A 144,179-nucleotide genomic window follows, 5' to 3' on the forward strand; every position below is an offset into this window, starting at 1 on the left:
CGTTGTATGTTTACGGCTACTCCAACCCCAATTCTTGTTTTTCTTTCTTTGCGGAACAAAGACATCTTAGGTATTGCTAGCTTCTCGTCCGTAAATTGAGAAGATATCCAACTTTCAGATATTGCTACTAGTTGAGCATTATTAGCATTGCTAAAATCACATAGTATATGCATTTTATTTGGTAATCTCGTGGCGTCCATGTATAAGCAGTTTATTCTTTCAAGTTGAAACGCGTGAGCTTCTTCCTGTTTGTCTGTATGAGCATTACGTGAATGGACAGGTGGCCTACCTATATAATGTTTGCCGAGTTGAAAAACCCTGTCCTTTACACGTCTTTTTACGATCAAGACAGTCCAAAGGTGGAATGGTTAGCTCCAGCTTGCCTTTGTGCTTGATCCTGGCGTCATGTGGCCTATCCGGCTGCATATGGACTCCAGTTGGCAACCGACGTCTGTTGGCACGAAATGCTCCAGAGTTGCAGCCGCCATATTGGAGGATGGGACGGTTATCCTCATTAACCGGGATCTAGAATCACCGTCCTTCTTGGCTAGTCTCATCACATGTTGAGTCAGTATGTTTTTGAGCCTCAAGGACTGCTTGATGAATTGCCTAATAACAGAGTTTGCTTGACTAGGGCCCGTGTTTTCCGGTACGCCTCGCACACCGATATTTCTCCCGCGGAAAAACTTCTCGCGAGATTCTTTAGGGATGTTTCGGATGAGACTACGCACAGAATACGGTATGTCAGGCAGTATTCTTACGTTCCCATCGAATTTCAGTAAATGACTAGCTAGCAGGACATCCTCTACGTCGGTAGCATTCTTAAGTGTTACATGAAGTACTCTCGGGTGATTTTTATGTTTAGATTCATTTTTCAGAGTAGGCCATGTGACCGTCATAGGCTCTACTCTAGGAAGTTCAAGCTTCTTGTTCAATTCGCCCCAGAGCATCCTGTCATTTTTGTTCTTCAAACTGAGAGGAAGGTCAGGGTTGTCTAGGAGGTTCATGATTATGAGAGAGTCATCTCGAACCGTTATTGTTTTCCCATGTTTTCCGGTGCGTTCAGGTTCAGCACCTTGCTGTTTGGAGGTCGAAGCACGTTTCTGAATCCTAGGCTCTTTGATGACCGGACAGACATCCTTGGAGGTAGACTGTGAGATCAAATTCCCAGTTCATTTCCGTACAACACTCGGGATGTTCAGCTTGAACGGTAACGCCTGGTCCTTTTTAGCTCTGTTAACGTGAGTCCTATCACCCACAGAGTTTTTGGGAACAACTGTTGCATTCGAGGACCCCGAACTGGAGGGTCCAAGTTTGCTAAGGGGGTCTATTACCGACGACGTTATGATTGGTGCTGAGATTCACCATGCCATCACTAGTGCTAATGCGTGCTCCATCGATAGTAGACCTGTTGACATTCCTATTCTTGTTTTCATTGCGCGTCCTTGTTTGTCTACCCGTTTTATGACTGTCGTTTTCCAAGTTTGCTAACAATTTACTTCGCAAACCTGTCAATAGGACAATGATGTTACTCAACAAAACTACAGGATCCGTGCTGCACGTAATACATACCCTGTTATGATCTGACTTGCTGAGTTTGTTGTAAGTAGTAGCTGTGAGATCTATGCACGCTTCGTGGAACCGGCCCTTGCAGCTGTCGCACTGCATGCCAGATGTAACAACAAAACGGCACCCAGGTCGTGTGCATGAGTTTTTCATGACTATATTGACGTAAACTGTATAATAGATGCTAGTAAAAGCCTAAAACTGTTAAAAATACACTAAAAAGCACACTGAAAACGGGCAAAAATTGATAAAAACGGGTGAGATAAATTGAACTAGCCTTTACGTGAAAAACCAAAAAAACCGATTAGTAAGCTGAGGCAAAACCACAGTTAACTGTTAAATTTGGTAAAACTCGAAAAAATAATCTACCGAACGTATAGCTCAGAACAGATTCTTTAGTTGCGTAAGGACACGCCAAAAGTTTTGGGAAGCGTAAATCACGTTGGGATTAAACTTCCCGTTCGAAGAGCGCTGTCTCAGAATCATGGTTAACGTCAAAGTTCCTTGACAATGAAATTCCGTTGACGGGTTATTTTATCCAGTAGGGCCATGGATTAAAACGTAGAGGAAGCACGGTGTTACTGTACACAAAAAGTACCTTAACAATACGAGAAATTTAGATGTTGTCACATGATACATGGCCATGTGAACTGTTGCTCTGCAAGCTGACATGTAGATGGCAAGATATTGAATTAGTTGTAGTATATCGTAGTCTAAAATATGTAGTAGATGACTTTCTCCTAAGCAAACTTAATTCCTGGTGTAATTAGGGTCGAAAGATTATAGTAGGCGACTTTAATGCGCCGTATGTAAACTGAGTAATTTTAGAAGTAGGGTCATTGATATCATCATTCGATTGCAAACTGTTAGAAGCTTCGATTGCATTAGCTTTATTACAACACACTGGAGATCCAATCGGAAATGACTTGCGGTGCTTCTCGTCTCTCTTGGATTTAATTTTCACACACTTTGATGATGTCGGCCAAATGAACCTCCCTCACCGCTAGGGAGAATCGATCATGCAGTCATATCATTCAAATTCATGGCTGAGGTTTCCTGTCGAACAGTTGCTTCGGCTCGTCCTAATATGGAGGCCATCAACTAAACAGCATCGACTGAAAGCCGAAAAATTGACTCAAGACATCAATATAAGAGGCATGGACTCATTTCAGAGTTATACAAACGGGTAACTTAACCACTTATACCTTGGACAGTTCCGAAGAAGTAGAGGAAGTACGACCGTCTCTGGATAGTCCGAGATATTCGACACTTACTAAGACAAAAAGAGAAATCTTGGAACTTTGCCATTAGCCTTGAAACAGCAAGTACTATGGAACGCTACAGGATGGTAAGAAATAAGTGTATAATTGAAATCCGGGAAGCTCAGAAAAAATATGAGATGCAGTTAGCCCAATCCGCAATTAAGCTGCCTAAGAGATTATTCTAGTATAAGAATTGCAGAACAAGGATGCATCGAAAGACCGTTTGATGGAATGATAACGTTAAATATTAGAGAAACTTACTGATTTGAACCATCTGTACCCAGTAACAAAGAAAATATAATAATCACCTAATGAACACAAAATATATTCAGAGTGCACTAATTGGAGTGTTGTTCTGATAAGTTAAATCTCTTATCACGGAAAAGACTTCAACGAGTATACTACACTAAATTACGATATTGAAAATCGCAACTTATCTCCAAGACAACACTCTACATGGTACGTATTTAAAACATAACGTTTCTAAGTGTTTCTATCCGTTGCTTTTTAACAAATAATATTGAGACGTTTTAGAATAAATAAAGTAAGCTTCATATGTACGTTTGGAATAAGATTCACACTTCTCGAAGTTTGATCGTTAATTGAGTGCATCATTCGCAGTACGAACCACTCCATGCATTACTTTCTTGTCTCAAAGCAATGTTAATTCTATATGTTCTTTTGAGTTGGGACAAAATATTGAAAGGTGAGAAGCAATATTAGCTTTAAAGTACGCTACATGCTCGTAAAAAGTAAAACTCATGTAACTTCATCCTATATTTTAAGAAGCCAGATTAAATAATAAGTATTGACTAAAAGAACTGAAACAAAAAGATATGACCAAAAAAGCGTGTATCTCATTTGATTATGTTCATTATTATTATTGTTAAGAAATATGAACCGTTTATTATCAAGCAGGATTAAAATAAGCAAAGAAATTATTGATCAAAATAAAGATGGATAAAGTTCACCATTGAAAGAGATGCATAAATTTTAAGAACATTAGAATGAGACTTTTGGGGACTATTCCAGATGGCTATTTCACGGTTGATTATATTGCTCGTTTAAGTATCAATGAAAAAAGTTTTGACTACGAAAGCTTCTCTGAGTTTGTAATCGCCCTTTATATCTGTTCAAGACGATTGTAAATTACTTTCAGCCACATAGTTTGATTGATATTCATAGTGAAAGTGCGTTCATATCCGTAATTAAATTTAGCCATGGTATTCTATGACCATTAAAACGAAACGAAAAAATAGACTAAAGCTGTTTAGTCTACCGATAAATATCAGTAATATATATCCAATTCGAGTCAACAAAGACTATCACGTCTTATTTTTTGTATTCCAAACGTTCAGCCTGTTCAAACCATGTTTTTCCCCATATTTACCAAATGACACGTAGTTCGGGATTTTCTACTGTTAGCCTGACCTTTTATTTTCAAGTGATGGATTTAACCATTAGATTTATTCAATGATTAGTGCATGGAGGACAGCTGACAGATGCATTTCAAGTAAGGACCGGAGTCAGACAAGGCTGTTTACTCTCTCCCTTCCTCTTTCTTCTGGTGGTCGACTGGATTATGAAGACCTCGACATCTGAAGGAAAACACGGAATACAATGGACAGCTCAGAATCAATTAGACGATCTGGACTTCGCAGATGACCTAGCCCTCCTATCACGTACACGTGAACAGATTCAGATAAAGACAGCCAATGTAGCAGCAGTCTCTGCATCAGTAGGCCTCAGCATACACAAAGGGAAAACCAAGGTCCTCAAATTCAAAGCGGAGAACAGCAATCCAATCACCCTTGATGGCGAAACTCTGGAAGATGTAGAATCCTTCACATATCTGGGAAGCATCGTCGATAGACATGGAGGTTCAGATGCAGACGTAAAGGCGAGGATTGGCAAAGCAAGGGCCGCATTCCTACAATTGAAGAACATATGGAACTCAAAACAACTTTCAACCAATATCAAAGTGAGAATCTTCAATACGAACGTCAAGGCAATTCTACTGTATGGAGCTGAAACTTGGAGAACTACAACAACCACAATCAAGAAAGTACAAGTATTTATAAATAGCTGTCTACGCAAGATACTCAACATCCATTGGCCGGATACCATCAGCAATAGCCTTCTGTGGGAGAGAACAAACCAACTTCCAGCTGAAGAGGAAATTAGGAAAAGACGATGGAAATGGATAGGACATACATTACGCAAATCGTCAAACTGCATCACGAGGCAAGCTCTAACTTGGAATCCTGAAGGGAAGCGGAAAAGAGGAAGGCCAAAGAACACATTACGTCGGATAATAGAAGCAGATATGAAAAGGATGAATTACAACTGGAAGGAGCTGGAAAGGATTGCCCAGGACAGGGTTGGATGGAGAATGCTGGTGAGCGACCTATGCTCCTTCACGAGGAGTAACAGGTGTAAGTAAGTAAAGTAAGTTTATTCAATGATAAATTGCATGAACTGTTCTTTAAAGATATGGTGTATGGAATATGTTGGTCATTTTTGATAGTCTGATGGGGCGGCTTTTAGCTTATTTTATTTACCGTATACTGAAAATTTGGTCAGTGAATATATAGAGATTACATATTATTCACACACAACAAAAGCGTCAGTATACTCTATTTCTATCCCACATTTTGTATATATTACACCCAAATAATTTATAAGGACTTCGTCAATCTACTTAATCTTAAAAACTGTCCAACACTATGTTTAAAATTCATTTAGAGAACCGGTTGTCAATAGACATTGATCCCTATAATCTCTTTGCTTAAACAATATGTTTTTAAAGAACTTCATGATGGAATACATCTCCAGATGGAATAAGGCAGCAAATAAAACACTTTTTTATGTTGAGATCTGGATGCTATGAATGGTGTAGATACTGTGTGTTCAACATAAGCTGGAAGAATATATTTCACTCAATACATCATTTTTTGGTTTTTTGGCGTTTTATTACATCCGAACCTATGCAGCAGATTTTCTTACACCTGCTATTTATGAATATGTAGTAAAAAAGAAATAACTGAGAGTTTGGAAGAGTTAAAAACCAATGATTTTGCTCTTAAGTAAATTAAATGAGTTATAATCTATTGAGTAACGCTGATATTTAGTGGTAAGAAATTTAGGCTTGTACTGACTACCGTGCTTCGTTGTTTATATTCTAATACTTTTTCAGCCACTTTTTAAAGCCAGTTTTACGCGATTAATCTCTGATTCTACATTGTGACTAACATCGAATGTTTAATAGAGTTATTGCTTCTCGGTTGAAGACGTATAACACTCTTGTTAATTCTTTGCACACAATTTAAACTTAACACGAAGTACATATGTCTAAAATAAATAGTAATATAACTCAATATTACCTGTCTTTTGTTGTAATATGCGATATCCGAGACTTGAGACTGATGTAAAAATGTTCTAGAAACAAACTTGACCACTTGAGATTACGTAGGACGAAAGGGAAGAAATTTATTTCATTAACCGGATCAAGAGACTGTGCACCCCTTAGAATATTAGGCCTCCCGGTGGTTCACGTTTTCAATCTTATGCCGTAAGTTCATTTCTTTACCAGTCAGGTAAATATGTTATTTTTAAGATGTCCGATTATCAGAATGTATCATTTTTACAAAGGTTTAAAGTAAAAGCTAAGTCTGATTTAAGTGCTTCGCAAAATCTATTCAGTTTGTTACATTTGCCATTATAATTGTATTGATTGTACGTTAACCCGTCTTTAAAATTCAAAAGGGTTGCTTTTATAACTTCGCCACCAGGTTACCATAGCCTACTTTGTGTGTGCATGGGGTGTTCTTAACCATAGGTTTTCTTATTGTAGGGTTATTTATCGTACGTAGTATTTCGGAGTTTCTATGTCAGCATTCATTAGTGGGAGGCTGAGTCTTTTCATTCTATTAGTTAGCTTTTACATTCAGATAACAACTTATTCCTTACCTTTATTCTAGTTTTAAAGAGCCGTTTTGACAGATATATGGTAAATTTCGCATCTAAACGTTTAGCTTAATGTTTTGAGTATGTATACACATATACAGGCAGTTAAGATCTATTCAGTCTTAAGGAGAAGTTTGTTAACCCTATTTGGCTAGTTTAATATCTGTGATTCAGTGATTGAATGATAATGGAACATTTTGTGATTAGTTTACATCATAGATCCAACTCATTTGCACTTAAACATCATAGATGTTTTCAAAAATTCAAGATAATGATATTTCTGGTAGGTTATTGAAGAAAAACTGAGAGCAATAAGTATGAGAAATATATCACTCATAATATCTGAAACTTCAATTTGTACCTTTAACTGTTTTGCAGTCTTATACTTTACAGTAGACATTTTACTCTGCGAAGAGAAGACAATATCTAATACCGCCATCTCAAAATGATATTTTTATTCACTGTATATCAGCAAACCATGGTCAGTGGTTTTTTTGTGTACCGGTCAAATAGAATTGGAACAAGCGACCTGATGATTGAATTAAAGAGTTAGGGGCAAATTTATTGTTAATAAGTAATCGTTTATAGATTGTGCATTTTCCAGTTATCCTGACGTGATTCCTCGATACACTAAATTAAAGTATATAGAGACCCACGTTTCCAGTTTATTTTACTATTAACAGCATTTTGATTGATTCTAATGACACGAGTTTTAACAGGCTTGTTTGGTAGAAGGTAAGTTCCTTTAGTCTCAATCTGGATCGAGACAAAAAAGTTCCTATTCTAGCAGACGTCTTCCTCTAATATATATTACATCAAGAGACAACATCATCACGGCAGTATGCACAAGGTCCACATGTCATTTGATTACTAAAATCACAAATAACAGAACTTCTTAATAGTTCCATTTGTTGTAGCCGCTCAATTATCACTGTTCCTCAAAAATTCGCTGTGAACCGATCGTATGTGAACATCAGTTGCTGAAATTGGTGCTGTGACCTTGAAATCCTTGCAACGCTTCTGATTGACTCGCCCATAAATCATAGTCTTGCCGGCACCAATCGTAGCTCAAGACTTCTTTATAACCTATTTGTCGTGCATAGGTTTTTTGATAAACTAAAATGTTTTTATCTTTACTTTATAGATATACTTTTGGCAAAACTGCAAAACATCCATTGATTAGATTGTTATAATTCTTTACGGCCAGTGTAATAAATATACTCCTATCTTCTGACTGATAATTAAATATGAGTGTGAAAGTGGACATTCAATCTTCTAATTTCTGTCGTATTAATGATGAAAGTGATCACCATGAACAACTTATACCAGAAGATACAATTTCAACTGTGTACAGTATGTTTAAAAATTTTTATTGTTTTATTATAGTATTCTCAGACATACGTCTTCCAATAAAAGAATGATCAATCGCAGTCCTAAACATCAGTGGGAAGATTCAAACAAACAATGCTAAGTGAATTTAAACTTCACCCCATTGCACAAACAAGTGGCTATCAGGACTCAGTAGCTAAGTGAATAAGACGATGGCGTTTGAAACGAAATGTACTGAGTTCGAGTCTCAGAATTCTAGTGAGAAACAATGACCAGTAGAATTCAACCGAGTTTGTTGTGAGATAGTAACTCACTCATGACAATGGTACATGGTGGCACAATTTTGTGGATTGGTTGAAATCAAACATTTACACCGTTGAATACCGGCCAGCTCACTGGTCTATATATAAATTTTATTATATAAATATTTATTTAAACACATAAATATTAGTACAAGGGGCACCAAACAGATATGCGCCACATAAATCATTCGATTTATATTAGGGCTGGGATACCACCCGGATGCCCAAACCGAAGCAGATGGCTTTTTCAGGAAGCCACACCCGGAGCCATTGACCTAAAGATCTAATCCACAAGGCAGTGAAGCAACGTCAGGAGATGCAGTCACATGGTAGCCCGTGACCAACAATTGGTTCATATGTCATTTGTTCCTTTAGGATCCTTGAGACCATGTACACCATTGGTTTGGAATGAGGGTTTTCCAACTCCCCTAGGTGGACTCTCCATGTCCACCAACCCGGTTGAAGCTCCAGACATTCAATTTTTATCATCCCAATTTCGTAAACAACACCCTCGCTATGTGAAGGCAGTAGGTAGGACTTCCCTGTCAGTGGTTGTATGCATGTGGCTATGTGAAAGCATTTCGAGAGGAAGATTTGACTCTTATTCTGAAATTAATGTGTTCTATTCTTTTATAGACGAACAACCAAATGTCAAGTTAGATGATAATGAAAAACTAGCAAATGATTCAAATGATAGTTTACATGAAGTTTTAGATGATTTAAACAAATTCAATGATGAACTAAAGAAACCATTCAATGATTCATTCCCAGTTGATTTATCTAATTTACCATATCCTCCTGGTTATTCTATTATAAAACAAAATGATTCAATGATAAATTGTGAAAATCAATATAAGGAGTTAAATGAAATTGAACAGGAAAATTCAAAGGAACCAAGGTATCTGTATATTGTTTAATGTGATGTAATCAATCAAGTTATCGATTTGTTCTATATGCAATTAGTTCCCTTTGTGGGTTTAAATAAAATCAGAACGAGCATGGGTACAGAATAATATGAATTCATTATATTTCATTAGGTTCTCATTAGCTGCTTACATAACTGGTTCGATTTGAGCACCCGGGTGATATCCAAGCTTTCATATAAATCGAATGATTTATGTGAAGCATATCTGTTTGGTGCCTCCTTGTACCAATCTTTATGTGTTTAAGTCATGATTCAATTGAAGCTAGACCACTATGGAAAACCTGGAAACACTGAACGGCTGCTTCGTCCTAGCCATTAGACCACTGGGCCGGCATTCAGCGGTGTTAATGTCTAACTTCAACCAATCCACGAAATTGCGCCGCCGTACACCATTGTCTGCTGTGAGTTACTATCCCACAACAGACGTGGTTGAACTCTACTGGTCACGGCTTCTCACTAGAACTCCAGGAAACGGCTCTTGAAGTCAGTCACTAGTGAGCATTTATTGATTTATATCAGAAGGGGTTTTGAGGAGATTCAATGGCCCCATTATTTCAACTATTGAAATTACTAAAATCTCCATAAAACCCCCTTCTGAAACTAAATAATTGCTTACAACCAAATACGTATTAGAATTTTACATTGAGGTAAGATATAGTGTGGAACAATTGACATAAGCGAATGTAAAGATTTTGAATGACGAAAGTTATAATATATATGCATGAACATGTCAGAGGTTATTTGGTATTAGGATCAAGGAAACATTAGTGATGGGTGATGTAGTCGTTGAGTGAAGTTAAGAGACAGATAAAATAAATTATGTGATAATTTTAAAGGCAATTACCAAGTTACATGTACGTACCAAAGCACATACATTGGAAGAACCGAGAGAAGAGTATATGTTCGCATTTCTGAGCATATTCCAAAAAAATTGAAACTACAAGGGACAAAGGCTTTCAACGGTGCAATGGCTCGACATTTACTTGATATCAAGTATACCATTGACATTTCTCATGCTTTTAAAATTATTATCGGATAAAGAAATACTGCTTCACTCCGTTTTGCTGAAGTGATCACGACAAAAAAGAACTCAAACCGGATCTATGTATTCAATAAGAGACAGTAATAAACCTATTACCACCCTGGTTATTCCATTTTTTTTTACCATTAGTTATATATTGTTAATGTTTTGGCTTGCTAATATTCCTCTCCCATTACCGAATTCTCAAACCACCCTTTGTAATGAATTGTACTATTTACTCAGAAGACATAGCCATCTCTCATGTTCAATTCTTTTCTAAAATGTTAAATCTGAGACAAGAAAACAGTGTAAATTAATGAAGGGTTAACTGAAGAGCGTGGTTTCAGATGTCTTTGAGGGATTGTTTGGACAATGAGAGTGGATATTGAATAAGCGTACCACATATAATGAGGGATAAGACAGACTATATAATTGAGGTAGATTGTATGTAAGGGGAATTTTGGATTGTTTAGATCGTTAGAGAAAACTGCAAGGGAGATGTTACACTCTTATGTTCTGAGCCTAATATGACAAAATCTCAATCTATCGAGCTCCATGATTCCTATAGATTCAACCAGGGAGTCGCCATAGATCGGTATCCGGCTTTAATATCAACGTGCCATGTAATAAACTAATATCCTTTCTGCTATCTATACTAAATTTCTGTATCACTAAATAATGCAGAGTAATAAATCCACAGCCACAAAACATATGGCCACCCCTAGCTTTCTTCCAACCTACTCCTACATCATAAAACATTGCTCGTCGGAGAAGTCGGTGGTTGGGCATAGGTAACACGTGTCCCATCCATCTCAACTGATGAACTATTATTACTTCATCAATTAATTTGCCATCCTTACCTAGTACCCGTTTCCTAACAACTACTTACTCGGTAGTCGCAGGATATACGAGCAATGCTTCGAAGACAACTATGATCGAATAATAGTAACCTAGGAATATCCTCTACTCTTACCGACCATGTTTCACCGCCATAAAGTAGGACGGAACAAACTGTTGCACAGTAAACACGTCCTTTGACTGATAGACGGATATCTCGCCTACGCCATAAATGACGCAAGTTGGCAAAAGCTAGTCAAGCCTTTTGTATCCGTGTTGAGATTTCGTGGTAGTCGGTGACGAACAGTTGGTTCATACGTCATTTGTTCCTTCAGGATCCTGAAGACCATGTACACCATTGGTTTGGAATGAGGGTTTTCGAGCTCCCCTAGGTGGATCCTCCGTACTCACCAACTCCGTTAGATCGCCGGACACTCGCTTATCGTCCTGTCAATCTTGTAAACAACAGTAATGCCACAAAAAGTCAGTGGCCAGGACTTCCTTGACAGTTTTAATAACCTTAGATATTGATGTACCTTTATAGGAATTTATATACGTAAGTCAGTCTATTCGACGTACTATTTCATAGATCTTTCATCTTAAGAAGAATCAACCTATAAAAGTGATTTTTTCTGTTACATTTTAGAATGACAAAAAAATTTTTGAAACAACATTGTGCAAAGAATAAACTATATCAAACACCACAATTAAACGATATACTTTATCTGCATTATAATGGTAAATTATGTTTATGTTAATAATCTATCTATGAGTAAACCATACTGATATTCTATTATTATTATTATTACTGTTAGTAGTGGTAGTGGTAGTAGTAGCGGCAGTATTATAATCATTACTATCAGTAGTAGTGTAGTGAACAGGACCACCAGTGGGGACAATCGAATGTATTTGGCACAAAGTTACAGGACTTGGTAATAAAATCTAACAATCAAATAGTAAATGCTTAATTTACAAAATGTCCATCGATTGTCTCATAATGACTCAAGCTTCATTGTTCTTGCATTTTAATACAAATTACATTTTGTTTTCCATTCTTTACTGTTCGATCCTCTTGTCTCTCTGCTGCCAGACATTCTGTTCACGACTAACATCATCCACTACTTATATCAATATAAGTAGCATACACCACAGTAGTAGTAGTGCTAGTACTAGTATTAGTATTAGTATTATTTTGTACAGAACTACTCGATTTTAAGATGACTTGGGTTATAGATGAACCATACAAATTTGTGAAAAACTGACCTGTTATTATATTCTGTTTTTGAGCTCATTATAAGATTGAAGCCAGAAAATCTTGTTTTTGTAGTTCAACATGAGTGTTTTAATTTAATCATACATTGAACTGATAACCAATTTTTTGTAGTACTAATGATTTGATCATATACTCTTTTGATGAAAGCGGTCTAACGAATAGTTAGATTTATATGATATCATTGATTGAGCTGGATTTAATTGTCATATCTGACAGGTTCTTAAATCAAACTAGCAGATAAAACCGTGAGACTATCATTTATGGACGACCTATGGGCGATGCTCGTTTGACCTCGAGAGTGTTCACTTAATATCCAGGATCAAATGAAGGTTATAAATTTGTATGAGGAATTATAATTATAATTTACAGTTGATGATGAAGGTTAGGAATTAGATTTCGAGTTTTTATCATGAACTGACATCACCGAAAATACCAAAACTGTATTTATCCAAATGGATGAATGAATTTCGCGCCAAAATCCGAGATGTTTTATCTTATATCTGATTAGTTCATCCATTAATTGTAGTCTTGCCTTTACTTCTAATAACCATTCAACTTTAATAGTGACAAACTATCATATCTATATGATAATCATCAGGAGTACTTAATAGCCTAACAAAATATGGTTAAATTCAAGACGTTCCATCTTCATAGCAAATCATGAAATCTAATAGTTCAAGGTTTTTAAACTTGACTCAATTCACAATTTAACAAAGTGGTTTGGTTGAAGTTAGATATTAACATCTCTGGACGTAAAGCGTTCGCACGCGAGACTGAAGTTCTTTAGTTCGAATCCAACGTGTCGGATCGTCGATGTGTGCTGCTGAGGAGTAGTCCCATACTAGAACAAGAATGGCCATAGCGATTTAGCTCTAATCAACTCATGAATTCAACTATTAAAAGTCAAGAGATTTTTATCCGTTAGAAACAAAATTGTGATATAATATAATAATTATTAAATTCATCAGTCAGTTAATATTCAACCATCAGAGAAAATCTGGAAGCAATCATTCAATGACTGTTTCGTCCTAACATAGAACTCTTCGGTAGCGCTCACCCATGATTTCGCCTGACGAGTAATATAATTACTGTTAATTCATGATTCACTCTAATGAAAGAAAACAACAACTTTTGGATTAGTTGAAGTTAGAAATGAACACCATTAGATAACGGCCAGCTCAGTAGTCTAGTGATTAAGAATTCTCTCGCCAGACTGAACACTCCTGGGTTCGAATCTCGCGAGGCTGCTGGATCGTAGATGTGCACTGTCAAAGAGGAGTCCCACAATAGGACGAAACGATCATTCAGTTCTTCCTCTAATCTTTCTATACTGATCTAGTTTCAATCAACTCATAATCTCATTTTTTTTTTCTTTTTTTTACAGGATTTTCCAAAATTGAAAATCTTGAAGAATATACAAATTTAAAATGTTTATTCTTAGAAGTCAATGGTATATTGAAAATAGATGGATTACATAATCAAACTGAATTACGTTCATTATATTTAGCCAAAAATTTAATACGTTCTATTGAAAATTTAGATCATATGAAATATTTAGATACATTAGATGTTAGCTATAATATGATTAGTAAAATTGAAAATCTTGGTAAGTAGTTGTTGTTATGTCATCTCAGAAAGGGGAATATTTTTGTGTTATTGTGAATAGTTGAGATCATCATGGAAAACTTGGAAGTACTGGACGACTGTAAGAATTTCATCAGGTTTCGTGTTACTCGGTACTCGTTAGCAAGGTGTACCAGTAATCTTGAGGTGTCAAGTCATCTAGACTGGTGGCCACATTGCAACATGGTCGATAGCATTCGATCTGCACTAAATAAGGACTTGACACACATGACATTGATCACCACCCAGTGATCAATCAATTGAAATCAACATTATTGGATGCCGACCGGTTCAGTGATGTAGAGGCTAAGAGTTTGTATGCGAGACTGATAGATTTTGTTCTCTGAGTTGGATGGTTTGATTGTGGAACTTTCATTATTCTTCTGAACGACATCATCAGCAAAAACTTCAGATAGAAGTGAACTTGTAGTGTTGGTTATTATGTTAAACCCATATACCTTATTCTAGCATTCGGACAGACCATTTCATTCATTCTACTTCAGTCACATTCTGATCTTGTTATTTATTCGCTCATCAATTCTTGTCTGTTTTTAGGTAGGTGTGTGTACATTTCTCATCCCATTACTAATCACTGACAAGTGGACTGAGTCATGTTGGTAGGTGTAGACTACCTGGTTGGGGACCACGAGATGATAGCAACCGATGGTTAGAGACCCTGAATGACATGGCTCAAAATCGTTTGCAATGGGGCAGGTGCATCCACTCTTTGTGTTCTCCCACATTCTAATCTTCTGAATTCTTCATGTCCCTTTCTTTTTCCTCTTTCCAAATTTATTTCACTGGATTATACTCTTTAAATAACATCTCCAAACACTAATCTTCCCGATTACTGCTTATACTCTTACCACCTCTATCACTACGGGATTTGAATCGATAACTGCATCTCTGTACTAATGTGGTATGGCAACTTGAACTGATGTACGTACGTACGAAGTTCTACGTTGTTACTGACTGACTGACTTTCGTGTAACTATAAATATTGATTAACGCCTAGTTAAATGAGAGTTGGCTTACCAGTCATCTCCACTCTGCGTCGTTTCTCTTCTCTCTATTCCATTCGCTTTATATACAAAATATACGTATTCACAAGTCCATTCTCGTTATTCGACTTATTTAATTCCGTTATTGACTAACGCGATTTAAGTCGATGATGGTATACGAGGATAGGCGATAACAAACATTCATACGATCTAAGTGGAGTCAGATCCACGGGCCACTAAAGTGGAGAGCCCATCAACAAACATCATCCGATCTAAACGACGACAAAATAACGGGCCCCACAAACCGTTCGAATTTCTCCACATGTGGTTCACAACTTATCCTGTAGACCCCGATGATGATTGGTTCTTGTCGACCTTAAACTTGTTATTGTTTACTTCTTTGTTTTGGTTTTATCTCCCATTGGTTTGATTTTTATTCCTATGCGCCACATAAATCATTCAGTTTATGTGAAGGCTGGTATACTGCCCTGTTATAACTTGAGACTGCCGATTAGAGAGCAGTGACTTATCGATCGGACCAATGACGCGTAAAACACGTGCGAGCAGTGTAGAGTCTTGATTGGTCCTGCTTTCCGCCTAGCCCAGCCAGTTAAGTCCAGAACACCAATCTCAGCCTCTGTAATATGAATCATTATATTTCAAACATACTGAGTTTATATACCAATCAAAAAGACCACAACGTACCAATAAAATATGAAACAACATTTGTACGAAAATTAGCGAGATGTGGCTGTGAATGACGGAGGTAGTAATTAATATATTGGGTATAACTCAAGAATGGTAAAACATATAATAATGGTTCATAGGTCAAAATAAAGCTTATAATAAGAGGAATATGAATATGCATAGTTTAGTTACTTAATAATTCTAAAATAGAAATATACATATAGTATTGGTCCATCAATAGATCCAAAAAGTTATCATTCATTGTTCTTGTCGGGACATAACATGCCCGGGTTCCCACACCCAAGCAAGTGGTTTTGCTAAAGGGCCACACTCCGAGCCTTTGACCTAGAGGTCTTATCCACAAGGCATTGGATCAACGTCAGGAGATTCAGTTCCATGATAAACGGTGACCAACGATCGATTCGTATGCCATTTGTTCCCTCAGGATACTGGAGACCATGTACACCATTGGTTTAGAATCAAGGTTTTCTAACTGCCTTAAATGGATCATCCATATCCACCAACCCGGTTCAAGCATCAGACATTCTTATTTCATCCTGTCAATTTTGTAAACAACAGTAATGTCACAAAAAGACAGTGAATAGGACTTCCCTATCAATGACTAAATACCCGTGGCTGTGTGTGACCGTTTCAAGTGAGAAAGTTGACTCTTCCCACTTTCGGCCGAGTGCTATATATATATATATATACAATATTATTCCATTTGATAGTTCACAGAAGTTTCTCTCTTCTTAATCTTCACTTGAATATAACATCAACTTGTCAAGAATATCATCATTATTTACCAAAAAACAAACAAACAAACAAACAAATAAATAAACAAACCAAAAAAATTTTTTTTTTGTTTTTTATTAATCATTAATTTTTTTTAATTTTTTAATTTTTTTTTTATTTTTCTATCCCCAACCAAATAAGATTTACTGCCAAATTTTACAAAATTAATTATATCCCATAATAAATTAACCGAAATTAATGATTTAGTTCATTTAATTAAATGTGAACAATTATCTGTACTTGATATACAATATAATTTTATAAAAGATCCTAATATTGTTGAAGAGGTATTTGCTAAATTACCAAATTTAGTAAGTTTATATTATGAATACATCATATGGATAATATGATCTTTGGTTTCTTTTCTTTTTTTGTTGCTAAGAGAACTTTAATATTATATTGATTATTATTTTATTAAAACATATCAATTGATTTGATAAGATGATGATTGAAAGTAGTGTACACTGCGCGGCAGTCCGTTCTGTTTTAATTTACGGCTGCGAAACATCATAGGCTACTAGTATTTGACCACAGATGCCTTAGAAATATTGCTGGCGTCTGTTGGGATCACTGGGTAAGTAACAGTGAGGTTAGACGCAGGGTATTAGGGAATGATGGTAAATCACTTGGTGAGGTTGTGAATCTTCATAGACTGAGATGGTTGGGTCACGTGTCAAGTACTCCTGAACACCGATTACCACGGCGTGCAATGACAACCGGTGTTCGGGATGGTTGGAAAAAAGTTAGGGGCGGCCAAACCAAAACATGGCATCAGTGGTTGAAGTCACTAACTTCTAGTCTGAGCTATGTTAGTAGATGCAGACTACTTGATTGGGGTCCCCGTGACTGTCGTAACCAATGGTTGGAGATTCTGAGTGAAATGGCCCAGAATCTATCGCAATGGCGTCGTTGTATACATTCACTGTCTTCCCTTAAACTGTGAGATTAAAATCGCTTCATATCTTTCTTTCTTTCTGTACTATATCCTTATATGCAATCTTTCTTTTATATATTACCACCTCTGAATTAACTACTTTTATGAGTCCGGTGTTTATCTTCTTGTGTTAACGAGGTATGGCAACTTGGACCGATGCATAAATGTGCCTGGTCCTACGTTGTAGCTGACTGACTGACTGACTGACCAGTCGCACTCTACAGTGAACAAGAAACTCTGAATGTAGGTTGCGTGTTATTTGGCATTTGTCAGCAAGATGATATGTAGCAGTAATGTTGAGGGAACTGATGCGCTTTGACAGATTCGATCCCATATCAACTGGGTTCATAATCAGTGGGATTATCACTGAACTATTTGGATAGTGATTGATCTCCTGTAAGACTGAGATGTATTTATGATTGATTGATCATTAGTTGGTGATCATTGTCATGTATATTAGATTATTTTTAGTGGAGATTCAGTCAGTCAGTTACAACGTAGGATCAGGCACATATATGCATCTGTCCAAGTTGCCATACCTCATTACCACAACAAGATGAACACCAAATTTATAGAAGTAGTTACTTCATTGGTGGTAATATAGAAAAGAAAGATTGCATATAAGGACATAGTACAGGGAAAAATAATCATTTCGTAGAAAGAAAGATATGAAGCGATTTTAATCTCTTAGTTTAAGGGAAGATAGAGAGTGTATACACCTACGCCATTGTGATCGATTCTGAGCCATATTAAATAGAGTCTCCAGCTATTGTTTACGGTAGTCACGTCGATCCCAACTTAGTAGTTTGTATCTACCGACATAGCTAAGACTAGAAATTAGTGACTTTGCGAACTGATACCATGTTTTGGTTTGCTGCCCCCTAACTTTCTTTTAACTGTCTTCAACACTAGTCAGCATTGTACATCTTGATAATCGGTTCAGAGTTCAGAGTTTCCTGTTGACTGCCTCCAAACACCAACTTATTCCAACATAGTACATACAATGTCAAGTCACCTAGACTGGTGGCTAGATTGCAACTTGGTCGATAAGATTCAATTTTCACTAAGAAGGACCTGATATTGATCAACACCCAGTGATCAGTCAATTATAAACAAACTGACTTGTTTTAGTATTAAAGTTACATACATAGTATATCCAATGAATACATGAACTGAGTTAGTTAGGTTATGAGTTATGTAAGATTTTCAAATTCTTATGTCAATGAAATATAACCGGTATGTTATACTTTGAAATTTGATTATACTTAAATATCACTTGCTAAACTAAGATTTCAAGCGAAATCGATTGTTGATAAATCCCTTCGGTCTATTATTTAAACACTTAAATATTTACTATAAAGTAGAACCATATTATACTATATGATGTTTTAGTAAGCCCATTCAACTATTGTATTAGTTGTATGTTCACTGTAATCCACTATGTAAAATTTCTGGGTGAGACTGAAAGTTCTGGATTCAAATCCCACGTGCGGGATCATGGACGTATAGTGTTCAGGAATTCCATGCTTGGATGAAACGGCGATTCAGTACATTCAGGTTCTCAATGGTAGTCTAAGGTCAATTGATTCATGATCTTAATCAGAAACTTAATAATAATAATAGTAAAAATACATTAGATTGATTACAGTTTGACCTCATTTGGAATACTACTGAAAACCAAGAATATTAGATAATTGACTCATCCTAGTATGAAACTCTTAAACAATGCACATCGACGATGTCGGATGTAACAATGATTTGTAACAATGAGAATAAATTTATATCATGATTACACACTATTAACAAGTCTCAACCTCGATAGGAAAGAAGGTAAAACAGTTTATCTCTCTGACTACCTGAAACCAAGTACTATCACATCATACCGAACGTGATGTTAAGTCCCATAGACCATTGGATACATTTCAACATCCTCATTTCAATTCGTTCAGAACTCAAATGAATTGACATGGATGAAATTGCTTGCCAATTACAGATCAATATCAGATGGGTTTTGTGGATATTATAGTAATTTCAATGGTTAAGATCGTGAGTCAATTGAAGCTAGACCACTATGGAAAACCTGGAAGCACTGCGCATCCACGACCTCGCCCCCCCGCGAGATTCGAACCCAGGACCACGAGACCACTGAGTTAGCATCCAACGGTGTTAATGTCTAACTTCAACTAATCCACGAAATTGAGCGACCCATCCACCATTGTCTTCCGTGAGTTACTATCTCACAACAGACCTGGTTGAACTCCACTGGTCACTGCTCCTCAATAGAACTCCAGGATATACCTCGTGAAGCCAGTCACAATAGGTCGAAACAGCCGTCCAGTGCTTCCAGGTTTTCCATAGTGATCTAGCTTCAACTGACTCATGATCTTAACGATTGAAATTACAGATCAATCCATGTACTTATTTACATGATCAGATTTTGCATTATAAAGAATGAAACTACTTGAAATTAATGAGTAGTATCTAATGAATAAGAATTTACTTTATTCATAATCCACGTATTTTGTTCTTTATATATAAAAACAACATTTCCAGAGAGTTTTATACAATCAAGGAAATCTATTTATTCGAGAAGTGAAGAATTATCGTAAGAATATTATTAATCAATGTGTAAGTTTATAAACGAGGGTAGTTTTATATTAGTAATATGATTATGTAATCTGTTGGTTAAATTTACTAATGGAGATAATAAAAAAATCTTTTTTCTTTTTCAAAACTATAAGATTTATCCATATTGTTCATTTCAAAATTATTGCCCATATCGTTTGTATTATTATTGTGTTCTAGCGGTTAGATGGTTTAACTGGGAAACTTTATTATCATTAGCGACACAGGATCATCAACGCATATTTCAAGGATTGGTTGAGATTAGACATTAATACCCTTTTTTTATCTAGGCTCAGTGGTATAAAGGTTAAACGTCCATGAGTGAAACCGAAGGTACTGTGTTCGAATCCTTTTTGCGGGGTTGCGGGTGTGTACTACTGAGGAGTCTCGTACTAGGACGAATCGGCCGTCCAGTGCTTCCAAACTAATAATGGTGGTCTAACGTCAATTGATTCATGAATTCAACTATTAAATAATACTTATTACTAATAAAAAGTGAATTCAGCATTGGTAATCTATTTGATAACAAGTGTACTTACAATCCTGTCCAAATCTTTCATGCATACATTCTCAAACCCACTCTGTTCTGGGCCTGCTTTTCTAGTTCCTTCCGATTGTTGTTCATTCTTCTCATGACTTTCTCCATTTCTCCACGTAATGTGTTCTTTGGTCTTCCTCTCCTCCTTTATTTAGACTTGAGGATTCCATGTGAGAACTTGCTTTGTGACATAGTTGGGTGGTTTCCTCAATGTGTGTCCTATCCACTTCCAGCGCTTCTTCCTGATTAATTCCTCCTCACAAATCGTGTTTGTTCTCTCGCATAGTAGGTTGTTATCGATAGTGTCTGGTCAACGGATCCGAAGTATTTTGTGTAGATAACTGTTAACAAACACCTGTACATTCTGGATGATGGCTTTCTTAGTTCTCCAAGTTTCCGCTCTATACAGTAGAACTGTGTTGACATTTGTATTGAAAATTCTGACATTGGTCTTGATTGAAAGACAGTTGTTTTGAGTTCCAGATATTCTCCAGTTGTAAATATGCTGCTCTTGTTTTGCTGATCCGCGCTTTCACATCTGCACCAGATCCACCGTGTTCATCAATGATGCTGCCTGGATATGTGAAGGTTTTCACCTCCTCCAAATCTTCTCCATCAAGTGTGAATTGATTGTTGCATGTTGTGTTGAGTTGGAGAATCTTGCTTTCCCATTTGTGAATGTTGAGACCTACTGCTGCTTAAGCTGGTGCTTCACTGGTCGTCTTCTCGTGCATTTGTTGTTGCATGTGCGATAGAAGAGCTAGATCATCTGCGAAGTCTATATCGCCCAGCTGCATCCTAGCTGTTCCCTGTATCTCATGCTTCCCCTCAGATTTTGACATCTTCATAATCTAGTCGATTACCAGGAGGAAGAGGAAGGGTGAGAATAAGCAATCTTCACCAATATATACATATATTATATTTTTTTTCTTATTTCAGAAAAACCTCACTTATCTAGATGATCGTCCAGTTTTTCCAATGGATAGAGCATGCGCTGAAGCATTGTAAGTGTATTCTTATAATTAAGTGTTTCATTCAATTGTATATAACATAGTTACTCGGGGGGAATTGAAAAAGAACGTGAAATTAGACAACAATGGATTGATGCAGAACAAAAAAAGATTTTGGATAGTGTTAAATGTAAGTTTATTATTCACTTGTTGCTGTTTTTACTTGTATCTTACCATTGTCATTTAGGACTGCAATTGATCAGTCTCATGTTGTCATACGTGCATCCTGTGAGGATTGCCTCGATATTGCCTTAAGTCACAAAGATTTAAGCAAAGATTCATGTGCATCCAGCTGACGAGTCCCAAATAGGATGAAACGCGTATCCTGGATTCTACTGCTAGCCACTATCCATCTTTGCTTAATAAGTTTATTATTGTTATATTATACTTTCTTATCATCAAAATAATAGTTTGTGTAATGAATATTCATTTTAAACGTGCTAACCATTTGCTTATTCATTTTATTTTAAGGGTTATCCAATAAGCGTCAAGTCATAGAAGCAACACGTCATAAGACTGAATTAAATAAACAAGCTGAAGAAGCTGGTTTATCAACTGACGACATACATGTTACACCAGGTGATGTTGACTGGTTATATGGAAATGTAGATAGTGCAAAAAATGAAAGTGATTCAGATCAAGAACTTAAAGAAACAAATAATGATGTAGAAACCTATACTGTATCTTCATCAAATGCAAGAGATGAAGAACTTGATCCTATGACAGATTGTGAACCATTGAACACCCAAATATCTGAAGAATTCTATTCATCAGAGATGGTTAACTTAAAAGCTGATAACACAGAGTTGAATAGTTCACTGAAAAAGAATGACGAAGAGTTAATTTTTGATGATAATACTGTTATAAGTGAACAGAAGAACAATTCTAATGAAGATGAAGTAAGTATAAGACAGTACTTTGATGATTAGATCCAAATGTGTAATAATTGATTGACTTGGTACTGTTTGTTTGAATCTTATCATTGACGTTTAAGACTGCAATTGATCAGTCTCTCCAGTGTTTCCAGGTTTCCAACGGTGGTCTAACACCAATCGGTTGATGATCTCAATCAAAAAGTCTCTCTCTTATTGACATATGTGCATACTGTGCGTATTGCCTCGATATAGCCTTAATTCACAAGCATTATATGCAAAGATGGATAATGGCTAGCAGTGGAATCCAGAATGCGCATTTCGTCCTATCTGGGACTCGTCAATTGAATGTACCTGCAACTCAGAGTTGGTGTTCACTCTGGGTCTCGAACTCAGTAGCGTTCGCTTCAAACGCCATCGTGTTATCTACCTAGCTACTGAGTCATGATAGCCACTTGCTTGTGCAATGAGGTGAAGTTTAAATTCACTTGGTATTGCATAATATAAGAATTTTTAAGCTGTTGAAATTGAAATGATCTTGCATATCGACGGATGCTGATAACGTCATGCAGTTCGATATAGCTGCCATATACAAAAACTCCGCCTGGAGTCCCTCCGGGGACTACTGCCGGTCCCAAGCCCGGATAAAGGAGGAGGGTTGGGCATGGGGTTAGTGTCCCCATCCCGTAGAAAACTAACTCGCTAAAAAAACGCTAACCAGAAAAAATTATTCAAATCTTTTAAACTCTGCCCTGGGAGTCAGAAGGTCTTCATTTAGAAGAATTATGACGCCTCATGATGAAAGCCGTATTCCTTCGGAAGTTACGAGGCCGATGCCCCTTCTGACAACCAGAGCGACCATTTATTTAGGTACATGGAATGTTCGTACAATGTGGGACACCGGGAGAGCCTTCCAAATTGCTGCAGAAATGAGAAGATACAACCTAGAGGTACTTGGGATCAGTGAAACACATTGGACACAAGTTGGACAACAACGACTAACTACAGGAGAGCTCCTGTTATACTCCGGCCATGAAGAAGAAAATGCACCACATACACAAGGAGTTGCATTGATGCTGTCCAAACAAGCGCAAAATGCACTTATAGGATGGGAATCTCATGGACCAAGGATCATCAAAGCCTCGTTCAAAACAAAGAAAGAGGGTATTTCAATGAACATCATCCAATGCTATGCGCCTACCAACGACTACAATGAAGACGCTAAAGATCAATTCTACAATAGACTGCAGTCAATCGTCGAAAAGTGCCCAACAAAGGACCTGACTATTCTGATGGGAGATTTCAACGCCAAGGTTGGAACGGACAACCCTGGATATGAAGACATCATGGGACGACACGGACTGGGAGAAAGAAACGAAAATGGTGAGAGATTTGCAAATCTATGTGCCTTCAATAAGGTCAATAAGGCCTTTATTCAGGATACTAAAAAACTCAACAAATTCAAGATAGTCCTCAGCAACAAGTTCCAGGCCTTTCATGATCTACTCAATGGAGAAGGAACTACTGTGGAGAGCAACTGGAAGGGGATCAAAGAGGCAATCACTTCAACATGTCATGAGGTCCTGGGTCACAAGAAGCACCACCACAAGGAATGGATCACTGTTGATACACTGGATAAGATTCAAGAAAGAAGGAACAAGAAGGCAGCGATCAATACCAGCCGAACAAGAGCAGAAAAAGGCAAGGCACAAGCTGAATACACGGAAATAAACAAACAAGTGAAGAGGAGCATCAGAGTCGACAAACGTAAATATGTGGAAGGTTTAGCAACGACGGCGGAAAAGGCTGCAAGAGAAGGAAACTTGAGACAACTGTATGACATGACAAAGAAGCTCTCTGGAAATCGCCGCAAACCAGAACGACCAGTGAAAAGCAAGGAAGGCAAGGTAATCACCAACATTGAAGAACAACAAAACAGGTGGGTAGAACACTTCAAAGAACTCTTGAATCGACCAGCTCCACTGAACCCACCCAACATCAAAGCAGCACCCACGGACCTCCCAATCAATGTTGGCCCACCAACGATTTAAGAAATCAGCATGGCCATCAGGCAAATCAAGAGTGGCAAAGCAGCAGGACAAGACAACATTCCAGTAGAGGCACTGAAGGTAGACATAGCGGCAACTTCAAGGATACTCCACATTCTCTTCAGCAAGATTTGGGATGAGGAACAAGTACCAACAGACTGGAAAGAAGGACTTCTGATCAAAATACCGAAGAAAGGCGATCTCAGCAAGTGTGATAACTACAGGGGCATCACTCTTCTCTCAATACCAGGAAAAGTCTTCAACAGGGTATTGTTAAACAAGATGAAGGACTGCGTAGACGCCCAACTTCGTGACCAACAGGCAGGATTCCGTAAGGATAGATCGTGTACAGACCAAATCGCAACTCTACGGATCATTGTGGAACAATCAATTGAATGGAATCCATCACTCTACATCAACTTCATTGACTACGAAAAGGCATTTGATAGCGTGGACAGAACAACACTATGGAAACTTCTTCGACACTACGGCGTGCCTCAGAAGATAGTCAATATCATACAGAACTCATATGATGGATTACAGTGCAAAATCGTGCATGGAGGACAGTTGACAAAGTCGTTCTAAGTGAAGACCGATATTAGGCAAGGTTGGTCAGCGGCCTATGCTCCATTGGGAGTAACAGGTGTAAGTAAGTAAGTAAGTAAGTAAGCTATATACAAAACCGATATTATTTTGAATGGTCCTTAGATGTATTTGACTGAATATCCACTATGTTTTTTAGTAGTTTACGGGTAAGATCATATCTTAGAAATAGGGTACCAGATAGGGATGGCAAATAGATTGGTGTGGTAGTGAATCTGTATCAAATGAAGTGGTTAGGACATATTTAACGTATGCCTTGCCACCGCTCTAAAAGTGACCGAACGTTATAAAATCTAAATTTGAAACAACTAAAAATAAACTGTAATCGAAGAATAATTACAATAATTCCTTATAACTGAACAACCCTGAAAGCATTGGACGGCCGTTTCGTCATATTCTGGAACTCCCTTACAGTGCGAATACACGACCTCGCATTCCTGATCCAAACCAAGGATCTTCTGCCTCTCACGCTTAACCTATAAACTGCTAAGCTGCCTAACTTCAATCGATCCATGATCTTGCGCAACCCTTCATTCACTGTCTCATACTAGGACGAATCTGTCGTCCATTGTTTCCAGGTTCTAGCTGGGATCGACTAATGAATTCGTCTATTAAAATTCATTATATGTTTATTAAGTTCTCGTCAGATATTTAGAATCCAATTACTCAAAGGTGTAAAACTCTTGAACTTTGAAATGTAATTGATATGGATTTGACTATCACTACTTTTGTAAAGTGATAGGAACTATCACTGATTCATTTAATCATAAAATAGATCTTTGGTTATTAACAGTTACCTAATTTTTAGTTTCAGTCCGTCAGTCAGCTACAACTTAGGACCAGGCACATATGTACATCGGTCCAACTTACCATACCTCATTAACAAAACATGATGAACATCGAATTCATAGAATTAGTTACTTTAATGATAGAACTATATAAAAGAAAGATTGCTTATAAGGATATAATACAGGAAGAAAGAATTAGTTTATAGAAGGAAAGGTATAAAGTAAATTTAATCTCATGGTTTAAGGGAAGACAGAGTGTGCACCTACGCCACTGTGATCGATTCTGAGACATATCACCTCGAGTCTCCAACTATTGGTTACGATAGTTTACGAGAATCTATCAGTACAATAAACTTAGTAGTAATCCACTGATTTTTCTAACCTTTTGGCTTAAATCACTAATAGACGTCGCTTCTGTTTCCACAGCTGTTTGTATATCTTTCCAAACAACATCTGGGTCAGCCTCGTTTTCAGAACCACCTAAGTGCGATTCCAGTTGTTCCTGGAATCTAATTCTGGCTTTCTCGTCACTGAAGTCAACTCTAATGGGTATTCTTAATGTGGCTTTCCTGTGTTCAGATAGGCGCAAGCACCAGTCTGGAAAGGATAGGAGGCTTGATAGTCTGTGTTAATCTTGACAATGATGGCTTCTTAGTTGATCGAACTTTCTCGTGAAAAAGTCGACAGATGGAGCTCCAATCACGTGTTGAGTTAATGAATTCCACTTGTTGATGATGCGATGGTAAATTCGATAATCAGCTGACAAGTAATTTGTTCTAGGCTCGTGAACTTTTTTGGAGTTTCCTCGTAAATTCTCTGTTTTTGAAGACAAAAGTAAATGTGAGTCATTCGATTTTCAACCACTAATTCGTATTTTCAAGTCCTCAACAATCTAGTTCTGTTTGAACATCATGGTATTGTCACCAGACCTTACACAACGTCACTTCATATTGATTACTCCGATCTATATTTGTGTCATCGTGAAAGAGGATTTTCACTTGTTGTTTTACGTGTTGTTTTACATATATCTTCTCATTGTTATTTACGACTTCAGTTAATCAGTCCCATGTTGGCATATGTGCATCTTGTGCGGATTCCCTCGATATTGCCTTAATTCACAAGCATTATAAGCAGAAGCAAGCGGCAATCAGAACTTAGTAACTAAGTGAATACCGTGATGGCGTTTGAAGCGGGCAGTACTGAGTTCGAGTCCCAGGGTGAAAGTCAACTCTGAGATGCAGATACATCCAGCTGACGAGTCCTAAATAGCACGAAATATGCGTCAAACTGGATACCATTGCTAGCCATTATCCATATTTGTTTAATAATGATTTTCACTCATTTACTATTTTGATTTCTCTATTGTAGATTGAATCCATTTCAGTGAATGAAGAAATATCTTTAGTCAAAGTTAACGAAAATATTAATAATTCAATATTCAGTCATTTAAATAATGATAATAATGTCAGTGATCATAATGGTATGAATAGAAGCAATTTATTATCATTCTTAAATATTACAGGTAAAGAAAATGTTCATAATCTATTCATTCATTTCATGTTATGTATATGTATGCAAGAAATAACCTTGAGTACATTGACCTTAAGTCCGCCTGTAGCTCTTCTAGAGTTACTGCCGGTCCCATGCCCGGGTAAAGGAAGAGGGTTGGGCATGGGGTTAGCGACCCCACCCCGTCGATAACTAACTCGCTAAAAAAAACGCTAACCAGAGAAAATAATTCAAACAATTTAAACTCTATCCTGGGAGTTAGAATGTCTTCATTTAGAAGAACTATGGCGGCTCATTGTGAAAGCCAAGTTTCTTCGGAAGCCATGAGGTCGATGCCTCTTCTAACAATCAGAGCAACAATTTTTATAGGTACATGTAACGTCCGAACAATGTGGGAGACCGGGAAGGTCAGTCAAATAGCAACAGAACATTGACCTTGATACTGTTTTCCTTAATGGTTGTTTAACTTAAATAAAATTCACTTATATTCAATCTGAGCATTAGAAATACCAGCCATAATTTATATTATCCAGACTCAAAATCACATGTGATAATATTATGGTGTATGCTATATAAGTAGTATATAATGCTAATCAGGAATAGAATGTCTAGCAGAAAAAGGTCAAGATTATCGAGGAAGAACGAACGGGAGCAGAAAGCAATTGATATGGAAATGCAGGAACAATGGAGTGTGAGATGATTGACGGATATTTGCAAAAGGAACAGTCAAGTTTGTTACAACTGATTGACTTATTTGTGAATGAAGTATTGTACTGTATGGTTCTCAGATTTTACTAGGATGTTCTGTAATGTTGTATTCAAATACATTGGATTGTCCCCACTTGTGTACTCGTTCACTACAATATATAAATAAGATATAAGATCACGATGTACTATGAGTAGTAAGTCGTGACATATGGATAAGCAGAGAATTTTCGAGTAATGGTGAGAGTAATGGACTGTCTGTACCAATATGTTACTTGTATTTTCCTCCTTATTTATTCTCTGATATAACTACAAGTGAATATATTGAAAATTAATGGTTGCTAACTTGTAATGGCAGATAGACATTTTTGTGTTTTTTTTTCTGAATACATATCACTAAGATATATATGTCATGATGGGATTTATAGAAATAGTGTCTATTTTATGGATCCATTGCTGGCTCAGTGGTCAAGAGGTTAGGAGTTGGCGCATGAGATCGACAGATCCTGGATTCGAATCTTGTGAAGCGGGATCATGGATGGGCACTGTTGAAGAGTCCCATATTAGGATGAAACGGCCGTCTAGTGCTTCCAGGTTCTCCGTGATGGTCTAGCTTCAATTGACTCATGACCTCAACTATTGAAATTACTTACTAATTATTAAACATTCAAGTTTGTTTATATTATGGAAGACTACTTGAGTTTAAAGGCAGTTGGACTGTGACAGATAGTGAAATTTAAGATTTTCGTTTCTTTCAGTTTGGTCTTAGTTGTCTGGACGTAACTGAACTCCAGTATTAATCCCCACTACGGGATCCTAGTCCATTAAAGTTTTCTACAAACAACCAACCCGTTATCCACCAAGCTAATAAGTCTGAGTAGCAACTGGTTTGTACAGATGGATGAATTTTTTGGTCTGCATTGGCTATTTGTACAGCGAAATCGATTTGTTATGTGGATAACGCGTAGATATTTGACCTGAAAGTTACTGAGTTCTAGTCATTGTATGAACATCAAAATTAAGGTACAGGTACATCCAGTTGACGAGCTTTAAACATGACGAAACTTATGTTCCGGATTCTATTATTGGTCAGTATCAAAACCTTGCTTAAATACCTAAATTTTTAAGTTAATGGTTGCTCTGGTTGTCAGAAGAGGCATCAGCCTCGTGACTTCCGAAGAAACTCGGCTTTCACAATGAACCGTCATAATTCTTCTAAATGAAGACATTCTAACTCCCAGGGCAGAGTTTAAATGGTCTGAATTATTTTTTCTGGTTAGCGTTTTTTGAGCGAGTTAGTTATCTAAGGGATGGGGTTGCCAACCCCATGCCTAACTCTCCTCCTTTATTCGACCTCTGAGTCGGCAGTAGCCCCGAGGGTGGCTCCATGCGGAGTTCTGCTTAAATACACTTCTGATTTATTATCACCATCAAGGTAATCCGCATAGAATTGTTTCAAATGTTATCTTTCTCACTGAATATTATAAAGCTCTTATCTTATTAACAACGGTTTAAGAATTGCTTTCTATGATTACTGTTTGTTGTTAAAGATTTTATAATGATTAGTTTTAACTAAAGTTGATTTTTCTCATGGATTTCTTTCTTTGTTAAACAAGTAGAACTACTGAAAATCAGTGATTAAGTGGGTAATACTAACTGATAAGTCTTCTAATCAAATGTTAGATTCTGTTTCTAAGGTCTTCTAGTAACCTCTAGGCCAAATCTACACAGACTTGAAAATGAGAGAGGTGTGAAATATGGAAGAAACGCATTACTCCAAGGTTCGTTTTTATATAAACAATCAAAGGTATTTATAATATTTTGGATGGCCTTGGGCTTCCGGAAACTTCTGGAACGCTACTAAACATAGTAGCACTATAGGTAATCATTCAATCAGCAACGCGACATGTGACGTTTCACTTTCTAGATGTTTCTGACAAAACTTCTCTTGAATGCTGATTGGATAAGATGTTTCTGAATGTTTTTACAGCCTTTTGAGGCTTTTTCTTTCGAGGAGTTTTCTGGATCTCTCTAACACTGACGACATCAATAAATTTAATATTGAGTCTTTTCTATAAACGAATATGATTATGGTTTTCCATAGATTCAATCTATTTAGCTCTATACAAATGAATTGATACTAATACTAATATTTATTGTTCTATTGTTCATTTTCGTTTTAGGTAATTGTAATGATGATGAAGTGTCTGATCAAGAGATTGAACATGATTGCACAGAAAGTAATGAACTAGGTGAGGAACAACTGAACAAATGTTTTTGATATGTGGACATGAATAATAATGATTGGTTGTTTACTTAGTCAGACTTGTGGATAGTCTGATATGTACTAAATAAGATATGTCTTTCCCTAGCCTTACTATTATTCTGTTTGTTGTCGGCTTTTGGTGTGGAAATATACATACGTTCTAGTCCGGCTAATCACATGTTCTTGATCTGAATTGTGTTGAAGTCCTGTAGACTAGACGCTGGAAGGGTATCTACTGTAAATATTCGTTTCAGGCATATTAGCGTTCCATTCGTGTAGATGTGGAAATCTTGAGCGTCATAACAGTTTCTGTATTATTTTTGTATCATCAGAATGTAAACTCTACGAAGTTGAACTCTATGACTATATTCATAATATTATTCAATTACGTAACGTTTTAATTTCTATTTAGATGATTTAACTGTTAAAACAAGAAATATGAAAACTTTTAAGAATTTTATAACAACAATTGATAATAGTGGTAAGTCTTAATTTCAGAAGGGGTTTTGTGGATATTATAGTCATTTTAATAGTTGAGATCATGAGTCGATTGGAACTAGATCATTATAGTAAACCTGGAAGCACTGAAAGGCCGCTTCGTCGAACTCCTCAAATGTGCGCATCCACGATCCCGCTCTCCCCCGCGCGATTCTAACCCAGGACCTGTCGGTCTCGCTCGCGAGCGCTTAACCATTAGACTACTGAGCTGGCATCCACTGGTGTTATTGTATAACTTCAATTAATCCACGAAATTCAGCGACACATCTATCATTGTCTTCAGTGAGTTACTATTTCACAACAGAACCGGTTGAAATCCACTGGTCACTGCTTCTCACTAGAACTTCAGGAAATACCTCTTGGAGACCATCACTTGTGAGTATATGTTGATTAATATCAGAAAGAGCCTGAATCTCGCGATGCGGGATCGTGGATGAGCATTGCTGAGGAGTCCCATACTAGGACGAAGCGGCCGTCCTGTGCTTCCAGGTTTACCATAATGGTCTAGCTTCAATTGACTCATGATCTCAACTATTAAAAGCCATAATTTGTTGATAACATTACTCTTTCCAATAAATGCTAGATCTAAGTGAGTGAAATTTTAGAGAAAATTGTGAAAACTCCTTATATACTAATGAACTGTTGATAGTTATTTATCAAGATCATACATACTGAATAAATAAATCATAATGAATAGGATAAACATATCACTGTTGGGTGTAAAGACTATAATGATGGAATCATCGAATGATAGTTGACTTCAGATCTTGTTAAAGGCATTGAGAACAGGAATTGGATGGAACTAGAAAAGAAGGCCCAGGACAGAGTGGGTTGAAGAATGCTGGTCGGTGACCTATGCTTCATTAGGAGTAACAGGCGTAAGTAAGTAAGTAAGTAAGTAAGTAAGTAAGTAAGTAAGTAAGTAAGTAAGTAAGTAAGTAAGTAAGTAAGTAAGTAAGTAAGTAAGTAAGTAAGTAAGTAAGTAAGTAAGTAAGTAAGTAATATGTTGTGCTTTCAAATCTACGACTCATTGTTTGTTTACAAATGAAACATGATGAGATAGTTGAAAGTAATTGTTTTTGATAACTTACATAAATTTAAATAATGAAAACGTGGAATTGATAAACGTCGTATTGTTACTAAATGAGTTGTATTTTGAAAAACGGGAGATTTATTCACCCTCAAACTTGAAATAAAGAATCTTTTATGAAGGGATTTATTAGAATTATTGAATTAAAAGAACTCAAATTTATGAGTATAAGGTTTTGGAGATTATTGAAGTTTATTGAGATCCCGATTGAATGTAAGTTAAACTTAACTTTGACCAACCCAAAAATTCCTGGGTTCGATTTCCTATGTCGAGATCGTAGATGGACTATGCTAAGGAGTCCCATTGTAGGATGAAACGTTTGTCCTGTACTTTTAAGTGTTTTTAACCATTGTATGATCTAGATCTACTCATGAGCTTACATTGAGAGACAACATCATCACGGTAGTCTTCACAAGGTTCATAAATCATCTGATTACCACAATCACAAATAAAGAAACTTCTTGATAGTCCCATTTGTTGTAGTCGCTCAGTTATCACGTTTGTTTTCTAAAATTCGCTGTGAACTGATCGTAACTGAGCATCAGGTACTAAAATCTGTGCTGTGACATTGAAATCCTTCAAACGCTTCTGATTGGCTCGTCCATAAATTAGAATCTCGCCGAAATGAATGAAAACGTGCGATGAATTGTAAAAAGATTAGTAGAGTCTGATTTTTGGCATAATAAATTAGTTTAGTCTAAAATCTTGATGATCAATATGATTTCCATTTTCTAAATAGATCAACTTGATGAAACTATCGTATTAAGTGACGAAACAGTAAGTGAGTGGTTTTATTTTAAAAAAAGTTTATCCAAATATTTGCTGTGATATTGATTGTCTATAAATTGTGAGTTACTCTGAGTTACGAGCTGGTTGGTATGTACCTGTAATGAGTCTGTGAAATATTTAGGGAAGTGACGTTACCTAGATAATTAGAACTCACCCAGTGTCATCAGTTGAGATTGAACTCATGAACTGATTGATGTTAGACCAATATTAAAATCCTGGAAGCACAGGACGGCCGTTTCATCCTATTGCAGTGCGTATCCACGATCCCGCATCCCGCGAGATTCAAACCCAGGACCTATCAGTCTCGCGCCAGACGCTTAATCAACTATACCACTGAGCCGGCACTCAATGGTGTTCATTTTTTTAACCTCAACCAATCCACGAAATTGCGCGACGATCTTCGATTGTACTAAGGTAGACACCTGTTTCTACCCGACACGGATTAGCTCCACTGGTCACGGATTCTCACCAGAACTCCGAGGATTTTCTCACGAAGCTAGTCACTAGTGAGCACACATGTTAATTATCAGTTTAGGGGTTGTGGAGATTGTTAACTTTTTGATTGAAATCATGAGTCACGAGTTATAATAAATAGTTCTATCATAAAACAATATAGAAATGAAACATTGTTCTATTCCAATAAATGTATTAAACAAACATCAAAACTTTTTCACTAAGTAACTCTCTCTCTCTCTCTCTCTGTATTTCCTTTCATTTTTTGAAACTGACATTAGGCTAAAGAAAATCCATCTCATATTCCAAAAGTGAGTTTCAAGTTTTAATAGATCCATCTTTATCATAGTTTTTAAAATGGTAATTAAAAGTCATCATCATTGTTCTATTTAGATGTTTATCTTCATGAACTAAATACGCTTGACATAAATATATATATATCCTCATACACAATCTTTCTTCTATACATTACTACCATTGAAGTGACTATTTCTATGAATTCGGTGTTCATCTTGTGTCATTGAGGTATACCAACTTGGACCGTTGCAATATATCTGGCTGGTCCTACGTTGTAGCTGACTGACTGACTGACTACGCATTTTTGCACGAGAGTGAGGGTCCAGGTTTAGATCGTGAATGCATTTTTTTGGGGAGGGGGTGGGGGGTTTTGTAGAAGGATGGAACGGTCGTCCAAGGCTTGCATGTTTTCAATGGTGATCTAACAATGATCAATTCAAAACTTCAATGAAATTCAACAATCCTTACAACTCTATATTTAATATAGTAAATTTCGGAATGATGAATATACACTGTGAACTGGAATAGGTGTATACGTTCAACAGAATTGTGACATAAGTAATCGGAATAAATATAGGTAATATAAGATAACTATCTCATTAAAAATCAGATAAATTGTGTGTGTTAACTAAATTGTGTATGGGAGACTAATAGATCATTCGGTTCTATTATTATTGCAACTTCTCAGTAAATTAGATATCAACCTCAAACCGCGAGGTATCTCTAATGGCTAACAGGACAATCAATTACACTATGATTTCAAAGGCTAACATAAATTAAACTAGTTACTGACTAATCAGAAGTAGTATATGGTAATCGACAGAACATAAGTTGAATAAGAAGAGAATGAAGATAGAGTATTTACAGTTTACATTGCAGATGATTTTCAATTGGTGAGCAAATGAAAATAGGACGACAGACACTAGATAACTGTTCTGTCTGAATATATAAAACTTCTCAACAATGTAATTTCAATATAGTCTTTTTCAAGAATTTACCAAGTAATTAAAAATTTCAAAAGGAATAAAAAAGTAGTATAAGCTTTACAACTTGACAACTAGATCTTTACACTTCTTTGCCAAGACACAACTGAGTTTATTGAACTAATGAGCTGATCAATGTTAAAACCCTGCAAACACTGAACGACCATTTCATCTTACTATGCGATCTTTCATTAGTCCATATCCACAAACATGTACTCGGGAATCGAATCTAGGACCTTTAGTCTCGCATGAGAACATTTAATCTTCATATCACTGAATTGCCATTTAACGGTGTGGAGGCTTTCTTTTAAGGTTAATCACAAGCAAGTTTAAGAAGTAGTTCATTTCAAGACGACTTCAGCAGGATCTTTTACATGGTTTTTCATTCACTATTTTAAAAATAACCGTGAAATGATGATGGTTGTTCATGTAGATGACTTATCGGAGAAAATAACATTTCTTGAATAGACCAAGAGGACATTTAATAAAAAGACGATTCTAAGTCATCAAGTTACTTAACTTTTAGGTCTGAATGAAAACTTCAAGCTTGTACTACCTCTGTTACTGTACAATTGCGGATGTAGTGGATTTGAAGATATTGTTTGTATGAATGATTTTAACTGACACTTTACAGAAAAAGAATAAATGTAAAACGACGAAATAACTAAAGATTTTTAACTTCTAAAGACTTTCATAAATGTTATGAATAAGGAAATAGAGTTAGAACAAGTGCTTTATCAAAACTAGGAAGTATTTTACAAGTGGATAAGAATAACACTTTCTAAATTTAGCAAACTTGAGTTTTTGTGACTTCAGTTGACATATGCTTTGTCAATAAAAACTTTAAGTTTCATACAAGAGGACTCTGGAGCGTGTCCAAGACCTTTCTGTGCATTTTAAGAATACCTTACATACTTACACCTGTTACTCCAAATGGAACATAGGCCGCCGACCAGCATTCTCAAACTCACTCTGTCCTGGGCCTGTTTTTCTAGTTCCTTCCGATTGTTGTTCATTTTTCTCATGTCTTTCTCCATTTCTCCACGTAATGTGTTCTTTGGTCTTCCTCCTTTCCTTTGGCCTTCAGGATTCCATGTGAGGGCTTGTCTTGTGACGCAGTTGGGTGCTTTCCTCAATGTGTGTCCTATCTACTTCCAGAGCTTCTTCCTCCACTGGGATCTGGTTTGTTCTCTCCCACAATACGTTGTTGCTGATAGTGTCCGGCCAATGGATCCGAAGTATTTTGTGTAGACAACTGTTAACAAACACCCGTATCTTCTGGATGATGGCTTTCGTAGTTCCTCAGGTTTCTGCCCCGTACAGTAGAACTTTGTTACCATTTGTAATGAAAATTCTGACATTGGTGTTGATTGAAAGACTGTTGTTTTTAGTTCCCGATATTCTCCAGTTGTAAATATGCTGCTCTTGTTTTGCTGATCCGCGCTTTCACATCTGCATCAGATCCACCGTGTTCATCAATGATGCTGCCCAGATATGTGAAGGTTTTCACCTCCTCCAAATCTTCTCCGTCAAGTGTGAATTGATTGATGCATGTTGTGTTGAGTTGGAGAATCTTGCTTTTCCCTTTGTGAATGTTGAGATCTACTGCTGCTTAAGCTGTTGCTTCGCTGGTCGTCTTCTCGTGCATTTGTTGTTGCGTGTGCGATAGAAGGGTCAGATCATCTGTGAAGTCTATATCGTCCAACTGCATCCTATATGTCCTCTATACCTCATGCTTCCCCTCAGATTTTGACGTCTTCATAATCTAGTCGATCACCAGGAGGAAGAGAAAGAATGTGAGTAAGACGTTAGTGTCTTTTTCTGTTGAAGGATCTTGATTAAGCACACCGGTTCCACAAAATTTTAAAAACATACCGTTCAATCAAATTTCTCATTGATGTTATTCTTCCTCAATATTATAATATTTGTATGTATTTTTCTTTTTCTTTTAGTCTGCATTCATTGAAGAATTATGTAATGAAGCTTATAATCCAAATAACACATTTTGTATGAATACAGCATTAGATAAACAAGAAAACTTTATGAATTTCGATAAAACAAATGATCAAAATGTTATTGAAATATATGAAGAACAGGATAATACAAACGAATTATAAACAGGGATGTGAATAATAATGTTTGTTCAACATTCTGTTATACCATAATGATGATGATGATGATGCTGATGAGCAAATCAACCGGTGTTGATAATACAGTTATGATATTCTGATTAAATTATCAAGAACAATGTTAAATCAATCATTTATGTAATAAAATTAATTCACTGATTATCATTGTTTTATCATCACCAAGGGGTAGTATACGGGATGATTAGTCTTGATAATTTAGCTCCTCGGTAAAACAGAATTTATCTAAAACACAAAGTAACAGTCTGAGAAAGATTGATTTTATTTCACTTGTAAGGGTTTAATTCTTCCCGTTGTTTATGTTATGGACTGTAATTGATCAGTCCCTTTTGGTATATGTACTTTTTGAGCAGATTGTCTCGATTGAGACAACAGTTACAGGCATTTTGAAGCAGAGAAAGATTGTGGCTAGTAGAGGAATTTAAAACGCGACTTTTGTCTTATTTGGAAATTGTCAGCTGGGTGTCTCTGGATCACACTGGGGCTGGAACTAATAATGGCATCAACATTATATCCTTTGAGTAAGTTAGTAGCCACCTGGACTCAGTAAATTATTTAATGATGCTTTATGTATTTTCAGCGAAAGTTAATTGGTTCGAGTACAGGTGTTGTGGTGTATGCTACTTATACTGACAGATATAAGTAGTGTATAGCGGCAATTGGAAGTGGAATGCCGATCAGCAGAAGATTGAAATGAAGAAAGCAGGAAGAAAATCGGAGAGCAATCGAAATAACAACAGAGTTAGGAGAACAGTGTATTATGTAAAGGACAACGCAAAGAAGCTGTAAAAGTGATGCATTTAATGTAAGATTTTCATATTTTACTAAGCCACTGTGTGAATTGACTTCACACTCATGATTTACCGCTCACTACAGTGTGAACGTAAAGATAGATCGTGTACAGACCAAATCGCAACTCTACGGATCATTGTGGAACAATCAATTGAATGGAATTCATCACTCTACATCAACTTCATTGACTACGAAAAGGCATTTGATAGCGTGGACAGAACAACACTATGGAAACTTCTTCGACACTACGGCGTGCCTCAGAAGATAGTCAATATCATACAGAACTCATATGATGGATTACAGTGCAAAATCGTGCATGGAGGACAGTTGACAAGGTCGTTCAAAGTGAAGACCGGTGTTAGGCAAGGTTGCTTACTTTCACCCTTTCTCTTTCTCCTGGTGATCGACTGGATCATAAAGACGTCGACGTCTGAAGGGAAGCACGGGATACAATGGACACCTAAGATGCAGTTGGATGATCTAGACTTCGCAGACGATCTGGCCCTTCTATCCCAAACGCAACAACAGATGCAGGAGAAGACGAACAGTGTGGCAGCAGCCTCAGCAGCAATAGGTCTCAACATACACAAAGGGAAAAGCAGGATTCTCCGATACAACACAGAATGCACCAATCCAATCACAATTGACGGAGAAGATTTGGAAGATGTAAAAACCTTTACGTATTTGGGCAGCATCATTGATGAACAGGGTGGATCTGATGCAGATGTGAAGGCGCGGATCGGCAAAGCAAGAGCAGTATATTTACAACTGAGGAACATCTGGAGCTCAAAGCAACTGTCAACCAACACCAAGGTCAGGATTTTCAATACAAATGTCAAGACAGTTCTACTGTATGGGGCAGAAACCTGGAGAACTACAAAAGCCATCATCCAGAAAATACAGGTGTTTATCAACAATTGTCTACGCAAAATACTTCAGATCCATTGGCCGGACACTATTAGCAACAACGTACTGTGGGAGAGAACAAACCAGATCCCAGCGGAGGAAGAAATCAGGAAGAAGCGCTGGAAGTGGATAGGACACACATTGAGGAAAGCACCCAACTGCGTCACAAGACAAGCCCTCACATGTAATCCTGAAGGTCAAAGAAAAAGAGGAAGACCAAAGAACACATTACGCCGAGAAATGGAGATAGACATGAGAAAAATGAACAAGAATTGGATGGAACTAGAAAAGAAGGCCCAGGACAGAGTGGGTTGGAGAATGCTGGTCAGCGGCCTATGCTCCATTGGGAGTAACAGGCGTAAGTAAGTAAGTAAGTACAGTGTGAACGTCAGTACTGGTATACAAGCACATGCAACTGACGAGTCCCATATATTATGAAACGTGCGTCTTGAGTCTTGCTAGCCGCTACTAAAACTTTGCTTGACAAATCCGATCTGGACAACGCAATATATATATATATATAACTATTTCTAATCTTTTGGATAATGGCTGTGACTACTCGTACGGATAGCACATTTCAAAAGTACTTGTCGCTTTCACTTGGATTTTCAGTGTCAGTCAATAGATTATTTATTAAGCTACCAAATTAGGTCTAATCGAAAGGTTTATACACACTTTTATGATTAATTCGTTCCATTCCCATAATTTCAGTCAACTACATCGTGTATTGTTTGTAAATATTAACTTACTATGAAAATATTAGAAAGATCGATCACTTTGTGGGTGTAACACAGATGACATAATCATATCTTCTACTTAAAAAAAAGAAGAACCTAAATAATTCCGATATGATATGTTGTTATTTCAAGGTTCTAAAGTAATTCACAATGACTGTTCATTTCTACATCAAACTTCATTGTCACCTAGTGTTTAAGAAAACTATCTAGCGATAAGTTTGCAGCACTGATAAAAATAACACTGATCTCTTTTCTAAATTCTGTTTTACTATTTATGCACCATGCATAGATTATCCATGAAATTGGTATATAGTTATTATTATAATTTTAGAAGCGGAGATATATGTGGCGCCATCTGAATGTACCTGCATCCTGGAGTCGATGTTCACTCTGGGATCCGAACACAATGTTGTTTGTTTCAAACGTCATCACGTTATTCACTTGGTCACTGAGTTCAGACGAAGCTTAATTCATTTGTACTAGTCGTTTGAATTTTCTCATTGCTATTCAATTTTGCAATTGATCAGTCTCTTTTTTTGCATATATCCATCATCTGCAGATTGCTTCGATATTGCCATTAATCCATAAACATTATAAGCTGGTACATCCAGTTGACAAGTCCAAAATTATACAAAACGCACGTCACTGATAGCCATCATACATCTCTGCCTATAATGATTATGACTTAATGACAAGATCGATGCAATCTTCGTATAATGCATATATCGCCAAAAAGAGACTGATAAATTGTAGTCATGAATGTTAATAAGGAAATTAAAACAACTAATACAAATGGTTTGTAATATTAGATTTACGAATTTTACACTTCTGTGTTCAACACATTTGTTTTTTGGATTAGGCTGAAATGAATGAAACTAATTAAACTACAAATTATTACGTTAAACATGATCAATTGGAATTACAGTGTTTTTGATGTGATAATTTGTGCTGTCTTCTTCTTCTTATGATTGTTTGTCCCGTTTCCAAGATCTACTTTAACTTCATTAATGTTATGTACGTTAAATCATTGTTTCTAATTATACATATTATCATAATTTGTAACTGGACTATTTACAACTGATGAGATGTGGTTAAATACAAATATGAATTCATTTTCACTTTTGAAAATTTGTTGTGAATATTTTGTTGGAAAAATGAAAAAAATTTTCCATCTAACGCAAGTCTATAGGTTGATAGAATTGTATAGAATTGTGTTTCAAACGAACCAACTGTTTTTGATGGAGTTTTGTTCTTGTGGTCATGGAGTTCTCGTCGTTCTTCTGAAAGACATCATCAGCACAAACTTTAGGTAAACTTCTAACTCCACTACCAAACCATCCAGCTCAGAGAACAAAACTCCATCAAAATCAATCCACTTGAGCTACAAATCTTCGCCACCGTATCAGAACCAACTGTTGTATGTCCATTAGGTAACGATTACTACTAATGTAGACTCAATAATAGATTTTAGGATTACTTGACATTCTTTTTAGTGACACAGCATCTCACTTTGGAAATACAATAAATAAATAAAAATAAAATTCAGAAAGAAAATATCATTATAGAGTTGATGAGTAAATTGTATACTGTTTGAGAGTAAAAATATGGACCTTTGTATTTCAACTCGATAATCCCTAAATGTGACGCACCCATTGAATAACTTGAGAGTCCTCGATTTGATCAGTGTCACGATTGTAGTTAAACACTGATGACAAGTTCCGTAATAAAACGAATCGTTTGTCAAATCCTGTCTAGATTTTATTAGTCGTTCAGTTGACATTAAACAGTGATCAAGATCCCCCGAATTTAGATTTTGTTACATTACTACAGATCATAAAGAAAAACCTAGCGAAAATTCAGTACAATACATAACAATGTATTTACACTAGATTTGCATAACTCTTTCAGTCGTGTTAAATATTGGCTTTCAAGTATACAAACATCATTCTTATGTGTTCAATTTAATCACTTTACCACCGATTATTCTCAATATTATTTTGATCCAATTTTTGAATTATGTATGATCTGTAAATGAAAGAAATTCAAATTATTATTTTATGTATTCATTTAATTTAAAACAACATAGATATAAGCGAACAATATTGTTTCCGATTAGATCCTCATCATGCTTTACTCTAATAGACAGTAATATATACATGAATGAAATGACTCAGAATCGATCACAATGGCGTCGGAGTATACACTCTTTGTCTTCCTTTAAACTATAAAATTAGAATCGCTTTATATCTTTCTTTCTATGAAATAACTAAGCCCTTATTATTCTTATCACAATTAGTACCTGAAGTTTATGCTGATGATGATGTCGTTCAGAAAAACGATGAAAGCTCGACGACCAAACTATCCACCTCAGAGAACAAAACTCCATCAGAAACAACTAATACACCTGTCATCACATTTGTACTTACTCACTTATTATGTTTAGTTATGCAATCCATTCCACTGTTATTATTGACTATCAATTAAGGGACGAGTGTTCTGTGTGGCAGTTCGTTCCGTTCTACTTTATAGCTGCGAAACGTGGCCATTAAGAGTAGAAGATACGCGGAAGTTACTAGTATTTGACCAAGGATGTCTTAGGAATATTGCTCGCATCTGTTGGGATCATTAGTTAAGTAATAATGAGGTTAGAAACAAGGTATTACGGAATGATCGTAAATCAGTTAATGAGATTGTGAATCTTCATCGACTAAGATGGTTGGGTCACGTGTCACGTATGCCTGAACACCGACTACCAAGATGTGCAATGCTGAATAGTGTTGGGGATGGTTAAAAGAAAGTTAGAGGGCGGTCAAACCGAAACGTGGCATCAGTTCACAAATTCACTAACTTCTAGTTTTAGCCATGTTGGTAGATGCAGACTACTTGGTTGGGATCCGCGTGATTATAGTAACCAATGGTTTGAGACTCTGAGTGATATGGCTCAGAATCGATAAAAGTAGTGTCGGTGTATACACTCTTTGTCTTCCTTTAAACTATAAGATTAAAATCGCTTTATATCTTTCTTTCTACGAAATAATTCTATCTTCCTATACTATGTCCTTATATGCAATCTATATATGATAACTGAATCGAAATACAATATTGTTCGTTTATATCTGTGTTGTTCTAAATTATAGTGTGAGAAAGTTTTGCAAAAATTAATTTAATTCCATCAAACTTACATACACATTTTCACTGTTTTTTCCTGAATTTTTATACGAAAATTATGAAATAACTCTTTCCAATTTAATTGTTCAAATTTTTCTATTCTAATATGTAAATAGATAAAAATAAAAAAAGAGATTACATAATACTAACGATTGATTTCACTGGTTGAAATCATGAGACAATTGAAGCTGGACCACCATGGAAAACCTGGAAGCACTGGACGGCCGTTTCGTCTAGTATGGGACTGTTCAGCAGTGCCCATCCACGATCCCGCACCCCGCAAGATTCGAACCCAATGGTGTACGGTGGAGCAACTTCGTGGATTGGTTGAAGTTAGACATTAACACTGTTGGATGCCAGCCGGCTTGGTAGTCTAGTTGGTTAAGTGCCTGGCGCGAGACTGATAGGTCCTGAGTTCGAATCTCGCAGGGTGCGGGATCGTGGATGCGCAATGCTGAGCAGTCTCATAATGAACAAAACCGCCGTCCGGTGCTTCCAGGTTTTCCATGGTGGTCTAGCTTCAATTGACTCATGATTTCAACTAGTGAAATTTCTAAGAATCTTCACAAAACCCATTCTGATACTAATAATGATTGAAATGAAGACAAAAAAAGTTAAATAAACGAAAAACATGACAATGTTATAACTTTTATTTTCCAAAAAAAAGAATTAAATCTACGAGTTTATCTATTTATCTACACATCTATCTGATTCTAATTTGATGAAGTTTTGTTCTCTCAGCTGGATGGTTTAGTCGTGAAGCTTTCATCATTCTTCTGAACGGCATCTTCAGCATAAACTTCAGGTAAAAGTGAAGTGTTCGAGTTTTTCATTCATTAAATACTTGGACAGCAGAAGACGGCTATTATACGCAGTATGCTTGAAATAGTGACATTAAAAAACTGATGTGTGTATCTCAATATTTTGGTGATACATTTGCTTCTTCAACTTTTTTAAATTTGCTAATTCTTATCTTCTATAACGTATACCAGTCAAATTCTAAATCATTTAATATTTGGATCATACATACTCCATAATGATAATTTGCCAACAAGGATACTAAATATCTATTTTTATACGTCTTTAACGACAAACTTAAAACAATATTGAAAACACATGTGTTGAAAATAAAAATAATATATTTGTAACAATCAACCCAATGCTCAATTTATTCGAAATTATCAAATCAAACCTTGGTAATGACACCTACATGTGTTGAAGTTGTAAATTTAAAGCAAACGAAACGTTAAAACTCATGAGGTTGAGTAGATTGGATAAACTATTATCCTTGGATAACATTATTTGATATTCACTTCACTGTGTATCTTATGGTTCTTGATCAAAAAAACAGTATTATCATGGATCAGTCACTTTTTTCATTTTATTCTGTATAAGAGCATACGTATATTGGATGTTTAAACTCATTACACTGGGTTTATATGCACTTACGTACAATTAAATCATTACAGTAGCCTTCACTACTGTTATAACGCTCGGTTTTACTTCTTCCAATATTATAACGGTTGGGTTTCCACGTTTACACATATAGGGCGTTAATTTACCCTCCCAGTGTCTATTCTACAGGACGTCAACACAATTCAGATCAAGAACACGTGATTAGCCTGACCATAATGTAGATAGATTTCCACACCAAAACCCGACACAATCCAACAACAATGAACAATCAATAATAAGTGAGTTGTAATAATAATAATAATAATAATAATAATAATAATAATAATAAGGACAGGGAATATATAACTCATCTGACACCTGTCAGACTATCTACATGTCTGACTAAGCAGATAACCAACCATTATCACTCTCGCCCACACAACAACTACCTACCAAAAATGTGTACATTACTAAAGCTCTAAATTGTATCATTTAACATTGTGTATTAGTCTACGTCACAGGATTGGAAACAAGCCACTCACCTTTTCGCTAAATCTTTAAACTCGTTTGTCAAACATTCAAAGTCATCCTCCATTTTCTTCATGAATGAATGAATGTTAGTACTGACGGCGTTGTTTTCATCTGTTTCAAATGAGCATGTTTCTTTCAACAATAAAATGGAGCTATCAATCTGATCTTCCTGTAAAGTATTTGAAACCATCTCAGGACTACTCGAAAAAACCTGGAAAATAGAAATTCAACGATGTTTGCAAAAAGAGTACAGCCAGCATCCGTCGTGTAGCGTATATCTATTGAACCCGTCTCTTATTTTGGAATAAATAAAGCATTATCTGCTTGCCGAGATTTCGATACAACTATACAGTCTACAAATTTTTATAGACGTCTGAAAACATAGACTTTCTAAAACAGGAAATTTTTATTTATGACCCAATTACTTTTTAGGAATCATGATTCGATCGTATGGATGAAGCTATTGACTATCAAGATCTCTAGACCTAAATGGGTTATATGTTGGTATTAGTTTCCAAGAAATATCTACAGTTTTACGAGTAGTGATATCTTTAATAAGATTTAAATCAGAATCGGAATTAGTGCTGTTACCGATGAGACAACTGAATTTCTATAGAACTAAATAATTATGCTAACTGATTACCGGCTAGTAACTAGTGTCAATTGTTAATCGACACGGTAAGCTGATCAGAAGTAGCTTAATAAGAAGTTCGATTGATGGCAATCAGAAGTGACCTGAAGGACAAGTGCATTTCATTAGCTAAGAAATGGATTGATTTCCTATGGGGTAGAGTTGCATATACATAAATGAATATTTTTGCACTTTATTTGGTAGCCCAGTATATTTTGTCGTTCACTCTTGTGTTTTTGCTCAGGCAGTCAGTTGAAGGGGTTAGTGTGTAGCACGCCGTGCATCAGTATCATATTTTGGACACCGCTCGTCACGACATAATTCAGATTCTATCAGTCATGATGCATCGTCACCGCTCGCTCGAGTAGCCTGGTATCGCTCTCTGTATGCAAAGTTCAGTTTTCTACTCATCCTGTTTTCATTGGTGCTAAAACCGTTGATCATATAGCCCAGTGCATGGTATCTTATACAGACATAAATAATGTATGACCTGGCATAGACGATAATGGTCTCGAGTTGCCTTACCACTGTGAAGTCAACTTGATAAGAAGTATAGCAAAGGACTGGCAATAATCATATTGTCAATGATATTATACTCCAACCATATATAAAGTAACTCTGTTTAGAGCCTTTAATATGTTTGTAAACGTCTTAAGGAGATCAATGTTCTACAGATAATCTTAGAATACAGACTAGATGAATAAATGAAGACCAAGCAGCTGAAATAGAAGACATGACATTCCTGAGTAGAGGTTGGATGATGAAATCAATTGGTCAGTGCCTTAGTATCTTTAGACGTCCCTCGCTGTATGTAGTTACTCGATAGATCAGTAAGACCCTGAATTTAACGTATTAAGTTCAAATAACCTAAAAACCATAATAAATTTTGTTTATGCATAACATGTCTCTATCCTAACTAGTAGTCATCATAGTCTAATAGTATACCAAATCCTAGAAGCTAACCTATTTCGACGGAATCATAAAAGGCTTGCAAATGTAAATCAAGCTCTTAAGTATGAATGAATTTATTTGGAAACAACGTTTTTTCTAATGCTTTAAGTAATTTAAATATCTAGAGAATAATTTGATGAGAAATAGTAATTAAGATCAGTTATCACGTCAGCGTGAAAAAAAAGCTGTATATTATATTCGTTATCTAGACAATTAAAGCACTTTTATCTACAGTTTGGTCGGATCAGAAAGAATTTTCATTGTTTAATCAATGAAAAACGATGAAAATCTTTTACATACATTGATGGTATTTGAATACAACAAAATAACAATTTACATATCACGAATAAGTTAGGCGCTTTAACACCTTAAGTGTAACAAAACTAATGAGGTTTGGTACAAAAAGTGCGGATTAAAGAAATGGGTTAGTTTGAACTTATTTTCAACTTATTAAAGAGGTTACCATCAATAATTATCTGCTAAAATGATGACACTTAACTCTAATTAAAGGTCGGAACTATGAGGACGTTTTATGTAGTATATAGACAAGTGTTGATATCAAATTAATATTCACTTCTAAGAGAGTAAAGTTAAACTAGGCTGATTTCAGAGACGGTTCTCTAAGGAATAGTGTTACCTTTGTGGGTGTACTTTTAATTCCAGGTGATCGGCAAACAATCTGATTTTGCATTATTTCCTCACTCCTTGGCAAATTAGGTCCAAGCCAAAGTAATAAAGATTCTAGTTCTTTTTTCACTGTTTCGCGAACTCGACCATCCAGCCCTTTTAGGAAAGTCATTCAAAATAGCATACATCTGACATAGAAATTTCACATTATGAAAAAATATCGCACATTATTTCATTCAGATTTATTTTATGTCTCAGATTTGTGTTTAACAACAATTAAGAATCTATTCACTTTGTTGCGGATTCGACATGTTTAAAAAATGGGTATTATTCCGTTTAGATTATGTTAAGGTTGACCAAGCAAGACAAGAACAGTCTTCGATATTAGTCAGCATTAATTACAACTCTAAACAAGTTAAATATTAAACAATATGGCAGCAAAGTTCAGCATCCAGTTTGTGGTCAAGTTTTAATTCAATAGTAAGTTACTGTTTACTAGCAAAACAAACGCACTTTGAGCTGGGATAATTTCTGTTTCCTTATTTTATCTTTATGGTGTTACAAAGGATACTTTACCAAGCATGTACACAAAAGCAATGGACTTTTGTACAGCTTTATTGAATGCTTTTCTACTAAGTGATTCGTTTATATAAAAAATGTGTTAGAGAAGTGTATGGACAAAATATGCTGATTTTTCAATTGCACATTGTTTCAAGTGGCACACATTTGTAGTTTTACTCACGTTCGTATTGGAAGACGTTACTGGTTAATGCGTTGTCAAAACTCCAAATACCTGCGGCATCTTCACCCTCTTGTCTGGAAAAATCCGTATTTATTGTGAACATATTTTGTCTAAAAATTTTATTAACTTTATCAATAATACATCATGGTACGTGTGATATCCATATTAAGTAGTAAATGCCTAATTATATCTCCATAAGGAGATCTATGATGTCAGAAACATACAAGCTTTAAGTTCATCTACTAAAATATTGATAAATGAAGACACTCAGGACTTCGTTCGAATTGTGTAAGTAGCTTGCAACATATGTCCATGCAATCAATTCCAAGTTTTAAGTGAAAGTGTATACGAAATGATAAAAATTATATGGAAATGATGATTTACTTGTAAAGAGTATGTCTAATCTAATTCATCTTTCTGGAACCCTCATGAAAAGAAAGAAGTAGATAATTGTAAAGATTTTTTCTATTTATAAAATAAAATTCCTTAAGAATGTGTCAAATTTTTGATAGCCCATAAAAACAAAGCAAAGATGCTAAAACCTACGTTGGTAAAGTAGTACGGATATCGACAGCTAAAGTTTGAAACTTGGACTTCTAAAATGGAGTTTTCGAAATAGAATATCTCCCCTGTAATCATTTAAAGAATGGGTATAATGGTTTATTTCAGATTGAATATATAGATTGGTGTATTGTTTTGCATGTCTGTCGTTAACAGCCACGTGTTCAAAAGTTTTAAAGAGCTACAACAACACGTTGCCCATGCTATGACCGTAGTTTGCAGTGAATTCAAGTATATAGATTGTTGTGGACTGCCCATATAACTTAGTTCAAATATTTAAAGAAGTGTTAGTCCATGTTATTCTCATCATTATTTGCTTAGGAGCCCCATACAAATACTTTACTCCGAACTTTTCATACGAAAAATACCTATAGGTTTTATTTATTTATTTTAAAACATAGATATTGGTACAAGGAGGCGCCAAATACATATGCACCATACAAATCTCATTCAATATGTGTGAGGGCTGTGATAGTGCCCGGGTGCCCAAACCGAAACAGGTGGTTTTCTTAAGGGACCACACCCGGTACCTTCGACCCGAAGGTCTGATCCACAAGGCAGTGGAGCATCGTATGGAGATGCAGTCCGATGGTGGCCGGTGACCAACGGTTGGTTCATACACCATTTGTTCCCGCAGGATACTGGAGCCCATGTGCACCATTGGTTTGGAATTCAGCTAAGGCGCCGGACATTTGCTTTTCGTCCTCTCATTTTCGTAAACAACACTCGTGGTGCGAGAAGGCAGCGAGTAGAACTTCCCTGGCAGAGGCTATATACGCGTGGCCATGTGAGAGCATTTCGAGAGGGAGAGCGGAATCTCCCCAGTCTCGGCCGTACCAGGACATTTGGGGTTAGGTTAGACACAAACCTATTGTAGCGGTAAATAAATCCCCAAAACAAATAGCACTAAGTTTTCGACATTGGATGCTGACCATATGTTTTAGTGGACTCATCTAGCTGAAGGCGCTCGGTCAGGCATCCGCACCAGATCACGTGTGGTAACGCCGTGCTCAACATCTACCAGATTAGATCAGAGAATTCCGATATATTGGTCATCGCCAAATATACTCTTCCGATCTCCTCGACTCTGTCTTTTGATTTCTCTGGGCGGGAACGAAATATATTAGAAGGTGTTACTGGTAGAAGCGTTGTCAAACACTGAATACCTGTGACATCATCACTATTAATAAATGTTGAATAGTTATACTCATCGAGCCTACAGTAGTTGACAAGAAATAATGATAAATAGGGTGTTTGAAACAAGCTGTATGGCATGCTTTGCTTACCCTCTATCTCAGAAGCATTGAATTTCAGCAGGAAGTCAACCTGTAGTAGTTGTCACAAAAGCACGGATTGTTACCTGTGATCTTAGCAACTTAAGATTATTACGAATGAGAGTACACTGGTTTCTAAGCTCATGAAATTAAGCATTTAGAGGTTACTTTATGAGACTGTTATCTGTGTTACTTCGTTTGGTGGCTTCTTGTGAACTGAGAAAGGACGTATTTAGTGAACCGGAAGATGATTCAGTTAGAGACGTTTTCAGCGAATCACCATTCTGTTACAACGAAAATTCCAGTATTAGTATAATATGCAATTTCATACCTTGTTCGAGCAATTATCTTTGATTTTTGACCAAGACTTAGTGTCATCATTTTCTTCATCTTTAGCATACTCGCGTAGGAACTTCGAAAATCTGTCAGACAGTGGTGAGATGTTGTTAAATGCTTGATAAGAGCGATTAACTGTCCCGTTTTTCCGTGAGACTAATTAAGACTTACATATGTCATCTTGCGAACAAAACGAACTCATTCCCACGATTACAGAAAATACTTTTGAATAGCCGCACGTAGTGGGGACACAAAAACATACTCAAAATTGACGGATTGTATCGTAGCATTTATTATTTTTTGTACGAGGTTTTCTCAGAGTGAACTTATGCGCTCAAGGTTTAAAACTATTGACAGCACTAGAAGGATATACGAAGGTATTACAGCACTTAAATCGCTAGATATTCAAATGGTTGTGGACAGAATGAAAGAAGCTTTCGCTCAACGGGCTTCCGTGTCTAGTAGCAGTGGATCACCGACACCTCCATGCAAGAACCTAGGCATATTAACGATAATAGAGGAAAAAGTAATGGGTAAATCATAGTAAGATATTATCCTTAGTCATTAATAATAGGTCAAGTTTCCTCTTAAAGAAATCCTGGTATGTAACTTGGACTAGCTTAGCCGGCAGCGAATTCCAGCATTTGAATTCTCTTAAGGAGTATAAGTCGTGTCTGCAAACCGTACTGCTGTGCTGCCCCTAGTTTCTGGGTGCTACCCCTTAGGTTTGTGTTGGAGCTAAACTTAAGTAGGTGTTGCGTAGCAGTTTCACTTTGTAAAAGACAAGAGGTCCGTTAGCCTGTGTTAGTCCTGGCAGTGATGGTCTCTCACTTGATACAACTTTCTTTTGAAAGAGTCGACAAATGGAGCTTCAATCACGTGTTGAAATAATGAATTCCATTTGTCGATGGTTCGATGGGAAGTTCAATAATCAGCTGACAAGTAATTTGTTCTGGGCTTGAAGGCTATTGAGGAGTGTCCTTGCAACTTCTCTGTTTTGGAAGGCAAGAAGCGCTTTAGATGCAAGTTTACCACTGAGTAATTTAAAAACTGTGATCAAGTCACCTCTGGTTCTTCTATATGACAGCCGAAATAGGTTGAGTTCAGACAATTGAACATCATTTAAGAGCTGTGCTAATCCGGGAATCGACTTAGTTGCAGTTCTTTGAACGTTTTTCTACTGCCCACTGTCAGATTTTAGGCAGGCGCTAGTCGTTTGCATGCAGTAATCGAGTTTAGGACAAACTAATACCGTATACGAAGTCGAAAAAGTTTTAGCATCGGCATGAGTAACGGCCGTGCGTATTGACCATAAGATTCTAAAGCCTTTGGCGGCTGTTGCACGGCCATGTGCATTAGTCCTTAAGTATTGGCCAATGAAGACTTCTAATTCAGTACGTCTGGAAAACTGTGATTAACCGTGTATATCTGTACCTTGATGACCAATATGCATCATAATGGATTTGGAAGCATCTACGGGCAACTTCCAAATCTAAGACTTATCAGATAATTTTTTCAGGTCATTTCAAAGCTCCAAACTATTACCTCTACTTTTTATCGCTCTCCATATCTTGACATCGTCAGTACATAACAAAACCAATGGTGTTAGGACCAGTTTGAGGATAATTGAGATTTGCCACTATTGTTATCTACTAGTGATGTATTATTACTGTCTCCGCATAATGATTGAACATTTATTCTCTTCTTAGCCCTATGGTTTATATACGCGTATAAGCGTTTAGAGTATCCTATAGACTCTCTAACAAGTTTTTCTTCGTAAGTCTTTTTGGACTTGCGGAGTGTCGAAGTATTTCGAGCTTTCCGATATTGGTCACTATTCAGTGACCTGAATTTCTCCCACATTCTGCTCTTACGGGGTGGGGTGCAGGCCTCCCTACTGAACTACAGTGGGGAGTTTCTCACTCACTGTTTGGAGGACTAGTCTTTCTTTAACAACATTAGGTCATTTTCTCTTCTTGGTCTGCACCTATTCATCAACCTAGATTGGAGTAGCAATCACAGACACGTCACACACACTGTAGGATCCTGGATGATACTTAATGACTTGAGTTTTAAGGCTTTGTTTGTCGTGCTAGAAGCAAGCCTAGTTTTGATACTAGGTTTTTAGGCGTTTCTTTCTCTCTGAAATTTTGAAGGCAGGTACAGAAGAAAGACTTCCTTTCTTGGGCTTTTTTCTAACAGGCCTCTACATAGGCTGTCTGTTATAACGCTCGGTTTTACTTCTTCCAATGTTATAACGGTTTGGTTTCCACGTTTACACATATAGGACGTTAATTTACCTTAAACGATTATTTACACTAGATTCCCTCCTAGTGTCTATTCTACAGGACGTCAACACAATTCAGATCAAGAACACGTGATTAGCCTGACCATAATGTAGATAGATTTCCACACCAAAACCCGACACAATCCAACAACAATGAACAATCAATAATAAGTGAGTTGTAATAATAATAATAATAATAATAATAATAATAATAAGGACAGGGAATATATAACTCATCCGACACCTGTCAGACCAACTACATGTCTAACTAAGCAGACGACCAATCGCAGTCATTATCGCCCACACTTCATTGTCTCTTCTCCGTTGACCTGTGCATGTCAATAGACTTGTTTGATGTAACTTCACAGTGATTTATGTATCGACCAAGCAAGTACCTTTTGATGTGTCTCGAATGAGCTTGCCAATGCTCCTTTAAGCAGCATTCACCATTGCAATGGCATTGAAAAGAAAGCTGTTAGCATCCGGGCAGCATTGCTGACAAAACCACACGCAACCGTTTTTACTAAACCGCTTGGAAGTCAAAGGCGTTGGACCGTAGAATTATGGTTAACTATGACATAAGAACTGCTCTAATAATAGACCTAGTTCTAAAATTGCAGATTTGTCATGATGTAACTACCTAATCTATAAGATCTTACGCCGACGTCACATCATATTCTACACTGACTCATCGTGTCGCAACAAGTACTAATATATGATGGTAAACAAATTCTGGCTAGAGATAGAACAATTTATTTACTATGAGTAACAGTGAGTTGTATCGAGCGAACATGTCATCCGATCAATTCGAATTGATTTAATCCATTCTTCCCTCCTTCTCCATCGTTGGATTTTTCTCCGCGTTAAAGGTTGAATGCCTATTTTCCCAGTTGTCTCCTATTCAGCTTTGAGGATTGTGTAGTTAGGGCACAATGACACTACAAGACTAATGCAAACTTTGCAGTATCATCTTTTGCACTCATTACACCGAATGCCGCTTTCCACAGGGTATCAAAAGAATGAGCTTTGGTATTTCCTGTTTTGCATTGTCCAGTTAAATAATCAGAGTTTTTCTAAAACAAGCTAGACACGAACAATACCTAAAAACAGAATGAACTGATGACCAGAAAAAAGTGAAAAACTAGATTGTTAGAACCATAATTTCAAACAAATACAAAAAAACCGATCTACTCAAGAGTACAGATGATAACTCATTTTTGAAAAAACGATACCGTTGGTGAATAATTCAACTGAAATAAATTCAGTTAAAACGACAACTGTAGTATTGATGGGCAATAAATGATCAAATCAATAAGAATACCACTGTCCTCTTTAAATCGAGCATTTCTCAGTCCATTTCAAGTTTTAAGTTTCAGTTAGTTTTATATCTTCGTGTTACACGAAATGTGAAGTTCTTGTTTTGTACTCAGTTTAATAGTGACTTTTATTAGGCAAAGTAGATTATAATACTCTCTCTGACATGTATTTGTAGACTCTCTCCTTATTATCATAGTAAAACAGCCATCTTTGGTAGCTTTGACGTTTATAATCTATCTGTGTTTCGTCACCCATTTACCAGATTTGTGCTTCCATTTTACACGTATATGTGGACAAAACCCATGTGTTCCTGGAGATACGTATCTGCATAGGGATGGTATTAATGTGATTAAGACATATATCAGTGTAATGGTATTGAGATGGTGGTATATTTTACGAAAGTGATGCGAATTATCTAAGCATAAGCACTGATGTTCTACTGTCTGAGACTTAACGCTCGTGTGAGACTGTCTAACTTTCTGTAGAAAGATGACAAGGTTCTAACAATGCGTTAGGAATAACCATCAGCACGTATACTGGTACCTAAGTTGTTCCACTATTCGGTGGAACCTCAAAAGCTGAGGAAAGGAGGGAAATGAGCTGTTTTTTAAGTCTCTGAATGGCAATCATGATGAATCCGAACTGCGATAGGCGAGCTGAACAGCTCCTAACATTATCATCAAAAGTCTTCCAAGTGATCAGGTGAGAGAGCACATGGGAATATACAATCATCCACCATGCCCAATATCGTCAAATGAGACTTATCTCCTTTATTCTGACAGATACCGGCTTAAGCTATCCATTCGTTCTGTGAAACGAGATAAATGGGAAGACGAATTGATATGTAAAACAGAGAGAGAAAAGAAGTAGTAAGTGAAATGAATGAGTTTCGAATTACCTTAAATTTTTCTTGGCGCTACTGTGTCGAGTGTTTGTGAGATACACCAACTACAATTAACTGGTAATGGTTGAAAGAAACCATAAACACTGAGAGACAGAAATTGACGACCATGAGAATTCAGCAAGCTTATTTGTCTTTCGTAGTCCTTTTGCAGTACTTACTACCTAGTTGAAAGCCTCATGATGCAATTATTACGAAGCGGAGTAAATTACAAAGAAAACGGTAAACACATACACACCAAATAATCGCACGGACATAAAAATCGGATCAATAAAATGAATTAATTACGTATATGTAACTGATGCAATTCCAAGATGCACCAAGTATTCAAAAGTTGAAGTAATCAAACTGATACTCCATTTGGAAAATCTCAGAACTGTCCCACTTTTCCTGATCATTATATGCCCCTAACTGACAATCTTTCCCGGCCGAAGTGACTGCACCGCTTTTATTAGTTAGCTCCAAGAGGAGACTTGTAAGACATATATGTATTATCATCTCCCACGTGGGCTAGCAGTACCTGATCCATTTCTCCTAGTCTGTCCACTGTCATGGTCACTACATATCATCAACTTTTTCCCCACCTGATTTCTATATTTCAAGTCCGTACATTTTTGTCGCCTTACACTGTCCACTTTAACAACTAATTAACTTATTTATGTACTTACTGCTTACAACAATCGTCTTCTCATAGCATTCGGGTTATCACCTTATTATTTTTTAAAGTGAGGTGGATCACGCGTTTGCCTAGCAATGTGATGGTTATTAGTTCTGGAAACCTTAATGCATCGTGATAGATTGTTATGAAATATAGAAGCCAGAAAGTAACTATCATATCGTAGAAAACGAGATGACCTTACTTTGGCATTCTGTATCTTTCTATAACGATTAATGGTGTTAATATCTATGGTCTTCCTGCTCCCTTCAACAATACTAATCTTCGACGCAATAGCAAGAAGATCCAAAAACTGCAACCTAATAAACTCAGAGTGGGGCTCCTTTTTATAGTCACCTAGTCAGTGACTGGAACGTCATACTCCTACAAGTGATATTATACTTATCAGTGGACGTTTTCAAGGAGAATCTGAACTTCCATTTGAAAGCAAACTATGAAGATTAACACATGTCCACCAACCTGTTCATATTTGTGAAGACTGAAGACGAAATCTGATTGCAATTAACACAACGGAGTTTCTAGCATTCTGATCATTGGATAATAAAAAGAAATTTGATCTGTACTAACGCAACAGAAAAACAATCGTAAAGAAATCAATCGGTTCATACAATCTCGAGATATTGGATACTGGATTTTGGCACGCGGGTGAATCGATTTCCCAAGGTTACTTAAGCGTGTCTCACTATGCTTAGTTTCGAGAATGTGCGCGTGTTTACAGCAACTCAGTCTCTAGGATCCAAACGACTAACCTTCGGTCCACACCACCTCACATTTCAGTTGCGCGATTCCGACGTTATGGTAAGTTAGCGTTTCAAGTGTTGACGTGAAAGAGTGAAACATGTTTTATTAAGGTTGAATCATTACTTGTTTATGTCGAACTAAACACCATACAGTGTAATGACGAAACTTTCTGTAAAAGTTTGATCTGGTTGTATGAAAAATATTTTTCAATCTCACCCAAGCAAATAGAAACGACATTCCATAAAAATTTTCTATGCGAATCTGAGAGAAAATGCTCCAGAATGTCGCCTTCATCACCTGCTCTTGCAGACAGTGAGAATTTCCCTACAATTACTTCTGGTTAAAAACATCCGAAATCACTTGTTTACTTCAAGTGGCCTTCCCACTCAAATCTGCACTAAGTTATTTGCTCCTCATTATATTTAAGACAGTCTACTTCTAACCTACATCTACAAAAATTAGCTTCACTTCCGCCAAATAGTCTACTTTTGACCTAAATCTGCTTTAAGTAGTTTTAAGACCGAAGAACTACTTCACTGGGGAAATTAACGTTTGTATTCAGTTAACCTGTTAGAGGAATGGATCTCGTAACGAATGACGTTGATTAAGACAAATTTTAGTTTCAGTTTGCAGAAATATTGTTTAAACCAGCGTCCAAGCCACACGTCTCCGTCGTAATCAACATGATTATCTACGGAAATCTGTAGTTTATTTAAAAAATTGTATTTTTTGTCTTTTTTTCAAACAAAATACTACTTCATATAGACTTTTAGTACTTACGTCTTATTTGTCTCAATAGGACAGATTCTAGTAAGAATGTTGGTGTTAATACTTTTCGATTTCAGCATAAGAAATTTCATAAATATCTACCTCTAAGTCTCGCATCCCTGTTGTCATTATGGGGAATAATTTTCCCCAGTTTAATTTTGAAGTAGAATAACGATTTCTTTGAACTAACAGAGTCTTGTTGAAGATATATCTTCAGCCCTTCTAGTTCCTCTTCAGTTGACAGAGAGAAGTGGAACTGCGATAATCCTGCACGCAGATTGTTAGACACGCTATCGACTTGCATTTTTTTAGAAATGGACGTCGTCAGCCGTACTTTGGCAGACAAGTCGGATACGACAGTTACAAGAGTTAATGAAATGTCATGCAGTTTAGTGAACCTTTAGGACTAAAAACAATTTCACACATAATTTACTCGACATCGGTTCTACCTCTAATAGGCTTTAACTAACATCATTTTGATGAAATTAATGATGAGTGACCATCTGACTGTCAGACATTCTGGTTGTGTTTTGGATGTTTTTAGAGTCGGCTCTTGATTTACATAAAGATTATAGGAGTACTCTGAGAATATGTACCAATGTTGAACTGAGACTCATCAGTAGTCATGTCATCACTACCTCGGGTTACTAATGTAGTGAAGAAATTAATTAATTAATGTGTAGAGCCATCCAATAAGAACCTTGAATATATGGATAAAATTATTATAGCCATTGTTAAATCTATGCCACTTCGCTCTGAACTTAGTGCTTCAAAATCTCAACGAAGTGTGTTGCATCTTAGATGATGTCTCTGAAAAATAAAGGGATGTGGATTATTCCTGTTTTACTTAGGACCCGTGGTTAGAACAACCTACCATGTTATGCCGTCACGGAGATCGTCTGAAAGTAAAGCATATCCCCCAGAATTCCAAATTAGGACCTCAGTGTTTGTACAGGATTGTCGGACTAATCTTCACCGATGGATAGAATGAGACATAACGAAAAGATAGGTGTTATATGAGTCGTCTGTAAGAAAAGGCAAATGGATTCGATATTTTAGATCAGTTATGTAGAAGAACTACTCCTAATTCCACTACTACTATAAGAATGCAACTTGATATTTTGCCCAACACTCATGAAGAAATTAAAGCATTGTGAACACCAGAACCAGATTTTCGGTGAAGAAGACGGGCATTCGATGCCAAACGACTTCATACAAAAACAAAAAATACTGTATGACCAAATACGTGTGCAAAAGAAAACTAATCTTAAGGCAATTTTCACTCGGTAAACTCAACACATTTTCATGAATTCTTGTCATTAATTTTCATTGTATGTCAGTTTTATTTAGTTACTTGATTTTCAATGCATTTTCATTGTACTGGGCACTTCATTATAGATTTGTATGTACTGGCAATTACTCAGTTAATAAAACTGTGTAATTAGTTACCACTCAATTGATATATAACTGATTTAACTTGAATGTAAATTCAACCATTCTTTAGTTTCGTTCAATAAATCTAAACAACATTAATCTTTCAGGTCTCCGGGGGACTATGGTTAGTAGAGCTGTTGTATATCGCAGTTGTCGTTAGAGTTGTCTCCATGTAAGTTTTTCTCTTCAAGTGCAAAATATCGTCCAAGGCCTAATGTATATCACTGCGTAGTTTAACAGTAGGAGGGTGAACTATTGAACATAACCACTTGGCTTATCTTGTAAGTCTTACAGACCTTGGAGGCCGATGAATTCTCAGTACTGTTGTTCTACCTTATTTGGGTTTTGTAAACGTGTTACCTATGATGTAGATGATGTTTGTCCGTCGACCAAAGAGTGGGTATTCTGATATGAAGTCCATCCATTGCTTTGTGGCTGTGAAAAATGACCTTTATAGGTAGGTGACACTCGGTACTTGATTATATATGTCTGCAAAGCGTTGTCTGCGTCGAATGATTTCTATACAGTGAATTGAACTCGGTAAATTCTAGCATAATATACGTCTATGATCTGAATTATGTTCTATAGTCCATTGTTTACATGATTTATCCTTTTTCTCCAAGTAATTACTTCTCATTATCTTTTGACTTGTCTATAATTTTTCTTTTATTTCGTAAAGATTATGTACAGAGCAATTGACGGGTTTCGCTTGTGCGAATCACCTACTGAACGTCGATTCACACCATCCATACTAACTGGGTATACGATTGTTTTGTATACAAAAGATTTTCATATTTATGAATTAACTGTTAACAGTCTTTCTGTTGCTCGTTCTCTTGAGCAGTCATTAGAGGGAGTATCCTCAATCGGTAAGTATTTTGCTTCTTATTTATAACCTCAACTACTTATGTTTTTATTAATAGTTCTTTTTGAATTTTTCTTTAGCTCTCTGTGTTTTATTTTATTTCATTTATAGCTTATTAAACTATTGGTTGAACAAAACACAGAAAGATGGAACGAGACCATATTAACTTATAAATGAATATAAACTACGTGTAATGAACGAAACAGTTAATCGTACGACACCTATAATCTGCCGCATATATGTAGTGGTTCAACTTGCCTCATCATATCAGGACAGCGAGATAAAATTACGAAAAAAATGTTTGGGTAGTAGAATTACTAGTAATAGTAGTAGTAGTACTAAAAATGACTACATATTGGCTATTGTGACATTCTGAGCCATATTACCTAACATCTCCAACGATTGATTGCATTGATCAAGCTGACCCCAACTAGGTAGTCTGTACCTGTTAGCATGCCACAATGTACCAAAACAGATGTTATTCTGTTAAGGAAGTCCAAATTATCTTACGAAGAATGTAATAGAAAACTGTAGTGAAGTAATCACTTGCTTCCATTCTAAGTCATGTTTGATAATGTTTTAAGCTCTACCACTGGAACCAGGGATTTTTTATGAACTTAGTCTTATACAACTACCTCTCATCCCACTACCTTATTTCATAATACGACGATCTTTCCGTGATATCAGTTAAATTATCTTTACTTCACTTGAACACGTTACTGGACCTCGGTATTGTTTGCACTGTGGTGCTATCGGATCTTATTAGTCCTCCTGATATATCAATAATTGGATTCGTTGCTTTTAAATTACTGCTTATCATTCTCGATTACTGCCAGCGAAATATAGACTTAATTAAAACACGTTCCGTGTAGGATTATGTTGGGGCACGCTGATTGTCCATCTCTTAGCTAATCAGCGCTAGAGATAAGAATAGCTAGGTCGTATAAGTGGAGATCATAACGATTATCAGTAGTTGAAGATTGTTTCACTGCGGCTTAAATGATTGCTGTTGATTGTTTTATATGTTGAACAAGTGAGTTTGTGATTGCAGATACTTTCTAATGTTGACTATCTCCATCTACCGTCTTAGATCAATCTGTAAATGTTTTTAAAGGTTTTCTATCCCTTATATTTTTTCTGATAGATGACGTAACATTGCTTTACCCATTCTCTTATAAATCCAACCAATTATCACTTTTACCCGCAATAAAAACCACTGATTGGCCTAATAATATCAAAGAGATCTTGTCTGGTGGGAGTTGGCGTAGAAGCCAATTAAATGAGAATTATTTAGTAAGTAGTATTTTGTTTTCTTTGTAGTACATCTTGCCGTGAAGTATTTTCCTAATATTGTATTATATGTATAGTATTAGGACAGTTTTTTGTGCTTAGTTGAATGCTCTGTAGGGAGTTATTTTTCCAGTGAGTGGCTGATTGGTAGAGTCTGTACAAAACTCAACGACTTGGGCTTTACGTTGACTACGACTGACTGGCTAGGAGTCGAATATTGTATTGACACTCAATTTGAGGGACCTAAAAGGAAACTGGATTAGTAGTGTTCTTGACAATTCGGTGTCGTGGTCACGAAGTTCAAGAGACAACCGTTTGGGCCCAATCACACGCAGCTTTTTTGTGAATAGTCTTAGGTAAGCTAGCGCTTTACTTACAGCCCTTGGTGTTGGCAGCGGGAGTCCATGGGGCAAAGTAAGGTATGCTGTCCTTGGGATCAACCTTTTCTAACCCATTTTTACTCTGTGAGTGAGAAGGCAGTATCATTTCAGATGCTGGCTGTCTGGATGAACACCTTACTTCTATTACATCCCTGTCCAAACGACAGTACGACCTCGTTTTTAGGCCTTTGTTACTTCTATTCTCACTGCTTCCCCATTGACCTACCTGGAATGGTTGGGCTTAAAAAAACAGTCGTCTCAAGCAATATAGTTCGATTGTGTTGTTATGATAGACGGGCCTGACCACTTCGTCAAGCTAGCATCTGCAGTCGGGCAATGAAGTTATTAATGTGAACCATTGCTTGGTAACTCAATAGTCTAAAGATTAGGCATCCTACCCGAAGCCAGAAAGTTTGATTCGCCGACGGTTGCTTACGTGCACTGCTGAAGAGGTCCAATCGTGTGACGAAACAGTCATTCAGTGCTTCATGTTTTTCATTAATGTCCTATTTAAAGTTTGTTTGTGATACGAACCACATACATTATTATTTCCATGACCGCTTTGCATTCATTTTATTCATCTTTCCCGTTCTAGTTGTGCAATTCTTATCCGAAAACATTTGTTGTACCTGTTAAATGTGATGATCAAATGATTAAAGAAAGTAGCCGATTTCGTCATGGTGGTCGTTTTCCTCTACTGGTATACTATCATAAGCCAAGACAAGTATGAGCCAGTTATGTACACATTTTCATTTTTTGTTAGTTGTAACTTTGTGTTATAATTCATTTATTAAGTATGAATTTCTTTTTTCTAGGTATTCAGCTTTGATCCACATTGTTGTTGTATGTTGAAAACCTATAGAGATACTACTCACTGCTTCCATAAACCGAAATAAGTGAAGTAATTAGGGTTTTCGGTGAATTTGTTCGAGTGATTCGTTCACCAGTCTACTTCTCCTTGTGTCTGTCACGAGGTCACATTTTATATTTCGTACAGTTTATTATAGGATTGCTTAATGTATAGTTCCAGTGTCTTAACTCTACTATTGGGATCTATAATGTCTTCGTGAACAAAGTTCAACTTTAGTTAGGATTGTTTTTTAGTCTTTAATAAACTCGTGATATAAGAGTACTTACTTTCCATTATCATTCATGTGTTAATTGCATCATTACAGGGCGCTTTGTATAGTCCACTTGTCATATGACTTCATTCGAAGCTATATATAACCTTTTTTGTTGTTATTCTTCTAGGTAGTATTCAATGATATAACTTTGAAATGTCAACAAATGATCTGTTTTAGCATTGAAATAAGCGAACATTCATCATTCTCATCATAGTAGTACACTTAGTATTTTTTGTAGATGTCTTTTTTAACCTGTACGTTCTTGTATAGCTTCCAGTCAGTAGTTCAAGTATCTTATTGTCGCTTACATAGTTCATTCAATGAACATCCAAGTTGGGGTCATTTCTATGAAATTTGGAGTACTTCAATCTAATCTTCAGAATACTTCTCGTTTGTGACAATACACTTGTTCTGTCTGTTTGTATTGTTTTGAATGTTTTCTAAAGTCAATCTTGATATTATGCTCGTTGAACTATGATTCGTCACTAGTGAATATTCCAGAAAAAAAATCGGATTTTTGAGAGACGCCCAATTTTACTCAACTTTCAGTTCAGTTTCAACAACTCTTGGGAGATTTTCGTACATTTTTCTCAACTTAAAATATTCTGATTGAAATCATGAACTGGCATAGGTTAGACAACCATCACTTGGCAGTACTCGATGACCGTTTCATCCTGATATGAGACTCCTTAGCAGTACCAATTGACAACCCCACAAGCGGAAATCAAACCTAGGACCTCCGTTCTCGGGCGCAAAACGTTCACCTGTAGCTCACATCTAGACCAAATAATTTGCCGAAATGATATACATAGACAGGTTATTCGAAATAAAATTTATCAATAATCATTCAGATAATAAATCCTTTGATCGAATTACACAAGAAATCGTAGTAGGTTGATCATTGTTCATAATTAACAGTATCAATCATCTAATTTATTTATTAAGAGAACTGTTCATATAGTTTTGATTTTCCATAATAAATTGTATTTTCTTCCGTTAGTATGTGTGATATATCTGTATATAAACGTTCGGTTCCACTGAATGATTTCAATACTTGATTCCAATCACTTGTTACCTATTTTTTTTAACACTAGTGGTTAGTAGAGTAAATTTCTCTATGGATTTAAATTAGAGTTTATTTTTTATGTAGTGGACTCGAGAATGTCTTATTCTGTGCTCATCACTTCAACATATCTGCTTTCTAATGCTGTCGGTATTTGTTTTAGGCCTTGAATCGGTGGGTGTCACTTCAAGTACTAATATGTTATCTATTAAACTACTAATCCTAGAGAACCACTAAATTGTTAAACATTACTATCTACAACTCAGAGTGTTGGTTTAGTGGTAAAGGTGTTTAGCTTTCAGTCGTTAAGTCCTGGGTTTTGACCCCGCTCTGTCCACTTCGGTTCGGGCAACCGGCTAGTATCATTAGCTCTCACACTTCGAGTGTGGCTACATGATTTAATCAAATTGAAGTAAGAAGAAACCTGTAACGACAAAACAATATCTAGACGGTTGTTCAAAGAACCCATATTTCAACAGAGACTGACCAGATTTCAATAGACAGCCACTGAATAACTTTTATGCTTGATTCCAATCACTTGTTACCTCTTTTTCTAACCTATCTTTTAGACTACTTTATTAATAACTGCTGAACTATTAATTAATCAATCCACAATTACCAACAATCAAAATACTTCAACTTTATTATCATCGTCTAATTCTAGTTTAACTTCATCAACAAAATCGAATAATTTAATGAATAATTCATCTTCAAAAAATTCCATATCACCATTTAGTTCAACATTCAATACTGGTCGATGTCGTTCAGATGAACAATTACTTACTTGTATATTACCAGATAGATGTAGAGGTGTTATATTGGATTTAAGAACACAGAACGAAACAAAAAAACCCCAAGCAACAAGTGAGTTATGTTGTTGTTGTGATATTATGCAGTTTTCAAGAGTTATTACCATTACACAGTCAAACTATATACATGAACCCAACCGGTTATTCGAGTAAAAAAACAACTGAGAATGAGAAAGTTTATTGACCAAACTGAATGGGCATATATGTATACTCATTCATAGATATATCTCTTTGTTCCCTAGAAAATTAGACCATTAATGGTGAATCTTATTCCTTAGAAATGAAAGTCATTTCTTGACCAATCACGTGCATTTGTCATCTGGTCGATTTTTGACTGGCCCAATCTATCAATTATTTTGTTCGTTGTTAATCTTTTTAACACCCCTAAATGCCCTGGTAAGGCCGAGAGTAAGGGAGAGTCCGCTTTCCCTCTCGAAATGCCAGGGAAGTCCTACTCACTGGTGTTGTTTACGAAATTGAGAAGACGAAAGGCGAATATCCGGCGCCTTAACCGGGTTGGTGGACACAGAGAGTCCACCTACGGGAGTTGGAAAACCCTGATTCCAAGCCAATAGTGCACATGGGCTCCAGTATCCTGAAGGAACAAATGGTTTATGAACCAATTGTTGGTCACCGGCTTTCATGGGACCTCATCTCCTTACTATGCTCCACTGCCTTGCGGATCAGACCTTCAGGTCGGGGGCTTCGGTAGTGGCCCCCTAAGAAAACCACCTGCTTCGGTTTGGGCACCCGGGCAATATCACAGCCCTCACACATCAAATGAGATTTGTGTGGCGCATATGTGTCTTTTTAACACTGTTGGTTAGTAGAGTAAATTTCTCTATGGATTTAAATTAGAGTTTATTTTTTATGTAGTGGACTCGAGAATGTCTTATTCTGTGCTCATCACTTCAACATATCTGCTTTCTAATGCTGTCGGTATTTGTTTTAGGCCTTGAATCGGTGGGTGTCACTTCAAGTACTAATATGTTATCTATTAAACTACTAATCCTAGAGAACCACTAAATTGTTAAACATTACTATCTACAACTCAGAGTGTTGGTTTAGTGGTAAAGGTGTTTAGCTTTCAGTCGTTAAGTCCTGGGTTTTGACCCCGCTCTGTCCACTTCGGTTCGGGCAACCGGCTAGTATCATTAGCTCTCACACTTCGAGTGTGGCTACATGATTTAATCAAATTGAAGTAAGAAGAAACCTGTAACGACAAAACAATATCTAGACGGTTGTTCAAAGAACCCATATTTCAACAGAGACTGACCAGATTTCAATGGACAGCCAGAACAAATGAATAATTAATCACTGTATTAAAAAGAACTGTAATTTTTGTGAGAAATTTTAATTAGGTCAGGTTGTGTAACGTTGTACGTTCAGTTTTTTCTTTCATTACAATATTATAAAATTATATTTCTTCAATTATAAATAACTCCGCCTGTATCTCTTCTAGAGTTACCGCTGGTCCCAAGCCCGGGTAAAGGAGGAGGGTTGGACATGGGGTCGTCAACCCCATCCGGTAGAAGAAAATTTTGCTAAACAAACTCCAACCAGATTAAACAGATTGAATCATTCAAACTCTGCCCTGGGAGTTGAAGGAAGAGTTATGACGCTTCGTGATGAATGCCGGGATTCTTCGGAAGTCACGAGGCCGATGCCCCTTCTAACAACCAGGGCAACAATTTGCATCAGTAAAAAATTCACAAGGTCAATGGAAGACGTGAGAACCAGGAAAGGAGCTGATATAGCTTCAGATTGTCACCTGGTTGTGACCAAGACGAAACTGAAGCTAAAGAAACATTCGACAACTAGAGAAACAGCATTAAAAACTTTCAATACAGTCTTCCTTCGACGTACTGATAAGCTCGACGAATTCAAGATAACTCTCAACAGCAGGTTCTAAGAATTACAAGATCTACTCAAAGAAGAAGAAACTTCTATGGAGGACCACTAGAGAGGGATAAAGAGGCATTAATTTCAACGTGTCAGGAGGTGCTGGTCTGCAACAAGCATCATCATACGGAATGGATCTCTATCGAAACCCTGGACAAGATTCAAGAAAGGGAGAACAAGAAGACAGCAATTAACAACAGCCGAACAATAACAGAGAAAATCAAAGCACAATCTAAATACACAGAAGCAAAGAAGCAGAGGAAGAGCGTTAGAGTCGACAAGCGGAAATACGTGGGAGAGCTAGCAACGATAGCGGAAGAAGCTGCAAGTGAAGGAAATATGAAACAACTAAATGGAACGAAGAAACTGGTAGAGAAATATAGTAAACCAGCGAGATCGGTTGAGTACAAAGGGGGCAAGCCAATCACTGAAATTCAAGGGCAGGAACAGATGGGTAGAACAATTTGATGAACTCTTGAATAGACCAGCTCTAATAAATCCACCGGATATCGAAGCAGCACACACAGACCTTCCTATAGATGTCACTCCACCAACGATCCAGGGAACCAGGATGACCATCAGACAAATGACGAATGGGAAAGTAGCAGGACCTGACAATATACCAGCTGAAGCACTAAAGTCAGACATAGAAGTAACAGCAAACATGCTCTACACTCTTCAAGAAGGTTTGGAGGGAGGTACAAATGCAGACAGACCTGAAAGAAGAATACCTCATCAAGATACAAAAGAAAGATCTGAGCAAATGTGAGAACTACAGAGGTATCACAATACTGTCAGTACCAGGAAACGTTTTCAACAGTGTTGCTGAACCGGATGTAAGACTCAGCAGACGTCCAACTTCGAGACCAATGGGCTGGATTCCGTAAGGATCGGTCATGCACAGACCAAATTGCGACACTACGGATCATCGTTAAATAATCAATTCAGTGGAACTCGTTACCATACTTCAATCTCATCGACCATGAGAAAGCATTTGACAGTGTGAGTAGAAGAGCATGGAAACTTCTTCGAGACTACAGAGTTCATAAGAAGATCGTCAAGATCATTCGGAATTCATACGACAGACTAGACTACGACGTCGTGCATGGAGGACAACTGACAGATGCGTTCCAAGTGAGGACCGGAGACAGACAAGGTTGCTTACTCTCTTCCTTTCTCTTCCTTCTGGTGGTTGAATGGATTATGGAGACCTCGACATCTGAAGGAAAGCAAGGAATAACAAGGATGACCTGGCCCTTCTATCCCATGCACATCAACAAATAGTGTATCAGCAGCCTCTGCATCAGTATGCCTCAACATACACAAAGGAAAAAGCAAGATCCTCAAATACAACACAAAAAACACAAACCTGGGAGCTATCGAAGATGTAGAATCTTTCACGTATCTGTGTAGCATCATCGATGAACGTGAAGGATCTGATACAGACGTAAAGGCGAGGATCGGTAAAGCAAGGGCCACATTCCTACAACTGAACAACATATTGAGCCCGAAACAACTGTCAACCTACATCACAGTCAGAATCTTCAATACGAACGTCAAGACAGTCCTACTGTACGAGGCTGAAACGTGGAGAACTACTACAACTGCCATCAAAATGGTACAAGTATTTATAAACAGTTGTCTATATAAGATACTCAATATTCGTTGGCTGGATACCATCAGCAACAGCCTACCGTGGGTGAAGACAAACCGGCTTCCAGCTGAAGAGGAAATTAGGAAAAGACGTTGGAAGTGCATAGAACATACATTGTGGAAATCACTAAATTGCATTACGAGGCAAGCGCTAACCTGGAATCCTGAAGGGAAACGGAAAAGAGGAAGGCCGAGGAACACACTACGTTGGGAATTGGAAACAGACGTGAAAAGAATGAATAATAACTAGACAGAACTGGGAAGGATTGCCCAGGACAGAGTTGGATGGAGAATGCTAGCAAGGAAGTCAATTATAAACAATCTTACTGGCGTATATGTGGTTTTAGTGAAGGCTTGACGACGATTTCATCTGATAATGGAGCGTCTTAGCAGTACATAATCACTGCCCTATCTGAGATTGAATCTAGGACCTTCAGTTCTTACTTCGAGCTGGGACGTACTCTCAAACCACTGAATCCACTCAATCTACGTTGTAGCACGACAGTAAACTGATCCTGTCGATAGTGACTAACCCTTTCCCATTGTGGTTGGATTTCATCTGTCACAATCATCCACTGGTAGTGTAGGAACTCATCTTAAAGTTAGACATTATTATCCATATGCTTTTATTTTGGTGATTGATATCCAGTCTGTGATGAATAACAACCTATAAATTAAACTAATCTCCACAGATCTGTCAACCATTCAATTTGTTCGTTAGTTTTTCATGTTAGAAATTTGCATTATTGACAATGAAATAAAATCCAATTAACACTAACCTCTTTTAACCCCTTTTCTCCTTTCCAGGTGGTGTTGTTGAATTTGAACAATATTATCCACAATGGAGACGAGTTTGTAGACCGTTAGAATCTACGGGTAACTTGATTGTCACTTTCAGGAAATTCATTTATGGTAAGATGTTTTTTTAGCTCGTTTATGTATTTCTATGTGTTTCCATTATTAATTTTTTCTCCCTTGGCAAATAGTCGTTTTGCTGATTCTGTCTGGGAATAATTGTGACGGCTTAGCTTAAGTTTGATTGACGCTCTATAAAATTTTGGACTTGACAACCGTACTACCTTACTACTGCTAGGATAATAAAAAACAATTAACGTTGAGAACATTATTCTACGAGACGAAATGAAACGATATGCATGAAGAATAGTTAGCCTGAAGATTCAGAGGAAGATAAAGAGTGCATTCATCTGCCTCACTGTTACTGATTTTCAGCCGTGTCACCAAACGTCGCTAATTACTAATCGACATCATCATACAGATCACTACCAGGTAGTCTGCAAATACCTATATGATTCAGATCAACTTTCAACGTCTTCATGGACTGATGTCACGTTTCAGTTTGTTCACCTAATAGCTTTTTCCCAATCTATTCCTATACCAGACAACATTCGTCGAGGTAGGCGGTGGTTGGGGATATCTATAACATGTCCCAACCACGGTTGATATAAATTCACAACCTCATAACCAAACTTATCTGTTTGCCTAGTACTCTATGCACAACTTCAGCATTGCTAATGCAGTTGTTCGATGATTCGCGAGCATAGCTTCTAAGACAATAATGATTAAAAAATCCTACAGCCTACGCAATTCTTTGGTATTCATAGGGAAATATAACACATGTCCCAACCGAAATAATCGATTTTCATTGTACAACTGACCACAGTTAGATGTTCTCCTTAGTCATGAAATATTTTTACCTTTTAAGACATTTTTTATATCCCAGAAATCAATATACATTGGACGAAATATTGTTTTGTTGAGCGTGTGAACAATACATGCCTTCTTTATTGACTAATCTTAAAGTATTATTGCAGTTTTTAGAGTTATAAAACACCTTGATAGTGTTTAAATTATTCTGTTTTATTCTAATCAATAAAAGCTTGTACATCATATGGTCGTGTAACTCGATCTTCAAGCAACACAACATTTGGTGCACTTCAATCCGGAATTAGTGATTCTATTGGAATGTTGTCCAGTGCTGCATTGAATCCAATAGGAAGTTTTGGATCACGTAACTCCACGGCTGCATCAATCCCATGTGATAATTCAGTCAATTCATTTAATGATATCACTGTTCGTGAACAAATAAATACATCGAGTAAAAATGAATTGATCTCGAATTTCGCTCAATTAGATATTCAGTCTACTAATTCAACTACTGAATCTGATTTAAGTAGTAATAATAATATAAAGAAATCAAAAAAACTTTCAGCTTGGTTATCATTAGTTCGTGAAGCGTTAGCAGCTGCTGTTGCTGGAGCAACAGCTTTGGACGCTTTGGATGCATTCGCTCAACAACAACTTCAACAAGAACAATGTTTGTTAGCTGAAAAACAGAGAAGAGCATCGAAGGAGCAAAGTTTCGAAGAGGCAAAATTACGTGGATCATGTGTATTAGTGCAAAGTCGAAAAGGAACTGATCGAGCTATTCTCGTGGCTAGTTTGATTCAAATCATATTAAATCCTGAGTCTAGAACTATACAGGGGTAATTGGGGTTAGCTTGTTTGGAGGGGTTTTTCTCGTAGTACTGTTTACAGTATAATTTTCAGTTTATACTATTCTCTGTGAATTGTAACAGCTGAAAATAATTCACTATCCCTAGTTTACATTAATTTTCAGTTCAGTATATACAAGTTTCATTCTTCCTACTCATAACAAGTTGGTAGTGGCATTTATATCATAACAGTCTCGGGAAGTTGAAGTATCTGTTCAGTACAAAGCGTCAGCTATTTTATGTAAAAGTTGTTTGTGAAAATTCATCCACTGTATTTTCTCTGAGTTAGAGATAGTTGGACAGTAGTTTTTTAGATCTTTGGTTTTTCATCAATTAATGGGAAGTATTGAATTGTAATTGGTGGGAAAAAACTACAGCTTTTCTAAACAAATCAACTATTGATAAGTTCAACCCTCGTTGCACAATCTAATGACTCTCTGGGTTTAGTAGCTCCCCGAATAACGCGATGGACATTTGAAACGAAAGGTACTGGGTTCGGGTCCTGATATATGCATCGGAACTGGGATGTCCATACGTCCAACTGACAGGTCCTTATTAGGACGAAACGCAACCCGGAGTTTACTGCTAACCATTTTCCAACTTTATATAAAAACATAATGCTAATATCGAGGTAATTCACCCAGGATACGTGTATAAGAAAAAAAGAATAATCAAAATTTAACTACTAGCATCATTAACGGGAAGACTCAATCTCTTACAAACAAGTAGTACAAATCAACGATTGGTTGTCTGTTCACTGTTTCTCAAGGAGAAACACTTTTTTCTGCGTTAAATGATTAATGATCAGTTTCTGTTGAAGGAAACATTCTTGATACACATAAATTCGGTAACAATCGTGGTGGATTATAATAGTTATTGATAATATCTTCCAGTTATCTCTATTTTGAAATTTGCACTAACAGTTTCGTTTCGTTGCGCCAATAAGTTATGTTAACTTGAACCAATGTACAAATATTGTAGGTTTATTTTATTTTATTATTTATTTGAACACATCAATATTGGTACAAAGGGGCATCCAATACATATGCACCACACAGGTCACTTGATACTGTCCGGGTGCCCTGACCGAAACAGGTGGTTCTCTTAGGGGGCCTCACCTGGAGCCTTCGACCTAAGGGTCTGATCTACAAGGCAGTGAAACAATGTCAGGAGACGCAGTCCCATGGTAGCCTATGACTAATGATCGGTTCGTATGCCATTTATTCCTTCAGGATACTGGACCTCATGTACACCATTGGCTTGGAATCAGGGTTTTAAAATTTTCCAAGTGGACTCTGTGTCCTCCAACCCAGTTAAAGCGCCGGATATTCGCTTTTCGCCTTCTCAATTTCGTAAACGACACCTGTGGTGCGAGAAATCAGTGAGTAGGACTTAACTGGCAGTGGCTGTATACCTGGAACGCCCGCGTGGTAGGCGAGCATTCTACCATTGAATCACCGACGCGATGTTCTAAGTTCTACAGCACATATGACTAATGCATCTGTATGACCTAATGTTCTAACCATGAGACATGAATATTGTAGGTTTGTTCGTTTTGGGAGTCTTTGGCGACCACCACTGAGGATGAAACAACTAAGGTATACCATATGGATTTATGATGCTGAGATTAAAACAATCAACTGAAAACCTGAGTGCATTAGACACCTATTTCGTATTAGTACGGGACTGACTCTTTGATCTCACCAGGGGTCGGACCTAGGATCTTCAAGACTAGTGGAGTCGCTTAACCTCCAGATCACTTAGTCGTCATGTATTGGTTTACATTTTTAACTTAAGTATATTCATGATATTACGTGACTATCATTTGAATCCTTGTGAGATCGTGGATACACATTACTGATTAGTCCCGTACTAGGATGTAACAGGTATCTAATACTTCCTGCTTTTTATTTAAGGTCTAATGAAGGCTGGTTCGTGATATGAAACTTCAAATACTAATACATTTTGATTAACTGTCATCTTTTTTCGTTTAATCTTGTTGCGTTCACAACTATTTAGATTTCAAGAACTTATCGACCATACATGGTTAAACGCCGGACATCCATTTGCAGATCGTTGTCAAAATTCCGCTTTCTCTCTTAAACCACCAAAAGATGAGAGTCCAGTGTTTATTCTATTTTTGGATTGTGTTTGGCAAGTAGGTGCGTTTTTTTTTATTTTGAAAAGATTTTTTAGTAAAATTGAATTTGCTCCATGTGTAGCATCAGTAACTCTTACTTTTAATCATAATCCTATCCCCAATTCTAAATCTAGTCTTAACTCAATCTTATTTGTTAATTCTATCGAAGCGTTCAATTATAGGATTAAGATACATGTGAAACCAAAGTTAAAAAAGAAACAACAATTGTCTAAAATAAATGGTTCTATTATTAAGGAATAATGCATAAATTAGTTACTAACTTGAACTTTTGAGATATCTGCAGTAATTAACTCGTGGGTATGTTTGGAAAGCGAAAGAATTCCTTTATTAATAACATAAAGGGTGATTAAAACATATGATAGAGTAAATGATACCTGCGTCTAATGTTAAAAACTTAGCAACAATTGGGACTGCATCTCTTAACATTACTCTACTGCCTTGTGGATTGGACCTTTAGGTCAAAGGCTCCGACTGTAGCCCCCCAAGAAAATCCCTTGTTTCGATTTGGGCGCCCGGACAGTATTCCAGCCCTCACATAAATTGAATGATAAAGTGTGGTACATATATATTTGGTGCATTCTCATACCAATGTCTATGTGTTTAAATAAACAAATATTTCGGTTTGAAGATTCGTGTAGTATCACTAGTCCTCATATTTAGATTGTAACTTCAAGCCAAATCCTATGAATCTGTACGTGGTGAATGGGTTTCTATCAACATTTATACTAGTTAATTATGAGATGCAGACTACTTGGTTGGAGTCCGCGTGACTATCGTAACCAATGGTTGGAGACTCTTGGTGACATGGCTCAGAATCGATCACAATGGCGTAGGTGTGTACACTCTCTATCATCCCTTAAACTAAGAGATTAAAATCGCTTCATATCTTTCTTTCTACTAACTAATTCCTTCTTCCTGTACTATATCCTTATTGCAATCTTTCTTTTATATATTACCACCTCTGAATTAACTACTTTTATGAATCCGGTGTTCGTCTTGTTGTGTTAATGAGGTATGGCAACTTGGACAGATGCATATATGTGACTGGTCCTACGTTGTAGCTGACTGACTGACTAGTTAAGTATATGTTAAATGAGATATGTCGTTCTAATCAAACTATCTTCTGTTTCCTTATGATGAATAATGTTATTGTTATATACTCATTTACTGACTCTTTTTTTTTCTCATTTTGTTTTTCTTTAGTTACTTCGTCAATATCCGAATTCATTTGAATTCACTGATGAACTGCTTTGTATTATTGCAAAACATGCTTATTTCTCTGAATATGGTGAGTATTAGTTACATTATTATTGTTGATGTATTCATTGTAATAATTCGCTTTTCGTCCACTCATTTTCGTAAACAACACCCTCGCCACGGGAAGGCAGTGAGTAGGACTTCCCTAGCAGAGGCTGTATACGCGTGGCCGTGTGAGAGCATTTCGAGAGGGAGGGAAGGCCCACCCCACTCTCGGCCATACCAGGGCATATGGGTGCTTTAACCGGATCCCAAACCAATGGTGCACATGGGCTACAGTATCCTGAAAGAACAAATGGCGTATGAAACAATCGTTGGTCACCGGCTACCATGGGACCGCATCTCTTCACGATGCTCCACTGCCTTGTGGATTAGACCTTTAGGTCAAATGCTCGGGGTGTGGCCCCCTAAGAATGTGAGTTCACCTCCTTATTGCCAACTTATCACTACATTCAGCTACTAACCATTGAAAGTTGATTTTTCTATAGTCCAGTCAATAAATATGCGTAATCGAGCCATAAAAGCTTTAAAAAATTTGATCACAGTTTATAAGAAAAGCCTCTCGCTACTCAGTTAAGTTAGCTGATTTAAAGTTTTTGTTCCCGAAATACAAAGTGGTCATGAAAGAGAACAACATGCATGTCAAGATGATACAACATGAAATAACAATAGAGCGATTGAAAAAAACAACTAACGTTTAGCGGACTAGTTGAAGTTAGATATTAACACCGCTGGATGCCGACCGGCTCAGTGACTTGGTGGTTAAGCGCTCGCATGCTAGACCGATAGGGTTCGTGTCCCGCGAGGCGGGGTCGTGGATGCGCACTTCTGAGGAGTCCCACAATAAGACGTAACGGCCGTTCAGTGACTCTAGGTTTTCCATGGTGATCTAACCTCAATTGACTCATGATCTCAACTATTGAGTTTACTACAATCTCCACAAAACCCCTTCTGAAACTGAAGTTTCATCAATTTTATTCATTCTGAACTACTTCTCAATTGTGACCATAAATATATTCGTCTCATGTATCTTCGTTTTTTTATTACACTATCGAAATTTATCAAATGGACTAATTACTTTAAATGTCTCATATATGTTTGAATTATTCAAAATATCACTGAAAGTTTCTACTTGTTAGGGATTTCCAAATGTTTGGTTATAGTCTGATCATATGAACAAACTATATTTCCTCGACTTCAGTTCATTATGAATTACAGAGATAGTGAATCAGATACCGAATGGTATAAGAAATCATTCCATGTTTTCATCAGTTCATTAGATTTACAATCATTCTGCATCATCTCTGTGAATAGCCTCCGTTGAAATACTCATTTACTCATTCTCTCAGTTCAATGTAACTCATTTCATAGGTTGATTACAGTCGTATGCTACAATTTAATTTTTCTCGGTTTTTTTCTTCTTCTTGAAGGTACATTTTTGGGCAATTCTTCACAAGAAAGAGAACAATTGGATATTTCATCTAGAACATTTTCTTTATGGTAAGTTAATTGCCAAGTGAATAGTGCAAACTTTTCAATGAAAGTTGATATAATAGATCAATTCAAAATCACCAAATATTTAGGAGTATGTGATTGGTTGAGAAATGATTTTCCTTTCTACGGAATATGTCTAATTTTTGAGGGGAGTGTATATACCATCTATTCAGCTTAGCCAGATATACTTTCTTCCTCATTTGTGTTTTTTCTCAGGGTAACTGAGCTTGTGTACATGAAGAGTACGTATCATTATCAGCTTTCGGACATCGCGCATCACAACAGTTTCTTTCCTCCTCACAGACTATATGAGTGGTGTATCTAAATGACCGATTATTGAACACCAGTAATGAATAAGTCAATTGATTCCATGGTTTAGTCTGTCACATTATGGCTGTAGATCTTACTGTCTTGTATCTTGTAGTGGTTTTATTTGCAATATAGAAGAGAATCTTCCCAATGATCTTCCAGACGCCGGTTATGTTTGTGGCCACGCGTATATAGCCTCTACTAGGGAAGTCCTACTCACTGCCTTCTCGCACCATGGGTGTTGTTTACGGAATTGAGAGGATGAAAAGCGAATGTTCGGTGCTTTAACCGGGTTGGTGGACATGGAGAGTCCACCTAGGGGAGGTGAAAAACCCTGGTTCCAAATCAATGGTGCTCATAGGGTCCAGTATCCTGAAGGAACAAATGGCGTATGAACCAATCGTTGGTCACCGGCTACTATGGGACTGCATATCCTTACGATGCTCCACTGCCTTGTGGATCAGACCTTCATGTCGAAGGCTCCGGGTGTGGCCCCCCAAGAAAACCACCTGTTTCTGTTTGGGCACTCGGGCAGTATCACAGCCCTCACACATATCAAATGAGATTTGTGTGGCGCATATGTAACTGATGTCCCCTTGTGCCAGTTTTTATGTGTTAAAATAAATAATAAAATATGTTTATGCTACTACCATACCATACGTATTTCAGATTACAACTGTTCATTCTTGTTGAGATGTTTTAATTTTTGTTTTTCTAATCTACAATTAACTCATGATGGTCGTCTGAATATCCATCATCTCTCCTATACACACTTGGTTTTTATAGGATCAGATATAAAACCCTCGTTAAATAATTTTTTATTCTCAATCCGTAAAGGATATAATTTGAGCAAACTGATTTTTAGCGTAAAACAGGTATTTTATTAGCATTGTTGGGTAGAAATTATTTCAAACTTGACTTTTTTGTACGCATAATTGGATATTGGCTAGAATCTATGGACACCTCAGTGTCCATGTGCATATTGAGACTCGGATCCAATGCCTATCCTTTCAAACACCCGTCGCGTTATCTACTGAGCTACTGAGTTCCTACAACAATTGGCATATGCAACAGGAATGAATTTTAATTCATTTGTGGAGGTTGTTTAAATTTTCATGCTAATGTTAATGATAAGCCAGTGGCTATTTGTACTCAGTAGCTAAGTGGATAACAATTTAGGCGTTTAAAGAGAAACATGCTTGATTTGAGTCCTCATGTGAACATCAGCATTGGATTACAGGTGCATCCATTTGACAAGTCACAAGTACGACAGGACGGCCATACTGTACTCCACTGTTAACGACTATCCAACTATACTTAATAGTAATATCGAGGCTATCCACACTGGATGCACACTGGCCAAAACAAACTGATTATTTGTTGGGTTTATCATCAACGGTATGATTCAAGCAATCCTCACAAATCAATTGAGCTTCCTGTTTCTAATTATTTTTCTCAGTCTACTTATTTTTATCAGAAGGGGTTTGTGGAGATTTTTAGAAATTTTCACAGATTGAAATCATGAGTCAGTTGAAGCTAGACCACCATTGAAAACCTGGAAGCACTGGACGGCCGTTTCGTCCTAGTATGGGACTCCTCAGCAGTGCGCATCCGTTGTAATTGTAAAGGGTGTGTTTTTTAAGTATAATAGTTTATAATTATTAGTGGTTGAAATGAATTGTGTTATTTCGTTGTTTAGTCGTCCACTAATCTTTTCTCATTTATCAAAGGTCGAGTTTAGTGAGCAGTAGTTTGTTCTGTCCTACTTTATGGTTATAAAGTATCCTTTAAAGGAATAAAGCATATTTGTAGGCTATTAGTATTCGGTCATAGGTATCTTTGAAGCATGACTCATGCATTTTGGGACCACTAAGTGAGCAATGCCGAGGTTAAACTCAGAGTAGTAAGTGAGGGTGGCAAATAGATTGATGAGATAGTGAATCTTAATCAACTGAGGTGGTCTAAACATCCATTACGTATGTGTAACCGCTACCTACCTTGTCGTATGATGTTTATAAATATAGAAGTAGGTTGGGAAGAAGATAGGGGCTACCAAGACGTGACAACAGTAAATGTAGTCATTCACCATTGAACTGATGTGTTTAGGTAAATCCATAGTACGTGATGTAGATCCGAGTGGCTGTCGTAACCAATGGTTGGGGATGTTGCGTTATATTGTTGAGACTCAGTCACAATGCTATATATGTTTTCACTCTATTGTCCTTCAGGTGTTGTTTTTTGTTCCCTGAATTCACTTTTACGGAATCATCTCTGTTCGCTATGTTTTTTTTTATTGTCCCTACCGAGTCTGTTATTACTTCTATTCTAGGATTTGTAATGATCTTTTTCTGTCCTGATATAGTGTAGCAACTTGAACTGATTCATAAATATCCCAAGTTCGATATTACTTGTGTGTATTCTCCTTCCAGACGTAGACATATAATCACTGTCATTTCTATCGTCAGTGTTTTTATAATGTCAAAATATATTATTAGTGTATATTTTAATCTTTTCCTAAGGTCATACATCAATCAACCATTTGTGACTAGTCGTTTACAGAATCCATTTTATTCTGGTCAAAAAAATGATGATAATTCTCAATCAACAACCATAATTGATGGTAGTTATGCATGTTGGCCTTGTTTATCTGCACAAGCATTAGTGAGTAAATTGATTGTTAATTTGATACAACTGCTAAGAGAAAGTTCATAAGTCATCAGCTATTAACCGCTTGATTCCATATTTTGTGTGTTTGTAGGTTGCAGTGTTGTTTTAAATCCATTATCAGTCAAAAACAACTTAGAACTGGTTACATATGTCCATCTATCGAAGTTGCCCACATTGCACATCAGCACAGCGTGAGATTAACACCAAGTTAGAAGTGTTTAGAATCCATAAATTGTGGTTATCACAATAAGTTGTAGTATGGTGACTATTAAGTCAGTCATCACAGGATATTCACATGTCAACAAAGATCGATAAAGATTCAGTCTCTAATACTTTCGACAGGATAACTCCAAACCCCTCCTACTAATGATACAAAGTAGTATTAGTAGTAGTATCAGTGACAATAAAGATTAGACATACATAATATGATTAAAGGAAGAGTTAATCCTCAGAATGTAAGGTATGAAATAGTTTTAAAACTCAAGATTTAAGGGGAAATAAACAAATTAATACACCTGGCCTGTTGTAAGCCATGCTGTCAACCAAGGTGTCTAACTATTGGACTAGTGACACTACACACTTACTTAAACATAAGTAAGTGTTGAATCGGTATTGAAATCTACAATTTAGTGGTGTCAAAAACGCCTGGAACCCCCTGGGGCTACTACCGGCCCCAAGTCCGGATAAAGGAGGGGGGTTGGGCATGGGGTTAGCGAACCCATCTCGTAGATAACTAACTCGCTAAAAAACGCTAACCAAAACATTTAAACTCTACCCTAGGAGGTAGAAGGTCTTCATTTAAAAGAGTTATGACGCCTCATGATGAAAGCAGAGTTCCTTCGGAAGTCACGAAGCTGATGCCCCTTCTGACAACCAGAACAACCATTGATGTGGGTATATGGAATGCTCGTACCATGTGGAGACCGGGAGAGTCATCCAAATTGCTGCAGTTTCAGTGAAGTACCCTATTCATTGATTTTTGGTTATGCTCAGTTGTGTAGATTATTTACCAGTACATTTTCTCTTTGTAATATTCTCTCTTTCTTGTTCAGAAGGCTTTGTAAATAACTATTTGACTTGTCTATTCAATTTTTTGAAGGATATCTGGGAAGAACTATATCAGCATCAATTAGTAGGTATTAATCCTAGTCTATGGAATTTGCCTCGGGTTATGGCACGTGTAATTAAGGACAAATTTGAAGCGGAACGGAATAGAACTATTCAATTACGCAAGTAATTTATTTGTTTATCTACTGTTGTGAGAACTAATAAATAGTTTGATCTTATCATTCTAGACTTGGATACTGAACGTCAAACAGGTTCGAATGTTATAGGGTAGTATCAGTTCCTTCATGATTGTAGATGTATTTATATCCAGAGCTTAACACTAACTATCTCGAACACATATATATTCTGGAACACTACTGATCTAGTCAGAGCTTTATGGCAAACTATCACTGGAACTTATAATTTCAAGTAGTGTTCGTCAGATCTGTTAGCTTTCCATATTTTTATCTAACTTTGATCATAGACATTGTTTTAGAGATAAATTGTCGAAGTGGATGCATTAGCTGTTTGTTTTCCCTTAGATTCTAATTTTATAAGTCACTTTATAAATTCTTCTTCATCACGCCCATCTATATTTTCTTCTCAAATTGTATTTTCAATGCCTAGTCTTTTCTATTATGACTAATACTGTTACCACATCTGCTGCTCTTTAATTCGCCCTGACAATTTCATCTCATCGTGCTAATGGAGGTGGTAACATTAACGGATGTATCTGTGTCCCACGTTCTACATTTTATGCGATTAACTAACTGGACTGCGCCTGGAGCTTTTCTCAGTTTACTGCTGGTCCTTAGCCCACGTGAAAGAGGGTGGGTTAGGTATGAGGTTAGCAACGTTATCTCAACCAGGAAAAATCATTCAAAGCTTTTGAACTCTATCCCTAAGAGTTGAAAGATCATTTTAAAAAGTTATGACAATTCATGGTGAAAGTCGAGATTCTTTGGGATTTATGGTGTTGATGCCCTTTCTGACAACCAGAGGAATAATATGGAATGTCCGGACAATGTAGAAGGTTAGCAGCACTATTCGTGGTTTGGTCAAAGTACATCGTGTTGTACACTTTGTAATCAATGATTTCCGTTACATTTTCATTAAAATTGTCGACCGTAAATGTCTTTTTATTTCAACAACACAAAACTATCCCTTTTTAGGACATAAGCATATAACCATCAATTCTAGTATCGTTGTACTTGGCATTGTATGACTGAACTGGCTCATATTACCTTTACCCTTACGAAAAATGTTATTCCTATGACAGGTATATATATATATATATATATATATATATATAAGTATGCGTTTGTGGAGATTGTCTATTTTTATTGAGATCATAAATTGATCCGAATTAGAAAACCATTGAAAACATTGAAGCACCAAACGACTGTTTCCTCTTAATATGAGACTTTTCATCAGTGACCATCTGCGGCACGACGATTGAAAGTCGAATCCAGGACCTTCAACCTCTCATGAAAACTCTTAACTTCTAGAGTACTGGGTAGGGATCCATTCGTGTGCAAGTATGACTTTAACCATTTCACCATTTTGTGCAATTCTCTTCCATTGTCTCAGATGGGTACTTTTCTCTTAAGTTAGACTTGTGCAACATTGGATGCCAGCTCAGCGGTCTAGATGTGAAGCGTTGCTTGTAATATTTTACGTAATGCGTGTACTGTGTAAACCAGCTGTTTATAGTTTGATGTGTTTTTACATTCATTTGTGTTTCTGAATTGTAGTTTTGTGTGATTAATAATATTTGTGGCATCAAATGCGATTAATTGATCTAAACCTTGTACTTATCGACGCTCGTAAGCAAAGTGTATATTTACAAACTGTGAGAGGTTGGCACAACATGAGAGTCAGTAAATTCCCTCACGATCACCAATACAATTTGCTTATAAGTTTCAGGGCTTTTTAGAGACTACCCCTAATCATACAAATCAAAACATTGAGCTGAAGAGTTAACACGATAAATAAATGAAACGCAAAGTGCTCTTTAACTGGTCTAACACTTCTACCTTAAGTTTGTGCTGATATGATGTCGTTCAGAAGAAAGATGAAAGCTCCACGACCAAACCATCCAGCTCAGAGAACAAAACTCCATCTAACGCTTCTCTCCTAACGACCGTTGATCCTTAAGCTTGACTATTGAAAAAAACAAAGGTAAGCTACGCTGGCGAATTCGAAGAGAAAATGCATAGTAAGTATCTAAATTTTGTTTGATGTTTTCTCATGAATCAGCCATTTAAAATGCTACATTCACACATGACTCACGAATTCAGAAAATAAGTTTTTGACTACTCTAGGTAGGCTTCTCGATTAACAATCCCCTTCTCAATATATACATATATCGTATTACTTCAAATAAATACTTTCTTCATAGTGTAATTCACGAGTCGATCTTAACTAAACAATCATCGGAAATTCTGGAAGCCTTGAACTGTTGTTTCGTCCTAATATGAAAATCCTCATCAGTGCACATCTATGATCCCACATGTGGGACTCAGACCCATGACCTTCGGTCACGTACGAACTATCAATTAGTCCTATACTAGAACGAAACACCTATCCAATACTTCCAGGTTTTCAGTAGTTGTCTACTTTAGATCGACTTACGAATTCAACTATGAAAATCCTACCATCTCCACAAATCTCCTTATACTGAAAATATTTTTTCTTGTTTTATTTTTGCATAATATAGAACACTTGATCAACTTATGAATGAAGCTATCAATGCAGGTATTCTTCATGTAAATCAATAAACTTTTTTTTTTGATAACTTATTCAACTTCATACTTAATTTGTTTACTATGTAATATAATTTATTAGTATTTTCTATACTATTTATTTATAAATAAGTAGTATGATCATATTGTAAATGACTATCGAATAATCTCTTCATCATTTATTTTGTTTTAAATCACTACATTAATCTTTCAAACAATAAACTAATGAACAAATGAGTTGCTATGGTGTTCATTTAATGTAATGACCTTGATATTGTATTCATGATATTTCGATATTTAGTATTCTAAATGATAATTATTATTTCACTGGTTGAAATCATGATTGAATCGAAGCTAGATCACCATTCAAAACCTGGAAGCACTGGACGGCCGTTTCATTCTAGTTTGGGACTCCTCAACAGTGCGCATCCATGGTCCCAAACCCCGCGAGATTCGAACCCAGGACGCAAGTTCGTGCATTGTTTGAAGTTAGACATTAACACCGTTGGATGGTAGCCGGCTCAGTGGTCTAGTTGGTTAAGCGACTGGCTCGAGACTGATAGGTCCTGGGTTCGAATCTCTCAAGGGGCGAGATCGTGGATGCTCACTGCTGAGGGGTCCCATACTAGGACGGGATGGCCGTCCAGTGCTTCCAGGTTTTCCATGGTGATCTAGCTTCAATTGACTCATGATTTCAACCAGTGACATTTCTAGAAAATCTCCACAAAACCCATTGTGATTATAAATATTATGTTGTGCTATATACGAAAATTTATATGCTTTGCGAGTGAGACTATAGTAATTTATGGACGATCTTTGAACGACGCTAAAAGTAACTTGAGAGTGTCCATCTAATAACTTGGATCAAATTAGAGTTATGAAACATTGTAGGGGATTAGAATTATGATTTTCAGTTGATAGTTAGGATTAAGAATTAAGATTTAAAGTTCTCATCACGAACTGACAACAGTTGTTATAATGCTAAAACTTAATTTATCCAAATGGATGAATGAATTTCGCGCCAAAATCTGAGACCTTTTATCTTATACATGATTGATTCGTTCATAAATTATAGTCTCACCGCCTTGTGATTTGGTTTTGGTTATACTGTCAATAATTTGTATTGTTTTACATAATATGTAACATATCTTCAACTTGTATTCATTGCAGTATATATATGAGAGGGTAGTTTAGAGATTGTTAAGTTTCACACCACCGGCTGTTTTCGGATAGATAACCATTAATAATCAAGAAGAGTTGATTATTTGATCCACTCTATTATGTGACTCCTTAGTAGCTCTTATCCACCACTCAAAAAACTCCATTTTATACATAAGAAGTCATTTATAGTTCAACGATTGAGCAACTATTGTTCACATGTGATGTATATTCTCAAAGAAAATACTGTACATCTTCATAGTGTGAGGAGATTGAGGTACAAGCTAAGGATAAAGTCAAATATATCATCTCAAACAATTGATATTAATACACTGACGAGATGCGTGTAAAGTTCTAAAGGATAATTGTTCATCGAACAGTGCACAATCATCAAGTCAATGATTATTCGTCTAGTCAGTAATAGGAAAGTACAGGTTTGTTGACCAAGATTTCAGAGATATTAGAAGCTGTTCGTTGAAGATCACAAACATGATCCTTTAGTCAAATGTAACATAGTGTTTCTCTCAATGTTCTGAAATTGACTTCCGACTGATATTTTTGACAGACAGTGATTAAAATGCCGATCTACAAAGTTAACCCAGCTCAGAATGCAACAGACATCTACAGATGATAAATCAATGTGACGCCATATCGAAAGAATTCATTCAAGACAATGATCAGAGTTGGGAGTGAATATCAGTCAATATGGAAATATAGACTGCCACAATGTGATATGGTCACCAAAGTAAACTAAACAACTAGAAATCTGTACCTAACTTTGAGTAGCATCGAGGTCGATAGTAATGAGCGAATTGTAAATGAACACTTCAGGTGGTTGGGTGACGAATCGAAAACTTCCGTACGATGCACTTCGATGTCTACTACTTTGTGATGTGAATGATATTACTGGATAGTGTTTTGTAGTGGTCGACCGAAAAGTTTGATGCATTAAGTTTACTTGAGAATGTATCGAACATGTGTTATTCTTTGCATTAACTACTACTATTATTTCTTTTGCTTACCTAAAAGTCCTAATCGCCACTTTTCATAACTTATATCCTTTCCAAACATCATGTGACGAAATCTCAATCACAACATCGATTTCTTATTTTTATACCTGAGCTAACCAATGATATGCCAACTAGTACCAGTAGTCATGAGTCAACTATTGTTCCTCATTGGTCCTCTATATAGTAGCTTCTCACCTCACCTTGTTTGCCGTGACTGTTCAGTCCAGAACATAATATCAACCTTCACTATATTAATTATATATTTCGAACATACGCTGTTTATATTTAAGTACACCGGACCGAATTTCACCATAAAATAAAAAAATAGAAACTATACGAGATTTTACTGACCCAGAATCTGATTCCAGTTATATCATAGGTTTGATTGAAATATACCTATCATCAATCCTCGTATATAGTTAACGACTTAAATCGCGTTAGTGAATAACGGAATTGAATAAATCAAATACGAGAATGGATTTCTGAATACATTTATTTTGTACATTCATTGATCGGAACAGACAATCAGGGAATCGCAGCGAATGAAGCGAAGAAAAGTGAGCGAAGCGAAATGAAAGGATGCGCAGTGGAAATGTCGTGTGAGACAACTCCATGTAAACAAGTGGTAATCAATATTTATAGTCACAGAAATGTGATGATTAGGATAAGAAGTGTACACAAATATACGCTCACATAAAAACAATCAGGTTTGGTAAGTGAATAATCAACGGTATTGAAACGTGACTCAAGAAGAATAGATAAACTGAACTGTCCAGAAGCTAGAATAAGTTACATGTGCTTCACATAGTAACCGACACTACAAAATCAAGCCAAAAGTGGCTGCGTATGGGAACTGTAGCCAATAGCTTGGAAATAAGGATTTGTTCTTATTCCATTAGGTTTCCATCAGATGCGCTGCGGCCACCTTGGACGTGTTGTCAACTCGTACTTATTTCCTGGATTCCTTTTAATTTCCTTATCCAATTTAGTTGGTATATTTAGGGGTATAACCACGTGTATATCATTTTCAGTCTCCCCTCTTGTTTAGTCGCCATTTCTCCAACTTCATAAATGATCTTCCTTCTCTGCGTATTACAGTTCCAGTCTTCCAAATTTTCACTAACCCATGGGAATCTCTTGTCATTACCATTTGCGTTAGCCATCAAAGATTAATTTAATGGGTGTCGTAATATATCCATATAAGTTACAAAATACAATAATATCTAATCATTCCCAGAAATCAACTCAGCATCGTAACATCCATCAGTCTAGACATGTCTTTGATAGCGTTGATACTATCTGGATCTGGGTGACGACCATTCTTATCAAATATATGTTCAAGTTGTCTAACAGGCTCGACCTGGTATTCGGACTTTTCTTTTTGGAAATGGAAACCAGTCTGCGACATTTTTGTAAGCACAACGTCCAACAGATTCATTATTTCCTGTGTGGGGCCCTTTATTTTGTCGTCATTTTATATCAAGCGATGTTGTCGAAAGGGCTCGGGTCACTAAAGTCGAGAGCCCTTTCGAAAACATCGCTCGATATAAAATGACGACAAAATAAATGGCCTCACAAAAGTGGTGAGCCCGACGTGATGAGTAATGGGATAAGAAATGTACACACACCTACGTGCTCATATAAAAACAGTCGAGATTGATAAATAACAAGGTAAGAATGTGACTCAAGTAGAATGAATAGAATGGGCTGTCCAAAAGCTAGAATAATGTATATGGGCTTAACATAATAACTGACGCTACATCTGAGCAGTAGAACTAACAACTATATGTCATCCAGATAGACTGCTACATCTTCCAGGTTGCATGTCATAGTATCCATTATTTGCTGAAAACGGGATTCACATCTTGTCGTAAGTATGATTTTACTTTCCCAATTTCGCAGTGTTCCAACTTGTTTTGGAACTATTTTATGTTTCCTGAAAAGGTTTACTCTCGTTATGGATTTTTTAGTTACATGAATGGATAGGCAGATCTCTAGGACTATTTGAGCTTTTCATGGTAAATAATTCAGTCAATGGTACATCCCATAGATTTTATATGTTTATCTAATCTATACCAATAAGGTCCAAATGATTTTTGTTTGTTAAATGACAATTTCCTGTAAATTAGCTATCTCAGAATTCAACAGAACATTTTATTGTTCCGAAAAAGCTTTAATATGTCTCTGGTTGCATTTCGAACTGTGTACTCGGTTGATAATACTTATGAACAACCCTTTATATTGCGTGTCATTTTAGAGAATAACGTGATATCTGATGGTGTATCCAATTGTAATTGAATATGAACACTGATACCCCATAATTTCAAATACCTTCCTTTATCCGCTATACTTAGAAGGGAGGGAGCACCGAATACTTATTCACCACACAATGGCAATGGGGTTGTGTAGAGTTAGAAAATGTAAAGTGCGTATACTTAAAAAAAGGGAGAACAACAATGAACAGAAGTTAGTGTATAAGAGTGAAATAATAATATTAAAAATGGATACTAACATATACTGCACATTACCAACTCACATACACCCAACACAAGCACATTACCACCAACATCTTGAAATGGTGGAGGTTTGTAGCTCAGACAGACGTCTATCAGAAGTTTGTGGTGATGATGTCGTTCAGAAGAACGATGAAAGCTCGACGACCAAACCATCCAGCTCAGACAACAAAACTTCATGAAAACCACCAACATCTGCACTATGACAAATACTACATTGGTAACAAATTATTCATAATCTCCTTCATCATTAAATCAGGTAATCAGTAAACAATAGGTGTATTGTGCTCTCTGCTTAACCAATACTATTTATTTGGATTAATCAATGACAATAGGAAAGAGAAAATAATCACTGATGTTATTCGTCAGATCAGTGATACCTTTTTCTTATATTTCCCGATTGACTGTGTTAATTCAGAATTACAAACGTATCGATCCACCTGTACCTGTCAATAGACATGTACATACGAAATGAAGTATTTGTTCAACAGGAATGAACAAAACACTCATTGTTCGTGCCTACTTACAGATGCCAAACTAAACATTTCCAACTGATCATTTTATGAACATACCTTAACTATTCAACGTATCCTTCGTCTTCTTGTTATACAACTGTTGTCGGCATCGTTCTTAAATCCATAAGACTGATTAGTTGTATAGTTGCAAGTCAAATATACTGATGTTTCTAATCCAATCGAAATTTACGCGCCAACCCAATCATGACCCGGGGAATTACGGTCACGCTAGATGCTCTTCAATAGACAGTTGTATAACTAAGGAAAGAATACTACTTACTGTTACTCATTGTCACTAGCATCTTATTGATATTGGAAGATATATTTCACTCTATCATCCATGATGGATGCGTCAACACAAACTTATCTGTATAGATCATCGGTAAGTGTTAGCAGGATATAGGTTGGATTGAAGCGTGTTCCGTTCAGGATTATATTAGTGCACTCTGATTGGCTACTTCTTATCCAATCAGCACTAGTGGATACGTGGAGAATACTCTAGAATCTTCTTATGTAACACTATGAATTTTTTATGAGTTTTCTTATTGTGATTTCTACTCCCATCTACCCTTGTTATTAGGAATATAATTTCGTTCCTGTTGAACCCTGTGTGGTGTTTGAATGAACTAATGATTCCTTTGTACTTGTTGAATACTTGATTTCGAATTCCAAATACAGTACATTCGTTTGTGCTGATCTAGTACTTCTTGATCCAATTGTTATTTCTGGGATTCTTAGTTTATACTATAATTCAAATACTTCTAATCATCACACCGTGTTCTGATTTGGGGACTTGTCGAGGTTTTCCAAGTCACTCAACACATCAACATTCATATTCACGGATTTCGGTACTGCAATGTTTACTCAAAAAGGAATATTTTCCCATATTCTGGACCACTGGGAAGTCTTAACCGCTCATTCACCTATACTACTAATAAAGTTTGTCCTGTGGAATAATGTTACCAAATCAGTGTTCTGATTCTGAAGTGTTTCATCTAACAAATTAGTCTACCGTCCACCGATTTATTACTTCACTGATGATTATTGAGGTTGAGCATTTTGGAAAGGGACTTACTATTTTCTTGTTTATTAAATTAAGTGGATTTCCTTAGTCCATCAATGCTGGGAAATGACCCTTATGTGTGTTGATCCATGTCCTTTATACCTTATTTCAGTACAGTGAAAGGAAGTTATGATAAATTAGGTTCAACTAGATCGCATAACTAGACATATGCAACAAACGACATCGAAGAATGAGAAGTTCAGTAGTGATATTTAACTGAATATTTAAACAATGCTTGTAAACCAATACTTTTGTCCCACTTCGACCAATTTAAGGTCACATTATTCAACATTTGCAGTCATTGGTCACTGGTATTAGGCGATTCCTAATTAAGAAGTTTCCATGTTTCCACATGCTTCCGACCAACAATCAAAAATATCATGAATTGGATTTCACATGAGAGTTGAACATTAGTTTTTGATACTTAGTGTTTTTTTTAGCAAGGCTTTTTCCTACTGGATGAGGTTGACAAACCTATGCCCAACGCTCCTTCTTTGCCCGGTCTTGGGATCGATAGTAAATCTAGAATAGCTGAGTCAAAATCTTCAATACGAACGTCAAGACAGTCCTACTGTACGGAGCTGAAACTTGGCGAACTACCACAACAATCATCAAAAAAGTACAATTATTTTTAAACAATTGTCCACACAAGATACTCGATACCCGTAAGCCGAATAGCATTAACAACGATCTACTGTGGGACAAGACAAACCGACTTCCAGCTGATGAGGAAGTTAAGAAACGACGGTTGAAGTGGATAGTAGATACATTACGGAAATCACATCACGAGGCAAGCGCTAACCTGGAATCCTGAAGGGAAACAGAAAAGAGGAAGGCCGACGAACACACTACGTTGGGAATCGGAAACACATGGAAAGAATGAATGATAACTGGGAAGAACTGGAAAAGAATTGTCCAGGACAGAGTTGGATGGAGAATGCTGATGGTCGGCCTATGCTTCTCCAAAAGGGGTAACAGGCGTAAATAAATCAAGTATTTCTATTTATTCTTGATATACTATTCGTTTCGATAAACAATTATACATTTTGTTTATTTAACATTGAATCAATATTTTGATATGAAATAATAAAAAACAGTTGTAATAACTACTGACCACATTGTGATCCATTTTTTTGGACGACTTCTTGATTCTAGGAAAGGAGAACATTCAATGAATGAAAAGATGAATTTTTCAAAGATTATTTTCAATGATTTCAGGAAAATACTAACTAAAACTATCTATACTACAACTGGATTTATTTGAAGGACAATGGGCTGATGATAAAAATAACTGAGGTTTCATCCAGTTGATAGTGTTGACATTGATAATATTGTGCTTATGGTTACTGTTTATTGCCTGAATTTGGTGATGTGTAGTATATGGTTATATGTATGCGGGGCCCGGCCGACTTCGTGGTGGTGCCGTGGTTAGCCTGTTCGGACTCGATCTCGTGTCACCCAGCTTCACAGTTAGAGACATTACCACTGAGCTATCCGGGTCTTGTGTAGACAACTGTTTATAAATACTTGTACCTTCTTGATGATGGTTGTAGTAGTTTTCCAAGTTTCAGCTCCGTACAGTAGGACTGCCTTGACGTTCGTATTGATGATTCTCACTTTGATATTGGTTGAAAGGTGTTTTGAGTTCCATATGTTCTTCAATTGTAGGAATGCGGCCGTTATTAAGAAAGTATATGTTTTCATAAATGTGATAATCCTTTTTAAATAAACTGATTCATTTTACTTGTATCTCTATTTGTCTATATGACAGGTTTAATTTGGAACTATGTTGACTAAGTTCACTTGGTCTTGTTTACTTGTATCTTCACATTGTTATTTAGGACTACAATTGATCAGTCTCTTGTTGGTATATGTGCATCCTGTGTGAACTGATCCGATATTGTCTTAAGTCACAAGCTTTATAAGCAAAGATGGATAATGCCTAACAATTGAATCCAGGAGGCACGTTTCATCCTATTCGGAACTCGTCAGATGGATGTACCTGCATCTCAGAGTTAATGTTCACCGTGAGACTCGAACCCAGTACCGTCCGCTTCAAACGCCAGTGTTTTATCCACTTAGTTACTGAATCCTGATAGCCACCTGCTTGTGCAATGATGTGAAGTTATATCCACTTGTTGTTGTTTACTTGTATCTTCCCATTGTTATCTAGGACTACGATTGATCAGTATTTTGTTGGCATATGTGAATCATGACTAATGTTTTTTCTAGGGAAAACACTGAACTTTTGTGATCTTAATCGGTTTAATTTACTTGTTATATCAATCAATTAACTATACGATAATGATATACCATTTGACGAGACCGATTATCATTTGATTTAAACAAAAAAAATTATTAAACGAGATTGATAATTTCATTCAGCTGGTTATGGGACACTTACCAGAATCATTCCAGTCTAAATTATCAGCAAACAATTTGTCATGATTGAGAATACGTCATGGACAAAATTTAGTTAAAAAACGGTTGAAATCCAAGAAGTAATCGACAACTTTTTTACCCTAATATGGGGCGCCTCAGCGATATACATCTCTACGTGCCCATCGGATATCGAAGCCAGGACTTTTGATCTTTCAACAAGCGCTTTGCCTCTAAACCATTGAGCTGGTATATAATGCCTAAAGTGACCAACTTAGATAAAGTCGTGATATAATGCAACCACCTGCCATCATCATTGGCGGATGACACTTTCACACTCGACAAGATTAAACACTCAATAGAACTCCAAGAATCACTTCATGTCGTTAATTTCTCGTTAACTTGTTAGATTAAGTAATTGTTAAATGCTTTAATAAAAAATTCCTAACTTTTGCATTGGAAATGTTTGTTAAGTTGATAAATCTATTAGTAATTTGTTATTGCCCCCAAGTCCCCTGGTACGGCCGAGAGTTGTGAGAGTCTACCGTCCCCCTCGAAATGCTTTCACACAGCCACGCGTATACAGCCACTGTCATGGAAGCCCAACTTAAATGGCGTATGAACCAACTATAGGTCACCGGCTATCGTGAAACTGCATCTTCGGATGTTGTTCCACTGATTTGTGGATCAGCCCTTTAGGCTTGGCCCCCTAAGAAAACCACCTGGGCACCCGGGCAGTATCGCAGCTCATACACAAATCGAATGATTTGTGTTGTGCATATCTCTTTGGCGCCTCGTTAGATACAATTATTGCCTTATGTATTTGGGATTCTTAAGAATTGAAATTCTCTCACCAAATATAACCTAAGTAAATATTTTATAGTTTTACTGAATACAATTTAGTGGTAGTTTGACCTTGGTTTGTTATCTTACTTTGATAAATACATTTTTATGAATAAAGTTTTTGGCTATCATTTAGTAGAGTGATTTTGAGTGCTGTTATTGGTATGAGGGCGGTTATCACTTTCCGGTCGCCTACACCGTAGAAGTGTTTTTCTGAAGCTACCTGAAAATGAAATTGGATTAGAGGTGGTCTTAGTGACCTCAGAGCATGACCGCAGTGCCCAAGGGACAACTGCTTGAGGTCGGTCACGCAAGACCTTTTTGGGAGTAATTTCTGTATTAGAGCCGTACTTGTTGAGACCTTACCACCGGAGACGGATATCCGTGGGATAACTTGGGATGTGCATTTTTAGGGTAGACCATTTCTAACCCATGCCTCCTTGTGGGAAAGTAGCATCGCTGTCATGCTGGTTGTCTAAAGGAAACACTGTACTGCGGTCACACGTCTGTACAGTCAGCAGTACGACTTCACCTTCGGACCTTGGGTTTGTCGCTTTTAGTTTTACCGTTCTTCAACCGACCTGTCTGGCATGATAGGACCTTGAGGAACGATTGTTCCCACCAGTATAGATCGGCTGATCCATCACAATAGGCAAGCCCGACCACCACGTCAAGGTAGCAACAACGGTCGGTGTGGCAACTTGGATCGATGCATATATGTGCCCGGTCCTACGTTGCAGCTGACTATCATTTAGAAACATGATACAAAATGGTGTCATTGTATTATCAATCAATCTCTATTTATTTATTGTTTACCCGATCCGATTGCGAACCTTTAGAGAGTGCTTGGGTGTATATTTGGAAAGAGCACACCTTATGTGGTCAATATCTGTCTACAAAAGTAGCCAAAAATACTATTACACATCTCTAATAGATAATATTATTGATAAGGAAAGTTTCTTCGTTGAAACGTCTCCATCTTGTTCAAGTGTAATTTTATTGTGGCGCTGTTCAGACTGTAAATGTTGATATCGAAAAAGATGCGACAAATTGTTTGTAATTAGTCGATAGCAAAAATGAACAACTTACAAATCAAGATAAATGGTGGCTCTAAAAATAATGAAATAAAATCACATTGTATTTCGACTACTCAAATGCACTCATTATCATGAAAGTAATTTTATCTATGTCACTCGGAATCTTCAAAACTAAAAGAGAAAAGGAAGATCAAAGGACACATTACACCAAGAGATGAAGACAAACATGAGAAGAATGAACAACAATTGGATAGAACTAGAAAGGAAGAGCCAGGACAGAGTGGTTTGGAGAATGTTGTTTGGTGGCCTACGCCCCATTGGGAGTAAGAGGCGTAAGTAAGTAACATAAGGAGTGAAAATGTCTTTCACAATCTTTTACCGGTCGTTTCAATTGTTTTTAACGCTTGTGGTAACATCCGGTTATCAGATGTATGAAAGAAATTGACAGAAAGACCTGTTCTATTCAAGTCTCGGATCATTTGGCACATATCATTATGGTGTGTCTAAACTATTGAGTCAATAGATGCTCTTAAAACAGAATTATTGGTTTTAACGTTATTGACAAAAGTTTCATTATTGACTGGTAAATTAAACTACGTGGTAAGGTGAAACTAATGCAGATTAGTTAATCGTTAGATAATCTTCGGTGATTGAATTCTGAATTTAATGAAGAAGCCAAAATGGAACTTACAACTAAACTAACCTGCCCATTCCTTTTTATTTTTTTCTTAGACAATTATGGATCATCGTCCATAAGTACTATATTAAAACATTTGTACCTTATGACCTCAATGGAAACTTTGTCTATCGAATGCCACTAGAGAAATCTTAAGATTAGCCATTATTTAAAGATCGGTTAAATAGGTTGATTTTAAGTGTTAGTTTCAATCTAATATAAATGAAATAAGAACGATTAAGATGGTTGGAGATAGTTGATAAGGAACCCTAGGCGTAGGTTTCGTATTTTCTTGTCACTCAGTGGTAAGGTATATCTAGGTACAGTGTTTCCTGTCGGATTCCTCAATGCACCTTATGCCTCACAATGGTAAACTCAATGTCGAGTCACCTAAACTAGTGATTAAATTACAACATAATCGATACAATTCGATCAACACCAAGAAAATCTTGACATACATAACACTTATCCATGACCAACCGATTAGAATAGTAACGTGTCCGTACGCAACGCTGTGTAGTGAGGTCGTTGGATCGGTGTCGTTTTAGTGGCTTTTCCGCTCGATTGATGCTAAGAAGATGACCTAATTTGATTATTTAGAAAAGGTAAAAGTCGTAACAATGTTTCCGTAGGTTTAACTTGCGGACGGATCATTATCATGACCCAAAAATATTTAATGAAGCATGCACTTGGCTTCGCAGTGGACTGCATCTACACTGACATAGTGGTATTTACCTTAGGATTCAGCGATTGAATAAAGCATGTACCTAGCTTCGTGCTGGAATGCATGTACGCTGGCTTAGTGGTATTTACCTTAGACTTCATCTAGCATCTGTTTAACTGAAGATCGAAAAGTGAAATTAGCCTTCATTTCTCACTGAATAATTGTTGGTTATTTGTCTGGAATGTTAATTCTTATTTATGGAGTCCATTTAGGGTATTACTTACTAGTTGTCGTCAGTTTTACTTGTACTGAAGTAGCTAAAATGATTAATATGAAAGATACATAAATATTTGATCGAATTACATAAATATTAATTATAGAAATAAATCTCTCATTGATGATTTCATAATTCAATAAAACTGTAACACAGATTCGTAATCATATTGATTAAGTATTATAGATGAATGGAGTTAGCCCCCAAATGCCTTAATACGATCGAGAGTGGGGAGAGTTCGCTCTCCCTATCAAAATGCTCTCACATGGCCACGCGTATATAGCCTCTGCCAAAAAAATCCTACTCATTACCTTCTCGCACCACGGGTGTTGTTTACGAAATTGAGAAGACGAAAAGCAAATATCCGGCGCTTTGACCAGGTTGGTGAACATGGAGAGTTCATATACATGAGTTGGAAAACCCTCATTCCAAACCAGTGGTACGCATGGGCTCCAGTACCCTGACGGAACTAATGGCGCATGAACCAATCGTTGTTCACCGGCTACCATCGGACTGCATCTCCTTACGATGCTCCACTACCTTGTGGATCAGACCTTCAGGTCGAAGGCTCCGGGTGTGGCCCCCTAAGAAAACCAACTTCTTCGGTTTGGGCACCCGGGTAGTATCACAGCCCTCACACACATATCAAATGAGATTTGTGTGGCGTATATGTATTTAGTGCCTTCTTGTACCAATATCTGTGTTAAAATAAATAAATAAATAGTTGATTAAGCTTATTGATAAACTTTTTCAATGTGTTATAACTTGTGGCTTTTTTCCCTTATCAATATATGACGTAATGATACTGCCAATTAAAGAACAGTGAATTATCGACCAAACCAGTGATGGCCAAAACCCATATGAACAGTCTAGAGTCTTTATTGGTCCTTCTTCCTGTCTAGCCTTGTCTATTGAGCACAGAAAACTCATCTCAACTACCATTATATGAATCATCTATTTTAAACACACTGAGTTCTTATAACAAACCAAACAGACCACATCATACCATAAAATAGGAAATGAGATTTGTACGAGATCTAGCCAGAAATGGCTGTGAATGTGAGCGACTGCAATTAATGGACTGAGCATAACTCAAGAATGGTAAATCATTTAATAATAGTTTATTGATCAAAGTAAAGCTTGTAATAAGAGACGTATAGATGTACATTACCTAGCTACTGCATAATTATACATAAGGAATATGCATATAATATTTGTCCATGAATAGTTCTCATAAGTTACCGTTCATAATTCTCTCCAGGATATAGTACAATGTTCTATAAGTATGTTGTATTAGGCATTTCTAGCCGGCTCAATGGTCCAGTGGGTTAATTGTTCGCGCGCGAGACTGAAGACCCTGGGTTCGAATCCCGCAAGCGGGATCGCTGGTGCGCACTATCGATGAGTCCCATAATAGGACGAAACGGCCGTATAGTGCTTCCAGGTTTTCAATGGTGATCTAACATCAATCGGTTCGTGATTTCAATCAATAACTTAACAATCTCCACAACCCCTAAACTGATAATTCTCCTACTAATGTAGTATGTTAATGTTTCATCCAACATGTTTGGTTTCAATAAACTAATTGACTCATAGAAGAAAGTTGCCAACAATTCAAAAGGTTTGAAATGTAATGTTTAGTGAAAATTATACTACAATATCTAGACTATATTCATTAGATGAATAGAAAAATAACCTAAAGTTCTAGATACAACATGACTTATTGTACATTGAAATTGTTACTTGAAATTTGATAATAACGGGCTAATCCAAAATATTTGGAATATCACTTCGAAATGAGATTAATCTGTTGTATCCCGGCAAGAATTATGAATTACGACTTTTGAGAACTTATTTATGAACTAATACTATACATATATTCTTATCGTATAGTTGTTAAGTAATTAAACTATGTATATTCATATTGTTCTTATTATAAGCTTCATTTTGATTCATAGACTATTACTTATTACTACTACTACTTACTTGAACACATAAATACTGGCACAAGGGGGCACCAGTTAAATATGCGCCACACAGATCTCATTTGATTTGTGTGAGGGCTGTGATACTGATCGGGTGCCCAAACCGAAGAAGTTGGTTTTCTTAGGGGGACACACCCGGAGCCTTCGACCTGAAGGTCTGATCCACAAGGTAGTGGAGCATCGTAAGGATATGCAGTCCGATGGTAGCCGGCAACCAACGACTGGTTCATACGCCATTTGTTCCTTAAGAATACTGGACCCCATGTGCACCATTGGTTTAAAATGAGGGTTTTCCAACTCCTGTAGGTGGACTCTCTGTGTCCACTAACCCGGTTAAAGTGCTGGACATCCGCTTTTCGTCCTCTCAATTTCGTGAACAACACCCGTGGTGCGAGAAAGCAGTGAGTAGGACTTCAATTATTATACGATTTAATGTTCTTCAGTTATGCTCAGTCTATTAATTACAGTCTCCTACACTGACATCCACTTTTGGCTAGATCTTGTTGTCTTCTTTTCTGTGGTGCGATGTGGTCTGTTTAACTGGTATATAGACCCAGTATATTTGAAATACATGATTTATGTAGTGGTAGCTGAGATGAGTTTTCTGGGCTCAATAGGCAGGGCTAGGCAAGAAAAAGGACTGATAAAGATTCTAGACTGCTTGTACGGGTTTATGCATGATTGAACCGGTCGATAATTCAGTTGTTTTTTTTTTGATGAAATTTTGTTTTCTGAGCTAGATGATTTGGTTGTAGAGCTTTCATTGTTCTTGTGAACGACATCAAATCAGCACAAACTTCAGATAGACTTCTATCTGATAATTCACTGTTCTCTTATTGGCGGTATCATTATGTTGTATATTATTAGGGGTACAATGCCAAAAGTTATAACACAATCATTAATTTAAACAAAACGTTTTCTATAAAAGCATATTAGTTGTGATTATCTGATATAATTTTCACATATAAAACTTATTGAAAAATAGGAATAAGCAAGCTGAAAAAGTGGAGAAGATTTGTAGCTCAGGTAGATGATTTTGATGGAGTTTTGTTCTCTGAGCTGGATGGTTTGGTCGTGGAGCTTTCATCGTTTTTCTGAACGACATCATCAGCACAAACTTCAGATAGAAGTGAAGTGTTCGAATTTCTCCAACGACAAATTTAAGGTCAATAAGATCCAATCAACGTCGAGGTGTACAGAACAAGCTGTGAAACGCATATGGAGAAATTCGAACACTTCACTTCTATCTGAAGTTTGTGCTGATGATGTCGTTCAGAAGAACAATGAAAGCTCCACGACCAAACCAGTCAACTCAGAGACCAAAACTGCATCAAGCTGAGAAAGTGTTTCTGACTTGAAATAAGAAACAATGAATATACACTGACGAAATGTATTGATGTTCACTTTAATTATTGTTATTGGATATGTCTTTGTAGAGTTAATGAAGGTACTCTTTCCAAGACAAGTTTATATTTTAATAGTTAAATTGATGAGTCAATTAAAATAAGATCACTACGGAAAAACTAGATGCACTGGACGGCATTTAAGCATTCATCCGAGAGATCGATAAATCCTTGGTTCGAATCTTACGAGCGGGATCGTGGATGTGCACTGTTGAGGTGTCCCATACTAGGAAGTAATGGTCACTCAGTGCTTCCACGTTTTCCACGGTTGTCTGGCTTTAATCGACTCATGAATTCAACTCAACTAGGTACATATAAATCTTATAAAGAACTATTATCTTTATTAATAGTTCAGATGAGATTAACCAATCTTCTCACGTAGTAGTAGATATAGAAAGTAAAATAAGAAGAAAATGGTAAGGTTGTAGAAGAACGGGTAAAGAAATTCGAGTTGTTATTTTATTCTTTAGATAATTCTTAATCACGTTAAACTTCCAAAAACCAAATAAGTTTGAAGGTTGACTAAAAGTTTACCTTCTACTCTATTGATATTTCTTGATAAGAAAATGACATTTTACTTCTACAATCAAACAGATTCTTGACAATTTTCCACTAAAATATGTCGAACATGTTACAGCATATGAAATCGTCAACATCTGGGTGGAAGCATGGGCTACAGTGGATATATAATATGCAGCTGGACGATCTAGACTTCACAGATGATCTGGCTCTTCTTTCGCACACACAACAACAAATGCAAGAGAAGACGACCAGTGTAGCAGCAGCCTCAGCTGCAGTAGGTATCAACATACACAAACGAAAAAGCAAGATTATACGATATAACATAGTATGCAAAAATCGAATCACACTTGATGGAGAAGATTTGGAAGATGTGAAAACCTTCACATATCTGGGCAGCATCATTGACGAACACGTTGGATCTGATGCAGATGTGAAGGCACGGGTCGGCAAAACAAGAACAGAATATTTACAACTGAAGAACATATGGAACTCAGAACAACTGTCCGTCAACTCAAACCAATGTCAGAATTTTCAGTACAAATGTCAAGAGAGTCCTAATATATGGGGCGGAAACCTAGAGAACTACGAAGGTCACCATTCAGAAGATACAAGTGCAAAATACTTCGAATCCGTTGACCAGACACTATCAGCAACAACAACCTCCTGTGGGAGAGAACAAACCAGATTGCAGCGGAGGAGGAAAGTTGGGAGAAGCGCTGGAACTGGATAGGACACATTGTGGAAAGCACCCAACTGTGTCACAAGGCAATCCCTCACTTGGAATCCTCAATGCCAAAGGAGGAGAGATAGGACGAATAACACGTTACTCTGAGAAATGGAGATAGATGTGAGAGAAATGACCAACAATTGGATAGAACTAGAAAGGAGAGCCGAAGACAGAGTGGGTTGAAGAATGCTGGTCGGCGGTCTATGCTCCATTGGGAGTAACAGGCGTAAGTAAGTAAGTTCGTTACAACACGTTAAAGGATTCAGGAACAAAAAATGTTTGAACTATATTTTTGATCAGATTTCAACGAGACCTGATATATTTTTCTGTTAAGAAAGGAACAGAGTTGGAGTTTGATTTGATATAATACGTTATATGACATCATTTTAAAGTGTTGTGTATCCCTAAATTTGATTTAAAATGATCCCACTGTTGAATGTATGGAATTTACTGTCTATTCACATTTAGATTCCTGGGGTGTGGTAGATTCCTCTAGGGTATAAAGAAAAGAATGGTTGACTTTTCCTAAGCTAACCTTGAAGTAAGGCATGTAGTTGTTATACAGTTTTTATAATATTTTCGGACACAAATTGTTCAGTAAACAAACTACCACATAAATGGAGAAGTATATTTTTATGGTAATAATTAACAGAAGAACTTGTATCTAGACTGTCATGTTCTTGGGCGAATATATTGTGTGAGAACTTCAACACAACTCAGTTCAAGAACGCATGACTAGCCTGACTAGAACTTAAGTATATTTTCACTCCAAAAAAACCCTGACAACAATCACACTAATAATAAGGTTAGGGAAAGACATAACTCATCTAATACCTGTCAGAATATCTACAAGCTGGACTAAGCAAACAACTAACCATTATCTTCCTCGTCTTCACATTACTGATGAAATTTGGTATGGGATGATATTCAAACTGTGTGTTTCTCTCTAGTTCAGACTCATCATCTGGAGATACGTGTATCCCAGAGTTGATGTCCACTCTGTAACTCGAACCTAGTAATTTTCCTTGAAAATACTATTGATTGAGATCATGAACCGATTGATGTTAGATCACCGTTAAAAACCTGGAAGCACTGGACAGCCGTTTCGTCATACTGTGAGACTCTACAGCAGTACGCACCCACTATCCCGCTCGCGGGATCCGAGTCCGAATCCTCTAGTCCTGCGCGCGAACGCTTAACCTACTGTACCACTTAACCATCTTCCATTTTGCTGAGGTAGATACCTGCCTCTAGCCGATATGAACACTAACACCATTGTATGCCATCTCAGTGGTCCAGTAGGTTAAGCGTTCGCGTGCGAGACTGAAGGTCCTGCGTTTGAATCTCGCGGGTGGGGTCGTGGATGTGCACTGCTGAGGAGTCTCACAATAGGACGAAACGACCGTCCAGTGCTTCCAGGTTTTTAACGGTGATCTAACATTCATCGGTTCATGATTTCAATCAATAACTTAACAATCTCCACAACCCCTATACTGAAAATATTATGTTTTCTATTTAGTTAGTGAGTTCAGATAGTCACTTGCATGTGGAGTGAAGTTGTCAACAACTGTATAATCCAAACTATTAATCACAAAGGATGGTAAAATAAACTTACTTAGATCAGTAGTCGCCATAGTAACTGAGAAAAAAAGACGTCCTTTTAGATTTATTTTCAATTTCTATACAATGATATTCAGAAATATTTCAGTGAAAAATCAACTGGTGAAGTTTAATCGAAGGTTATTCACTGGCTGTTTGTGTACTGTGAGCTAGTAAAATACAATCGATACAGTATATTGATAGAACTTAATCACGGTATATATTTCGATTAGCACACTCAAATTAACATGGGATAGATGAAATATAGCTAGGAATGTAATTCAGAACGCACATTTCACCTTGTTTGTGTATCTTCAACTGAAACTATCTGAATGAAAGTGTTGATAGTCACATTGTCATTCGAATCAAATACCTTACTGAGTTTTCCCACTTAGGCAGTGATTCCAGATAGTTGCTCATTTATGCAAACGTTTTGATTTATCCTATTGTTGATTTTTTAAAAAAAAAACGAGTTTTTAACCAAGATACAGGTACATCTAACTGACGAGTACAAAACAAGACAAAATACACGTCTTGAATTCAAAGGTTAGCTACATTTTATCTATTCCATAGAAATTTGTAAAATAATAGCTATATTAAGGCAATCTGTATAGAATGTATATATATAGCTATATAATATACTTTTGTGAGCCAGAGTAATTTTACATAGGTTTTCAGGAGAACCAGACACCATCCAGACTTCCATGTGACAACCAAAACAGTACAGTTCAATCCTGTTTAACTGGAATGAGAGACACTATCCATGCTTAAAATTTGTAGCCTAAATAGTACGACTCAATCCTGTTTCTAGGAGAACCAGACACCATCCAGGCTTAAACATTATAAAACGTGCAGTACAGCTCAATCCCGCCTCACAGAAGAATCAGAAACCATATAGGCTTTAACACTACAATTTGAATAGTACAGATGAATCCTGTGGCGCAATTACACAGGTGCCAAGCACCTTGGTCGATCAATAGGATATATATGTATATATATCGGAATAAAATCGATCGGAATTCAGTCTTTAATAATGAAAATTTACTAATATTAAAATGAATCAGAATACAGGTGAGGTCTGCCAATTGTATTGTATGGAAACTATATACTGAATACTTCATTTGTGAATTTCCAATGTTTTTCTTTCACATTCTCTATAATTCTTCCGATTCACAGGTCCTTTCTGAGTTTTTTTTCATACCCTTCTGCTTTCGAGTTTTCCACTTCCCATTAGTGTTACATACTACGTATATCTGTCAATAGACATAAGTAGCATATACCACAATATTATATATATGAAGAGATATTATGGGGGTCAATAAGATTAAAGGCAAAACTTTACGCAACTAATCTTGATATTTTGTGGAATCAGTCTACATCACTAGATCCTTATTGTAAAGATATGTATGAGAGAAACATTCATATAATCTAACTAATTGATCATTCATCTTGACCATATTCTAATAACGTCATTAGAACACAGTGATGGGTAATAGTTGAAATTGCTATATAAGCAAAGATCAACAGTGGCTAGCAGTGGAATCCAGGACATGCGTTTCGACCTATTTGAGACTCTATGACTGGATGTACCTACATCTCAGAGTTGATGTCCACTATGGGACTCGAATACTAGTACCTTTGGCTTCAAACGCTATTGCGTTATCCACTTAGCTGCTGAGTCCTGATAGCCCCCCCCCTGCTTGTTTAATGGGATAACGCGATCAAGTAAAGAGCGAACGGTACTTAGTTCGAGTCATATTTTGGACATCAACTCCGAGATGTAGGGTCATCCAGTCGAAGAGCCTCAAATAGGACGAAGCGCATTTCCTGGATTCCACTGCTAGTCATTATCCATCTTCGTTTATAAAGCCTGTGACCTAAGGCAATAAAAGAAAGACTGATCGATCGCAGTCTTATATAACAATAGGAAGATACAAGTAAAACAACACCAAATGAATTTTAAAGAAATTGTTACTCTTCATTTATTTTTAATTTACTTTTCGGTGTAGCTAGAAAGAAAGATAGATATTACAGAAAATAGTAGAAATATCTGAAATGATATTCGTTCCATGCTCATCCATAGTTATACGTATACTCTACAAGAGGATAATTTTATATTGATTTTTAGGAGAACCAGGTAATATCTAAGCTTTTACATGACCTAATTAGTATAGTACAATTATGTGGTACAACTAACACAGGTACCAATAACCCTAATAGGGTCATTCCATGTTACTATGAATGAATAATAGCACATTTAAAGAAATTACATTTAGCACAATTTATCGATTTATGTTTACAATTTTGGTGATCATTTATTGAATTATATCGATCGAATTGGGATGTAACCGATAACTTCAATATCAGTCACTTCACGATATATCTCAATTTGTATATAAACAGATGGGTGGGAGCTCGTTAGTCTTAAGTTTAAGTATTCACTGTAGGACTTGAAGATCATGCGTTTGATCCCAGATGGTGTTATGAATGGACATCACTGATCAGTCTTATGCTAATACAAAACATATTTCCAACGCTCTTTGGTTTTCAACAATGATCCAACTAAGATCAGCCTGTGATGCTAAACCAAATATGTTAAACCCACATAGCTTATTCTAGCTTCTAGATAGGCCAATTTATTCATTCTTTTAAAGTCACATTCTGACCTTGTCAATTATTCGCTTACCAACCTTGACTGTTTTTGTATGATTGTGTGTACATGCTTATTTTGTGTGACTATAATTATCAATTCACACATGATGAAATCGAGTTGGCTTACATGCGTTCTCCACCGCTCATCATTTCACTTCTCTCTCTTCGCTTCCTTTGCTCCGCCTCTCTGATTGTCTGTTCTAATCAATGATTGTATGAAATAGATGTCTTCAAAAATCCATTCTCATATTTGAATTATTTAATTCCGTTATACACTAATACGAGTTAAGTCAATGATCCTGCTTCGGTTTGGATACCCGGCAGTATCGCAGCCCTCACACCTATCAAATGAGATTTGTGTGGCGCATATGTATTTGGTACCTCTTTGTACCAATAAGTCGATGATAATATACGAGAATAGTTAGGATGTATATTTCGACAGTAATCATTCTGTAACGATTATAAAAATGATTTATTCAACATTTGAAAGAAAAGTTACTTTAATGAACAAACTCACTTGTATTATTTTTATTGAGATCTATAGATTGATAAGAGATTATCAGTATGGGGTTATGAAGATTGTTTAGTTTTTTTATTAGGATCATGAATTGATTAATGTTAGACCACTATTGAAAACCTAGAAGCAATGGAAGGTTGTTTCGTTCTAGTATGGGATTTCCCAATGATTTGGAGGTTGAGCGTTTGTGAGCGACATCGAAGGACCTAGGTTCGAATCCCGCTTGCAAAATAGTGGATATTCACTGCTGAGAAGTCCCATGTTAGGATGAATCGGCTGTTCAGTGATTCCATGTTTTCAATTGTCGTCTAACATCAATCGACTTATGAACTTAATCAAAAAATTATATCATTTTAATCTGATTAAAAAATTTTCAGTGGTAGTTCAACTTGAAACTAAAACAACCCACATGTTTTGTGATTTGTGGACGAAATTAATGATGTATCATCTCACTATCAGGACCTCAGCTTTTATAATGAGAATTATAACTCTTCTACGGGAAGAACCTTCAGCTTCCAGAAGTAGAGTCTAAATGGTTTAAATTATTTTCTTTGGTAAAAACTACCACCAACTTCCCTCATTTACTTGGTCTTCCGACCAGTGATGTCCCTAAAGGAATACAGGCTGAGTTTTTTAATTTATTAATTTAATAGTTGAATTCACGAGTCAATTGAAGCTAGAATACCATGGAAAACCTGGAAGCACTGGACGTCCGTTTCGCCCTAGTATGAGACTCCTCAACAGTGCTCATCCACGATCCCGTCTCACGAGACTCTACACACAGAACCTCCGGTTTTGCGAGCGAACGCTGGCATCTAATGACGTTAATGTTTAACTTCAACCAATCCACGATAACATACAACCGTCTACCATTTTCTTCAGTGAGTAACTGCCTCAAAAGACACAGATGGACGGCACTGGTCACGGCTTCTTACTAGAACTCCAGGAACTCAATCTTGAAGCTAGTCACTAGTGAGCACATGATAATCATCGATATAGGGTTGTGAAGATTGTTAAGTTTAGATTGATATTCTGAATGAATCAATGTTAGACCAGCATTGTAAACCTGGAAGCACTGTACGGTGGTCTAACATTCATCCATCATTCATAATATCAATCAACTTAGTTACCTAAATAGCTGAATTTATTTATTAATGAAAGTATAACCGGTTAAAGTACCAACCATGTGAGTATTTCATGATAACTATAACATCTCTAAAAGGAGTTAAAATACGTATAATAATAACATCAATAAATAATATTGAATATGATGGTTTATAGGGATTAGGAACTTTTCATTAAAGCTCATCTATCATTCTAATCAAAGCTGTTTTTCACTTTATTGATATGGATTCCAATCCCTTTTCAGACACTAGACTTGCCTCCAAATGCCCTAGTATGGCTGTGGGTTGGAAGAGTCAGCTCTCTCTCTCTCTCTGTCTCGAAATGCTCTCATATGTTTATGTACATACAACCACTGCTTTCCCAAAGATCATGTAAACATCATACAGTATGAAGATGACTTAGTCATAACAAGCGATAACACTCATAAATTTATGTTTTGCTATCAATATTTTAAATGATAATATATAAAGGTTTAGGCCAAATTCATCACTTCACATTATTACTGGCGTTTGTCAATGTGTAATGCAACAACAATTAAGAATAGAATTTGAACTCATCAAATAATAAGAAACATTTTAAGTCATGGGTCAGTAAGGTAGAAGATTTTCGATCAGTGGTTCTGTATCAGATCAAACTAAACGAGTGATCAATTCTCTAGTCAAACTAATCAGCTTAACATTGTACATAGACAGTGTATTTCCTAAATATTAATTGCATGTAAAAAGCGAAAGATTTATCCCATCCCCCCAAATGCCCTAGTACGGCCGAGAGTAAAGAGAGTTCGAGCTCCCTCATATGGCCATGTACATACAGCCAGTGACAGGGAAGTCTTACCCACTGCCTTCTTGTGTCATTACTGTTGTTTACGAAATTGAAACAACGAAAAGCGATGTTCCGGCGCTCTATCTAAAGGAGTTGGAAAATCCTGATTTCGAATTAATTGTGCACATCGCCTTCAAAATCTTGAAGGAACAGATGATGTATGAACCTGTTGTTGGTCATTGGCTACCGTTTGACTGCATCTCCTTACATTGCTCCACTACCTTGTGGATCAGATCTTTAGATCAGACTCCTGCTGTAGTCCCTCTGCGAAAACCACTTACTTCAATTTGATCTCCTGGGCAATATCCAAACACTCACACAAATAATAAATAATGTTATTCTCTTAACTAAATCACTATTATACATAATGTGAATTCATCATAAAACATCATCTAAGATTAATCACCATTCAACTTACGGGTTTCACCATTCAATCGATTCAATAGAATGAAAATGACAATTATTATTAAATTAATATTCATTGAAATTTTTCTCTTTTTTTTTGACGAGACTATCATTTATGGACGACCTTTGAATGAATCTCATATGACCTTGAGAAATATTACCCAATCAGAAGACAGTTAAAATATCTTATATGAAACCAAAGTATTCAATTGAATACACTTCTTTGATATGGTTCAAAAACTTGTCAATGTTAGAAAGTGGTTCAAAGATTCTAAAATTGTAATGCATATAGCAGAGGAACTCATCCATACGGCTACAGAATAGTCGGCCTCTGGAGACAGGATAAAGTGGCAGAAACTCTTCCAGCCTCGATTACAGGTTCAGTATTGTTTGTGTGTACTCCGATTGTGGAGTCCAAGAAATGTCATTTGTGGATAGTGACACGATGCACATAAACAAGTCTATTTAGGCATCGGTATGCTCTCCAATTATCAGTATATATTGTAGTACCTGGCTGCAGTCAATATTACTGTTGCTTCGATTATACTGTTGGCAACAACTGTCATAATTTGCCTTAGTCTTATTCTGTATAGAGAAAAAAATTCCTATTCTATCAAATGGTAGTCTACACAAGGTTCACAAGTTATTTGACTACCACAATCACAAATAAAAGAACTTCATAATAGTCTCACTTATTGTAGTCGTTCAATGATCACGTTTTATCTAAAATTCGCTGCTGAACCCATCGTACATAAGCATCAAGTACTGAAATTGATGACGTGACCTTACGATCCCTCAAACGTTTCTGTTTGTCTTGACCTTTTTTTAAAAATCGAAATGTAGTTTGTAAGTTTTGTTGGATCCAATTAGATCCTATTTGTTAATTTCATCATAATGAAATAGGTTCATTCTTATTTCATTAATCAATAAAGTAAATAACATTAATGGTAAAGTAAACAATGTGTAATGATCAAAAATGCTATTTCTTTGATGTTAATGTTATATGATATATGAAATGATACAATGTAAATAAAATGAAGTAAATATGTAATGAATGAGAACAATAGGTGGGAACAATCAAAGGTATATTGAATACAAAATTACAGAATCTGAGAACGATATTGTAAATACTTTATTTGTAAAATGTTAATCAATTGTCTCAGATTTCATTGTTCTTTTGTTGCCACAGCAAACATTCTTTGTTCTCATACTCGTTTCTTTGATCTTCTTAACCTAACACCAGCCATTTCATATTCGATTGATGATACATACTATTTATATCTGTCGGCATCAGTAGCACACGCCACACTCGTCCTCCCTTTAAAGCAGTCGTTCTTGCGGTGGTTTCGCTCGCCCTGCCACTTCTTTTCTGCAGTCCGTGTCGCACTCTCCGTCAAAATATCGAATCTGAGGCGCGTTGACCTTCAAAGCTCCAGCGACCTGCCGAGCCATCTACATCCAATGTCTGCCCAGCAGCTGCATGTCCCAACGCTCCTCTCCGTCGGAAGCACCAGTCACAGCCAACGGTACCCGAAGGACGGTATCTTTCCCTGCTATTGGTTCGTCGCGACACCAAATGTAGTGAACGAGAGCACAAGTTGGGACAATCGAATGTATTTCAACACGAAATTACAGAATATCATCAGAGAATCTGAGAACCATACAGTAAATACTTCATTTGTAAAATGTTAATCATTTTTCTCAGACTTGATTGTCTCTTCGTTTCCAAACTAATCCTTCTCTGTTCTCGTTCTCGATCTCATTCTCTTCTCTTCTTTCCAATCTTCTTAACCTTGTGCTGCCAGACATTACACTTTCTATTGATCATACATACTACTTATATATGTCGGTATCGCGCACCACAAATATGTAGAACTAAAATACTAAATAACTAAATATTGTATTGTATTGATGTGGTTAACTTTCAACTAGTAGATCGCAGGTACCTATTTTTATGCTTTGGACGATCAGGTAATATTATTTGTGTTTATATAAGTTGTGTGATATAAAGCCGAGTATATAAATCTGTATTTGGTTGATGATATCTAGTTATCTAGTTTTTGATATTCGCGACTGGATTTTGATTAGTTATTACTGGGGGATATCTGCATTTTGAGTGAACTGCCTCAGTATACGACTTTAGTTTTAAGTTTCTGCTTTATCTAGAGCTTAGAGTTTTTGACATACCGCGTACTACTTGGGAACTCCAAGTCGCATGTGAAAAGACAGAAGTGAGGAAGAATTTTATTCCGAAGAGTGTCAAACATGGTGCAAAACACTTAGGTATTTATGGTTTTTTGTAAAAACAAAATCAGCATTGCAGTGATCCATTCCGTGAGCAGTGGTTTTTAGCATTTGTCTAATCGGGAGGCTACATATCAAGTTTCTGAAATCTTCTCTCAAAAGATGATTGGATGGAATGTCTTCGACTCCTTATGAACTTCTTGAAGCTTGCTTCATTTCGCCCAGGAGCTGTACTCACCTTTTTAAAATAGATGGACTCTGGTTAGTGAGGGTTATAAATCTGTGTGTAGAATAATGATTATGGTTTACAGCTGATGGTTAGGGTTAATTCTTAACCCTAGGATTTTCATCAGGAACCGACATAAACCAAAATCGCAAAACACTATTTAGCGAAATTGATAAATGAATTTCGCGCCGAAATCCAAGATTTGTTATCTTAAATCAGATTGGTTCGTCCATAAATTATAGTCTCGCTGAAGCACTCATTAACAATCGTAACAACAACATCACTATGATTTTGGACATAAAATAGTCTGGAAAAACTGATTTTTTTCGTCCTCTTATCTAAGTTGAAACAAACAGATTGGTATTCATAATGAATTGGATTATACAAACTCCAGTAATCAGTTAAAATATGGCTATCTTTACTAGTACTAATGGATCCATGATGACTAAGAACTAAACTTCAAGGTCCTCGCTTATGGGTCAAAATAAAAGTTCAGTATATCGATCATTTCATGAATCATTTCTGTGTAAAGAACATAGCTAGTTATTTACAAAGAATTGCATTCTTCAGAAGCTTAAAACATCCGTCTCAGTTAATTATGAACGACTCAGAATTGTACATCCACGAACTCAGAAAGAATTGAATAGAAAACCTTCAGGTCTGGTGAAGAAAACCTAACCTACAGACCTTTTTTGGTTTACAGTTTCACCACAAACTCCGTTATGCCTTTGTTTTATCTGTTTATTAGTCTACCATCAGTACGTAGGGACAGAGATGGTTGTTTTAATTTGGTTTACAACTTTGACGAGATAAGCTACTTAGTAAAACCATGAATCCTGTGATATATGAGCTTTGATTTACGACTGAATTTCGTCTTGAAGGCAGAGAGGAGAAACTATCCTACCAATGATCGGATAGGTTGGGGAGCGGAGAAAAGGAAAGACAATTTAGCTAGAACTGTATATCCGATTTAATCCTGATTCGAAATAAGTCAAAGAAGGTACATTTAATAAATACACGACAGTGCACAAGGAATGAGAAAAATACAATCATGTCCAAACAGGATAAAATGAAATACACGTTTCATATTTAAATGACAGTAATTTTGAAATAGCATGGAATATAACAGTAGTCCAAATATGAAACGAAATAAAGCGAACACATAACTTAATGTTGGTATTTTGAACATTTCGGATTGATAGTTGGATTCATGAGTCATTCTAAACTAGGCCACCATTGAAAACTTGGGAGTCTTCAGCAGTGCACATCTCCGATCTCGAATCCAAGACTCGAACCAAGGACATTCGGTTATGCACACGAACGAGAATTCAACTACTAAAATTACTACAATGCCCCAAAACCCCTATTCTGATCATAATCATCATGTGCTCACTAGTGACTGCCTACAAGATAGATTTCTTAGAGTTCAAGGGAGAAGTTGTGACCAGTAGAGTCTAGTCCGTGTCGGATAAAGACAGGTATCTATTTTAGATAATGGATAAATAATTGCACAAGACCATGGATCTATTGAAATTAGATATTAACACTCGCACTCAAGACCGGAGCTCCTGAATTTGAGTCCCGAATGAGGGGTCGTGAGTTCACACAGCTGAGGAGTCCCACGCCAGGACAAAACGGCCGATCAGTGGTTCCAGGTTTCCAGTGGTTGTCTAGCTTGGATAGATTCATGAATTCAACTGTTAAAATCACTACAATCTCCACAAACCTCCATTCTGAGAGTTCAGATTAATTTAAATTAGTACTACTTTTCGCGGTTATTTTGAATGATTTCTTGATTTCATAATAACCTTAAATGGTGTTTACTTGTTAAACTAGTTATATTCGGTTTATCCTAGTTTATAGAAATACGATGAATGCTTAGTGAACAAACGTATATTTAGAGCAAGTATCAACCACTGGACTCATATGATCATATTCATAGTTATTTGATACGTAGACAAACTCTTAAAAAGTAGAACAGGATCAGAAAGTATTCAGAAGTTTCAAGCATTCAAAGAGTGTTGCTTAATCGTTTAGAGATTGATTAAGAATAATGATGGGAGAGTGATTGGTTAGTGAGAAATATTTATTCATTTATTTGAACACACAAATATTGGTACAAAGGGACACTGAACACATATGCGCCACACAAGTCACTTGATTTGCGTGTGGGTTGTGATACTACCTGGGTGCCAAAACCGAAGCATGTGGGTTTCCTAGGAGGCCACACCTGGAGCAATTGACCTAAAGGTCTCATCCATAAAACAGTGAAGCCACGTCAGGAGATGCAATTCCGTGGTTGTCAGTGACCAATATTTGGTTCATACGCCATTTGTTCCCTCAGGATTCTGGAGACCATGTGTGCCATTGGTTTGGAATCAGGGTTTTCCAACTCCCCTTTATGGATGCTCCGTATCCACCAACTCGGTTAAAGCGCTGGTCATTCGCTTTTCATTCTCTCAATTTTGTAGACGACACCGCAGCCTCGAGAAGGCAGTGATTAGGATTTCTCTGACAGTGGCTAAATACTCGTGGCCATGTGAAAGCATTTCGATAGGGTGAGTTGATTCTCCTCAACCTCGGCCGTACCAGGGATTTTTTCCACATTTTGATTATGAAAAAAGAAAGACTTGTAGATGGTAGCAACAACTGATCATGAAGTATGAAAAATTAGAAAGAGATTAGGATCATGATAAGATGATAGACTGGTTAGTTGCTATTTTTACCCAGAGTTTAGTTTGGTTTCATTGAACTGTGCAAGTCTTTGCGGTGCACATGTTATTACTAAGTGCTTCATGTGAACTAATTTGTTTGATCGTACAAATGAATGTAAATGATAGTTCAAGCTTTGGAATGGGATCGTAAGTAAGTCGTCAATTGATTTGAATTTTCTCTTTAATGGGTACTTATTTGGTAGTGTTCACTTCTCATTGTTATTTAGGACTGCAATTGATCAGTCGCTCATTTATTGGCATATGTGCATCCTCAGCGGACTGCCTGGATATAGACTTAAGTCACAAGCTTTATAAGCAAAGATGAATAGTGGCTAGTAGTGGAATCCAGTTTGACGCGCGTTTCGTCCTATTTAGGACTCGTCAGATGGATGTTGATGTCTACTCCGGGACTCGAACCCAGTGCCAGAGAATTGCTTGGAATCATGTTCGATATGTTTAGTCAATGAAATATACTCCAGAAGTACAAATAAAATTGATTTGATCTAAATCTGAAGTTTATCCGAAACTTATCCAACTTCAAAGTCCTGTCCACTAAAATATTCTAATTAGGTTATTTGCTTTTATGTATCATCACATGCCCAAGCAATGTCATATATTTCTCAGTATAGTAATTTGTGCACGTTTTATGTTATGACAGACTCTACTTTACAGTTCACCTGTCATTGTAAATTGTCTTTAACATATTGATTACTTTATTTATGGGTCAAATCTACGAAACAGTTTAATCAGAGTGAGATCATTTGAACATCTTGGTTCACTGTATTAAATAAGCATTACAATTTGATTTGCTGTTTAACTCCTTTTATTTCCCTTCAGATATACTATGGATAATATATGGCAGACAAACTTCCTGGGAGAATTAATCTCATATTTTGGGTGGGTCAATAGAATGGAACTACTCTATGACTAAGTATGTGTTTTATATATGTGGCTGTTAACAAGGATGTGTTGTACACTCAGTCTACATCATTATTCATCGTCCAAGCAATAATTTACTTTTCGTGTTTAGTCATTTGTTTAGTATATGTAATTTTGATTATGTTATAACTTGTGCCCTGTGTCCCATTAATGTATAATGTAATGATAACGCCAATGAGAGGACAGTGATTTATCGACCGGACCAATGAAGTATAAACTCGTACGAGCAGTCTAGAGTGTTTACCAGTTCTTCTTCCTGCCTAGCCCTGCCTGCCTGTAGAGTCCAGAACACCAATCTCAGCCTCTGAGATATGAATCATGTATTTCAAACATACTGGGGTTTATATACCAACCAAACAGACCATATCGTATCATAAAATAGGAAACAACATTTGTACAAGATTAAGCCTAAAGTGGCTGTGAATATGGGAGATAGTAATTTATAGACTAGGCATAATTCAAGAATGGCAAATCGTATAATAATAATCTATGAGTCAAAATGAAGCTTATAATAAGAGAAATATGAATATACATTGTTTAGTTGCTTAATAATTACACAATAAGAATATATAGTATAGTATTAGTCCAAGAATGGAACCCAACAGTCATCATTCACTATTCTCATCGGGATATAATAGATTGGTGTAGTGTTGGACAAAGTGAGTGTCACGATTTAATGGGAAGAATAGTTTTGTTGTTTTGTTTATCTTATTGTTGGTTAATCAGGTGTTATATGATTGATTCAACGGGTCAGTCAAGCATCTACTGTATGATAGTTGTGCACCATTGATTGAGAATGAGACATACGCCGTTGGTTGAACATGGGACTTAATTTTTCAAGTGGCAATTATATATATACAGCATACCAGCTAGAGCACTGAAGTCAGATATAGAAGTAACTAAGAAGATGATTCACACTCTATTCAGCAAGATTTGGAATAAAGTACAAATGCAAGCAAACTGGAAGGAGGAATACTTCATCAAGATGAGGAAGAAAGTAGATCTAAGCAAGTGTGAGGACTACAAAGGCATCACACTGCTATCACTACCAGGAAATGTTTTAAACATTCAAATGCAGGTCAAGACAATACGTGTGCCAGACGCCTCTGCATCAGTAGGCCTCAACGTACACAAAGCAAAAAGCAAGATCCTCAAATACAACATGGAGATCACCAAACCAATCACACTTGATGGCGAAACTCTGGAAGATGTGGAATCCTTGACGTATCTGGGATGCATCATCGATGAACGTGGAAAATCCAATGCAGACGTGAAGGAAAGGATTGGCGAAGCAAGGATAGCATTCCTACAAATGAAGAACATATGGAACTCAAAGCAACATTCAACGAATATCAGTCAGAATCTTCAATACAAACGTCGAGACAGTCCTGCTGTACGAAGCTGAAACGTGGCGAACTACTACAACTGTCATCAAAATGGTACAAGTATTTATAAACGGCTATCTACGTAAGATACTGAATGTCCACTGGCCAGTTGCCATCAGCAACAGCCTTCTGTGGAAGAGAACAAATCATCTTCAATCTGAACCGGAAATCAGGAAAAGACGTTGGAAGTGGATAAGACATACATTACGAAATTCATCAAACTGCATTATGAGGCATAGGCTAACTGGAAATCCTGAATGGAAAAGGAAAATAGGAAGACCGTGGAACACATTGTGTCGGAAATTGAAAGCAGATGTCAAAAGAATAAATGGCAACTGGACATAAATGTCCAGGACAGAGTTCGATGGAAAATGTTGATGAGCGACCTATGCTCCTCCATGATGGAAAACAGGCGTAATAAATATATAAATGAGTAAACAGATATTTCTTGATCCTCTTTTTTAGCTAGTAAGGCCTCCTTCTTAACTTTGATTTAATCACTCAGGTACCCAATTACACTTAAGTGTAGCAAGCTTGTGTATCATTATCAGAATCAAACATCGCATAACACAACTAAGACTCACTTCCATAAAACATTGTGCAATCTTATATTAGAACCGAATATTGTTTGTATTATATCTATTTCACATTTCTATTTCAATGGTCATCATATATAACTATATCTTCAATGCATAAACTCTTTTACATTTCGTTAACGACACTTTGTTAAAACATTATTCCTAACATTGTTTCAATTCATAAACGTTCTCAATTAACTAATAAGAAACTCTGAAAGAGGATACGTAGTTCTTCAATAGTACGTACTAGTACTAGTTCTTTTGGTTTTTTTTCATAATTTTTTTTTCGGAAAACGAATGGTATGAAATATAAGAATGGTAATTGTGATTAGTAGGTTACAATTGTTATGTACTGATCTCAGTATGAGTGTTACTTTGTCGATACTAAATATCATGTGGGATTGAACTTATGATATTTTGCCCACTTGGTGAATACTTAGGCATTAGAACTACAGGTCAGAGTTCGATTGTGTAATGTAAACTTCAATAATCTAATATCACTGATGAGGACTGTTTCACTCATGATATATCTGAACCCTACCGGTCACCATCCTTCACTAAAAGTATAAGAAAATCATGAAGAAAGTCATTAGTGAGCTTACTGTGTTGTGGTAATTCTTCTATAACAACCTTATGCCATAGGATACATTAAGTCGAACATTTTATCACCATGTATTTTCGTCATTAAAATCATATCGTTTTTTCGGTTTATAAGGTACTGCATTGTATGTAAGACAGAAATAGTACACTTTTCTTTTGGAGGAGAATATGTTAGTTTACTTCACTTCTACCTGAAGTTTGTGGTGATGATGTCTTTCAGAAAAACGATGGAAGCTGCACGACCAAACTATCCAGCTCAGAGAATAAAATTTCATCCAAATGTTAGTTCACATTTCATTTCATAAGAAACTGAATTTGAAATCAGTCATTCATATTATTATCACATATTACTAACCTATAATCCATCTTTTGAATTATTTGATTTGATGTTACCTCTACAATAGGGACTTTTTAATCAAACAGAGTAGTAAATGGTTGACTGAGAATCGACATTTTGGTTTACAGATCAGCCATTTAAAAACATTTTCTATTCCCCATTCTAAATCTAATTGGAATAATCAGAAAGAGAGCCATTCTAGTACTTATGCCTGTTACTCCCAATGGAGCATTCTACAATCCGCTCTGTCCTCGGCTCTCCTTTCTAGTTCTATCCAATTGTTGTTCATTCTTCTCATGTCTGTCTCAGTTTCTTGGAGTAATGTGTTATTTGTTCTTTCTCTCCTCGTTTGGCATTGAAGATTCCAAGTGAGGGATTGCCTTGTGACACAGTTGGGGGCCTTCCTCAATGTGTGTCCTATCCAATTCCAGCACTTCTTCCAGATTTCTTCCTCCACTGCAATCTGGTTTGTTCTCTCCCACAGGAGGTTGTTGTTGCTGATAGTGTCTGGTCAACGGATTCGAAGTATTTTGCACTTGTATCTTCTGAATGGTGACCTTCGTAGTTCTCTAGGTTTCCGCCCCATATATTAGGACTCTCTTGACATTTGTACTGAAAATTCTGACATTGGTTTGAGTTGACGGACAGTTGTTCTGAGTTCCATATGTTCTTCAGTTGTAAATATGCTGCTCTTGTTTTGCCGACCCGTGCCTTCACATCTGCATCAGATCCACCGTGTTCGTCAATGATGCTGCCCAGATATGTGAAGGTTTTCACATCTTCCAAATCCTCTCCATCAATTGTGATTTGATTGGTGCATGCTGTGTTGTACCGGATAATCTTGCTTTTTCGTTTGTGTATATTGAGACCTACTGCAGCTTAGGCTGCTGCTACACCGGTCGTTTTCTCCTGCGTTTGTTGTTGCGTGTGCGATAGAAGAGTCAGATCATCTGCGAAGTCTAGATCTTCTAGCTGCATATTATATTGTATTGCATGCTTCCCCCCAGATTTTGACGTCTTCATAATCCAGTCAATCACCAGGAGGAAGAGGAAGGGTGAGATTAAGCAACTTTGCCTGACATCGGTCTTTACTTCGAGTACAACTTCTTCTTCTTGTGTAACATGATTGTGCATAAAAATCTATCTGAATAGTGATATTTATTCTTCCAGGTTAATACATTTCAAATATAAGTTAGTGATTAACAGCAGCGAGACAATCATTTATGGATGAACCAATCAAATTCAAGATTACAGGTCTTTGATTTCGGCGCTCAACTCATTCATTCATTTGGCTAAATCGAGTTTTGAGATTTCAGATTATGTCATTTCGTAATGAAAATGCTAAATATAATTCTTAGAACTAACCATCAACTGTAAATCATAATTCGAATTCCTCACAATAATTTATAACCCTCATTTGGCCCTAGTTATCAGATAGACAATCTCAAGGTCAGTCTAGCGTCACACAAATGTCATACATAAATTATGGTCTCGTCGTTAACAGCAACCGTAAAGGAATCATGCCCAATCTAGATTTTATGGATCTTAGATTTTGACAGAATAAACTACCTCTCATTCTTCAGTGAATTAATACTTGTCATTGGGTTCGAATCACTATCATATAGCGCCACAATCAGAGATATCACTATTTATCTATTCCATATTGAATTATTTATACTGACGACCAAATTTTATACTGACCGACTAACACTATGACTTCTTGACAAATAGGATACTAATTATTACTTAATGATTAGTTGATACAAACATTTATGTTTCTATTTTTTTTATTGAGATCATGAACCGATTGATATGAAACCACCATTGGATATCTGTAAGCACTGAATGACGATTTCGTCCTATTGTGGGACTCCTCGGCAATGCGCATCCACGATCCCGCCTCGCTGGATTCAAACCCAGGACCTAACGATCTTACACGTTAACGCTTTACCTCTAGACCATAACCTTATACTGATATTTATTCTTAAAACAAGTTATCGTCACAACTTTTATTCACCAATATCTTGAGATCAGTAAATATATAAAATTCAATGTTGAAAGTGACCATAATAATCCTTTTCCATTGAAACGTTGAATGCTAGTGCCTAAAATATATTTAAAATAATATAAATAAAATAAATGACTACACATATGAATAATGAATATCAAGTACGTTCATTAATGACAAAAGTTATCAATTTAATAGACTCTGAAAGGCTTTGGATTCGAATCCCACCCCTCATCACAACCTTTAACTCCGCTCGGAGCCCCTCTGGGACTACTACTGATTCCAAGCCCGGATAAGGGGGGAGGGTTGGACATGGGGTTAGTGACTCCATCTCGTAGAAAACCAACTCGCTAAAAAAACGCTAACCAGAGAAAAAAAACACATAAAATTGTCATTTTAGTCCTATGCTAATTAACAAATTTGAATCACGTCCCCCGATCATTACATAGTACTGTAGTGAAGGAGAACACAGGTTAGGACAACCAAACCGTATGTAACACAAAATTACAGAGTTACTTGGTAAAATAGAAAAACCATATAGTAAATCGTTCATTTGCAAAAGATCAATGCATCATATCAACCTGGACTGTTCCTGTAGCAAACATCAATCCATTGTCTCACATTTCATTGTTCAGGCGTTTCCTTACAGATTCCATTGTGTTGTCGCTCTTCCTTTTTGATCTTCCCCCATCTTCTGCTGTCATACATTGCGTTTTTAACTCGCGTGATATGCTACTTACATCGATATAAGTAGCACGCACCACAGTACGACTTATATTATGCTATTACCATATTCTTCTCTGCGATTTCAAAATTTAACATATATATATATATATATATATATATATATATATATATAGATAGATAGATAGATCGAGATCATGAATCGATTAATGTTAGACCTCCATTAAAAACCTGGAAGCTTATCTGTGTCAGGTGGAGAAAGGTATCTACCTCAGACAATGGAAGATGGTCATGTGGATTGGTTGAAGTTAGACATTAACACTATTGAATGACAATTGGTTCAGTGGACTAGAGGTTAAGTGTTCTCGCGTGCTACTGAAAGTCTTCAGTTAGAATCCTGCTTGCAGAATCATGAATTCGCATTGTTGAGAACTTTCATACTAGGACGAATTGGCTGTTCAGTGCTTCGAGTTTTGCAACGGTGATTTAACATCAATTGATTCACGACCTCAATCAAAATTTTAATATACTCCACAACCCCATATAGATATATCTGTATCATGACCTTGATCTAGGATCTGTGTGGATATATAGATTAAAAGGATTATTGTCGATTGATCACATCAATCATCGTTGGAACTATATATATATGTACAACTGCATTTCATAACTTCTTAATGGTCTCTACCCTATCAAACTAGATAAATCTTATCACTAACGCTGATATTGATCTTGTGAAAATGTTATGTAAATGTTGAAAAGCAATTCACATGTAAACATAATTAAATTACATAGTAACTAAGTGGAATCTATTTTGGCAAACCTAATACCCATTATGTTTATGATAACTTGTAGAGCTAATTCACATATACGTTAATTATGACAGTATGTAACTCATTAGAATTAACAAGGAATTGAAATTTATCATACATTCACGTGTTTAAATACCATAAGAAATTTGTATTGTTTAAGTTATTTAGAAATTTACACCAAAATGTAGTGCATACATTATGGATTTGATTCGAATAGACTGTGATGTGTGCTAGTGATGTAGATAGTTATAAGTAGTATGTATCATCAATCGAAAGTGAAATGGCTGGAAACAGAATGTTAAGAAGATCAGAGAAAAGAAAACGAGAACAGAGAATTCACTTGGTGTTGTTTTACTTGTATCTTCTCAGTGTTATTTAGGACTACAATTGATTAATCTCTCATTTGTTGGCATATGTGCATCCTGTGCAGATTGCCTCGATATAGTCTCAAGTCACAAGTTTTTTTAAGCAAAGCTGAATAATGGCTGACAGTGGAATCCACTTTGGCACGCGTTTCGTCCTATTTAGGACTCGTCAGTTGGATGTACCTGCAGAGAATGTTTGGTGTGGAAACGAAGGAGCAGTCAGGTTCTAGACGATTGATTGACATTTTACAAATGAAGCATTTACTGTATGGTTATTAGATTTTACTAAGAGATTATGTAATTTTGTGTTGAACTACATTCGATTGTCCCCACTTGTGTTCTCGTTCACTACAAGACAACCATTGATAACCGATTAATATTAAATAAACACAGTTAAACTCCACTGGCTACGGCTTCTCACTAGAACTTCAGGAAATAACATTTGAAGCCAGTCATTAATGAGCAGATGATGATGATTATCTGAATGGGGTTTTGTGGATATTGTAGAATTTTTTTAAAAGTTGAATTCATGAGGTATTTCCCGGAGTTCTTGCAAGAAGCCGTAGCCAGTGAATTTCAACCATGTCTGTTTTAGAGGCAGTTACTCACTGAAGATAAGATTAGACAGCTACTTGATTTCTCTATTTTTCACATCTAGAATCTTAACAAGGATCAAACCTAAGATCTACAAGTCTCTTGGTGAATAGCTTTTCTTTTAAACTAATGAGTTAGAACTTAGTGGATAAAACAGTTCTCTCATACTACCTATCAGTCACTATCTCTAAATACTATCATATTGTCACTACAACCGACATCATCGCCACTATTCAGAGATCACATATATTGACAGAGATGGATCAAATATAGTCATATGTATCAGTAATGGAAGAATATCTAGAACCTAACAATTAGTAATCATAATCATAACAATTTTGTTGAATAGATCGTCCAATTTACCTTTATTTACATAATCTGTAATGTAGAACGTAAAGGAAACGATTATTAATGTTAGTGATATGGTTCAGTTTAATCTTTACTATCAAGTACAAGGAGACAATGAACGAACTCTCTTGTAATCATGGTTTGAATAGAATCTACATCAATAATGAATAAGCTTCATGTGTAATTTTCATAGCATTTAAGCAATTAAATAAAATCAGAAGGGGTTTTTTTGTGGATATTATAGCACTTTCAATAGTTGAGATCATGAGTCAATTGAAGCTCGACCATCATGGAAAACCTGGAAGCACTAAACGGCCGTTTCGTCCTATTTTGCGACTCCTCAGAAGTGAGCATCCACGATCCCACCTCGCAAGGTTAGAACCCAGGACTTGTCAGTTTCGTGAACGAGCGCTTAACCACTAGACCACAAGATTTAAGATAGCAGATCTTGTATTTTGGCGCGAAATTCATTCATTCATTTGATTAAATATCATTTTGACATTATATCTGATGTCAATTAGTGAAGAAATCCTTAATGTTCAACTGTAAAACCTAATCCTAGTTCCTTAAACAAATTTATAACTTTCATTTAACCCTAATAAGTAGATGGACATTCCAAGGTTATTTTAGCGTTGCTCAAAAGGTTACCCATAAATTATAGTCTCATTGCTAATTCTATACACCTATTAATAAGGTGAATGTTAATAGATATTCTTACAGAAGTATAGTAGAGGGATAAGCTAATGAGAATTTTAAACCTTAGTCTCTAATTCAAATTTCATACATGATAAGCAGTAAAAATACTATTGTTTGTTGTTTAAAACCATTAAAATGATTGTAAACAATTACATATAACCATGAGAAAAGAGAAGTGCTCAATTCTATGGTCTAAGGGTATTATCCTGAATTCTAACTTTAATCTTGAAGCAAACCTTAACTTGATGACATTATATTTTATCATTGAATTAATCAGATAGTCGCTGTTGAACTTCCATAGGAATTCATTCATCTGTCTACTTAGTTGATATCAACTTTTGATGGAAATCTTAACTATTGTTGGGGACGTTAGATCCCCAGAACTCACTTGGGAAAGGACTTAATTTTGTAATTTTATTTAGAAAATTTGAATTTCTTTATTTTCGCGCCAAAAGTGCTCTTGTCACCTTCATGTCGTATTTCCCACTGGGAAATATCTTAAATGCTATTGATTCGTTGCATCTTTTAGTATGCTATTTGGTAAGTCTCCCCAATGACGGTTTTGTACTGTATATATACGTTTTAAATTGTGTTTGTTGTTATCGCTCGTTTCTGGCTGTTTGGAGAATATACTTTCCCACTCCAAGCTTGGACTTCCCCCTCTAGTTAGCGGGGCTGGAACGCATCAATAGCTAGCTTACTGGTCTTTGGTCACCGAGTCTTGTTTCTCGTCCGCAGATTAAGTGAACTCGTGATAGCTTCAACCCTAGCAACTATAAACCTCTAATCTTCACTATAAATGCCTAACCTTAACTAGCATTGACAACATGGAGACTTAAAACAGTATCTGGGTTCTTTAAAGAATTGAAGAAATATAGTTATCCATAAAGATGAGCTTTGATCTGTCGAAGATATTAAATGTAATAAATCTCTTTATACTTTACTAGGTTTACCATTTTCTTCTCTATAAACTATTCATTTGCATAAGATGTATTCTGAATGAATTTGAACTGGTTGAAAAATGAAGTTGAGAAATGAAATTATATTATGGACTACTTTTGAGCGACGTTAGAGTTACCCTGAAAATGTCCATCTATTAACTAGGATTAAGTGACAGTTATAAAGCAATGTGAATAATTAGAATTATGATTTACAGTGGATAGCTACAAGGTTAGGGACTAGATTTAGAGTTTTCGTCACTTAGTGACATCAGCTATAGTGCCAAGATGTTATCTAGCCAGATGGATGAATGAAGTTCGCGCCAAAATTCAACACCTGTTATCTTAAATCTAATTGGTTCGTCCATTAACTATAGTCACGCCAATTATACTCATATTAGCAGCATTTACTCATTAAATGAAGAGGTAAAAAAATGCTAGATCTTGTACACACATAGTCAACATAGAAAGGCAGATGTACAACAAAGTCATAGATACATAATCTATGTCACAATCTTGCCAGTATTTCATATTGAATTTTGCATTGTTTGCATTATGAGACGAGGTATTTTGATTGAAGTGAACTAAACAAAGCAAAAATATGTGGTGGTCGGTATTCAATATAATCCTTAAACTTCGTATACAGTTCGTCTTGTTAACCGTTCTATATAACGCCCCAACGGTATAATAATCAGTAGGGGGATACGAAGCGCTGATTATGTTTATTACGAGACCACACACATATATCCAAATGTACAGATACGCTAAACAAGCATAGAAGAGTTGTGCCGAAAGGCAAGCAAGCGAGCGAGACCCAGAGCAAGAGCGAGACGAGATTGTGTGTATTGAATATGAATAACATGGACATATATATAGTGAAATGAATGAGTAATCGAATCAAATAATAATAATAAGGGTACAATAAATTGTTATAGTGGGGATGACTTTGTTCGCTAAATAAGTTAGAAAAAGGGCTTAACTGAGTTAAATGAGAATAAACTCAGTTGCACGTGAGTCGCTATAAATACATTTTATCAAAGTAAGCAAAGGAAAATACTGTATCCGGTTATGTTCAACCATTACTGGCAGCTGATCTGTGTCGGGTAAAGACAGGTACCTACCTCAGTATAATGGAAGATGGTCGCGCAAATTCGTGGACTGGTTGAGATTAGACATTAATACCATTGGATGCCTGACGGCTCAGTGGTCTAGAGGTTAAGCGCTCGCGCGCGAGACTGCAAGCCCCGGGTTTGAATCCCTCTCGCGGGATCGTGGATGCGCACTGCTGAAGAGCCTCACAATAGGAGATTATTGAGTTTTGATTGAGATCATGAATGGATCAAAGTTAGACCATCATTGAAAACCTGTAAGCATTGGACGGTATTCGTGAGAGAGATCGAAGGTCCTAGGTTAGAATTCCATGTTTAGGATCGTGGATAGGCACTGATGATGAGTTCCATACTAGGAAGAAACGGTTTTCAATGGTGATTCAAAAATGATCCATTCATGATCTCAGACAAGGATAAATTCCATAATGGTTTTATAATTAAATGTTAGTGAAATATAATGAAGAGTAATGAACTTACAGCATTGAATTATTCCATCTCCTATAAGAAATATGGCAAATTGTATGAATATGAGAAACGTTAATTCATAAGTAGTACTGTAGTAAATGAGAAATCAAGTAAGGAAGATCGATCTCATTTAACACAAAACTACAGAGTACTTACACGAAATATGAAGAGCATACATTCAATACATCATTTGCATATCTCCCATTAGTTATGCTTTATATACTTCATAATTCTTTTAATTCTGTTGTTATTACAATTACTTTGTTTTCTTTCATTAAATCATCCCAATCTTCAGTTGGTATGTATTTCACTTTCGGTTGATGCTACATACTACTTTTGTCTGTCAACATAGATAGATCCATGAAGTCACTGACAAGTGGACTGAGCCATGTTAGTCGACGTAGACTGACTGGTTGGGATCCGCGAGATGATAGCAATCAATGGTTAGAGATCTTGCATGATATGGCTCAAATTCCGTTGCAATGGCACAAGTACATCCACTCTTTGTATTCTGTTAAATTCTAATCTGATTACTTTATGTCCCCTTATTTTGTCTTTTTCCAAAATTATTTTACTGGATTATACTCCCTGAATAACTTCTTCAAACCCTAATATTTCCGATTATTACTTATACTCTTACTTCCTCTACCACCATGGGATTTGAATTGACAACGGCATCTCTGTACTAATGTGGTATGACAACTCGAACTGATGTACGTACCTACAAAGTTTCACCTTGTTAGTGACTGACTGGATGACTATCTGTCAACATAAGTAGTATACACTATAGTACTATAATTTATTCATGATATGATCCATAAAACTGAAGAAGATAGTAAAATATCTCTTGCAAAAGGGATAGTTTTATTTGTTTGTTGTATATTGGTTACATTAGAGATTTTCGTAGTGTTGTAGCTATATTGTTTTGATATGTATAAGACTTCGTTAATTCATGTAATGGTCAATTATTATGTAACGCATAGGGATAGGATATTTCACACCAGCCAATCAAAAGTTTAGATCCTTAAGCGTTAAGATTTTAATGAAATTCTTTTTAAATCATACTTTTAAAATCAACTGCTTACTGTGTAATGATCAGTGTCATGTACGTTAAGTTTTTCCTTAGTGCTGATTGGATTATATAGATCAAGTTGTCATGTGGCTACTAGTCTAGTTGACTTGACAGTGCGTGTACTAGGCTGAGATGTAAGGTAATGGTTGGAATTACTCGACGGGAAACCGTTAGACTTAGGTTTCGTGCTATTTAACACTCGTCAGCAAGATGTACTTGTAATATTAAGGGAACTGATGACTCCTAGAGAATGTAATCTCGTGTTACTCAGGATTCAGGATCACAGACGTTACTGCTGAGCTACTCATGCTGTTACGTCTTTCGATGAGTCTATATGATTTACGAGAAAGTAGTATTTTGAAGCAGAAGAAGCATTATTATGTTCAAGTAAATAATTTCACGTACTTCAGCCTGAGACATTCCTTACGTACGTATTTTGCGATAAAATAACAACTTTAAATAATTAAGATAATGAACCGATCAATTATAGACCACCAGTGAAAACTTGAGCACAATGATGGTCCATCATTGATCGGTTCATAATCTTGATGAAACTCAACAGACTTCACAACACTATACCGATAATTTTGATCAGATGTCTAATGGAATGCTTATGTGATTTTACAATGTGAGCACTAAGTTGTAATACTTGTGATCACATTCACATCATCTCATATATATTTCGACCCTGGTAAAGCAGAGAGTGGAGATAACCAGCACTCCTTCTTGAAATTATCTCACAAGAACACTTGTGTAAAGCCACTGTCAGGGAACTCTTAATCACTGCATGGGGGTGTTGTTTACGAAATTGGGAACAGGAAAAGCAAATTTCCCGAGCTTTAACCGGGTTGGTGAATATGGAGGAACTATCTAGGGAAGTGAGATTGAAGGTCCTGAATTTAATTCACGCATGTGAGATCTTGGATGCGCACTTCTGAAGAGTTCCATACCAAAACGAGACGTCCATCCAGTACTTCTAGCTTTTCAATTGTGCTCTAGATTAGGTCGACTCATGAACTCAAATATTGGAATATATGTTTATTCTGAAATCAAATCTTGAAAATTCAATTGACCTACAGACTGATTCTAGTATACTTAACATTGGTAGTCATTTCAACATTTCAACAAGTTGTTACTTGTGAATTATAAAATCCCTTTTTTATATCCAAGATTTAACAAGGAAAATATTGTCTATATGCGTTGGATCCAATGTTGTTAATTATTATGCTTATCTCATAAAATTATTAATAGTTGAATTCATGAGTGGATTAAAGCTAGAACAGCATTGAAAACCTGGAATCACTGGACGGCCGTTTCGTCCCAATGTGGGACTCCTCAGAAGTGAGCATCCACGACGTCGCCTCGGAGCCAGGACTTCGAAACCCAGTGCTCCCAGGTTTTCCATGGTGGTCTAGCTTCAATTGACTAATGATTTCAACTATTGGAATTACTACAATATCCACAAAACCCCTTCTGATACTGATGAAATTTTAAAGGAAAATCATATTAGTTAATCTTCATCTACTTATTTCGTTTAGTATACTATTCATAAACCGGTAATGAGTAAAATGTGAAACTTACTCTGTGTACAAATTAGTTTAGCTAGTAAATAATAATTAATGATTACTTATAAGATTTTTAAACGAGAATCTAGATATAAGAAAAGATGGATAATGGCTAACAGTGGAAACAAGGACGCGAATTTCGTCCTATTTAGAACTCGTCATATGGATGTACCTGCATCTCAGAATCGATGTTCACCCAGGGACTCGAACTCTGTATCGTTCGCTTCGAATGTCACCAAGTTATCCACTTAGCTACTGAGTCCATAAAGCCACCTGTTTATGCTACGAGGTGAAATTAAATTCATTTTGTATTGGTTGTTTGAATCTTCTCGTTGGTGTTTAGGACCTCAATTAATCAGTCTCTTATATATGCTTATACATACATATATGCTCTTATATATATGAATATATGCCTAGTGTTTTTATTGGTTAAGATCTCACTTAGAGATCTAACATACCTGAGTTTCATCCATAGTGAGGTCATGATTAGATAATACTAAGAAACTTCAAACTATGATGAAATGACTGTCCAGTTCATCCATGATTTTAAGTCTTATTCCAAACGAAACTAGTCTATCTACAAATTAAATCATTCTTTACAGAACCCTTTCCATTTTTTTTATATTTTGTTCATTATGATAAGTAGAGTATTTTACTCACGTTGTCTTCTGGGATAATCTGCAATCATGGATGATGTAATCATCAATGAATAAGTTAAATCTAACAGTCTGTTTTCCTTAATACAGGATATAATAATGACCACAATAATAATGATATTGGCTTCATTCCATATCATATGTTTGAATTATGTAGTTAATTCTCAACTAGATAGGATATGTATTCATGAATGTATAGAGAATACGCTTTTTGATGTTCAGTTTAAAGGGTTAATGCTGCAAATAACAGTATAGTTTCCATTTAGGGATTTCATTGCAGGCTGAAACATTTATTGTAATCACTTTTCCATCTAATCAAATGAATATGTGTTACGGTGAAGTGTTCGTAGAAGACATATGTACAAAGTCTTAGATGTTTGAAGTGAATTCTCACTAGAAAATAGCTTCGTGAGGGAATTCTCGGAGTTCTAGTCGGAAGCCATGACCAGTGGAGCTAATCTGTGTCAGGTAGAGGCAGGTAACTACTCCAGTACAATCGAAGATGGTCGCGCAATTTCGTGGATTGGTTGAGGTAAGACATTAACACCGTTGGATTCCGGCTGGCTCAGTGGTCTGGAGGTTAGGCATCCGAGAGCGAAACTGAAGGCCATGGGTTCGAATCTCGCGAGAAGGGATAGTGGGTGCACACTGCTAAAGAGTCCTACAATAGGACGAAACGTGTTTCCAGTGCTTCCAGGTTTTCCAAGGTGGTCTAACATCAATCAGTTCATGTTCTCAACCAAAAACTTGATATTTCATATTTTTTAACAATGATTTGCTTCAATTATATTTTATTCCCTAACTTTTTTCAATCACTTCTGTCATTACGACATAATATATCAGAAGGGGTTTTATGGATATTGTAGTAATTTCAGTGGTTAAAATCATTAGTTAATTGAAGCTAGACCAACGTGGGAAACATGGAAGCACTGGACGGCAGTTTTGTCCTACTGGTGAACTCCTCAATAATGCGCATCCACGATCCCGCCTCATGAGATTCGAAACTAAGACCTATCAGTCTCGCGTGCGAACGCTTAACCACTAAACCACTGAGCCGGCCGGCATCCGACGGTGTTAATATCTAATTTCAACTAATCTACGAAATTGATCGACACATCCACTATTGTCATCCGTGAGTTACTACCTCACAATTGACCCGATTGAACTCTATTGGTCACTGCTTCTCATAATATACATTTAGCGTATAATTTCAAAAAGAAATCTAATGTAGAATGGAAATATATCAGCACAAACTTCAAGTAGAAGTGAAGTATTCAAGGTTCGTCTCATATATGACTCAGCTGGTCTTATTAACCTTAAACTTGATCTTTAGCCTATTTCACACCTGCCTGAAGTTTGTATTGATGACATTATTCACACGATTAAAAAATATATATCTCTACGATCTAAGCATTCAGCTTAGAGAATGAAATTTTGAGATAAACTAGTTCAAAATGATAGGTTCGGAACTATGTAGAAATCATGTATCTGTGCACATATGCTAGTTCAAGGTCAACTAATTACTGAAAGATTTCGATGCATGAACTCAATTGGTCGAAATTTGAACTAACTATCTGAGTTTGAAAACTGGATCCAAAACCTACGAGACAAACATTTACACTGTGAACGGGTTTTTCAGTACATTGTAGACAGTTTAGATGATGAATTCATTTGCATTGGCTGTTTGAATCTTCCTTCCTATTGATGTTTAGGATTGAAATTGATCAGTCTTATCTTCTTTTTTATTTCTTTTGGCTTTAATGTTGCTATTTTAATGCAATAGTTTATATGGAGAACTAAATAGTCAACTGAAAGTAGAAACAATTCACTCAGTTTATTGTAAAGATATAAAATTCTTTCTTTGAACTCATCCTAGATATGATAGTTAGTTAATATTGTCTATCAATTAAGGGACGAGTATATTGCACAGCAGTTCGTTTTGTTCTACTTTATGGCTGCGAAACATGGCCATTAAGAGTAGAAGATACGCGTAAGTTCCTAGTATTTGACCACAGATGCCTTAGACATATTGCTCGCATCTGTTGGCATCACTAGGTAAGTAATAGTGAGGTTAGACGCAAGGTATTACGGAATGATCGTTAATCAGTTGATGAGATTGTGAATCTTCATCGACTAAGATGGTTGAACTACGTGTTGCGTATGCCTGAACACCGATTACCACGACGCGCAATGCTGAATAGTGTTGTGGATGGTTGGAAAAAAGTTAGGGGCGGCCAAACCAAAGCGTGGCATCAGTCCACAAAGTCAATAACTTCCAGTCTGAGCCATGTTGGTAGATACAGATTACTTGGTTGGGATCCGCGTAACTATCGTATCCATTTGCTGCAGACTCTGTATGATATGGCTCAGAATCGATCACAATGGCGTCGGTGTGTAAACTCTTTGTCTTCCCTTAAACTATGAAATTGCTTCATATCTTTCTTTCTTTGAACTAATTCTTTCTTCCTGTACTACATCCTTATATGCAATCTTTCTTTTATATATTACTACTATTGAAGTAACTACTTCTATGAATTCGGTGTTCATCTTGTTGTACTAATGAGGTGTGGCAACTTGGACCGATGCATATATGTACCTGGTCCTACGTTGTAGCTGACTGACTGATTGACTGATAAGTAGGGAAGACACTTTCAGTGAAACAAATTTGATCATTTAGACTTTTAAGTCAAAATATTGTTACATAAGTCAATTTCTGTTTTAACCTTAATATAACCTAAATAGTCAGTACTTAGTGTTACATGTTGAATAACTTTCTAAATGTCTTAGTAACTAAGTCGATTTAAAAACAACACAACATCACACAGTTTCACAAGTGAACCCTATTCAACACACTATTTCCATTAAAGGTCCATATATATACCAAGCTAACTGATGGTAATTAACATGGGACTAAAATATAACAGAACTTATTGTTGTATTATTCTTTGCATGCTACTTTACCATTAAAACTTCTAAATTTTAAAGCAAAAACTAAGTAGTAAAGTTTGTGACTTTAGATAATATCGAGGCAAGCCTCTTCGGTTGAATAAATGACAACAAGAAAGAAACTAATCAATTGCAGTCCTAAATAACAATGAGAAGATACAAGTAAAACAATACTAAATAAGTGAAAATAAGTAGTAGATTATAAGTAATAAACATTGTTTAACTTACAACGAATAAGTCCTATCATACATAATAAATACTATAATATTTTACTACTAAATAGGTATCCATATCATGGTTGATCTTGATAGTTTCAAATAAATTGAGTATTGGATAGTGAGTTAATAACCAATATTCCTGGTGTTTTGTAACTTAATGTAAGTAACTTCTTCAGAGTAAATAAATAACTGATAAAATGTTAGAAATACATTTTTTCTGCTCATTGAGCATATGCTCACTAGTGACTGGCTTCAAGATGTATATCCTGGAGTTCTAGTGAGAAGCAATGACCAGTAGAGTTCAACCGGGTATGTTGTGAGATAGTAACTCACTGAAGACAATGGTGGATACGTAGATTAGTTGGAGTTAGACATTAACACCGTTGGATGCCGCTTCAGTGGTCTAGAGGTTAAGTATTCGCGAGAGAGACCAAAGGCGTTGGGTCCGAATTCCGCAACCGGTATCTTGTATGCACACTGCTGAGGAGTCCCAAATTGAGATGAAACGGCCGTCCAGTGATTCCAGGTTTTCAATTGTCGTCTAACATCAATCGGTTCATGATCTCAATTAAAAAATGATAACGAGCATAATAATCAGTGAAAAAAAACAAATAAATAAGCAACTTAAGATCACTATAAAGATAAGCTAAGACATTTCATTCACATAAAAAGGTCTTGATTATTCTCATGTATACTCAGAGCTTGGCGTTATTTTATGTCGTTGAAATAGATGAAATAATAATAGATTTAGGAGAATTCTATCAAATCATTCATCAGATGGATGAAAAATGTGTCCTGTATTCTAATACTAGCCATATTCTATTTATTGGATATTCATCTGTGTATTAATGGCTACATGGAGGCAATCAATATAGGATGAAAATATGCCAACCGATAATAGTCGACTCACTTACGGCTGTTACTATTCGTGAAGGAGCATAGGCCGCCCACCACCGCTCTCCATCCAACTCTGTCCTAAGCTATCTTTTCCAGCTCTTTTCAGTTCCTATTCATCCATTTCATATCTGCTTCGATTTACCGACGTAATGTGTTCTTTGGTCTTCCTCTTTCCTGTTTCCCTTCAGGATTCCAGGTTAGCGCTTGCCTCGTGATTCAGTTTGGTGATTTCCGTAATGTATGTCCTATCCATTTACAACGTCTTTTCCTGATTTTCGGTTCAGATTGAAGATGATTTTTTCCGTTTCACAGTAGGCTGTTGCTGATGGTATCTGGCCAATGGATGTTGAGTATCTTGCGTGACAACTATCTATAAATACGTGTAGATTCTTGATGATGGTTGTAGTAGTTCCTCAAGTTTCAGCTTCATACAGTGGAACTGTCTTGACGTTCGTATTGAAGATTGCAACTTTGATGTTGGTTAACAGTTGTTTTGAGTTCCATATGTTCTTTAATTGTAGGAATGTGGCCCTTGCTTTTCCAATCCTCACTTTTGTGTCTGCATCGGATCCACTATTTTCATCGATGTTGCATCCCAGGTACGTAAAAGATTCCACATCTCCCAGAGTCTTGCCGTCAAGCATGATTGGGTTGGTGTTCTCCGTGTTGCATTCGAGGGTCTTGGTTTCCCCTTGTGTATGTTGAGGTCTACTGATGCAGAGGCTGATGCTACACTAGTTATCTTCATTTTCATTTGTTCGTGTGTATAGGATAGAAGAGCTAGGTAATCTGCAAAGTCCAAATCGTATAGTTGCATCCAAGCTCTCAAATATATATTCTGTGCACCCCTTCAGAGGTGGAAGTCTTCATAATCCAGTCAACTACCAGAAGAAAGAGGAGGCGGAGAGTAAGCAGCCTTGTCTGTCTCCGGTTCTTACTTGGAATGTATCTGTCAGCTGTCCTCCATGAACGAGTTTGCACTATAGTTCGTCGTATGAGTTCCGGATAATGTTGAAAACTTTCTTAGGGACTCCATCGTGTTTGGATTTTTACATTCGGATATAGAAAAGAAGGTTGGTGTATATTAAATAGCATACAGGTTTAGAAATTGTGTTTCCAACCATATAAATTGAGCTGTTCAAATAATTTGGAGCTTGTAAAATGGAACGCTCGAAGTAATAATGAAATTATTGTTACCTATGAGTTCTTATCACCAGTTCCGATTTAGAAATTAGTTACTTTGGAGAGAACTGACTAACGTTTAGTGAATACCGGGATAATTTCAAGATAAATGTCATTATCTTTAAACTTTATTTAGTTTTATAAGCAAAGATGGATAATGGCTAACAGTGGAATCCAGGGCACGCGTTTCATCCTATTTGGGACTTGTCAACTGGATGTACCTGCATCTCAGGATGCACATATACCAATAAGAGGCTGATCAATATGAGTCGTAAACATCAATGGGAAGATTCAAGTAAACAACATGAAGTCAATTTCAACGTCATCTCATTGCACAAGCAAGTAGCTATCAGGACTCAGTAACTAAGTGAATAACGTGATGGCGTTTGAAGTGAATGGTACTGGGTTCGAGTCCCAGAGTGAACATCAACTCAGGGATGTAGGTACATCCATCTGACGAGTCCCGAATGAGACAAAACGCGCGTCTTAAATTCCGCTGGTAGCCACTATTCATCTTTACTCATGAAGCTTGTGACTTCAGGCAATATCGAGGCAGTCAGCACAGGATGCACATATGCCAATAAGAGAGAGACTAATCAATTGCAGTCCTAAATAACAATGAGAAGATACAAGTAAAGAACACTTAGTGAATTTATACTAGTTTTCTTTAAATTTGACTTGAAGTTTCTTACTTATTGATGACAGTAGTTATAGATTTATGTTTTGCTAAATGTTCTCAATCATCATGGATGGATGTCAAATGATTATGAATTTAATAATTAACATAAATGATTGTGAAGATGCCACTTGTATTTTTGGAGTTTTACAATGCTTTAACCAGTAACACCTTCTAATATGAATCATACCCACCAAGTGAAATCAAAAGACAAAAGCGAAGAGTTTTGAAGATATATTTGATAGACTATCAATATATCGTAGATCGACTGATTTAATCTGGGTAGTGATTGCAGGGGTTGTTGAGCACGGCGTTCCCACTCGTGATCTGATGCGGATGCATGACCAAGCGCCTTTAACTAGGTGAATCTATTAAAACTAATCTGGTCAGCATCCAATTTCGTTGACTTACAGAGCTATTTATTATGGGGATTTATTTACCGCTACAATTGTTTGATGACCTTTCAATGTTACGTGATTGGAGATAGTCAAGATGGCAACTTGTTCTAACTAGGTTTCGGGTTAGTTGATTTTAGTTAGTAAAGCTTAGTTACAATCTTCGGAGTACGAATACTGTCAAATCCATATCACTTGTGATCACAGTTAGTGAGGCTACCATTGAATGATTTCTGCTGATATAAATAACAAAAATTCATATCGTCCAGTGAATGATCATTTAAGTAGTGTTTACTATTTTGACTTCATTTTACCATGCTTACTAATGTCATACTTGAAAATAATGAGGAATATCTTGTTATTCAGTTGTAAAAGAATATTTAAATTTGATATCACAAGGGTTTTGTATCAACGCTTTGTTGATTTCGTGAATTGGTTTTTAATCAATCCCTGATGTTATACGTCCATTTTGAACGGGTATCGTGGCGTCAGTTACTATGTTAAGTCATCATAGCTTATTATAGATTTTGGACAAACGAACTCGTCCATTCCTCTTAAGCTATATTTTAACCTCGGTAACTATTCGTTTAACTCCGCCTGGAGCCCTTACTGGGCTACTGCCGGTGCCAAACCCGGATAAGGGTGGAGGGTCGGGTATGGGGTTAGAAAACTAACTCACTAAGAAAACCCTAACCAGAAAAAATATTTCAAACCATTTAAACTTTTTCCTGAGAGTTGGAAGGTCTTCATTTAGAAGAGTTATGACACCCCATGATGAAAGCCGAGTTCCTTCGGAAGTCACGGGGCTGATGCCCCTTCTGACAAACTGAACAACCATTAATTTAGGTACATGGAATGCTCGTTCCTTGCGGGAGAGAGAGTCTTCCAAATTGCTGCAGAAATGAGGAGATACAACCTGGAGGTGCTTGGAATCAGTGAAGCACATTGGACACAGGTTAGACAACAGAGACTAGCTTCAGAGGAGCTGTTGTTATACTCCGGCAATGAAGAAGAAAATGCTCCGCACACACAAGGAATTTCACTAATGCTATTCAATTATTCGCCTGTCAACTTAAAATGTTTTTATATGTGAGCATATATGTGTGAATTTCCTATCTTCATCATCACATATCTGTAACTTATTTTTATCTGACTATAAATATCGATTAACGCTTGATTAAATCGAGTTGGCTCATACGCGTTCTCCATTGTGCGTCATTTCACTTCGCTCTCTTCTCTTCGCTTCGTTTCTCCGATCGTTTGTCCGAATCAACGATTGTATTATTTATGCACATTCAAGAATTCATTCTTGTATTTGAACTTATTTTAATTCCGTTATTCATTAACGCGAGTTAAGTCGATCATCATATACGAGGATAGCCAAGATATGTATATTTCTATAACTTGATATCAATCATTCATATGATCCAAATGGAGTCATATCATGGGCCATTAAAGTATTTCAATATTGCATCTATCAACTATTTACTATTAAATATCAACGACAGAATGTTACAAACCCTAATGAACAAGTCATATTCCTTGAACATGTTACGGGATAGATGAATTTTGTAACTTCGTAGATAATATGTTAGTGTGAAAGGTACTATGATCGAATCTCTGTTTGAACATCACCATTGAGATGTAGATACAGTCCAAAAGAAAACAAAAACAAATAAACTTAGATCTTCAATATGATTGTTATCCACCATCCAAATATCTTAAAACGTTGATATTAACAGTTTACTATTATGGCAATAACGAACTTGATTAGTCAAATATTTCAATGTGTACGAGAATGTACATCATTTTAATACCTTGAAACTGATAAGTAATTGGTAAATAAAAGCACAATATACTACCAAGTGTTATCATAAAAGCTTGGTCGGATACCATCAACATTAGTCTACTATGAAAGAGAACTAACTAGGTTCCGATTGAAGAAGAAATTACGAAAATACGTTGGAAGTGGATAGGATATATATTACGCAAATCATCGAACTGTAAGTGTTAACTTGGAATCCTGAATGGAAACAAAAAAGAAGAAGGCCGAAGAATACACTATGTTGGGAATTGGAAGTAGACATGAGAATAATGAGAAGAACTGGAAAGGATTGCCCAGGACAGAGTTGGACGGAAAATGCTGGTGGGTGAACTATGCCTCTCGACAAGGGGGGTAACAGGCCGTAACTAAATAACTAATAAAGCTATTTTCAAAAAGTGTAAAAATGAATTGTATACGTAAGCATTTCTTTAAGAATGACCTCATTTGGAATGTTATTTAGATCTTTGGGGCACTGGACAGTTTCACCCTATTATTTTGGAATTCCTGGACAATAAGTATTCACGACCTCACCAAGGATCCAACCTATGACATACACTAGTTTTTGCTGTATGAACTTTGTTTTAATTCACAATAACTATGATATTTAATAGCTAAGATTCGTATATAAATTGAGTGTAGTTTAGTTTAAGTCAATAAAACTTTGTACCAGTTGTATTTGAGGTTTCAGTTTGTATTGTTGAAATGACAGTGGTTATTGATAGTTATGTATAAGGAGTATGGATATTCTCATAAAACTTACTGTTCTCATCATTAATTACAACTGAAATACAAATTATTTTAATAAAAAAACATATCTGAATTCAGTTAGCTTTACCGATGAAAGGTATTAGATTGAACTGAGAATATAGAGATTAATACTGGAATATCAGTCAGTCAGTCAGCTACAACGTAGGACCAAGCACATATATACATCGATCCAAGCTGCCATTCCTCATTAGCAAAGCAAGATGAACACCAAATTCATAGAAGTTAGTTCAATGGTGTTAATATATAAAAGAAAGATTGTATATAAGGATGTAGTAAAGGAAGAAATAAAGATATGAAGCGATTTTAATCTCTTAGTTTAAGGGAAGACAGAGAGTGTATACACCGACGCCATTGTGATCGATTCTGAGCCATGTCACCAAGAGTCTCCAACCATTGGTTACGATAGTCACGCGGATCTCAACCAAGTAGTCTGCATCTACCAACATGGCTCAGATTAGAAGTTAGTGACTTTGTGGACTGATGCCACATTTTGGTTTGGCCGCCCCTAACTTTCTTTCAATACTGGAATGTAGAAAATATCTAGTTGATAAATCCCAAATAAAATAAGACATGATTCTTGTATTGAGAATCTAGTTATGTATCGATAGCAACATAAGTAGATGTCACTTTGGGATCTGACGAATTTTGTTCATTTGTGAAATGTAAAGATCGGAATTCCCGGAGTAAACTGTTTACTTTGGTACTTTAGTATGGTGAAGAAATCAGTGTAATGGCTTATTTTCTGTTTTATTTATTCTTTGTACAAAATATAGTTTTTGATAAATAAGCCAATGGATTTGTCGAAATTTCTAAGTATAGATATCATTAAACTCTTAGGAAATTCATGGAGATAACTCATTTAGTAAACATCTTTTCATGTAAGGAATTACCGATTCTCTTGACTTCCTCAAACACTACAAGAATGATCCAAGTGAGCGACGACTGGAAACCCTTCATTTTGTTGATGAAAACATTAAGCTGTATAGTTTCTTGAACTTTTTAAACATCTATTGACTTGACAGACAATAGTGAATAACCTGGAAGCATTGGACGGCCGTTTCGTCCCAGTGTGGGACCCATCAGCAGTGCACATCCACGATCACACGTAGGGGGGTTGGAACCCAGGACCTATCGAATTAGCATCAGTTGACTCCTTAACTCAACTATTAGGTTACTAAAATCTCCACAAAATCCTCTTCTGATAATTATGAATAGTCAGAAGGGGTTTTGTGGAGGTTTTTCACTGATTGAAATCATGAGTCAGTTAAAGCTAGACCACTATGGAAAACCTGAAAGCACTGGACGGCCGTTTCATCCTACTGTGGGACTCCTCGGCGGTGTGCATCCACGATCCCGCGCCCTGCGAGATTCGAGCCCAGGACCTATCAGTCTCCCGCCAGACGCTTAACCGACTAGACCACTGAGCCGGCTTCTAGGTTTTCCATGGTGATCTAGCTTCAATTGACTCATGATTTCAATCAGTGAAATTATGAATAAGTAGAATTTTAGGAATTCTTCTGTGTTCGCAATTTCACTAATTCATTCCAGGCTGCGAAGATCAACGTAAGAATCATGAAAATAACAAGGTATCAGGATAGTTTAACTTCTAAACACTTCGAAAACTTGTTTCGAATAACACTAATGGAGATTAGCTGTATTTTAAGAAAAATAAACTTTTCAAAACCTTAGTCCGCATGTTCCTTAGGGTGACTAATATGCATAGTTTTGCTTTAAAGCATCCAACTGCATCGCAAGGCAAGCTCCCACATGGGATCCTCAATACCGAAGGAGGAAAGGAAGACTGAAGAACACATTATGGCGAGAAATGGAGACAGATATGAGAAGAATAAACAACAATTAGATAGAACTAGGAAAGAAGGCCGATGGCAGAGTGGGTTTGAGAATGCTGGTCGGCGATCTGCGATCCATTGGGAGTAAAAGGCGTAAGTAAGTAAAATAAGTAATAAAGGTTTACTTACATGGTCCTTGTCTTTCAGTAACTAGCGAAGAAAAAAAGAACTATCAGTATAGGGGTTGTAGAGATTATGTAGTCTTTGATTGAGATCAAGGATCGATAGACACTAACACCATTGGATGCCAGCCGTTTCAGTGGTCTAGAGGTTAAGCGTTCGCACGCGAGCCTGAGAGCCCTGGTCTCGAACCCCGCGAGCGGGATCGTAGATGCGCACTGCTGAGGAGTCTCGTAACAGGACGAAACTGCCGTCCAGTGTTTCAGGTTTTCAACGGTGGTCTAACATCATTCGGTTCATGATCTCAATAAAAAAAGAACTATTTTGATTAGTGATGTAATCAAAAAAAACAAACGACTTTTTTAGTTGCAAAGTACTTTTGAGTTCAGTCTAGTCATACGAATCATTTTGTAACTTGAAAACCTTTGTAACCTAAGAAACAAGTATTTACCTTTCAGTAAACTGGGAAATGTTATAATTTGGAACTTTAATAACAAAAGCTAAGGATTATTTCAATTCATTTCAATGAGGTTGATAATGAATCATTCACAGAGCTGGAAATTAAACATCAACTAAATAGTAGTTTTTATTAGTGGAAAGTAATGTACTTAGTAACTTGAGAAAAGTGTACTGTAGTTCAAGATTCCACAATCAGTTTTTTTCAAGTATCTGATTAAAATCAATAACGTTCGGACATAAAAATGTAGTTCAAAGCCTAGTACATAAATCAATATTTGATGAATAAGAAATGAATTACCTAATACTATTCTTTGGGGGGGGGTTCGCGGACGAACAGTTTCATTGTGTTTAAAATGGAAATTCTCTCATATGTCGTAGCTGGCACATCATGAAAAAAATGCATTTGTGTATCATTTATCTTATCATGCATAAAAATTACGAACTGTTACTCACCTGGTCTTGAAGCTTTCGCTGTGAAGTGAAAAGTAATAATTTTTCAATCAGAAAGCAGTTTACTCTTTTTCACGATTCTAAAAAAGAAACTGTTTTCGACCATTCTAATCAAAGATGGATAATAGCTAGCTGTGGAATCCAAGACGCGCGTTTCGTCCTATTTAGGACGCATCAGACGGATGTACCTGTATATCAGCGTTGATGTTCACTGTGGAACTCGAATCTAGTATCCTTCGCTTCAAACATCATCGCGTTATCCACTAAGCTGCTGGTTACTAATAGCCACTTGCTTGTCCAATGGGGTGAAGTTAAAATTCACTTAGTACTGTATACTTGAATCTTTCCATTGTTATTTGGGATTGCAATTGATCAGTCTCTTATCGGCATATGTGTATCCTGTGCGTATTGCCTTAATTCACAAGCATTCTAAGCATCGATGGATAATGGCTAGCAGAATAATGCAGGAAGCGCGTTTCGCCCCATTCGGGACTCATCAGCTGGATATACCTGCATCTCAGAGTTGATGTTCAGATGCAATCCTAAACTTCAATGGGAAGATTCAAGTAAACAATACCATGTTCGTTTTCAATCAGCTCAGTGTTACATTCGGTAATTACAATGAATACATATTTGAATATTAGTAGTAGCCTCCAATCTCAAATTTATCCTTACCAATTCTAATTTGAATCACAGAACTAATTGTATTCATTTGTGATTGCTCTTTTTGGATTGGGAATTTTCGAAATGATGCTACTATGTGCTACTTATACGGATGGATATAAGTAGTATGTATTAGCTACTGGAAGTAAGATTTTTACTGACAGAAGAGGGAAATGAGAAGAAAAAAACAGAAGCAGTTTGAGTAGCAACAGGGGTGAAAGAATGATGGAGCTTGTAACAATCAATTCGAGGAGGATATGCAATATAATATATTTAGTTTATTATTTCGTAAATACAATGTGATTTTGCATAATAGAATAAATTGGATTATACTATCCAAGTCTTCGTTAGTTGTATAGATTTTGTTTTACTCTTCAACAGTCATTTGAACAATAACATAAACTGTATAAAGATAGAAATATCTGGAATTAGTTGCTAGGTGGATAACGTAATGGTGTTTGAAGGGAATAGTACTAGGCTTGAATTACGGAGTGAACATCAACTTTGGGATTCAGGTACATCCAGATGACGAGTCTTAAAATAAGACTAAATGCCCAACCTAAATTCAACTACTAACCACCATCCATCTCTACTCATAAGGCTTGTGACTTAAGGCTATACCGAGAAAATCCGCATAGGATAAGAGACTGATAAATTAGAGTCGTAAATATCAAAGGAAAGATTTGAACGAACAATAGAAAAATGAATAATACAAAGATGAATTGACGGAATACTTATTAATCAATCATTTTGTGTTCTACAAATCTCCTTTAATAATTGTGTAGTCTAATATTAACGCCAAAAGCGCTCATTTTCACCTTCATAACGTATTTCCCACTTGGGAGGATCTTAAACGTTATTGGTTCGTTGTATCTTTTAATATGCTATGTTGTAACGCTTCCCAAAGGACAGTTTTATACTGTATATATACGTTTGATTTGTGCCTGTTTTTATCGCTCATACTTCTGGCTGCCTGTGAAATATATTCCCCTGTTTCGAACTTGGACTTCTTTCTTTAGTTAACGGGGCTGGGACGTATCAGAATAGCCAGCTTATTGATCTTTGGTCACAGAGTCTAGGTGAACTTGTAATCGCTTCAAATATAGCACTCGAACAATGTGAATTCAGTCAAAATGATGTTAATTATGTAAATCTTACTTGTTGTTCTTATATCTAAAAAAGATACATAAGATAGTTATAATTATATAATATACCCTTGTGGGTCAGGGTAATTTTACATTGGTTTTCAAGAGAACCAGATACCATCCAGACTTTCACGTGACAACCCAAACAGTATAGCTCAATCCCGTTTAACGGGAGAGCCAGATACCACCCAGGCTTAAATTTTATAACCCGAGCAGTACAGCTCAATCCAGCCTAAAAGAAGAATCAGGCACGGTATAGGCTTTAACGCTACAATCTGAATAGTACAGCTGAATCCTCTGGCGCAACCACACAGGTACCAAGCACCTTAGTGAAACATACAATAAGATATAATTATGATATTTCTGATGATGAAACACTATCTTAATAAATAGATTTTAAGTTTCGAGATAATGAGGAAGATTTGTAGCTCAGATGGATGATTTTGTTGGAGTTTTCTTCTATAAGCTGGATGCTTTTGTCGTGAAGATTACAATGTTCTTTTGAACAACATCATCATTAACACAAACTGCAGGTAGAAGTGTAATGTTCAAATTTCACCACAACATATGACTCACAGCTTGTTCTGCTAACCTCGATTTTGACTGGTTATTGTTAACCATCAATCTGCCATTATCTTCCTCTTTATTTCGATTGTGTTTTCTTTGAGTCTGATTCTTGGGTCTATATAACTGTCCATGATTTTTCTTATTTGGTTGATGGACTTGTTCGATCTCGATTTCTTTATTGATTGCTGATTTCAACATTATTTTTCCAGTCGAATGTTTGTCCACAGTTGTCCACATACATTGATATAAACGAAATGTTATAACGTTTGACCGCTTATTGATGTCCATGCACACAAAGATGTGAGGGGAGAGTTCATTGTGCCTGATATAGTATTTTTCGTCATTGGAACAGTTTATTTTGTAGATGATGATATTCGGTTTTTCATCGAGATTAAACAAAAAAATTACAATGGAGTTGTCCGTGAAAATACAAAGATTACAGCTGTTTCTTGCCGGTAAGAAGTTTTGCAACAATATACACTCATGACCTCGCCAAAGATCATACCTTGAACCTACATAATTCGTGGTGAACATATAAACTTTAGAAACACCGATATATTACAGCCTACCTTTGCGCTCAATGGTAGCTGGTGTAAGAATAGGTTAGTAAAATGTGTCGACTTGAGGCAGTGAATATATATGACATGTTCTAGGTTGCGTGTGACAGACGACTGACTGATAGTCGTAGAGATTCCTAACTTCAATTCCAGTGCTTCCTGATTTACCATAGTGCCCCCTACCAGTAATAATAAGTAGAGAATAATGCTGATGGCTGATGAAAATTAAACATACCGGGAATAAAAAAGTCATCATAAATGACATTGAATAATCCTCGCTCAATGTAGCAAATTGAAATGTGTTTCATTAAGTATCAACCCAATAGTTGTAAGTGACCTTTGCGAGACCTAAACGTCTTGAGTTCAATCCTTGATGAGGCCGTTGATGTGAACTATCTATGAATTCCATACTAAAAATAAACTGTTAATAATGATTCTTAAATTCCAGACCCCTGAGCTCTCAATAACACATCGATCAGAACCACTGTCAAACGCCAAATTGAAAGTAGACTAAATTCATACTGATTTGATCAAAATCGGGTGTATACAGTACTGGAATCCTGATCAATCGCCTTGAGGTTAAGCTTTTTCTAGCGAAACCAAAGACCTTGGGTCCGGTCCGTGCGTGCAAGTTAGTGGACGCACGCTGCTGAAGAGTCCCACGCTAGGAAAAATCAGCTTTCTAGTACTCCCAGGTTTTCATTGATTGTTTAACACATATCGGTTCATGGTTTCAATGGTGTTCAATGCACATACATTATCAATCTCTCACTAATCTCGTTCCTTTCTCTTAGTACATGTCGTCCCATGATATCTTCATAATCGTTGTTGTGTATTCCGACTTTGGTGTTTAGATCCCCCATCAGGATGGTTAGGTCCTTTCCTGGGCACTTTGACATGATTGATTGTGGCCTCCCATAAAACTGATTTTCATCATCGTAATTGATATCCTTGTTGGGTGCATAACACTGGATGAGATTAATTGTGATCCCTTCCTTCTCTGTTTTGAATAATGGTTTGTTGATCCTGGATATAAATGCTTTTCGTGTTTTTTTTGGATAGCATCGGTGCAACTCCTTGTGTGGGAGGCATATTTTTTATGACCAGATCTGTTTGGAAATAATTGAAAAGGTACAGTTTGATTTATATAATGAGAAAGAACTCACATGTCGTTGTTGTGTCGGTTGCTAAGAAAACCAAACAGAGTTAAAAATGAGATTATAAATATAGTCATCAGTTGATAACTTTTTCACTAAATGCATGTTGGTAAACTGTATCTACAAATTTTAATCTCTACGCTTATGAGGGTCAGATGAGATGAAGTGTATCACATTAGATTATAAAAACCATATTTACAGGTAATAGTGAAGCACTTGCTTAGGGTGGATATATGTCAGTAGAATACTAATCTAAATTTGAATCACAGAGTAAACATCAACTCTGAGATGCAGGTATATCCAGCTGACGAGTCCTAAATAGGACGAAATGCGAGTCAAACTGGTTTCCACTGCTAGCCACGATTCATCTTTGCTTAAAAATGCTTGTGACCTAAGGCTATATAGAGGCAGTCTGCACAGGATATACATATGCCAAAATATGGCTGATCAGTTGCAGTCTTAAATAACAATGAGTAGATACAAGTAAAACAACACCAAGTGAATATCATTCATATACAATTTCATAAACTTACAATGATCACCCCATAGTATACCAGCTAAAACAATTGCCATGGCAACAACGGTAGTTATGTAGTGTCTGTCAATTTAAACATCAATGATATACTGTTGTATCCAAATGAATAATAACTGCTTGGATCTATTTATGGACAATTATTACCCATATTCTTATTGAATAATTATTAAATAACTAGATTATGCATATATATATATACCCATATTCTAATTACTATCGTGATGTGCGCTACTGATGTCGATAGATATAAGTAGTATGTATCATCAATCGAAAGTGAAATACCTGGAGGAACATGGTTAAGAAGATCGAAGAAAAGGGAACATGAACAAAGAACGATTGGTGTGGAAACAAAATCAAAATGAAATCTGAGATGATTGATTAGCGTTTTGAAGAAGAAACAGTCAAGTTTGAAATAATTGATTGACAGGTTGCAAATGAAGTATTTACTGTATGGTTCTCAGATACTTTGTCTCCACTTGTGTTCTCGTTCACTACATTATAAGCTTTCCTTTAATCCATGGGCTATTGTTGTACAATTTACCACTCTCAACTTATTTCCACATTATTGGTTACAGTATCCCATACTCGTAGCTACCCTTAGCTTGATCTTGTATGATTATCATTTTATATTTTATGCTGTGATGCAATCTGATCTGTTTGTATATAAACCACCTATGTCTGAAATATACGATTCATACAATGGAGGCTGATATTTGTTTTCTGAACTCAATGGGCAGGGCTAAGCAAGAAGGTACTATACAGAGGACTAATAAAGACTCAGAGTTGACTCAAGGCTGTTCGTACTGACTAATGTATCATTGGTTAAAGCAAATATTCTGATTAGTGATTTTGTCTCGTGATAATTTACAAGGCCATAAGACACCACATTCATTGAAGGTGATAAAAAAATACAAAGCCTTCGTGAATAATTACAATGGATAACACCACGTTTGTTTAGTCATGTTTACTGTCGATCAAACTTTTTCGTTCGAGTTTAAATGCGGCTGTTGATCTAAGCGACTCCAAATTGCATACTATATGCTTCAATGTAAGGTCGGTAACGATTCTTAAATCAAACTTACAAGAATGATTAAATTGGGTATACAATTTCAATGTTACATTAAGTAATAGATTTATATCTCAGTCAGTCAGTCAATAACAACGTAGAACTTGGTACATACGTACATCAGTTCGAGTTCTCATACCACATTAGCACAGAGATGAAGTTGTCGACTCAAATCCCGTAGTGGTAGAGGTAGTAGAAGTATGAGCAGTGATCGGAAACATTAGGGTTTGAAGATATTATTCAAGGAGTATAATCCAATAAAATAAATTCGGAAAGAGAAAAAATAATAGGACATGAAGAATTCGGAAGATTAGAATTTGAGAGAACACAAAGGGTGGATGTACCTGCTCCATTGCAAATGATTTTGAGTCATGTCATTCAGGGTCTCTAACCATCGGTTGCTATCATCTCGCGGATCCCAACCAGGTAGTCCACGTCGACCAACATGGCTCACTCCACTTGTCAGTGACTTCATGGATTTGTGCCATATTTTGGTCTGACTGCCCCTAGCTTCCTTCCAACCTACTCCTACACCATAAAACATCGCACGTTGTTGCAGTCGGTGGTTGTACATACGTAACACATGTCCCAGCCATCTCAACTGATGAAGTTTCACTACATCTAATCGGAAGAAGATTTATGAACCATCATACTGTTTGTAATTGAAGTAATAAAAATCATGAAAAAGTGTAATTTTTTTCAAAAATCACGATGTGAAGATCTGATCAGACTGCTAAAAAAAGGATTGATCTAATTGCAAAATCCACTAATTGACCTACAGAGATTGTTAGTTATGGATATAAATAAACTTTCAGTAGACTAATGAAATGTTAAAGACTGTTTACAGAGACCATATACTGGTTAAAACAGTACTCTGTATCAAGTGACCCATTAAGGCCCGTGAAGTGTTTGAAGATAGTTCAAAGTCAATAGAATGTTGAACTTTCTGTGTTGATGAAAACATTGAACTCATAGTCGCCTTATGTTCTTCAAACGAGAAGGGTGAGACTATAACTTATGGACGACCTATGAGCAACGCTAAAGAAACCTTGAGAATGTCCACCTACATACTACGGCTAAATGAAGGTTATAAACCAGTATGAGGAGTTATGATTAATATTTACAGTTGATGGTTAAGGTTAGGAATCAGATGTATATTTTCCATCACGAATTAACATCAGCTATAATGTCAAAACTCTATTTAACCAAATGGATGAGTGAATTTTGCGCCAAAATTCAAGATCTGTTATCGTACATCTGATGGGTTCGTCCATAAATTATAGTCTCGTAACGAAACGTTTCTGTATACAAGTGATTACTGATGAAAAATCTAAGACTTAAACACTACAGATATTGTAAAATAAAAGTTTCAGAACCTTGATTTGTATTAAAATGATGGTTGGAGATAGTCAACAAGAAATCCTGAACCTAGGTTTCGTGCTACTTGGCACTTGTCAGTAATGTGTACTTGTAATCTTAAAGGAACTGATGCTCCTTGGTGAATTCGATTTGATTTGTGTATTTGTCGTTAGGTTTATGGATTATTTTGTTCAAAAAATCAAATTCTATCAATAATAATCAGTCATAATAAACGTATGGTCTTTCAAAAATGTACTTTAGCCCAAGGCTTCTTATATCACTTTGGTACGACAAGATGAATAACAAGGAGTTGTGAACACAGTAA

At 36.5% G+C, this 144,179-nt stretch overlaps 3 protein-coding genes across 4 annotated transcripts; 2 read left to right on the plus strand and 1 right to left on the minus strand.

Moving 5' to 3' along the window:
* The first annotated feature begins 3,293 nt into the window (after window positions 1–3,293).
* DNAAF1 (Dynein assembly factor 1, axonemal) lies at window positions 3,294–36,883 on the plus strand. The gene is made up of 16 exons (XM_051217110.1): window positions 3,294–3,534; window positions 7,939–8,147; window positions 9,062–9,323; window positions 11,855–11,946; window positions 13,866–14,087; window positions 16,729–16,898; window positions 20,075–20,149; window positions 21,624–21,688; window positions 21,739–21,824; window positions 22,166–22,593; window positions 27,374–27,527; window positions 30,403–30,471; window positions 30,898–30,966; window positions 32,813–32,850; window positions 33,597–33,626; window positions 36,548–36,883. The coding sequence occupies exons 2-16, from the start codon at window positions 8,042–8,044 to the stop codon at window positions 36,710–36,712; spliced, it is 2,031 nt and encodes a 676-aa protein (XP_051065743.1). The 5' UTR covers window positions 3,294–3,534; window positions 7,939–8,041; the 3' UTR covers window positions 36,713–36,883.
* Window positions 36,884–40,668: 3,785 nt separating this feature from the next.
* MS3_00008768 (uncharacterized protein) lies at window positions 40,669–49,621 on the minus strand. Its single transcript, XM_051217111.1, has 9 exons — window positions 49,565–49,621; window positions 49,389–49,528; window positions 49,226–49,341; window positions 49,144–49,192; window positions 49,070–49,109; window positions 46,491–46,636; window positions 44,283–44,482; window positions 42,360–42,446; window positions 40,669–41,202 (listed from the first exon to the last, which is right to left on the minus strand). Exons 1-9 carry the CDS (start codon window positions 49,593–49,595, stop codon window positions 41,148–41,150), a joined length of 864 nt encoding a protein of 287 aa, XP_051065744.1. The 5' UTR covers window positions 49,596–49,621; the 3' UTR covers window positions 40,669–41,147.
* Window positions 49,622–55,204: 5,583 nt separating this feature from the next.
* MTMR9_1 (Myotubularin- protein 9) lies at window positions 55,205–89,786 on the plus strand. 2 transcript variants are annotated; one of them, XM_051217113.1, is made up of 14 exons: window positions 55,205–55,372; window positions 58,197–58,386; window positions 59,527–59,675; window positions 60,648–60,776; window positions 62,809–63,103; window positions 67,411–67,515; window positions 68,501–69,107; window positions 71,136–71,274; window positions 72,481–72,565; window positions 73,965–74,034; window positions 76,857–76,998; window positions 78,104–78,237; window positions 80,771–80,819; window positions 88,896–89,786. In XM_051217113.1, the coding sequence occupies exons 1-14, from the start codon at window positions 55,259–55,261 to the stop codon at window positions 88,905–88,907; spliced, it is 2,220 nt and encodes a 739-aa protein (XP_051065746.1). In that variant the 5' UTR covers window positions 55,205–55,258; the 3' UTR covers window positions 88,908–89,786. The 2 variants fall into 2 exon arrangements, with proteins under 2 accessions (XP_051065746.1, XP_051065745.1); XM_051217112.1 differs by lacking the exon at window positions 88,896–89,786 and having other exon boundaries at window positions 78,104–84,275.
* The last annotated feature ends 54,393 nt before the right edge of the window (window positions 89,787–144,179 follow it).

Source organism: Schistosoma haematobium, chromosome 6, assembly GCF_000699445.3.
Source record: "Schistosoma haematobium chromosome 6, whole genome shotgun sequence".
Classification (NCBI taxonomy): Eukaryota; Metazoa; Platyhelminthes; class Trematoda; order Strigeidida; family Schistosomatidae; genus Schistosoma; species Schistosoma haematobium.

Coding starts and splice junctions, on each gene's coding strand:
- DNAAF1 (XM_051217110.1), top strand. CDS start 8,042: ATGAGTGTGAAAGTGGACATTCAATCTTCTAATTTCTGTCGTATTAAT. Junction 11,947..13,865: donor ACTTTATCTGCATTATAATG/GTAAATTATGTT, acceptor TTTTTTTTACAG/GATTTTCCAAAATTGAAAAT. Junction 33,627..36,547: donor ATCCATCTCATATTCCAAAA/GTGAGTTTCAAG, acceptor TTTTTCTTTTAG/TCTGCATTCATTGAAGAATT.
- MS3_00008768 (XM_051217111.1), bottom strand. CDS start 49,595: ATGAGTTCGTTTTGTTCGCAAGATGACATAT. Junction 49,193..49,225: donor ACAGATAACAGTCTCATAAA/GTAACCTCTAAA, acceptor TCATGAGCTTAG/AAACCAGTGTACTCTCATTC. Junction 49,110..49,143: donor TTAAGTTGCTAAGATCACAG/GTAACAATCCGT, acceptor CAACTACTACAG/GTTGACTTCCTGCTGAAATT.
- MTMR9_1 (XM_051217113.1), top strand. CDS start 55,259: ATGCTTAGTTTCGAGAATGTGCGCGTGTTTACAGCAACTCAGTCTCTA. Junction 72,566..73,964: donor TGCTTATTTCTCTGAATATG/GTGAGTATTAGT, acceptor TTCTTCTTGAAG/GTACATTTTTGGGCAATTCT. Junction 78,238..80,770: donor AGAACTATTCAATTACGCAA/GTAATTTATTTG, acceptor TGCATAATATAG/AACACTTGATCAACTTATGA.